Below are 140,162 nucleotides of genomic sequence, written 5' to 3' on the forward strand. Positions count from 1 at the left end.
TTTTATGGCTCTTATATTTTTTGTAACGACAATAAAGCGTTTTTTTAAAAACTAAAAAATAACCGACGGCTTTTTTTATGGCTCTTATTTTTTTTGTGACGACAAGAAGGCGTTTTTTTAAAAACTAAAAAAAAAAAGACGTTTTTTTTTTATGGCTCTTATTTTTTTTTGTAACGACAATAAGGCGTTTTTTTAAAAACTAAAAAAAAAACGACGGCTTTTTTTATGGCTCTTATTTTTTTGTAACGACAAAAAGGCGTTTAAAAAAAAAAACAACGACGGCTTTTTTTATGGCTCTTATTTTTTTTTGTAACGACAATAAAGCGTTTTTTTAAAAACTAAAAAAAAAACGACGGCTTTTTTTATGGCTCTTATTTTTTTTGTAACGACAAAAAGGCGTTTTTTTAAAAACTAAAAAAAAAACGACGGCTTTTTTTATGGCTCTTATTTTTTTGTAACGACAAAAAGGCGTTTAAAAAAAAAAACAACGACGGCTTTTTTTATGGCTCTTATTTTTTTTTGTAACGACAATAAAGCGTTTTTTTAAAAACTAAAAAAAAAACTATGGCTTTTTTTATGGCTCTTATTTTTTTTGTAACGACAATAAGGCGTTTTTTTAAAAACTAAAAAAAAAAAGACGTTTTTTTTTTATGGCTCTTATTTTTTTTTGTAACGACAATAAGGCGTTTTTTTAAAAACTAAAAAAAAAACGACGGCTTTTTTTATGGCTCTTATATTTTTTGTAACGACAATAAAGCGTTTTTTTAAAAACTAAAAAATAACCGACGGCTTTTTTTATGGCTCTTATTTTTTTTGTGACGACAAGAAGGCGTTTTTTTAAAAACTAAAAAAAAAAAGACGTTTTTTTTTTATGGCTCTTATTTTTTTTTGTAACGACAATAAGGCGTTTTTTTAAAAACTAAAAAAAAAACGACGGCTTTTTTTATGGCTCTTATTTTTTTGTAACGACAAAAAGGCGTTTAAAAAAAAAAACAACGACGGCTTTTTTTATGGCTCTTATTTTTTTTTGTAACGACAATAAAGCGTTTTTTTAAAAACTAAAAAAAAAACGACGGCTTTTTTTATGGCTCTTATTTTTTTTGTAACGACAAAAAGGCGTTTTTTTAAAAACTAAAAAAAAAACGACGGCTTTTTTTATGGCTCTTATTTTTTTGTAACGACAAAAAGGTGTTTAAAAAAAAAACGACGGCTTTTTTTATGGCTCTTATTTTTTTTGTAACGACAATAAGGCGTTTTTTTAAAAACTAAAAAAAAAACTATGGCTTTTTTTATGGCTCTTATTTTTTGTAACGACAATAAGGCGTTTTTTTTAAAAATAAAATAAAATAAAATAAAATAAAATAAAATAAAATAAAATAAAATAAAATAAAATAAAATAAAATAAAATAAAATAAAATAAAATAAAATAAAATAAAATAAAATAAAATAAAATAAAATAAAATAAAATAAAATAAAATAAAATAAAATAAAATAAAAAAAAAAAAAAATAAAATAAATGGCTCTTATTTTTTTTGTAACGACAATAAGGCGTTTAAATAAAGAATAAAAAAACGACGGCTTTTTTTATGGCTCTTATTTTTTTTTGTAACGACAATAAAGCGTTTTTTTAAAAACTAAAAAAAAAACTATGGCTTTTTTTATGGCTCTTATTTTTTTTGTAACGACAATAAGGCGTTTTTTTAAAAACTAAAAAAAAAAAGACGTTTTTTTTTTATGGCTCTTATTTTTTTTTGTAACGACAATAAGGCGTTTTTTTAAAAACTAAAAAAAAAACGACGGCTTTTTTTATGGCTCTTATATTTTTTGTAACGACAATAAAGCGTTTTTTTAAAAACTAAAAAATAACCGACGGCTTTTTTTATGGCTCTTATTTTTTTTGTGACGACAAGAAGGCGTTTTTTTAAAAACTAAAAAAAAAAAGACGTTTTTTTTTTATGGCTCTTATTTTTTTTTGTAACGACAATAAGGCGTTTTTTTAAAAACTAAAAAAAAAACGACGGCTTTTTTTATGGCTCTTATTTTTTTGTAACGACAAAAAGGCGTTTAAAAAAAAAAACAACGACGGCTTTTTTTATGGCTCTTATTTTTTTTGTAACGACAATAAAGCGTTTTTTTAAAAACTAAAAAAAAAACGACGGCTTTTTTTATGGCTCTTATTTTTTTTGTAACGACAAAAAGGCGTTTTTTTAAAAACTAAAAAAAAAACGACGGCTTTTTTTATGGCTCTTATTTTTTTGTAACGACAAAAAGGCGTTTAAAAAAAAAAACAACGACGGCTTTTTTTATGGCTCTTATTTTTTTTTGTAACGACAATAAAGCGTTTTTTTAAAAACTAAAAAAAAAACTATGGCTTTTTTTATGGCTCTTATTTTTTTTGTAACGACAATAAGGCGTTTTTTTAAAAACTAAAAAAAAAAAGACGTTTTTTTTTTATGGCTCTTATTTTTTTTTGTAACGACAATAAGGCGTTTTTTTAAAAACTAAAAAAAAAACGACGGCTTTTTTTATGGCTCTTATATTTTTTGTAACGACAATAAAGCGTTTTTTTAAAAACTAAAAAATAACCGACGGCTTTTTTTATGGCTCTTATTTTTTTTGTGACGACAAGAAGGCGTTTTTTTAAAAACTAAAAAAAAAAAGACGTTTTTTTTTTATGGCTCTTATTTTTTTTTGTAACGACAATAAGGCGTTTTTTTAAAAACTAAAAAAAAAACGACGGCTTTTTTTATGGCTCTTATTTTTTTGTAACGACAAAAAGGCGTTTAAAAAAAAAAACAACGACGGCTTTTTTTATGGCTCTTATTTTTTTTTGTAACGACAATAAAGCGTTTTTTTAAAAACTAAAAAAAAAACGACGGCTTTTTTTATGGCTCTTATTTTTTTTGTAACGACAAAAAGGCGTTTTTTTAAAAACTAAAAAAAAAACGACGGCTTTTTTTATGGCTCTTATTTTTTTGTAACGACAAAAAGGTGTTTAAAAAAAAAACGACGGCTTTTTTTATGGCTCTTATTTTTTTTGTAACGACAATAAGGCGTTTTTTTAAAAACTAAAAAAAAAACTATGGCTTTTTTTATGGCTCTTATTTTTTTTTTGTAACGACAATAAGGCGTTTTTTTAAAAACTAAAAAAAAAAAACGGCTTTTTTATGGCTCTTATTTTTTTGTAACGACAAAAAGGCGTTTAAAAATAAAAAACGACGGCTTTTTTTATGGCTCTTATTTTTTTTAACGACAAAAAGGCGTTTTTTTAAAAACTAAAAAAAAAACGACGGCTTTTTTTATGGCTCTTATTTTTTTTTGTAACGTCAATAAGGCGTTTTTTTAAAAACTAAAAAAAAAACGACGGCTTTTTTTATGGCTCTTATTTTTTTTTGTAACGACAATAAAGCGTTTTTTTAAAAACTAAAAAAAAAACGACGGCTTTTTTTATGGCTCTTATTTATTTTTGTAACGACAAAAAGGCGTTTTTTTAAAAACTAAAAAAAAAACGACGGCTTTTTTTATGGCTCTTATTTTTTTGTAACGACAAAAAGGCGTTTAAAAAAAAAAAACAACGACGGCTTTTTTTATGGCTCTTATTTTTTTTTGTAACGACAATAAAGCGTTTTTTTAAAAACTAAAAAAAAAACGACGGCTTTTTTTATGGCTCTTATTTTTTTTGTAACGACAAAAAGGCGTTTTTTTAAAAACTAAAAAAAAAACGACGGCTTTTTTTATGGCTCTTATTTTTTTGTAACGACAAAAAGGTGTTTAAAAAAAAAACAACGACGGCTTTTTTTATGGCTCTTATTTTTTTTGTAACGACAATAAGGCGTTTTTTTAAAAACTAAAAAAAAAACTATGGCTTTTTTTATGGCTCTTATTTTTTTTGTAACGACAATAAGGCGTTTTTTTAAAAACTAAAAAAAAAACGACGTTTTTTTTTTTATGGCTCTTATTTTTTTTTTGTAACGACAATAAGGCGTTTTTTTAAAAACTAAAAAAAAAACGACGGCTTTTTTTTATGGCCAAAGATGGCTTTTTTTGTTTTTTACGACAATGTAGAGTAAGGCGTTTTTGGTGTGTTTTTTTAACAACCATGTATAAAGATGGCTTCTTTTTTTTTGACTATGTATAGTAACACCTTTTTAAGATGACAGTATAGTGAAAGTTAAAACAACAATTTGTAGTAAAGCTTTTATTTAAAAAAAAGAAAAAAAAAGACTATCTATAGTATGCCTTTTTTTTTAATGAGTATTTTTCTAATGACCACATATAGTAAAGCATTTATTTTTACATGAAAAAGTGTGTAACAAAACAAACCAAAAAACACCCAACCTCACCTAACAAAATTAAGTAGAACATGGCCAATATCTACAGGTGACTGTGGAAACTACGCCCCGACTCATTGCGGACAAAATAAAAAAGCAAGTGCATACTGTACAAATCTTAACAAAGTCGATCACAATGAATCTTTTTGACAATTTTTGTCAAAAGCTTCTTGGCTGGAGTGAACGATTCCACAATCTGCTCAATGTGCTCGGCCCTGCACACACAAAACAATATGATTTGAAAAAGCAGCAGCACGTTGGTGAACTTTTTGAGGGCTTTTGCCGAGTTTGGACATCCCCGCTTTGACGCGATTTCTCAAATACGTACGTCGTGTCCCCACTGATGCTTTCGAACGCATGCACGTGAAGAACGTAGAGTTGGTTGGCCAAGCTGAGCGACAAGGTGACCTCAAACTTGGCGCGTCTCCTCACACTGCTGAAGACCATTTTTACCCTACGACCAGAACACAACATTTGCCATTTGCACGAAAAAGGCCGTCGGGGCCAACGGAGGAACTTACCGGGTGTCCTCGCAGCAAATGTCCACCATGTTGAGCCGCAAAGCTCCCCACATTTCCAGCAGCTGCAACTCCTCGCCCAAGAGACGACAGTTGCTCACCACCAAAGACACGTCGTGGAGCAACTGCGCGCGGGAGGAAGACGAACGAGATCAGGAGCCGAAGCGTCCGCACGCGATTCAATTCCAAAACAATATTCAAATGTCGGACCTTCGGAAGGTGACGACTCGTTGGGTACTTCTCCGGCCAGCCCGTTTCAGCCTCCGCGTACTGAGAGAGCAGTTTGTGAACCAAGCGCGCGTGGCTCTGCGACTTCTCATCTAAAGATCAGCAAACAGAACAAAAAGGTCAAAGAGGAAAAAAAAGAAAAAAAAGAAGTCATCTAGCGATGGTGGATGAAAGTGCAGATGAACAAACCTCACCATCAAGTTGAAATTTGAAATTGATTTGTGACGTTTCCCACTCAGCACTATTTCCTAAAAAACAATGAAGACGGCACATTTATTATTTAATTTTATTTTATTTATAAGTAATTCATAACAAGACAAAAAAAATAAAAAATCTGTATGTACCCGCGTGCAGCAACTGTAAATGCAATGTGCCGTAGAGGAACGTGTACAGGGTGTAGTTTTCCGTCTTTTCTCGAAATCTCCATTCATTGAGCCTGAAAAGACATTTACAAAAAAATAACATCGATATAGTTTGGGTAAAATTCAACAAGTCCGAAGGCACGAAAAAAAGAGAAACTGACGGTTCAAGCGCGGCGAGGAAGCTCTGAAGATTCTTCGTCTCGCCTTTCAGACGACTCAATTTAGTGGAAGTCTTCTTTTTCTGCACCTCCAGTTCATATATTTGTCTGCAATAAAAAAAAAAAGAAAAAAAAGAAGAAGCTATTTTAGAAAACCATTTTCAATATGAACTGGCAAACAACAGTGTATGTTTTAAAACGACGGAATAGTCACAAATGGTTTACCGCTTGTTGTCATCCAAAGTCTCACCAACTTTCTTCATTTCTGTGAATGAAATCAAAATTTTTTTTGTTTACATTTTTACAACTGGACCTGAAATGTTTCGACAGCAAATGAAACGAAACGTCATCGTGTGCCGGCTCGCCTTCCTGGAGTGACTTCAAACTTGGCATCGTTTCGGTTCCTTTTTCTTCAACTGCTGCTAGTTCTGTAATGTAAAAGTTTACACACACGTAACCTTTCAACTCTCCTCTTGGATATTTCGACGGCATTACCTGCTTCCAAATCCGAAATGCAATCATCAAGCATTTTGATCATCTGGTTCGATTCAATTGAACTTCTCAGCTTCTCTTGCTGGTCCTGAAAAAGAATCAAAATGTCAGATGACCTCCAATCGCTCTTAAAAGCAACTGAAGTATTTTTGGTGGGATTTCTGTAAAAAAAAAAAAAAAAAAAAAATTAGTCACCGCAAGATTGAGTACAAGGTCCGAGTACAGGACCTCCTTCATTTCATGTGCGCGGATTTTGCTCATCTTTCGGAAGAAATTGTTTCTTTCTTTGAGTTTCACACCAAAAGATTTGATCTGCGGATTCAAACAAACGCAATTGAATTCGCCGAACGTGCACTTTTGCCGTCTGCAAGCACGACGACGACAAACGACGACGACAAAGAAAACGTCAGACCTCCTTTTCGGAAGAATTTTTCAAATCCTCCCACAATTGTTTATTGATCATCTTGAGAGGTTTGTTTAAGTCCAACATTCTGCAATTCAACCTTGGCAAGACAAAAGTATGCGTTTTCAACTTTGAAGACTTTAAATATGACGCAATAAAAGCGTCTCTCTCACCCGTCCACCTTCCCAGCGAGGATCTCAAAATCCGCTTCGTAGATCATTTGTTCGGGACGATGTATGTGTCGGTTTTTCAACACATCCGTTGCCGAGCAACCGGCGCCGCGCGGAAGCTGAGGCGCGACAACAAATCAATTCAGACCATTTGCGTGTGTGACTTTTTGCTTGGATCTTCCCGCCGGCGCGAACCTACTCTGCCGGGAAGGACGCTTTGCCGAGGTTTGTGGATCACAAAGTCGATGTCGAAGACTTTGAAAAACTCGAGCGCCGTCAAACTGCCGTCCATTAATTTCTGCAAGGAAAGCAAAGCATCTGCTGTTGGTGGACAAACGAGTGATTAAATCTTGACTTCGGATTCTCAAAAGCAAACCTGGACGTCGTCGTCTTCAAGGCGGGACTCCAACATGCTGCGTTTGAAAGCTGAAAGCCACAAAAGTAGCATTTTAGTCGTTATTTGAGTCCAAGAACACATCGTTTTATTTATTTGATATTCTTTAGATTATGTGGAATATTTTGCATCTAAGTCGTCTTTTTTGATGAAAATCAACTCGACGCGCAATTCCGGCAAATCAACGAGCGGCTACTTCGGCTCCGAGACGCGAGCTCGGAAATTAGCCAGCACGAGTTCGTGGTCGGGTGAACTTGACGGCCGTTGGATTCATGTTACGTTAAAACTATAATTCATAATTTTTTGTTCCCACCTCCCGTCTGCCGCTCGTGCTTGTTGCACTCGTTAGCTGCAGATTTGAAAAAGGGGGTGTGTCACTGTGTGTCACATGACAATGTCCCCGTGACAAGATTTGATCAAATGATCATTTCCGTCTTCCAGGATTGGCTGGCAACCAGTTCCGGGCGTGCCCCGTCGTCCCCGGCGACTGCCCCGGAGCCAGCCGGGATAGGCTCCAGCAACCCCGCGACCCTCTGAAAATGGATGGCGGGATCATTTTCGGCTCGTTTTTGTTCATGAACTAAAACTTCCATCGGTTTTGTCCAGTTTTTATTAAGCAGAGCATATTTTTTCGTCTCGTCTTCACGAGTCGACGAAAATGCGTCGTGATTTAGTCACAGCTGTTTATTGACAAGGGTTTTAGTCTCGCCTGGTGATTGTTGACAAAATTGTTTCCGTTGACGAAATGAACACTAAACGTGGGAACTTACTGGAGTTGAATGTGGCATCGCATCGGCCGCTGGAGGAATCCATCGTCTGGTTTGGCGCGGCTGCAACTGCGCTGATGTTCGCACCTTCGCATTCCACATCGCGAGAAGCCATTTCCTGGTAAGAAATCAAAGGCGGGACTGTTTTCTTTTTTGCGAGCGTCTACGCGCCCGCTTTGGCTTGATGTCCGATGACGTACCGTCGCAACAGCTGACGTCTTCATCTTCTTGTCCTCCGGACGGTTTTCAAGGGCCGGCAAGCGTCTCTTGAGCGCTTGCGGAGCGTTCGGGCCGTTCCCGTGAAAACAGTCGTCCAGTAGCGTTTCCTCCACGTCGAACCGCTCAACGGGGATGACGCTCCCGGAGACGCTCGGGGGATTTTCCGCGTCCAGCGTTTCCGACAAATCTTCGCAGCTCGCGAGCTCTTCGTCATGAATGTCGCTCACGTCGTCGTCGTTCCACCGGCTCAGGTTATTCGCCGCATCGCCGCCCGGCGTCCGGCCTGCTGCTTTTCGCCGAGCGTCGGCGTGGCTTCTCTCGGGGAGTTTTGGCTTAAAGCATCCGGTGGACAGTCGTGACGTCAGCGCTGTCGTCTGACATTTGAAAGGAGTTCTCACAGTCCGGTCGCGCGTCACCTCGTCGTCCGTCTTGCCCGTTTCGACCTCCGCCGCGAATTCATTGTCACCGCTCGCGTTTGCGTCCGGGTCCAAACAAGGCCAAGGCGGGGCTGTGCAGCCGTCCGCGACGACCGTCTCGGAGGCGGCGTTTATCACGTGACTCAAGCGTCTCATTTTGAACTGAATGTCAGCAATGCTTAATCGCTTCGACTGCCTGGAAGGATTTGAATCTGTGCCGCCGTCGCCGTCGGCGCCGCCGGCGCGAGGGGAATTGACCTCCTGCGGCAAGGGAGCGCTTTCGTTTGTGAATTCAGCATCCGGACTTCCCGCCGCATCTTGAGCGAGCTCGCGACTGGTCCGCCGTGACGTCGTCTCTTCAGCGTCAGCGTCCGCGTGCGATGTCGACGACTGGCACGGGTGGCGCGCACCCGAGCATCCGTCGCCGGCGGTTGCTTGACCTTCTGTCACCTTGACGCTTTCGTCAGTCTCGACTGCGTGCCACGAGTCGTCCGTGTTCTTCTGTTGACGGGAAAACTCTTCATGGTGGTCTTCATCGCCTTCGGATTTATTCTTCACATCCGATGCTTTGGTTGGCGTCAAGCGGTTTGCGTCAACAGTTTCCGCAACGGATGCTTCTGAAAGGAAATCCGTTTGACTAAAGATATTTTGTCCTGGATTGAAACCAAATACTGATAAAGATTTTTTGGGGGGGGCACCAAACTTCTCTTCTTGTTTCTTGGCAGGAGGAATTTCAAACCTCGCCGCAATGTTTACAGCGTGACTTTGCGTTACGTCATTTGCCGTTAATCCGACCGTCTTCTTCTCTCCTCCAGAAGTCAAAAATGCCGTTTTTTCTTGAGTCCGCGACCTTCGCACCGCTTCCATATCTGCGTCCTTTGCGGGAGACTTCTCTGGAACATCCTGCTGTGCTTCCGAATGATTTTCAACGTTTGAGGCGAGGCTTCGCGTCACATCCGTTGCTGAAAACCGGATCGGTTTTTCTCCTCCAGCAGGTGCAAAGTCAACATTCTGCTGTGTTGCAGGTTCGAAAGGAGCGTCAATGTCGACGGCGAGGCTCCGCGTGGTATCCATTTCTGCAAACCTTCCGGTTCGCTCCTCGCCAGGCGCTCCCGGCTCAAAATGTGCAGCAGAGTTTGCCGTCGGGTTTTGCGTCGCACCCGCCGCCGCGACGTTTGCGAACAACCCGAAGGTTTCCTCTCCTGCTGACGTTTTGACGTTTTCTGGTTCCGAATGCGGCGCGATGTTCGAGGCCAGTTTTCTCATCACATCTTCCGCTGCGTCGTTTGTTAAAGACCGCCTCGTTTCTTCTCCTCCAGAATGCACAGAGCGGACATCCTTGGGTGCGCCTGGTTCGAAAGGCGTCTCAATGTTTGTGGTGACACTTTGCGTCATATCCATCACGGCGTCGTTTGCCGAAAACCTGATCGTTTCCTCTCCCCCGGCGGGTAACGGGTGGACGTTTTTGTGAAGTACTGGTCCGGACTGAGTATCAATTACAGTGGTGAAGCATTTGGTCATGTCCAGGGTGCCGTCATTTGCGGCAAACCTCAGCGTTTTTTCTCCTCCAGCGGGTCGAAAGTGGACATTTTTGGGTGCACGGGGTTCAAAAGGCGTCTCAATGTTTACGGTAAGACTTCGCGTCATCTCCATCGCTGCGTCGTTGGCTGCGAACCGGATGGTTTTTTCTCCTCCGGCGGGTCGAGCGTGGGCGTCGTTATGTCGAAAAGGCGCATCAATGTTTACGGTAAGACTTCGCGTCATCTCCATCGCTCCGTCGTTCGCCGCAAACCTCACTGTTCTCTCGTCGCCGGTTGGTAAAATGTCCAGAATTTGGTGCGACTGCATTGTGGAGGTACGATCTGTGTTGGCGCATCGACTTTGAGTCGCATCAGAGTTGGAATCGTCAGCTGTAAATCTCACCGCTTGCTCTCTGCAGTCCTCTTGAGTGTCAGAATGCATCTGAGAAAGAACAACATTTGGAGTTAAATCACATTAACATGTTTCCTTAAAATTGTATGAAATTAAAGGCAATTTTATCGGCCACAAGAGGGCGGCCGATACCTTGAAATAGGGCTGGCCGATATGGCCAGAAAATAAAAATAAAAATTCTAGTCATTCAGGACAATTACGATTTTAATCGAATAAACCCATCCAACATTTATTTCAACATTTCATTTATTCAAAAATAGCGTGTACTGATTCTAAATCAGTTTTAACAGAAACTTGACATTCATAGTCTGTGCTTAAATGTCATAGTAGTAGCAGTTGAAGTGAAAATAATTGGGTAAAAAATAAACATAAAAAAATTATAATTAAAAAAAAAAATCTGAAGTAGTTGGTAAACATGACTTGTAAACCACCCTCCAGAATTCTGCCACGTGTGCAAAATTACAACTCACAAAAACATTCGGATGTAACATAACATAAAAACAACAGCTTTTAATAATCTAGAAGACAAAACTCAATTTCACAATTTAGCAAGTTTTCAACATTTCGATTTTTTAAATGACGATGTATCGAATTAATTTGCCCTACCTTGAAATAAGGCCTAGTATCATCCCCGTACTTTCTATTGGTACTCGCCAATCCCGAACAACAATGCATCATTTAATTTGCAGTAAATAAATCATTTTTGGACCAATTAAGTAAAATGGATCATTTTCCCGCGGTACGCCTCTGGACCGCTCACGGCACACAAGGCTGGGAATCAGCGAGCGCAAAGCAGTCATGTTCAGATTTAAGATGCAAAGTCACGCGCACCCAGTTTTGTGCAGCAACATGCGATTAATCTGCTATCATCTCTTTTTCTTGAGCACAATAAAAAGAAAAACTAAAGAAAAGCTCACCTGATTTTTCCAAGACTGCCTCAATTTGTTTTCCTTCCCTAAAAGCACAGAAGATAATGATTTATTTCAATTGCAAATATCACTTGACATGTTTTTAATAGCGTGTAAATGATTGTACCCGTATTATGAGATGACGTCTGTTCATCAGAGAACAGCTGAGGAAATGTAGTTTGTCCACATTGGAGAGGCTCACCTGTCCTCCGAATATCGCCCGTTTGAAATTCGGCCATGTTGATGCTCGGGTCATCTTTGGGAAGGATTGGATGTCCGTTGGATGCTTGCTCGTTTGCCCCAAGCTGAAGGTTCACCGGAGCCATTCCGGCATGTCCAGGGTTAACGCTGGGGCCTTCTGGTTTAAAGATGTTTGTAAGGAATTTTTCAAATTTGGAGTCCAAGAGGATTCCAGATGAAACGCGTTGGCCAGCGTTCTCTCTGTGTTTCGTTTCCGCAGATGACGCGAAAAAGCCTTTTTTTCCTTCACAGAGGAAATTTGGAGCAGGGGGAGGCGACCGCTCGCCTGTGATTTGAACAGTATAACTCCGCGTCATGTCCATACTGGCGTCATCTGCAGTGAACTTGATGGTTTTCTCTGTGGATTTTTCATTTAAATTGTCCTGGGAAAAAAAAATCATCACAAAATCAGCAATTCATAATATTCTGTACTTTCAATAAGCCTGGAAGCAGTTTGAAAAGGAAAGTAGCTTGAGTAATGTTAAAAGAAAAAAAATGTGCATATTCAAAAAGAAAAGAAAAAAATAAGTTAAATCCTAGTATGATGTCATTGTTGTGTTTTAAAGTCAATATTTGCAATGTTGACCCTTCGACAAAAGATTTTTGGTGAATCCTGTTCATTTCAACAGTACAAATGCAATAACAAGCATAAAACTGAAGCTCGCTGCAAAAACTTTGGCCAAGGCTGTTACATTTATTTTTAATTACAGTCATTTCTGGACTGTAAGGCGCACCTGACTATAAGCCTCGCTAGCTAATTTGAGGGAACACTCAAGTTTGTTACACATATAAGCCGCACCCGACTGTAAAGGGTGCAGAAGCTTCCCGCTGCTTTCTTTTCCATAATGAGGGTGCAAATTGTCTCGCTCTCGTTCCGTCTTCCCTACTGTATTTGGGCTTTATAGTGCGCCCCCTTGTGATCTGATGGATAAGCCGCACCTTTGTATTAGCCGCAGGGTCGAATGCAAGTGAAAAAAAGTAGCGGCTTGCAGTCCAGAAATTAATGTAATATAAGAAGCGTAATAAAAGCAACATACAATAAATCAGTCTTCATTCATTACGCATGTTTTAAAACTTACCCTTTGCCACTGAAGTGCATGAAAAGAAGGATTCTTTAAAGAGCTTGTATCTAAAAATGTAAAGCACCAGTTAATAGAAACAACATTAGATGAATGCAGCTGATGTGGCGAGAAAAAAAAAAAAAAACGCCATACCAGTTTTCTGCAGAGTCATTTCTTCAGCTTTTTCCTTCTCAAACCTGTTGGGAACCAAACACAATATTTGCTCCTTAAAACATTTGTAAGATTTGTGGCACAACATTGACAACACATTCTGACTGGCAGTTCCTGAAACATGAATAGTGAAGTAAAAAAATGCATAAAATGCATCAAACATACCCGTTTCCAAATGCTGCTGCCATGAAGACAAAAGAAGTACCAAAGACGTTAAAACGCTGCTCAGAAAAGTGAAATGAAATGAAAATGAGTAAGTCAGCAAAGTACCTTTTGGCTTGGATGATCCCGGAGTCATTGTGGTCCGTTTCTGCAGCACTTTTGGCTCGTGCCTTGCTTGCGATGCAGTATCAGACTGCGAATACATTTCTTGTTGGGGGAAAAAACACTGAAAAGGATCATCGGCGTCATCTGTCAAACCTGCAACCGCCGCGTCCATCTCGCCATCGTCATCTTGGCAGGGTCCCATATTCCTGCTGTTCGTACTTGATTCCCCCATCACAGAAGAAAGCAAAGTTGAAGCCTGATTTTCCACGTCCACCTTCTGGCTTTTCATCTGGCACATGCTCGTTCCCAACGAAAGTTTCACATGGGAGCCACTTGATTTGGAACGACCACAGAGCAAGTTGTTGAAAGAAGGATCGCCACTTGGCGCCGGTGACAGAACGCCGCCACCCGTGACTCTGCCAGCGCACGGCATTTGGAAGTCTCTTGTGATGTCGCCGAGGCTCGCATTCATAGATTTGCTTCCCGCCGAGGACGCGGCCGTCTTCTTTTTCTGCGCAGCCTCTGACAGATAGTCGTCGTTATCACCAATGTTGAAGGTGTGACTCCGGGTCATCTCCATGGAGCCTTCGTCCTCACTATACAGCACGGTTTTCTCTCCAAAGACGTCCTCCTCGGGTTCAAAGATGACCTGAGGAGGTGTCAAAATGTACATGAACGCACAGCCAAAGGATTTGCAAAAAAAAATATCTTTTAAAGAACACGACAAGAATTCACATGCAAAATGTCACAACTTGGTCAAGTAATGAAGAGAATCGTACATTTCCTTTTAGTTGGGAGCTTTGAAGAGGTGCACTAATCAGTGGAGTCGTTCCTAGATGGATTTTGGACACATATTTATTTACAAAGTATGCAAAAACGAACAGCAAAGAACAGAATAAAAAAAAAAAAAAAAGGAATACCCATAATGTGTTGTTTGCCATCTTCACCAACTGACATCTGAACACTACAATGAGGCAAATGAAAATGCTACATACAAATCATTTTATTTTTCAGGACATAAGAGTTTTTGAAAGAGTCCACTTTACCTATTTTGTGCCGGTATTGCTGCCAAGAAAAAAAAAAAAGTGAAACATTTACAAAACTGCTCAATATTCAATATTCTACAAACAATATTATATGTCACGGGACTTAACATACCTGTAGGCATTAACTCTTGAAATGGACTTCTGACATTTTTCACATCCCTTTGGAAAGGAAGAAAGTATTAAAGTAATGCTGTTGTTGTTGTTTTAACACAAAATACGTGTGTTTTCAGTGGTTTACTTGGAAAAAAGAAGGACATCATTGGCCGGCGCAAAGCTAACTCTTCTGGAATTTCTTTTTTCACTTGGTTTGGCACATTCAACCTGAATGAAAATAAGACATCAGAAAAAATGCAGTAGTATTCTAGTATATATTTCAAAGTACCACCGTTTGACCTCATTTTCCTGTTGGTCTGGATCTTGGAATCGTGTTGATTTCCGCGACGCTTTAAGAATCTGGAAAATTACAAAATAAGTCTAAAACATAAGGTAATTCCCGTAATGTTGGAATGTACATTTTTTTTTCATAGCGTATGTAAGAATGTGTATATTATAGTTTGTTTTCATCATTAAGTCATTGGCACTACTCACAGATGAAATGCGTCTCCTGGAGGAGTATCCACTGTTTTCACTGTAATAAATAAAATAAAAAAAGTCAGATCACAAAACCCAACCACAAGATGTATGAAAAGAATTACGTTAACTGTGTCAAATGTGTTTTGACTCACTCATTCTTGCCAGAGTCCAAGGGCTCCATTTGCTATTTAAAAAAAAAAAAGTCATTAATTTAGGTACAGGTAAACTTTCATTGGTATGCTTGATACAGTCTTCCATAAATTAAGTGTTTTTCAAAAGTTCGGTTTAATTTTGGGGAGATTTCAAATGAAAGCAAATATACGCCTATTAATGAATGGCAAAATAACGTCTTAGTGTCCCTCAAAGAAGAAACCAAAAGTGAGCAACTTTCCTCAAACCGAATTCGTGTGTGCACTTGTATTTATTTGGCCGCTAGCTTGCTATTCATAAAAGAGAGCAAAACTGTGGGAATAAATAAGAAAGTCAGACATACCTCGTAGTAGCTCCTCGTGAAGCCGTTTACACTTATTGATAAATATGGTTAAGTACGTGTTGTAATCATAACGTCAAGGGCCAAAGCTGAAGACGAAATTAAAAAACAAACCGCGCTCGAGCTAACGTCAACTGGAAGTTAACGTCCGGAGGTTTGAATTTAGCCGCCTCCGCGCATGCGCACTTGCGCAGTAAACGGATGCCGCTGTCTTCTTTAATGATGTATTCTACTGGCGTAATTTTGTGAATTTACGGAATTATTTAACAACAGTAAAAATAATAAATTACATAATATTTCGAAAAATTTATTCTTTCTGCAAAACGCATACTGTACCGGTAATGACGCACACAGCGGAAATACGATGCAGGCCCCTCCCCCCCTTTTTTTGTGTTTCATGTAACGTTCTGTAAGGTTCAACAGCGAGCTCATGTCATAAGAGCCTTGCTTTAATGGTCTGGTCTTAGGTCTGCATTGCTTTCCCTTAAAAAAAAAAGTAGTATATTATTATTTTTACGTATTGGGGCCACGTATAAATATATTTTTTTAGAGGGGAGGGGAAAAAACTCCCACATTTGCTACTTTATTTAAAAAAAAATATATATATATATATATATATTATACGTGGCCCTAATATGCCTTACTTGTAAGCTATTTATTTAATTATTTTAAGAAATTAATTTCCCCCTGTCTTCTAGTCTTTTTTGAGGTGTGGTCTATCATTGCCAGCCACTACAGCAATTAGAACAAGAAATTGTGTTTCTATTGATTTTTGGTGAATAGTTTTAAACTTTTATGGTTATTTTTGTCCCTTAAGTGTCCCCAACGTGTCCATAACGGGAGATGTGATGAATATTAAAGCTATAATAGTTGCTTACCATGGCAATCTACTACAGCAATCAGAATGAGGAAAAAAAGTGTTTTTTATTGATTTTTGGTGAATATTTTTTGGACATTTCTGGTTATTTTTGTCCCTTAAATGTCCCCAACTTCTCCATAATGGGAGATATAATAAATATTATAGTGCAGGAATTTTGAATGAGGAATGGTGTTTTTATAGAATTTTGGTGAATATTTTTGAGACCTCTAAGGAATAAGGTGAATAAGCTCTCCATCACTCCACTTCTTAGTCCATTCATGCAACTTCATCTCTTCTTGCTCGGGGCTCCCGGGGACCCTCGCTACACACCGAGTATATGATCACAGTTGTCATTTGTTTTATTTTGTTTTGCAGTATGGGATTTACACAGTTCATGTTGTCGGGTAATGCCATGAGGAATGGGGCGATTCCTCTGTAACATAGTGCCCCCTAGTGTTTCAAGTGAGACACCACACAGCTGAAATGCTTCGTGTTACAGACTGCATTGAAAGCAATGGAGGTGGATGTTAGTGTCAGTAATGACAAGTTGTTACTCGAAAAAGTTTGTGCTAAAAGTTCCAGAAATGCAATTTGAAGATCCAAACATTGTTGTTACGCTTCACACTGAGCATGACTCAGCACTTTCTGCTTCCACACACACACACACACAAAAAAGTGTTCACGGTCCGTTTTGCATAACGTCTGCTCGCGTTTGGGGTCGTCAATCGAGCAAATGAAAGCAAATGGAAACAACACAGGAAAAACTTTGTCAAAAGACATCAAATAGTTGTAAAAAAAAGACTTCCTCCATGTTTGCTTTTCCTGGCCTTCGTTTCTGGGAGGGAAAGTGAGCCCTGGCATCATCTCGGGCCCACCACCCAGGGACCACCTGGCAACCACCAAGTTACCATCCGAGGACATTCCTGAAGAAATTGTGTAATGGTCGCGCCCATTATGTCACTTCCTGTTTGTTGTGATATCATGGCGTTCTGGTGGCATGGAAGGGGTACGGGGTGGGCGGATGGTCAGGGTGGAGTTCTTTTAGAAGCCGTCGGAGTGCGTGGAGCAGTAACCTTTGACCTTGTCAATCATCTGGCTGACGGGAAGGACGGACGAGGAGGAGATAGGCTCCGCCTTGGAGGAAAATGGGCTGGTCTGATTTTGTTTTTCTGCCAACAAAAAGAAAATGGAAAGGTCACAAGTATAGCTTCAGTTAGGAAGTGTTGAGAAATGAAGTAAATGAATCAACAAATAGCGGAATGTCGTATTTTTTAGCCAAGCATATACCACATCTTAAAATTGAGGACTTAAACATGACTCAAGTCAAGTCATGTGACTCGAGTCCCATAACCTGTCATCAAAATACTGTGACATTCCTATGTGTGTGTGTGTGTGACACCTGAATTGCCGAAAGGCGTCAGTGTGATTTTGGCCTTGGACGTCCAGTAGGCGGCGCTGGAGCCAAACGAGCCCGATGACAAGGACTGGGCGGCCTGCTCCGAAGTTGCCTTCTTGGTATTGTTGGTCGCCGTTTTACTCCAGTCTGACACACAAGCAAGTCATGTGACCACCGGCATCCTCTTCCTCCTCCTCATCATCATGACAGTTTGGATTTTTAACTAATTGAACCATCACTGTCTCATAGATTTAGAAGCTATCGTTTGTACAGTAACAAGCAAGTCCAACGTTGGTGTAGTACCACCTTGTGCCACAGCACGCTGAGCAGCACTGAGCTCCTCTGGAAGAAATGCAGCGCAATTCAAAGCAAGAAGCGGACGCCGCTTCAGTGTAATAAGTATGTTGGTCCTTTCATGTTTTAAAATAAAGTCAAACAATATATTAAAACTAATGGACACTATACAAACAACAAAGCAAGTAAAACTTAATATAAAAAAATGTTGGTCCTCCATGTTTGTTAAAGTAGCCGTTGTTTGAAGCAATGCTAATTTCCATTAGCCTGTGGATTGCAGTTCACATTTTATGTTAGCATTAAGCTAGCCAACTTTTCTTTCTTCTTGCTCTGATTTCCTCAAACTGCCATTATATGATAGTCTCTCAATTTCTGAACAGCAAGAGAGTGAGAAGAAGTACAATAAAATAAAAGTTATGTGTGAATGATGATGGTGTTGTTGTTGACGTGCACGTCAAAAGGTTACCCGAGTTGTCAGAGAGTCTGAAGCGAGCGCAGCAAAGTGAGCGTCTCCACTGTTTCTGAACGTTCTCTTTGAGGGCGCAGTGGAAGAAGAAGATGAAGAGGCCTGCGGGCGTGTTCAACACAAGAAGAAGAAAAAGTGATGAGTCATGCTAGGCATGGGGCATAGTCATGTGACTTCATTCTATTTTATATTTGCTTGTTTTTTAATAGATTTTTTTTTTAGCAGCTTTTCTTTCAAAAAAAATGTTGGGTGGAGGAAAACATTTCTTGTTTTGATTTTCATATCTGGCAGACTTGCGCGTCCGTCGTCACCTTGCAGCGAGTTGAAGATTGCAAAAAGGTAGACAAAGACGAGGCTGACCGGCCCCCAGGCGAAGAAGGCGAAGGCCCAGGTCATCCCGAGCAGGAAGGTCAGGCTGACCACGCTGCGGAGGTTGCGGACCACCTGAGCGCCCAACAGGAGGCGAGCGGCGTTACCAAGGCAACAAAGCATTTGACAAACAGACGCGGCTACCGGTAGCAGTTTCGGGATCCGTTTCGGTACCTCCTCCCGCAGCGTGCGGTTCCCGCGTTTGCCGTTGCGCCCGCAGATCTGCAGCATGACCACGACAAACATGGCCACGTTGAGCAGGAAGACGATGCAGAAGTAGGCCACGCACGCCAAGTAGAACACCACGGCTCTCCGGATCCAACAGCTGAGGAGATGACGCACATTCGTCATGCGCATTAGCACTATTGTGCATCAGGGACGTGCGGTCATGGGAGGCCGTTGAGGCAGTGCTGCCCCCTGTTGGCCGTCCTCTGCATGTGAAGAGTAACAACTTACAACTGTGACGGTCCTTCACCAAACTGTCCGTCGCCGTACTCCTGGGGCCCGTACGAGTGTTTATCCACTGCCAGGATCAACCCCACCAGCACGGCGGGAATACCTGGAGACATAAGACAATACTAATAATAATAATGATAATGATAACAATACATTTGATTTAGAATGCCCTTTACATCGCAAGATCTCAAAGGGCTACAAGTAGAAAAGAAAACGGTGTGCATTTTTATCTATTTATATATATATATATATATATATATGGATTACGAGTGAGGACAAAGAAGTTATGAAGACTACGGACTAAATACCAAAACTGAAAAAGACTCACCCCAGCCCAGCAGGCAGAATTTGAGGATGTATCTGTGCACGTACGTGTTGAACACTTTGACCAGCGCAATGTACATGTGCACCGACTCCAGGCCCATCCAGGTGAAGGACGTCAACAGGAAGTAGTGAAGCAGCGCCGCCGCCGCCACGCACAGCGGCTCGTTGCGTTGCCACGACAACCAGCCGTTGAGCAGGAACGTCATGTTGAGGAGCAGCAGCGAGGCGCTCAAATTCATCAGGATCTTGGACGGGTAATCTCGACGCAACTTCCTGCGCGAGACAAGAGTTGACGTCAAATCCATTCCAACTAACTACAGCGTACAGTAGAGTTCACTAGAACACAGTTGCCAAGGGAATGTTAGCATTTTTATCGCCCAAGTCCCAATTTAAAGTGCCTTGCAAAAGTATTACCCCCCCCCCCTTTTGCCACATTTGACCATCACAGAGCAGGTGCACAGAGGTGGATTCCATTTATCAGCCATTTAGGTCAACACTAGATCATTCAGAAATCATCTGGAGTCAGCTGGCTGCACTGAGAGAAAAGGGGGTGAATAATTTTAATTTATTTTTTAAAGTTTCAAATATTGTACTAATTTTGTTCCACTTCTCAAATGTGTCCCACTTAGTGTTAATTCTTCACCCCCAAAAATCAAAATGTATATTTTTATTAGGGGTGTCGGGCAATACATTTTTTAAAATCATAAATGTACAATAAAATTTACAATATTTAATTGTTCATAATCTTGTTAACATAAATGTGGAAACAAATGTTAAACTATTAGAAATATGGCTGAATCTTTTAATCATTGATACAGTAGCTTCATAATAATTCATAAAATGGAGTTAAAATTAAAAAGATGTACTGTACTGTAAAAAAAATGAGTGTAATATTGATTTGTGTTGGTAATTTTTTTGCCACTAGATGGCATAATTTCATTTGTAAGACCTTGGTGACAGCTCAGTACATTTTTCTTTTCATATTAAAAGTTATCAAATTTTTTAACATGAAGTAACTTGTGAAATTAAAAAAATATATATATTGTAAAATACAACTTGACCCCAGTCTCCACAAATATATTCATTATTATTAAATTTACTACTGCAAAATTTTAATGTGGACGTATTCCCCCAGTACAGGCTATCCAAGTAAGGGGTGGTCGTTAATCGCACGTTAACAAAATTAGTGGCATTAAAGGAACTTTAGATTAACTAAAAATGAACGCACTAATTTTGACACCCCTAATTTTTATGTTTGAAGCCTGAAATGTGATATTTGATATGATGTGAAATATTAGACACATGTTTGATCTTTCTGTGATAAACTTTATGTGTGGGCGGGGCTTAGCAACTCACTCGAAGGCGAGGTAGGTGAGCAGCGTGGCGGCCGAGAAGATGGCCGACACGCCGCAGCCGACGAAGGTGATGAAGGTGAGGATGCGGTTGTGACGCCGGTCAATGTGCGGAGACACTCCTGAAATGTCCTGAATACCAAAATAAAAAACACATTTTAAAAATAACAAATGGGCACAAACCATCATGGCTGCCGTCCGTATGCTCACCATTAGGATGGCAAAGTGCGTCAGGTGGTCACACAGGCAAACCGTTTTGTTGACGCCTGATTCTTTGGACACACGGCAGCCGTCGCCATTCCAGCCTCCGCTGCCACCTGGTGGATACACAAAGACACGGCATTAACGAATTGCAGCGTCAACAACAATCGCGTTGTCATCATCATCATCATCATCATCACTGACCGTTCATGCTAAAGTCCCAGAAGACGCACACTGGGCTGAGGATGGTCTGAAAGGAGATGATTGATCGTCACGGCAACACAAGTCAAAATGTTCTTTAGAGGAAACAAGAAAAAAAAAAAAAAAGAGTCTGACTTGAGGTGTCAAATGACTGATGTGGATCTCCACGGGGTCCTTCAGGTCGCTGATGCTGCGGTTCACCACGCTGCTCGCCACCACGTAACTGATCAGCGCGCGGCCGTCCTGCTCCAGCTGACCGACAACATGACGGACATTGCAGATGTCAGACATGAGAGGACCAAAACTGACAATAAATAAATAAATAAATGAATAAATTAAAAACTGAAACTAAAAACAGATGTAAAACTATAATTCAAAAATTAAATACAAAAAAGATTAATGGGAATAAAAACTATAAATAAACAAATAAATAAATAAAAAGTTAAAATAAAAACAGATATAAAAATATGATTAAAAAATTAAGTACAAAAAATTTGTGGAAATAAAACTATACATATATATAAATATATATATATGGTATAATTTGAGTTGAAATGTGACCTGGAAGAGGCTGGTGGTGCTGAAGAACAGGAAGTTGATGCGGGTCGGCAGCGATGCGTCGACCCCCGACAGCAGAGAGGGCGGGAGCGTGACCTGAGCCAGCGAGTTGATTTGCTCTGATTCAAAGTCAATCTGAAAGGGGGCGGGGCCAACAATTAAAAAAAAACTGGTGGTCAAAATCCGGCGTCGTAAGCAACGCGATGGCGTTTGCGCTACCTGCGGGTCGGTAGAGTTTGTCGGGATGAAGGCGCTGAAGGACGTCCCATTGAAGGTGGACGAGTTGAAGGCTGAGACCCCCAAAGCCAGCCGTCTGGACCTGATGCTCACGCTTGACCCTTTGAACTGCAACTTGTCCAAAAGATGATCCACCGCTTTCAACGCCCTAACAAGTCACATGACAGCGTCAACGGGCTAATCATGCCCGCTAGACACTATTACAATAGTTACTCAATAGTTACTCAAGTAACACTCTGTCGACAGCACCTGTCGGAGGCGGGTGCGAGGTCGCTGTGGGGGCTGCTCATGACGTTGGAGATGATAGTGACCACGGTGGAGGCCAAGCTGGTGTTGATGTTGGCCACGCCCACCAGCTGTTGCACTTTGCTCACCACTTTGGACACCTGCGCACACAAAGTGTCACGCCAGATGGTGGCGGCGTGATGAACACGGCGGGGGGGATGTGAAGGTGGGCTCACCTCTTCCCGGGACAAATGGTTGTCGGTGATGGCGGCCAGCTGCACGGCCACCTCGGCGGCGTTCTCTGCAGCCAACACAGGACAAATGATTAGGAACGGTGCCGGGGGTCTTTTGCCGTCATTTGACTGCAGGGGGGGTTACCTGCCGAAACCTGGATGGCGTCGATGTCGGTGCAGTTGCTAAAGTCTGCGGATGACCAGAAGGATGAAAAGTTGTGAAGGTCGATCAAGCTGAGGAGAGAGAGAAACGCGAGTGAGAAGCCCCGCGCCACTTCCTGTCTTCTCCTTCCACTTCCCGCGAGCAGTGGTGGGAACAAACAAAATAGAAAAACGTTGTTATTGGAGTTAAGTCAAGTTTTCATCTACCAGCTGCGAGTGGCGCTCTGCTCCTTGTTGGGGAAGCACGGCAGGAAGTGGGCTGCGCTGGGCCGGCTCTCAGGCCAGCGGTAGTGAACCGTCTCATCTTCTGGACAGTTCTCTGGTAGGACACCAACAACAACATACATTTTCTGTTAGTCAAAATGGCAACCAAAAAACAAAACAAAACAAGAAAAACTGTTCCAGCCTTGAATTACTTTTGCATTTAACTTCAAGTAAAAGACCAACCCATCATAAGACAGAAGTACTGAGTATGGTGTTCCACAAAGGTCCATATTGGGACCACTTCTCTTTAGCCTGTACATCAACAATTTTGTTAATTTCTCGAATGTGCTTAACAAAGTTTTGCTTGTGCAAGACTCAAGTCAAAATGACGAAAATGATCTGTGCAAATTACAGATCTCTGCCTCGTCCATCCTATTTGTTTTGTTTTGCTTAATTCTTCAAATTTCACGGGAAGATAACACCCAGCAACCGAAACAATAGCAATCGGCTTGTGTCGTTCCCATGTTGACGTCATAGGGTTGTTGAGTTTCTGTAGAAAAAAAATAATTTTTTCAAAGCTGGCCACAAGAACTTTTGTGTGTTATATGATCCACAGATTTGGAACTGATGCTGACCTCAAAACTGCCCGACCTCTCTTCAAGAGGAAATGAAAAACGGAATTATTGTCAATGTGTTTATGATTTGCTTAGTGTAGAAAGAACAATAATAACAGTCAGTGTAGTTTGCCAGGACGTTGGAAACAAGAACAGAATGTGCGTGTCAGGACAAGGTGTGACCAAAAGCGCCCGTGCGTTTGGTGGTGTTACCCAAAGGGCTGACGCGAATGGAGTTCGCGTGGACCTCGAGACCGGCGCCGATGTGAGGATCGCCACTGGAGATTCTGTCCCGGACTTCCGCTGGGACATCGGTGAGGTCATCCGTGATGTCATGGTGGCGCAGCAAGGCTTGACACAGGAAGCTAGGCGACATCAGTGGCTCAATGTCAACACCACACAACGTGATCATGACCTTTAACCTGTCAGGCGAAGACTTTGACCTTGAGTGACCTCCAGGCTGGACGCTGCGGGAAGTAGAAAAGTTAGCGTTAATGTAAGCAAGCCTAGTCGATATTTAATAACTTGAAAAATTTCTGATGAGACCTTTTGTTTTTATTTTTGTGTTTTCTTTTTCTTGTTAATTAAAAAATAAAAAAAATAAAAAAATATATATCTATTTTAAAGTTAGCGTTAATGTGACAACTTAGCAAAGACATCTTGTCCTCCACAACTCACCTGAGCGAGTCCACGGAGGCGGCGTGAGTCCAGTTGTGGAACGTCTCGTTCAGCTGATGTCACAAACACAGACGCTAATGTTAGCCTGACATTAGCATTAGCATGAACATAACATAATAGCCCTAATCTAACATTAGCGTCAGAGACCATTAGCATAAACTAAAACATCAGACACTCTTAGCTATTAGCATTAGCCTACGTTTAGCCTTAGCCTCCAATGTTTGGGACCTTACCCAGAAGGCCACAGCTTCCTCCACATCAGCTTGAGTCAACGTCGAGCTCCCATCATGCACCACCAGAGTCACCCTGTAGAACAAGGCCTCTGCATACACAGGAGACCAACAGAAAATGTTTTATCGGATTTTATTATCATTTCACATTTTGTTTCAACACTACACTAACGTGATTGCGTTATTGAAAAACAGCTGCTGCTATGTTTGGTTTTGGCCACCAGATGTCACTCCAGTGTCATTCTACACTAGTCACACAAGCAGTCAGGAAGGAGATGAGGAGCAGCACAACCAGTCAATCAAAAGATCAGTAGTTACATTGACGAACCAATCACCAGCCACCAGAACCAGAAAGACTCTGCCTACTCTCCTGATTGACAGCCGTCACATCACCCAAGAAGAACCAATCAAAAATGCGAAATCAATTAAAAAGCTTGGTATGATACTTGATGATTATGATTAGAATTGGTCATGTTGACCTACTGTCCCTCATCCAATCCCGGCCGTGCTTGCATGGACACGCCCCCCACAAGCCTGCAGCCATGTTGTTTATGGGATGACGCACGTGGATGGGGGAGGGGCTTGGCACTGGGACGCCAGAAGAGATGGCGCTTGTGTTTGTCAGCTGAGAGGAAGTGAGGTCATTTGCAGGAGGTGTGGCCAATGTGAGGGCGGGAACACCTGTAGCCGAGGTTGGGCGGAGTGTGGGGGGAGGAGTCAAGTGAGGGAGAGGCGGAGACAGGGGATGAAGAGGAGGAGGTGGGGTCAGAGAAGGGCGGGGAGGAGTCCTGTGAGGAAGGGGAGGGGTTAGATGAAGAGGAGGAGTCAAATGAGGAAGGCGTGGGGTGAGATGATGAAGAGTAGGAACCAGGGGAAGCTGGGGGGAGGAGCTTAAAAAAGGGTAGGTCCTCATAGTCTGTTGATTGGAGGTGGAGTCAAAGTGAAGGGGTGTCATCTGTGGCCCCGCCTCCTGCCTGATCTCAGGCGTCACGGGAAGTGACGAGACGCCACCCGTCGCCATGTGCGGTGGGACTACGTGATGAGGAAGTGAGGGGTCGTGACCTGATGCTGCCGACAGCCAATCAACCGGCAGCGCGACAAAGACTCTTTTAAGTTCAAAGGCTGGAAAAGTTCCTAAGCTCCCAACTGGTGGAGCTGGCCCAGGACCATGAATGCTGGCATGTGATTGGTCGGTGTGTTCTGGGAGGGGAGTGGGCGGAGCTAAGGAGCGCAGAGACAGTGTTGAAGCAGCCAGTGAGCTTTTAGATGGCTTCTGAGGAAAAGATGGCAGGGAATGGGGTGTGGCAAAAGTATCATCAGAACTTGTGTTAGGGGAGGAGCTTAACAATCTCTGGATAGTTGATGCTCCGCCCCCCTGGCTGATGTCCCCACTTCCTGTTCCAGTGGTGGAGTTATACACAAGAGGCTTGGCGATGGCTGTTGCCCGCCGCCTGGGCGGTGCTTCTGTGGCGGGCGGCCGGCGACCGCCACTCGGCTTCCTGAGCGGTGTGGAGACGAATGCCAGGAAGGGGCGCCGCCCACCCGGCAATCGGACCGGAAAGGCAGGCAGCCCGGCGGGTGCTGGTACCTGCGGGGCTGGTCGGGCGGGCACTAAGGAAGGCATTGCTTCATATTTTGGGGTAGCGAGCAGGTGCGTTGATGAGGGTGGCCGTTGAGGTGGCGCTTTTTGTGGTCCAGAAGCAAAAACATGACCATTTCTCCATCTGGACGACCAGGGGGTCGAGTTTGCCGGTGCGACTTCATATTTTGGGAACCTGTGTATGGGGGGGCCCTGAGGTGGTAGAGCAGCAAGTTTGGGGCGTCCATTATGGTAGCTTGTCTTTGTGGGTTGGAGGTCTTGCACATGTGAGAGGAAGTAAACAGCCATAAAAACAAAACAGTGATAGGCCACACTGATGATCACATTTCATCATAATTGGTCTACTAAGATTCTGCGTAAATGTAAATACAGTGAACCAAACAATCGCTACTCATTTCAAATAGTTTGCTTGGCATCAAGACGCCACCAGATGGCGCCGTATGAACAACCCACGAACGAGAGCGCTCACTCTAATGCTAAGAGAAAGCAGTGGAGCAGAGAGAAGCGTTAGCATGTTAGCATGGCTGAACGTGAGCAGCACAAAAAAAACAGCCAGACGACAATTAGCATGGTCACCTAGCAATACTAAATTCCAAACATAAAAGGGACATCAGAACAAATGAGTTGGAGTATGAAAAATTACATACATACTCTAATGATTGTTGTTTATGATCTTGTGGACTAAAACCATCGTCACGCCTTGAAGTGTGCTAAGCTAGCCCCCGTTAGCGCAAGAACCGGTCTTACCAGGCCTTGGTGGGTTAGTGAGGTTGTTGTTAGTCATGGCTGCCAGTGGGTGGCGCTGCGTCTGCTGAGCTACACAAGATTGTAAATGGCAAAACATCAAGTCAGCCTAGCATAGCATCCGGTCCGGTACTTCACATAAAACAATTTTCGTTGCTTTCCATTGTGAAGTGAAACAGTACATCCATTCCATAAAGTTTTTTTATTTTATTTTATTTATTTTATTTTTATTTTTTTTAACAAAAAGGCTATAAAAAAATCCTACAATATTTGTAAACCTTAAAAAATATATATATATATTTTTTGCCCCCCTGGCATGTTATATTTTTTCGTTTTTGATATATATAATCAACAACTTTGTTCATTCGTTGATTATGACATTGATGACAAGAATAGCTATTGTTGAAAATTGTACAAATGTCAATAATAATAATAATAATAATAATAAAAAGAAGCTCGCTTGATGACGTGAAAAATAACAAAAAAATTAAATAAACATTTACTTCACATTTTCAAACGCAAGCTAAATAGACTCAAAAGTTGAATGCCTGCGTTTGGGTCTCTTATGCGCGCGCGCGTGTGTGTGTAGCTGTCAGTCACAGCACAACAAACACATGTTGATTGACACCAGTCAAACATCAGTCAGTTTTCCCTCTTTTAAAAAATTTATAAGGAACTAAAAATAAATCTGTAGTGTTGTGGATCCATCCACTATATCAAAGATTCGCTTGAAGGATCCCCCCCTCCCTCGTCAGCTTCATCCTGATGCAATCACAGTATTGATTACACTCATTGAAAAAGGAAAAAAACTGATTGGTGCTAATTGAGAACACACACACACAGACTTTGCCTGTCTGAGCTTGCCGCTAGCGTAAAAGAAACCTTGACTTCGTTTTCGCTTCCGCTGGCCAATGAAGGCTCACCCGAGGACCACCTCTTGGCACTGCTACTGGTTGTGGTGAAACTGGCGATACTGGTGGGGGTTAGAGGCATGCGGGTGGGCGGAGAGGCTGCGATCAGACCGACTGGGAAGGACAATGAACAAAAGCAACAGTCCAAGTGGACGTGACATTGGACGAGCCAAATTCCATTCCTACGACTGTATGTTCGCAAACGTCTTGCTGCTGTTGTGGATCAGTGTTTTGCAGGCCACACGTAGAAAAGTGGCTTCCCAATCTCCCTCGCATGAGCCCAGAATCAAAATTCCATTTACACTTGAGAAGAGAAAGAAAAGTTGGCAGGAAAAAGGGCAAAACAAAAGGATCATCAACATATGCTGGGGAAAATACCACCGAGGAAGAGGAGGAAAGAGGATGAAGGTTGATGATGTGGCGGTAGCGTGGCGTTGAGTGTGTGCGTGCACGTGCGTTACCTACCGTGTGTGTGTGTTGCATTAGTAGCATGGATGGTGTTAGTGGAGTCAGCAGGAGAGGAAGCGGCTGCGGGAATGTCGCAGGGAGAGACAAGACAAGTGGGATGACCAACATGAGTTAATGTTCATCGCACGCACGCACACACAACATCCGGTGTGTGTGACAACGGTGAAAGAAAACGCACATCCCAGCGTGGATTATTTGATTTGATTTTTTTGTTTTTTGTTTACCTGGACATCCCAGGCGCGAGGAGTCACATTTGCCGTGGAGGGAGCCGTTGCTGGGCAGGGACACACCTAAATGGCAAAAAGAACACAAATGCTAATGCTAACAACATGGCTGCCAACAGTCAGCGGGTTTACAAAATCACCAAAGTTCGTTATTTGGTCGCTAAGTCAATTCTTCACGCTAACGTTCCGCCCCGCCAAAAGCGACGAGCAATTTTAATCACAAGCACATTTTCACATTATTTGCATATGGAGGGGAAAAAAAAAACATTTATTTATGTTGCTTCAATTGAAGTTGATGCAAGTTAAGTTAAAATACAGTTTCAAAGCTATCTGAAGAAATTAAGAAAATTCTGGAAGTGACTTGTTTTGAATAATGTCCGTTATTTTCTTTTTCTCTAAGTGAAGAGGGAGGAAAAAAAATCACATTTTGGTGAAAAAAAAGTAAAGTGAAAATACTAAAATTACATTTTAAAATCAGATTAATCACATTTTAGAATTTGGATTCATCACGATGAATCGCTTCATTAAAAAGGCTTTTTAATCAACAATTTTTGCCCACGAAATTTGTAGATCACCTATTAGGGCTGAGCAATTAATCAACATTCAATTCCAATTTCAATTATTATTACACTCCACAATTACAACATCAGCATAATTCTAAAAAAATATTAATACTAATTTTGAGCTGTTTAAAATTATACATTTGCGCCTTTTTTTTTTATTTAAGTAAAAAAAATATATATATTTTGAGAGAGATAAATAAATAAGAATAAATAAAATAAGTAATTTAATAAATTTGGTTTCATCCATAAGAAACTTGCACAATTGTAGTGTTTCAAAGAATTGTACTTGTGTTAATAATTTTTATGTTTAAACATTTTCTTGTTTTGTACTAAAAAATAAATTATTACCAAAATATATATATATATTTTTTAAATTCATAATCAAGCTCCCCTAGCACTTATGTGTTAATTCTTTCGACATTTAATGTTAAGAGGACGTCTTCAACATTTTTTGATCAACTGCACACTCTCGTCCTCCTCTCTTTCTAATCCGTTAATTACTTGCATAATTTAAAATGAAAACCAAATACGCCAACAGTTTGATATGAACAAATATTCTAAATGTCATACGCAAACATTTATCAAACGCTTTACTTGAATGGATGTAGTTATGGTGATTGCTCAAACACAACCTGTGCTACCTTAAACGCAGCCATCCGCTGTCAAGCTAAAGGATCATCTGTGATAATGTGATTCATCTGTGTTAATACATGATCAATAGCGGTGTTAATAAAATATTTTTGGGCGATATATCGCGATATTACCGTGCACGATTCTCGTATCGATTTAATATGCGGTCAAATTGATTTTTAAACATCAATTTTTGATGGAGATATTCAACAAAACATCTTACTTGAGGTTAGCTTTTAAACCAAGAGTGCCATCTAGAGGAGTCAAACAATATCACAAGTGTTTCATGAAGCTTCATTTGTCTATCACTACTGATTAGTATTTTCAAATTTTTTAATAATAATAAAAAAAATCGCAATAATCGACTTCTAGATTTGTATCATGATTAATCGGTATTTAATCGAATTGTGACCTATGTGTCGTGATACGGATCGAATTGCCAGGTACGAGGCAATTCACACCCCAATGCAATATTTTTTTGTGATTAATCAACGAGTTAACGCTTTAACTTTGACAGCACGAGAACACTTGAGCATTGAAAACTGGACATACAAATAAAAGTACCGGTACATGTTTTGTTTTTGGCGTAAAATGTCCAAAACATTCTTTCTTTGTCTTTTTTTTAACACAGCACACACGCGTACGCACACGCACGCGCGCACACACACGTCCGCACACAACCGGCACGTCGTCTGGTGAGAATTGAAGGGAGCAGCTGGAGTCCATTAGCTTAGCGGCCCAGCGGAATGTGCTCGTCATTTTCCTCACTGCTTCCATTTCGAGGCGGAAGTGACCGCAAGGCAACAAACAAGGAAACAAAGATGGAGGCCAACGAGGGTAAAAACAAAGAAACAAACCAGGACACAAACAAGTAAAACAAAGTAAGGAAGGAGGGAACAAACAACGAAACAAAGAATTTAGCAAGAAAAGCAGAGCCGAGAGGAATGTGCTGGTTATTTTCCATGTCGTTTTTACTTGGACGTAGAAGTGACTTCCTGTGTAATGTCGCCAGAGCGCGACAAACAAGAAACGAGAGAGACGAGAGAAACAACTTTTCCTATCAAAGGCCAAATAAATAACCCCAAAAAGTGTCTGGAGCCACAAAATTGAAGATTGTGATGAAAGACATTGCTGTTAGTGTTAGTCTAATGTACTGAGGGACCAAAGCTAGTATGCAGCATCCAATACTTTGACATTCAGTTTCTTCTACCTTTTGTTTTTGGATTTGGTTGTTCTTGTAATTTTCATACATTTTTTAGACTTTTCTGTCTTTCTATTTTATGGATATTATTTTATTATTATTTTTGGGGGACATTTTTTGGCTATTTTTTCTGACATTTTTTGCCAGTAATTTTCTGACATTTTTGGCAATTTTGTGGACATTTTATGGTAGATTTCGGGATTTCTTGAATATATTTTTTGGACTTTTTTTGGTGGCAATTTTGTGTACATTTTATAGTAATTTTTGGGATTTTCTTTTTTATTATTGGACATTTTATATTTATATTTATTTATATTTGAACGTTTTCTTTTCTGCCATTTCCTGACTTGTTTGGCAATTCCGAAAATCTTTTACGGTAATTTTCTGCCATTTTTTTTTGTTTTTGGACATTTTTTTGAAAATTTTATTTTCTGCCTTTTTTATTCAATTCTCTGACATTGTTTGGCAATTTCATGGAACTTTTAATAATACATTTCTGCTTTCCCCTTCCTTTTTATAAATTTTTAGGTGATTAAAAATGTTTTGGACTTTGACATTGTGTGGAATATTTAATTATTCATTAAAAAAAAATCTAAATCATGAATTCATTTGAATAATATAAAGAATACAAATAAATATGTTCAAAATATATTATTTTTCTACTATTTTTTTTAGAGATCCACCGGGAGCCACAGGAGAGGGACTTAAGAGCCACACGAGGCTCCAGAGCCGCAGGTTGTAGACCCCTGCTATAAAGAAACTAGCGGAAAATGAGAGACGAGATAGAAACAAGAGTAAAAACAATAGTCTAAAAAACGACAGACGAGAGAGACAACTTGAGCGACTCACTGCAGCTTAGGTCGGCGTCCGTCTGGGCCAGGGTCGGAGGTACGTCCCAGAAGCCGTTGTCCCAGTCGATGACGTTTCCCGCCGTGTGGCAGGTAAGCGCGTTGAGCTGCTGCACCGTCATGGCGTAGTCCCAAACGCGAACGTTGTACACGCTCCCCGAAAAGCTGCTCGGCCCTGATCGCGACAACGAACGCTCGTCCTCTCGTCGGAAGAAAAGGAAAGACAATGTGGCGAACGGCCTCACCTCCCAGGCGAAAGGTGCCGCCGCCCAACACCGAGCGCCCGCTGGAGTGCGAGCAGGTCTTGGCCCAGTGGTTTCCATTGAAGTAAACGCCTACGCGACCGCTGGACGACGTCCACAGCACGCACAAGTCGCTCATGGAGGACGTCCAGTCGGCCGGCGTCACGATGGAATCCAGCGAGCACGTCACGCCCTCCACCACAATTTTGACGTGGCCTTCGTCTGCACCCAGCGCCAGCGCCGTGTCGCCGTCCGCGTCGGTGTACGTGAAGATCCACTCCGCCTGCGCGGCACGCCGTCGGAAAGTGATGGAATGGGAAGTGTCGGTGGAAGTCGGGCAATAGAAACCTGTCGCTGCCTTAATTTGAGGCGAGCCACCGCACTCGATGGTGTCACGCGGCACTGACCTGCTGCGGCGGCCCACTTCGTTCCATCTCCAAGCACAGGGTCAAGTGATGCAGTGTTGCCATGGCAACAGAAGAGGACACTTGGGCCGCCGGCGCATTGCCGTTGGCGACTCTCACCTTCTGGTTTCTCAATGCCACGGCGACTAGCAGGGTTAGGAGGAAGCGAGACAACGGGTTGAAGGTAGGGGTGGGAATCTTTCAATGTCTCACGATTTGATTCGATTTTTGGGCCTGCGATTCGATTCAGAATCGATTTTTGATTCAGAATCGATTTTTGATTCGGAATCGATTTTTGATTCAGAATCGATTTTTGATTCAAAATGATTTGATTGAAATAGATTTTTGCTTTCATTATCAATCAAATCATTTTGAGTCAAAAATGGATTCTGAATCGAAAATGGATTCTGAATAGGATCACAGGCTCAAGAATCGGAATCGAATCACGAGACTCCCACTCCCCTCCTGACCTTCCTTTTTTTGACCTACCGTGTTTAAAGCTGATCCTGAAGCCTCTTTTCTGAATGCTGAAGTCGGAAGTGAAAGCCAAGTCCATGGCGTTCCCGCTGGAGTTGAGCACCAGGCCGGCCGCCGTCAGACCGCAGAACTTGACCTCGCCGTTGCCCGTGGCGACGGTCAGTCGGTCGTAGATGCATCCCGGCGCCTCCTCCAGTTCGAAGTCCTCGAACGAGATCTGCACGACGAAGCCCGGCGGCGCTCGCAGGCTCCACCGGCAAGTCTGGGAGTTGCCGTACATGGCCGGGTAACACGGAGACGTCAGCCAGCCTTCGGACTCCGTCAACACGGATCCGCACTTGGACCACTCGCACCCGATAACTGTCGTGCAGGGGGGGAGGGGGGACAGGCATGAGGACGCCAACGTGTTTGAGGGCAAAAAGACTTTGAGATTACAACTCTTCAAGACGCCAAAGACTCAAGGGAGAGGAGACGAGACAGCAAGTCGCGTCCCCAAAAGCACAGATATTGCGGAGGACTACAAGTCCAAGAGGAGACCACGAGAAGACCAGAGAACTTCATGAACTCATTCACCCGCAGCCATTTTCACTGAAGCAACCCCCTTCGCTCCCGGTTGTTTTACAGGATTTTGACTGATTTTGCAAGGCCCACAGAATATTGGGTTCTATTGCTATAAAAACATGGAAAACCAAAAGAAAGATTAGAGTCTCTTCTTTCATCAGGAAAAAAAAAGTATATTTTTCATCGATATTCACATTCCTGGTGAAAACACTGTCAAAAAGAGCTTGTTGCAACATGGGCCTGGCTGATCTCTTATCCTCTGCTGCCACCTGCTGGCCGTTTTATGTAATAACTGCCATTGCTTTAAGCCACCTCTTCATGTCAGAAGCTGCATCAAAGCCTTCTGTATGCTCTTGCATAAATAAATAAATAAAAACGTATAAATATGTTTTTGGGAGTGGGGGACAAAGTATTAAAAAACGTATTTACACGTTTTTGAGTTTGAATGAGTTAAAGGGGAAGTCAACAAACATTTCTTGACAACAATGTTATATGTGACCTCACGAGTCTAAACATGACATTCTAATGAATATTACATTTGTGGAATTGAGTTATGAAGCAAAAATCCAGCCGTTTTTTTTTAATCCATCTCAGGTGGCGGCCATTTCACCACTAACGCAATATTAATCAGAAAACCCTATTTAGGACCGCATAGAACGTATTATTGTCAAGATGTTTTGAGGGGGTTGACTTCCCCTTTAAGACGAGAAAACTCGAGCACAAGAGAACAAGAAAACGACAACGAGAAGACTAAAGCAGACGAGAAAACTGGAAGGCAATCATCAATTCGCCCTCAGTCAATGCTCGTTAAAACACACACGCGACACGCACCCTTCTTGCACACGCGCACGCACGCACACGAACATGCAAATCGGTGCGATGACATGACATGTAACAGTTGGAACGCGCGATAGGAAAATACATCAGGTGTGTTTTTACATGCGCGTGCTCATGAATACGATGACGATGAACAAGCTGCACGCTATACACAACGATCAAACATGGACCAAGAAGTGTCTTCATCTAAATGCTAATGTGCTTTAGTGTGTATATATATATATGTGTGTGTGTGTTTGTGTGTGTGTGTGTGTGGGGGGGGGGGGGGGGTTAAGCTGCTTTTTAGGATTGATCCTGTTATTAACGACATGTCTGCATCCTGCAGCACAAACATTCTTAATTACTATCCTGCGAGCGACGGTCCTCGGTGGTGATTTCGCTATCATTTGCGACGACTTCCTCATAACTCATTCGCCGCCTTTGACAGCAATAAACGTCAAAAATTGATTTGAACTATTTCTATGAGCTTAACTTTTTTTTCCCATTTGTATGTATGAAAGCCTCGATTTTTTTTTTTGTACATTTAGAGCAGATATAAAATTTGTGATAAATCGTGAGTTAACTAGTGAAGTCATGCGATTAATTACGATTACAAATTTTAATTACCTGATGCCCCTAATTTTTAATAACTTTTTCTTTGATTTTTTCTTTTTTTAATAATCTTTTCTTTTTTTTAAGAAAAAAATTAGGGGCATCAGGCAATTACAATTTTTAATCGTAATTAATCGCATGACTGCACTAGTTAACTCACAATTAATCAAACATTGTATATCTGTTCTAATACAATAAAAAAAATCTAGGTATTCATACACTTGTTAACAAAAGTGGGGACATTTTTTAAACTAATAGAAATAGTTCAAATGAATTTTTGACGTCAATAGCCGTCGATGGCAGTGAATGAGATAAAAATGGTCCAACTATTCTTTTAAATGTCTTTGCCAAAAAATGTCAGAGAATTGCACAAAAAAAGGCAGAAAAGAAAACTGACAATGAAATGTCCAAAAACAAAAGAAGAAATCTTACAAATGACCAAAAATGTCGGTCAAAATTGATAGCAAAAGGGCAGAAAAACGTTTTTAAAAAAATTGGCATGAAATGTCAAAAGAACGAGCGAAAGAGAGGCAGAAAATGACCATAATGTGTCCATGACATTGTGAAAAAAGTCAGACATGTGACAGACAGGCAGAAAAGTCTAAAAATGTATGAGAGCTACTCAGTTCGCTTTTCAAAAGACACTGTTATATTTATGTACAACATGCAATAATTGCTTGATTGCTTGATTTTTTTTGTATGCAGTGGGTTGCCCCCCCCCCCCAAAAAAAAAGAAAGAAGAAAAAAACGGTCACGAGGCCGAATTTCCAACAAAGTACATCCCGGACAAGGACGCTGGAATTAATTAATTAATTAAACAAGAATTGAAAGAAAGAAAGAAAGAAAGAAAGAAAGAGGCAAATTCCAACAATTAAACGTTCGCTCGTTATTTCTCGGGACGGCAACATGGATGGACGTCGCCATGCCAATTGTCGGAGCGCGATGGGTTCAAGTGCCGCGTCACAGAGGGATTCGCCAACGTCAGCAGACAGCTGCAAGAAGGAATGCGTGTGTGCGCGCGCGTCAGGGGGTCACGGTGACATCACACGTCATAAACATGCTCACAAAAACGTGTACGTGTTTTTCGTTTGTGAGTTGGGGAAAGACATCGTGACGTGAGGCGTGGTCCCAAAAAACGCAACATCTATATTGATGGCAGGGGGCGGGGCTTAATATTCCCACAAGAGTGTGAGGAGCGATTGTGTGTGCGTGCGCGTGTTTATGCTTGCGGGGAGGTCAGAGTGACATCATCATGTTGTCAGAGGCGTGGCCCCAAAAAATGCAACGTCCAACTCGAATGGAGGGGGCGGGGCTCAATACTCCCCTTGGAGTGTGAGGAGGGTGATTGTGTGTGTGCGTGAATGTGGCCAATGTTCTTTCCACCACACGTACACACAAAAAGCACTCTGTGTGTGCGTGTGTGTGTGCGTGTGTTTGGGGGGTTCTTCTGGGAACTTTACGAGTGTACTTGGCCGGAGGCTACTGGAAGGGTATGGAAAATATATTACACACACACACGCACACACGCACAAGCACGCGCACACTCAGTAGTGGTGTTGAAGTTTATTCTTTGGGGGCGGGGGGTCTTTTCCACGAGAAAAATTGTTTTGTTCTTCTGCGTGGTTTGATTTGTGACGTGTTTCCGGTCCGGCATTCATGCTCAGTTGCTAGTTTTCAAGAGAAGAAATATTGCAAGGGTCATACATTATGACATCACTTGACGGTTACGTGTGTGACGCGTCGCAACGGGGTGGGGTGAGGGGGGGAGGGGGTAGAGTGTGTGTGTGGGTGGGGGTGTGGGGGGGTTGAAATGAGATCAAGGTAGCTAATAAAAACGATCAAACTAAAACAACATTTTCATTTATGTAATACTGAAAATGCTTTTAAAGATTAAAACTAAATTATAGCTTAAGTTTATAAAACGACCTAAATCTAACTATAGCAAAAATGCCCCTTTGTTTATGTCGTCCTACTTTGCACTCATATCTTTCCATATATTTAAAAATATATAATATAAAATTAATACTAAATCTCATAAAAACGACTTTTTTTTTTAAACTAGCAAGAACTAACAAGCTTGCTCTAAAACCTAAAAATTACTTTAAAAAACAAAGGTCAAAATGAATTAAAACTATGGTGAAAAATCAAAAACAACCCTTTGGGCCAGTGTTATAATAGTTTGGGGTTTTTATAATAGTTATTTCATTTTGACTTTTGTTTTTTTTAATGAAGTTAGTTTTAATTCGTTTTTTTTGTTGAGCAGATTTGTTGTTTTTATTTTGAAAAAAATGCTTCCTTTAAATAGTTTTAGAATTAGCTTTATTTATTTTATTTTATGTGAAGAATTTGTCAAATGCAAGACAAAAAAAAAAGTATGGGGTATTCAAATCTCAAACAACCTTCTGTAGCTACCGACATACAGCAATACCAAAATAAACACACTTAAAATGACCCCTGAATGATATTAAAGATGAAAACAAAGGACATTTTCACCATAATTCTAGTTTTATAAACGTAGGATTTTGTTTTGTTTTTATTTAGTTTATTTATTTATTTATTTATTTAGTCTTTTCAATTTTTGTTGTAGTTATTTTGTTATATTACAACCTTAGACTTGCCTCCCTCATTCTGAAAACGTTTTCTCATGTCACCTTCATTGCAAACCAACAAACTGCCCACAAATGAGAACGTGCATTTGTCTATATGGGCCTAAAATGGAGTGGCGACCAGTCTGCAGTTTGTCCATACATGCCCTATCATTGTTGGACGACCAATCCAAATGAGCATCTTACCGTGTGCATGAAGCCCCGCCCACATCAGGATGACCACAAGCCTCCCGGCCCCGCCCAATCGGCGAAACGCCGACCTGAGGAGAGGTGGGAGGCACGTTAGCTTGTGCCCTTCATTAAATATTCATGAGGATTATTAGCATAACGCCAAGCTGCCTGCGTTTGATGAATATTCACAAGTTGAATCATGTCAAGCAGTCGTGACCTTCAAACAAGAGTCCTCTTTGTCAAGTCTCCGCCCACGACCCCATGACCCCGCCCCGCTGCAGGAAAATGTGATTGACAGCCGCCACTCACAGCCGTCTATTCAACTAAAAAAAATCAGCAAATACAAACTGTGGCTGTACGAGAAATCAATGACACGGCAAAAAATGACTTTTGGGTGCCAGCGCATGAAATGAAGTCTGCGACATGTGGTCAGCTTGGGTCTTGTTGAGCCAAATGACCAAATGTAAACTTATTTAAATGTTTAATTTTGACATTCGTGTTTCATCCATATTGATTTCATATTCATAAATGCATATTTAAAAAAAAAAAGTGCGACTTTTTGGAGTTAACCCCTTACCCGCAACTTTCTGAGATCACCGGAGTTGTAATAAGACACTTTTTGTCCCAAAAAAAAAAAAAACACAATAAAACCACTGAGGATTGTTAGCTAAGTAGATTTTTAACATTCCCTTTTCACCCTCAAAGTAAAAAAAAAAAAAAAAAAAGTTGTGCAAAAACTTTTGGGACATTTCATGAGTGACTCGCGTCATTTAAAATTAGCGACCCAAAAACAATGAAGGATGTCAGCCAATCAGATGAAGAAGAAGTTTCAAAAGTCAACATCTGCCCAAATCAAACTTTGACCAACAAATTGAAACTCACATGTCTAGTGCCGCTTCCTGCCTTGCGACATTTCACCTCCAAAACGACTTTGTGTTCCTTTTCTTCTTCTCCTCTAAAACTTTCTGTCGGGACTCTCCAGCCCAAATCCTGAAGGCGCGCGCGCACGCACATCCACACACACACACACACACAGAGCCGAGCTGCGAGGATGGGGAAAATGCGGGGAGGGGGCCGAGCAAGGGGAGGGATACCAAGGCGCCTCTGGCTGCTGGGTGCGTTTGATTCGCTGGCCTTGACCGACCGGCTGCGAAAGAGCAAAACACAACTTGTCAACCACGTCAAACGGCAGCCCGCACACACCTGCCGCCATTCAACGTGGCTCAAATGGGTTCGGGTGTTCTCCTGACATCACATCATCCAATCAGAGGGCTCACATAGGTTAAAGAGTCTTTGGTGTTTTTTTTCCCATAGGCTGGAACGGTGCGGGAATTATGAACAGTTCAGTCGTAGCAGTCAGTGTTAGCACACAACTCACAAAGTTGCCACAGTTTGGCTTTAGCTAACGAGCTCCCATGGTGCTCGTTTACCTAGCTAGCACCTGGGACTAAAGCCAAACTGTGGGATGCTAGCTTCCTAGCTAGCGCTCCCATGGTGCTTGCTTACCTGCTAGGGAACTAGCTAGCTAGTTAGCATCAATGGTTAAAGCCAAACTGTGGCAGGGTTTTAAATTTCTGGACAGGAAAAGCCCACTAGAACATCTGAACTTGATTTGAATTGTGGCAGGTGACCGCTAATTCTGATTTGCAGCGATCTTAAATGTGATTGGTCGACTTTTAAGAGCCTCTATATGTGATTTTGTCGTGGGTTGTCAATCCACTTCTTTTCACACGACATACGGTTGACCTTGCTCACTCCACATTCCAACAGCACGACAAAATGGCCGACTCATGACAAACAAGGTTTTTTTTCGAGGAACAAGCAAACAAAATGGTCGCCAATTGACACAGATGCAAACAATAGAATTGGATTTATTTGGATCATCTTGAGCGATTCGTCACATGAAATTCACAAAGTCACGCTGGCAAGTCGTTAGCTTGTGAGATGGGCAATTAGCGTGGTCGCCGACGTCACGGTTGTGTGCTGCGTGTAAACAACACACAACCACGTTGTGGTTGGCGCAAGTGTGAGCGAATGAGACGAGCGCGGTGGCGCCCCCTGCGGGCAGGAAGCTCCGTTTGGTGGTGGTGGTCGCCTCCTCAACGCGGCGTTTCGTAATCGGGTAAGGACTTACAGCGGGCGCACACAGGCGGCCATTGTTACGCTCTCGTCTTCATCAAATCTGCTGGCGGCCAGCCGGCGTGCGTGTGTGTGTGTGTGTGTGCGCGCGTGCGTGTAGCTGATGAGATGGTGCAGATAGACATGGCCGAGGACAAAAGAGTCATTCTTTTCCAGTGGTGAGCAGCGTGAGGGCCTTCTGGAGGTTGTGAACGGCCGTGGGCACGTCCTCGTACTGGAGGGCGCTGCCGGCGTACTTGCAGTACTTCTGGGCCTTGGTGAAGTCTTCGGCCGAAAGTTGGACGTCACCTGCGGGGGAGGGGGGAGGGGGGGTTGCGACACAGGTATGGGCTCATTGAGATCGGGGCTCGCCAAATGTTTGGGGGGGGGGGGGGCGTTTTGTTTTGTTTTTCCCCCCGTGGTCGCTAATGTCGTCATGACGGGCCGGCATTTCGTGTTGAGGTCTGATTACGTCACTTTTGCAGGGACCAGACATTGACTGCTGGCAATTCATTAAAAATAAAAAATAAAAGTTTGAGTTTGACAAATCTCAACTTTTCGGACTGTCTCTAAGGCGCCTTAAGGTCATTTGGACTCAATAAAAATGGAAAGAGAATTTACCATGTGCATCCTAAAATGACACCGGAATTTAAAAGTTTTATTTGGAACGGAGGAAGAGAAAGTCATCTTTCTCAAAAAATCTTAGATATGAAAAGTTCAAGTTTGAAGAGGAAGGAGAAAAAATACATTAGAAAAGAATTAGGGACGGTCGATACTATTTTTCAGTAACTCGAGTCGTCACCGATACCATGTCCTGATAAAATCTTGATAAAACAAACAACGACAGATCGTTTTAAAGGCCTATATATATCACAGTATAGCATTTTTTCCCGAAAAAAAAATTGCATTGGATGTTCGATTTATGTGATGACACGTCACTATCATATCAAAAGTATTTGATTTTTTATATCTATTGTCATCAATTGCAGTGAATCCTCACATATTTGGGTTTGGCATTCGCAAATTTGAATAGTGGCCGATTCTCGTCCATTTACTGCGTTTGTGCTCAGACCAAACAATAAAATGATTACTTTGGCACTATCTTGTGGAATTTGTGTTACTGTTATTGGCTAGCGTGCTAGCTAATACTATTGATGAGACACATGAGAAGGTGATTTGCTTGTGGTTAATAACTGAATTGATTGATTACGTAATGTGTTGATGATTTTTGAAGTATTTTGCTGCCATCTTGTGGCCAGTTTGAGAACCCCTACTTCCAATGGCGTGTGTGCGCGCTGACCTTTTTGTTGGCTGTTCAGAAGTTCGGGGTCGACAGCGACCGCGGTCCTCGGCATCGGCACCGGCACCGGCTTGACGGCATCTGTCGGGTCACATGGCACGCATGACGATCCGATGCTTCGCTGATCATGCCAGTCGGTTACCGTGGAGACGGACGGGCTAGCTACCTGCAGGCGTGTTGGCGGGGGCGTGCGCTCCAGGGGGGATGTGGACATTGCTGAAGTTGGACGGGGGTCCCGACGGGCCCGTGTCGGGGGCCCCCGTGAAGCCGATGTTCGGGGCTGTGGCCCCGCCCACGCTCGGTTCCTGAGAGGAAGCTCCACCCACTCCCCAGAAGGAGCCGCCATGCGGGATTATGTGGCCTGAGAAACCTTCATCGCCATCTTGGAAAGGAAGGTACAACAAAAACATGGATTAGATTTGTATAAATATTGCCTAGTGAAAAAATATATGTAAATTAATTAATTAATACATATTAAAATGATAATAATATAAATAAAAAAATACAATAATAAATAAAAATAAATAATACAAATTATAATACTATAAAATATAAATAATAAATTAAATAATTAAATTTAAATAAATATTGTCTAACAACTTTCAGCCATTTCTTGAACGGGACAAACAAACAGTCAAAGACAAAATGAGAGCTTGGGAGCTCGGAATCAGATATTTTTTTGTATCGAAATTTGTTCGAGGTAACAACGTAAACAACACATCCTGAGAGAACTTCAAACGGGGGGGTGGGCAAGCACAAGCCCAAGGCGTGAATTGAGATGAACGCAAATATATGAGGACGAAGATGCTGGATTCGGTCCAATCATGGCATGTGCGTGTGCAGACGGTCTTTATGTGTGACAGTTGTTTGCCGTGCGGTCCCATGAGGTCTCAAAGCAAAAGCTTCCAGATGTTGCTGATGGGCAAGACGGACGCTCCGGCACACACTTACCGCTATCTGACAAAATGGAGTGCAGCCCTCACACCTTTTTCTCATTATTTGATTCTATCGTTTCATGGCACAGCAACTGAAGAAATGCCACTGTTACAATCGAGTCCGTATACAGCTTGTATAACAGTGCACAAGACAATCTGGCCTCACACAATAACTCAAAACGTGGCCATTCATGTGTAGTGAGTACACCCCGCAGTAAAAAGAAAGTGCTTTATCTCGGTCTCGTCAGACCACAGGACCTGGCTCCAGAATTCCATGTCTTTAGCTCTAACAGTATGCGGCTCACTTTCAGAATGTTGGCAATCTTTGGATAACCTCAGACGGCTTTATGTTGCGCAATAATTCATTTTTTTCAGATCCTTCGAGTGTTCTTTGCCATGAGGTGCCATGTTGAACTTCCAGCGACAAGTATTAGAAGAATAACACCAGTTTTAGCCCCAAGAGTCTTTACTGTCAAAAGAGCTGTTTTAGGGCAAATATTTAATCAAAAAGTTGTCTTGAGCCACAAAACATTTGAACATTGCGATGAATGAAACGTTAATGTTTGTCTAATGTACTGAGGGGCCAAGAGCTCACTGGAGCTGCACCACAACGCAGCATCCAATACTTTGAGATTCATTTTCTTCAACAATACATCTTCAATTTTGGATTTTTGTTTGTAATTTGTCATACATTTTTTGACTTTTCAGCCTTTTTGCTATCAATTTTGTGCCATTTTTGGTAATTTTATGGTCATTTTCAAAATGTCTTCTTTTATGGCCAGTTTTCTTTTCTGCCTTTTTTGTGCAATTCTCTGACATTTTTGACAATTTCACATGCATTTTTGCAAATTTTCTGCTTTTCCTTTTTGGACATTTTATGGTCACTTTTAGGATATTTTTAGTTTTTTTTTTAAAGTTTTTTTTTTTAAATCTACCTTTCACCTTTCTTTTTCTGACAACTTTTTTCAAATGTTTAATTACTCATTTTATTGAATCATTAATTCATTTGAAAAATACAGTATTTTATCTAAAAAATATATTAATTTCTACATTCCACATGAAAAAAAAAAAAAGATCTACGGGGAGCCACAAAAGAGGGACTAAAGTGCCAAATGTGGCTCCGGAGCCACAGGTTGCAGACCCCTGCCCTTGACTAATGAGTCACGTTACGACAGGAAAGGGAAACGGCTAATTGGGCCCAATTTGGATTAAAAAAATTTTGGGGGGGAAAAGTGAGGAATATATTCACTTTTGTAAGATACTGAATGTCCTGCACAATATGACATTCGATCCCGTCACGCACCACCACGTGCATTCTAACCATTGTTCAATTCTTTCCCATAATGCTCCAGGGCGCGCACACACACACACACACACACACACACACACGCTGTGCTGTTGTTGTTGTTCATGTGACACGGCTGGTTAGTCTTAGCAGCGTGTTTCGCTGGACTCATCAATCAGAAGATGAATGAGCACACGTCGCTCCACAGCTAATTAGCGGATTTTTCCCCCCTGGAGTCAGGAAGCTTGGTCTCCATTCCCCCCCCCGTGCGAGAAACTGAGAGAGCGCGCGTGTGATATCAGCGTGCCGCACCTGCTTCCTGGTCCATGTTCATGCCGATGGGTCCCGCCTCGGGCGTCTCGCCGTTCTTCAGACAGTTGTGGATGTACGTGGCCTTCCAGCGGGCGTACTTCCTGTGCTGGACGTTCTGTGTATAACATAATCCCCCGCCCCCCCAAAAAAAAGGGTTGATTTACTTTGGGAGGTTGCTCTGGGCTCTTTTGTTATCATTTCTATTATCCTCCTCCTCAACGTGTCATCAATTTTCCTCCCCGTGGTCGTGTCGCGGTGCGCTTATGACCTACTGAAAGTTTCCTATTACGGGCTCAAATTTGAAATCAGCAGTAACCTTCTATAAATTCACAGTCAAGTGTTTGCTCGTGCTCGCATAATATCAGGTAAAAAGAAGGTCAGGTACGCGTGTGGCGAGTCCATTATAACATAGTTGCGGTGCCGCCAGAAGATAAGCGGCGGTTGATGTGTGTGTGTGTGTGTGTGTGTGTGTGTGTGTGTGTGTGTGTGTGTGTTTTTTTTTTAAGGTTGAGCCGCGTAACAATGGCGACTTGCTAGTGCCGAGGTGTGTTGTGAACTTTGGTTGTGTTTGTTTAACTCGGCCGTTATGGGAATAATCGCTGAAACAACGCGCAGCTTTTCCTGCGCGCCGCCGCGAGAAAAGAGCAGAGGTGACTTCACAATCTTCGACACGCGATACACAATGCGGTGCCGTGAATAATAAAGAAAAGGCGCTTCTTGCCCGGCCCGAGACCTCACTCACCTCGTCTGACAGCTCTCCAAAGACAGACAAGACGTCCAGCAGCAGACTGGCCGTGTAGAAGGATTTGATCATGTTTCTGTGCAGAGGAGCATTTGGTGATGTCATAGCTAACCGTGCTCAAAATTCACAATTGAGTGGACCAGAAATTGCGCAACGGTGCAGTCAGGAGCAGCTCGGCTCTTGTATTGCAACTGCGCACCACCACAATAAATAGTTATGTTTTATTTCTTTATTGTAAGAGTCTGTTTTCATTTATTTCTATATTGCGTTATTTTGTTTTGTTTTTATTAATTCATTTTTCCTTTCAGACATGTCGCACCCAAAAAGAAAAATGGCTGCCGGGACAAAGCCGAGGCTTATTAATACCCCCGTCCCCAGAATACATTTAAGACGCATTAATGATCAATTATTTATATCATTTTCAGTGCTGTTAACGTTAAAGCGGTAACTAATTTATTAATCGCAAAAAATGATCGCATTAATCATGTATTAATGCAGATTAATCCCATGATTAATTTTGACCGCAGAGGATCCTTTAGCTGACAGCGGTTGGCTACGTTAAAGGTCGCACAGGTTGCGTTTAAGGAATAAGCATAAATACATGCATTAAAGTAAAGCATTTAATAAATGTTTGCGTATGACATTCTGAATATTTGTTCATGTCTTTTTTTTTTATGTAAGTAATTAACTGATTAGAAAAAGAGGAGGATGAGCGTGTGCCGTGGATACATTTTTTGAAGACATCCTCATAACATTAAATGTCGATAAAAAATTAACACATAAAAAGGTGCTCTTCAAATTTGGGGGGCAAAATTTTTTGACAAAAAAGCCCTTTTAATTAAGTGATTAATTGTTATTAATCAAAATTGTAAGTTGTGATTAATATAGTTTCAAAAATGTAATTGTTTGAGAGTTCTAATTATTTTGAACCACACATAAAAAATAATAATAATAATTTTGTTTTGGAAATGGAACAGATTATTCACACTTCCATTCATTTCAATGGGAAACATTACCTCGATTTCTGAATGTTTTGAGTTACAAACGGGGTCATGGAACAAAATGAGTTCATGACTCACGGAAGGAAACCCCGCCCACAATGGAAGAGGGGGTTACTCCAGAGCATAGGTGTCAAACTCCGGTCCTCGAGGGCCCGAAGTCCTGCAGGTTTTGGAGGTTTCCCTCTTCCTACACAAGCTGATTCCAATCAGCAGGATCGTTATCAGGCTTATGGAGCTTGCTGATGAGCCGATCGTATATCAGCTGTGTTGGAGAAGGGAAACCTCCAAAACCTGCAGGACCGGAGTTTGACACCTGTGCTCTAGAGTCCCCTTATTGATTGGTATTTTTTTCCCGTCATCCTGATTCCTCTTAGGCCTGGTTCAATTTTTTTTGCAAACATGTGGAAAAGACATGATGAGATGTGCGATCAAAATTCAGCGAGAGCAAGCCAAGAGCATCCCCAGGGGGGCGCCGCCGAGTTCAAAGAAACGTTGCACACCATCAATACGTCGTCGCGCGGAAAACAGCGAGCTGGCTGCCTGCTAAGGGAAATATTTTCTCACAAATATGGCGAAAAGTTTTGCTCGTCTTGTCTTTGTGTTATTTAGCAAAAAACGAAATTGGTAGCACCGCTAGCTAACGTAGCGTGCCATCTATGTCAGCGTCATCCCAGCTGGGGTTTTTTGGCTGTCGGTGGAAGAATGCTGGGAATGTGAAGTCGGGATCCAAACATCAAACTTACTTGTGGAATCGGCCCGCCCTGTCCTCGTTGTCGGCGTAGAGGAACATCTTGAGGGCGTAGTTTTCAATGTGGGCGTTGCCCACCACCTCCTGAGTGATGGAGTCGTTTTCGCTCAGCTCCATCTTCATCTGCCGCAACACATCATGGCGGCGAAGGTCACACAAACACGATCATCATACAAGTGACATTTTAACAAGCATGTTGACGTCCCGCCTCCCAGCCAGCGACAGGAAGCGCGTTTAACATGTAACACGTCCGCACGCCTCAAGTTTCCTCTTAAGCAAACTTTGCGCCGGCCAGAAGCAGGTGGACCACAACGGGCCTGAATACAGCCACTGTTCTTTCACCTGTGTGTGTGTGTGTGCGTGTGCGCATGGAAAGAGGAGCATAAAGGAAAGAGTGTGTCTCAGGTTTCAGCTTGTTAAGCTTGAATGGATTCCAAAGAAGCGCCGCACAAGGTTCAAATGGCAACAACAAATGATTTCTTCACATCAGAAGATTTCGCATGCGCATTCTCGGCTCTTTTATTGCCACTTCACTCCAAGGGAGTTCGAGAGTCGCCCCTGCGGCTTTTCGGACCGTCTGTCACAGATGCAGCAGAATTAACAGCGGGGCAGAGAAGGTCCCTAATTGAGCTGTAGTTATAGTTGTCGAGAGAATATACGCCTGTGAGGATTGTTTTCTGCTCTGCGTGTTTGTGTGGCTGCGCTTTGAAGGCTCAAAGTTACCCCAACGTCGGTGCTATTTGCATTATTAGCCTTTGTAAAATGTTAGGCATTCTACGTATGTTAGTAATAAGCTGCCAGACTTTAATTAAAAAAGAAAAAGATGAATCGATTCAAATGGGTTTTCCTTCTCATAGTCATAAAACAATGAATCTATCTTTTTAATACAGTTTCCCCCCCATAAATTTCGTGTGCAATTAATTTGGCTTTTCGTTAAAGGCCTAAATGGGTTTTTTTTTTTGTATCTTGCTGTTTTCTTGAAATGTACTGAATTTATAGGTGTCAAAATGAGTATGTTAATTTATAGTTCCTTAAATGGCATGAATTTTTTAAATGCCTGATCAATGACCGCCCCTTACTTGGAAAGTCTGTACTGGGGGAATTCCAGTCACAACGCAGCAGACACGTCCACTTCAAAATGTAGCAGTAATAAATGTAATATATTTGTGGAGACTGGGGTCAAGCTGTATTTTACAACGTTAAAAATGTGCAGAATTTAGAAGTTACTTCATGTTAAAAATTAGATCGCTCTTAATATGAAAAAAAATGCACCGAGGTGTCACCAATGTTTTAGAAATGTAATTATGCCATCTAGTGGCAGAAGAATGACCTCAACACAAATCAATATCACACTCGTTTTTTTTTTTTTACAATACAGTACATTGTTTTAATTTTAACTCAGTTTTATGAAGTATAACGAAATAAATTGCTAGATCAATGACTAAACGATGAAGCCACATTTTTCTTAGTTTAAATTTTTTCACTTTTATGTTAACAAGTGTATGAAAACTTAAAATTTATTTTATTGTGCATTTTATTGTACATTTGAAACAGATAAAAAATTTGCGATTAATCGTGAGTTAATTATTGTAGTCATGCGATTAATTCTGATAATTTTTTTAAATCGCCTTTATGAAAGACCAGACTTATTGCACTTTCATACAATTTAGAATCATTTTAATTTATTTTACAATTATTTATTCATCTGCTTGGCTGTGTCATAGATTTATTTTGAATTTATTTAAATTATTATTTTTTGTTTTAATCAGAGTTCATGATTAATGTAACTGCTCAGGGTTACATTCTTAATGTAAATATTCATATTTTGACTAATGCCCCAAGTTACAGCAAGAAGTTTCCACTAAGTGCATTGTGCAGCATTGGTTCTTCTGAGAAGGCCTTCCATGAGGTACTGCGAGAAATTTTGAACTGAATCGAAAATCAAGCAAAATGAATCACGAATAGAATCGAGTTTTGAAATCGGAATCCATAGCCGGCCCTTATTTGTTAAGAACATCACCATCACGTGCGAGGACCAAGCTGGCCCTCGCTGTCATTCGGCGAGCATGTTGATTGACAGATGACAACGCCACCATTGGCGTACCCTCACGTTTCGCACCTTTGGCCACCGCAACGCTTTTCCCTCTGTCGGCACGCAAGATAAAATTAATGAGGGTCGCGTCTTCAGCCACAAGCAAACCGCCTTTCGAAACACACACAAGTGCTAATTAACTGCACTTTCACACTTCCAACGTCCGCATGTCAACACGTTTCGCATACACGTATGGCAACACAACTTGGACACACACACACAGCTGATGTTCATTACTGTCAAACACACTCAGGAAACATTTCCCAGCAGGACACACACATCCGCTGCTTTCAAGTGAGTCCTCGAGCTGTAAGTGTGTGTGTGTGTGTGTTGAGGAAAGTGCTTAGCTTCATCTTGTCAAGTCGTCTTATCAACATTGGGAACATTTGTCGACTTCCAATGCATTAATTACCACGCTTAGAAATGTTTGTTTTTTTTACACTTCCGCACATTCGAGAGTGTACTGTCTTCTTTCCTTTTGATTTTAATACTGTTTTGATTTGTTACGTACACTTCAGTTAAAGTGAGCGTACACGAGCCGCCTCCGATGACATCACACTATGACCTCATACTACGCGTTGCAGGCGATTCGTTTGATTGTGACCCCCGCTGGGCTCCGCCCCCTTCCTGTCCTAACGAGCCCATAAAATCTTCGCTCTTCATTAAGACGCGCTCGTCTCGGACCGACATCCACTTCAAACGCTTCCTGCTGTTTCCTCAGCGTCGTTGTGTCCTCGCTGACGCTTTACACAGGAAAACTCAAAATGAAACATCCTTTGTGGATTTGTTTTCAAAATGCCTGCTACTTTTATTTAAAAAAAAAAACGGAATGATACACCCATGTAAAATGTGAAATGATAACACACGTGAGCCTTAATTGACAAACTAGGAGATAAAAGGTACACAAGAGTGTTATTTTGTGAAAGGGTTGAAAGGGACTGACCGACTCGAGCTGATCCATGAGCTTGACGAGGAACTTGCGGCACTCTGGAGTTTTGTTGTCCAGCTTCATTCCCGTCTGCATGGCGTACAGGCGGCCTGCCGGGAGAACAAACAGAAATGCGCTTGGGTTCGACACGCATCAAGGCTCAAATGACGGCAGGGCCAAAATGAGGCGCCGCTTGAGATACAAAGCCACAACAAAAATTCGCAGCAGTGGAAGGACCCTGTCAGCTGGTGGCGCTCATGTGCCAATTAGCTACTTTGCCAAACGTCAACAGAAGGAAGGAAGGACAAAACATTAGGTACACGGTGTCTTGCGCTAGAGTTTTGCGCGTTTGTAGGTTTTGTGTTGAGCAATTGTTCTTATTATGGTGTTTCTATGCAGGAAATGTGTTTGAATTTTGGGGGCTGCAACGGATTGATTTCATTGCCATTCATTTCCGTGGGGATTCTAATAGATTGGTTAATAATTTGTCAAAAAATAAAATAAAAACACCTGCGTGTGTGGACAGACCAATAGTACAGATTAGTGAAAAAACATTACACTTAGCAAATTCTGACATAGGAGGTTTCGGCCATTACCATCAAGCTAACAAACAATAAAAGTAATAAAGCAAAGCCCTGTGGTTGTTTTCACTTTGTTTTCTGTTTAGTCTTTTGAGTAAACCTCAGCTGGAAGTGGCATTTAACAGCTTAGCCTAACGATGGCTCAAGTGGGTTCCAATAAGTGATAGAAAAGAATTTGCCTGTTCCAGCAAGCTGGAGCACATTCCTCCCTGCTGACGTCATCAGCGTGACGACGCACTCGTCCATCCGGTTTGTTCAGTCAAGGCAGTTTTATATACATAGCGCATTTCAAAATATAACTAGTCAGGTGTCTCAAATGACCACTGGATGAAAACTAGTCAATTATATTACGAGTGTTTCCCATCTTGTTCGGTGACATTTTGTAGGATCTCGACCGGGCTTCGTCAGATCACATGACACCCGTCACGCTTCAAATTTCATACGATGAAGCAGGGCTGTTTGTCTTCTTTTTTTATCTGTGATTGCCTGGCAACCAGTTCAGGGTGTATCTCGCCTCACGCCCAAAGTTAGCCGGAATAATGTCAAGCGACCCCAGTGAGAGTATACGCGGTACCGAGAAGGAGACGATGATGAAGCGTCCAAAGTGTTGACGTCATATGCTAACATTAGCATGGTGGCTAACATAAAGCGAGCGATGCTGTGAAGGTGTTTCGCCAAAGAAAAGTTAGCGCTTAAGCTAAGCTAGTCTCACCCGCCGCACACTCACAGTAGTAAGCCACCACAGGGTCGCGTTTCTCGTGTTCTTGCGCGGTACGCATGTGGTGCTGGACTGCTTTGAGCTGGGCCGGTACCGCCATGGCATCCACAAGCTTCCCACGGAGCACAAAGAAAAACACACGGCGAACTTGTTCCTAGTCCCTTTCTTGTTGTTGTTGTAGTTGGACCGCAACTGCTCGCTTCACTTCCGCCTTTCTGTCCAATAAGTAGCGGCTTGACGTCACCCACTCTTCTTCTTCGTTGGTGCAGCCCAGTTCATTGTTGCAACCAAATTAAAGTTTAAAGTCTTCCAACCTACCAAATGGTAGCTAGATGTGTATTTTATATATATATATATATATATATATATATATATATATATATATATATATATATATATATATATATATATATATATATATATATATATATATATATATATATATATATATATATATATATATATATATATATATATAATATTGATACATATATATATATATATATATATATAATATGTATCAATATATATATATATAATATGTATCAATATATATAAAATATAAAAATCAATATATATATATATAAGTGTTAAGAACGTTAACAACTGCCTTTTTTCCCCCTCCAAAAACGTTGGCAAAAACCTTAAAACTGAGACAGAACATTTTCAACTCAGGACAAAAATGTACGGATGAAGAGATAGTTTTTATTTCAGTGTGTTCTTGTAATAATGCCTCTTTTTGCTGACAAACAATGAGTACTTTGCACACATTGAAGGACTTAGACAGGGATCAACAATAATAATAATAATTTTAAAAAAGCAGTTAGTTATTACAACCAAGCAACCGATGAAGACAAAAAGAAGTCCAAAATATGAAAAATGCAGATTTATTCGAAATGTATGAAGTCAGTCACTCATTCCACACATCTATAAATGATTCACGTTGCTCGGAAATAAATTAGGAACATATTGAAGCTGCTGGGCTAGCTGCTAGCTACATTAGCATGGTGAAGCTATTAGCTGTTGAGCTAGCTGCTGTCCAGTTTAGCATGTCAAAGGTATCAGCTGCCGGGCTAGCTGCTAGCTACATTAGCACCTTGATGGTATCTCCATGTTGACTCGGTTGCTGAGGTAGTAGTCACCATGTTTGCGCTACAGTATCATGCGATGCGATCTCGTTTGTAGAATTTTGGCAGCCAGCTCACGAGCTGCTAGCTATGACCCGGAGGTATGGCATCAGTGAACTGAGAATGACGTTTGTTTACCACCCGCCAGCGATACAAATGTGTGCAAAATGACCACAAAGACTCGCCAATAGCTTAGCACCAGAGAGGCTGCAGTCGAGTTGTTGTGAACAAGCGACCACAAGCTGCTACTCATAATCATGTTCAAAATGTTCCCCGAGACAAAATCTCATCATGGATTGGATTTGTTTCAAACAGAAACATGCGATGATAGAAGCTCCACTTTGAATTTGAGTTTCTTTTGTTTGGAGCGCTGTAGAGTTAACTTCACGGCTGCACAGGTGTAATCACGTCCTCGAATAACTTTGCTTTGCTAAGCAGGAAGTAAATCCTACATGCATTCGCTTACACGCACAAGAAAACACAGCAGCACCTTGAAATCCTCTTTTCAAAGCATTCAAAGTGATCCACTTTTGTCTGCTAATGCAAGTTTGTACCTGAGATGAAAAACAGATGAAACCTTCACAACAAAAGTTGGATGGATGTCTGATTAAGAAAATAAAAACAGAGTTATGTGAAGTGTCGACACGGACAAAAAAAAAAAAATCAATAATCTAAAGACATTCTAAATGAGACCAAAAGGGTCGAAAAATGGGACCGTTTGATGTTGTTCATTAAAATCTACTGTACTCGTTGATATTGTTACACAAACTCAGACCATCTTTGACTTATTTCCTTCAACAAGCCCGTTATTCAACACAAATTTCTTGCTTTGAATCTTTTCTTACAAATATGACCAATTGATTGTAACTTGAAAATAAACAATGATTTATGACAAAAACTCTGAATGTACAGAAATGCTTTCTTTCAAACTTGAAATACTTGAAAGTCATCACAGTCCTTATTTTGTTTTTTGTTTTGGGAGACGTTTCCTATCTACAAGAGTCTTCCTGTCGATGCGGGAAAGGTCACAACGGACTGGAGGCGGCCCACCCACACGCACGCACGCACACGCACGCAGGCACGCACACACACGGAGTTGTGAGGAAAGATGCACCTGTAGTCCCAGAGCCAAGACGCTTCCCTGCGGCTCGTGGTCATCGTCCTCGCATCCCGACGACACGTCCTTTCTTGTCCTGCCAGCGGTCCCCCGTGGGATGACCTCCCTCGGGGGGGGGGGGGGGGGGGGGTGAAGCTGGACTATTTCAGCCTAGCGCAGCGGCGCCCTCGCGTTAGCTTCCTGTTTCGCACGAGTCCAGCAGCGGCTGACCAAGAGGCCGACGAGAAACGAAGGTGCGGGGACGCGGCGGCGGCGGCGGCGGCGGCGGCGGCGGTGCCGGCGATGGTTGGTGTCCGTGCGCAGGAGGTGTCATTGGTTGTTGAGATAGCCCAGTCGTCTGCAGAGGATCTCAAAGATCTCGGCGATGCACAGGAGGATGGTGATGACGGTGAAGGTGTACATGGCGCTCAGGAAGATGGTCTTCTCAAAGTGTTCGGGCACCATGCACTTGGTCACGTTGAAGGTCTTCTCCAGCGCGCTGGCGTCGCACATGTAGAGCGGGTGCACCTGAAACACACAAACGAGAAGGAAAAGAAGAAGATCCGCAAAAAAGGTTGAATCCGAGCAACTGGACTATTTGTTGAAGTTGAAGTTCCAGCTTTTGCTCCAAACGGGTTCTCCAGTTTTTGGGATTCGAGGCGAAATATTTTCAACTCAAAAATGGGGGGACAGTGGGGGCTTGTCGGCGCGGCGGGAGGTTCTACGGGACCGGCGACTAAGAAAAGCTCGATTCATTCTCGCCGAGCTTCCTTCCACCTCGACCTCCGACGAGCAGCTAGCTGGTCAAATGATCTTTCAAGTACGGATTAGCAGCATCGGTATCTTAGCGTCGGGTTCTTTTAGGACTCATCGAGAAGTTCCCTCAACTGCTCCAAACTCAAGCGGACCGGCCGATATGAGACTTATTTTGAAAATCGTCAGACCTGGAAGCCAAAGAGATGACTCTGAAGCCAGAAGGCAATAACTTCCAAAATGATGCGCAAGAGAACAGAGATGATGTAGAAGACGGTGTAGATGGGTCGCTCCAGGATCTCCTCCTGGTCGATGTTCTTGCAGGCGGCGTAGAGGTGAAACACGGCCCCCGGGACCAACACCGTGACCAGCTGCAGCGCCCAGAACACCTGCAAGATGGCCGACACAGGGAGGGAAATGTAAGGAAAAAAAGGTCCTCGCAGAAAGACCGACAGCTCGTCTCCGGTCGGGCCGCGTGAGCTGCTTTGCGGGCTACCTGAGGCGTTATGGGTCTGAACTGGTTGTAGCAGTACAGGTTGAGTTCCCTGCGATCCGGGTCGCAGCTGAAGTGGAGCGCTTCATTTCCGTACACCGCGAAGCCCAAAACTCCCAGGAAGAACATCCGCACCGAGCCGAAGAACAAGGTGTGGAACTGGCCGATGACCGTCGGAGGCCTGAGCTGGAAAACACACGCACACGCGCGAGTGAGCGAGGCGGCGGTTAGCAGCGTGCGCGCACATACAGACACGCAGACAGACGGACAGACAAGGTGCACAGATGGAGGTGGAGGCCAAGTGAATGCTTCCTTTGTCAGCCACATAAATCACTGAGGCCCTCAGCTGAAGGCTGAAAGCTTTTCAGCGTGCCACAAAAAGCCTCCATCAACTCCCCCCGTGCACCCAAACAACCTTTCTCAGCCTTCATCATCCTCGCCGTTGAACTTCTTTCTCTCTTTTATCCCTTTTTTTTTCTCTTTTTTTTCTCTCATACTCTCACTCCGCGGCGGGCAGGGAGCGAGAGAGCAAGCTGCTCGCCGCCGCCGCCGCATACGAGCGCGGCCGAATGCTGACTTACGCATCCTTCGTAGAAGTTCTTGATGTAGTTTAAGGACATGTTTGGGCCGTCGGTCTGCGTCCAGGGCGCTTGTGGGCCCACATGGCACCAGCGACACAACCGCCCTCTGCCTGCTCGTCCCCAAAGCCCGTGTCAATGCATATTTTTTTGGCCTTTTATCTACGCATCAATTGACTCGCTCAGTAGACACAGAGGGGCCAACAATGGCCCCGCAGGCCGGCTGCTCCCTGCATTCTAATCCCTACAGGACTCTGTCAGCGAAAAAAACACAACCTCCAACACTCACACCACCATCGCCACAAACATGCTACAAAGACACAAAGCTCGCCTTTTTCGGCCCCGGACAACGTCTTCTCCGGGGACGCCGTTACCTCGCTTTCACCCTTCAGCTCGCAAACGCAGTGGACGCTCAATGCCGCGTACACAGTCGAGATTTATATTCATATGCATGATGAGTGGAAAGACAAAATCAGCCGATAGGATCGTGAGAGGAAAACACAAAAGTCAGAAAGTGATGACAACACACCCTGCACTGCAAATACTTCTGGAAGAGCATTGACGAAGCTGCCGGTGTCCCAAATGCCAAACAAAGACGTCCCACTGAAGCAAAGCAAAACTACGTTTAGCAGCAAAGAAAAGTCAAGTCCACACACCAACCGTAATCCTGGCGGCGTGTTGTTCATTCCCCCCTCTTTTTTCCACTCACAGGTCCTAAACGCATGCCGGTCCCGGGATGCCGTGGAGGCCAGGGTCAAGTTAAGGCACTGCGTCAAGGACGCTTCCTGTGGGCCCTTTCACAATCAAGTAGACCGCCGCTCGCCGCCGGCGGCCCCCGAGCCAACCAGTCCCATTCGTCGAAGGGCAACCGTGCTTGTTTGCTAAACGACGCGCGCGAGAAGTCGCGCAAACCTTTCGGAAAGGCGCCGCGGCTCCCGTCACGCTCTTACTTTGGCGGTCCAAGCATGCAGCTTCCTGCATGCGCCGCTGCAGCCGTGGAAACTGACGAACCCCTTTCATGTTGTCATGTGACCGCATTGATGGACAAACACTCAGACAGGAGTGATGAAAAGCACGTTCGGCAAGACGCCAACGCAATGTGGGACTTGAAGGGAAGAATATGAACAAACGTGTCAGTCACAGTTTGATGAACTTTGACCTACAGATCTCTCCTCGCTTCTCATGTTGGTCCTACCTCAAATCTCACAAATGATTTTTATGGATCACTCTGTAACCGCCTCAGCAGTGTAGCGCCATTAAGATTAAAACAAACATTGAGACCCACACTCATTCATAAATTAGATTTACATCCAATTGTTTCCTTTTTTTTTTTTTCCGCAAATTTACTGAAAATGCGCAAAATGGACATGCGACTTATGCCCGTTTCCATCTATTCTTCTTTTGCAAATATTGCGAGGAGGACTCCGCCGCTGTAGGTGGCGGTATACAGTACACCATTTGACACAACTTTCTGCATTGTTTTATGCAAAACAACCCAATTTTTTGAGGTTGTTCTGTACCAGATGACCCCATTTTTAGGTTATTTGTGCAAAACTAAATGGTGTATGTTTTATGACCCATAATTGGTTTTTTTTTTTTACCCAACTGCTTTTACAGTGTAGTCACTTGAGATTAGATTTCAAGTGTTTGTCCAGCCATCTTCTACCGATTATCCAGGGTCGGGTCGCGGGGGCAGCAGCTTTAGCAGTGAAGCCCAGACTTCCCTCTCCCCAGCCACTTCATCTAGATCCCAAGGCGTTCCGAGTTCACACAGTCTCTCCGGCGTGTCCTGCACTCTAAAAACAGTTAGGTCAAAAATAACTCAACTATGGGTCAAAAATTTGACCCAACTTTGAGTCAAGAAATTGGTCTTTTAGTGTAAAGTAACTCATAAATATTAGTCAGTTCCTTTATTTGGGTTAAAAAAAAAAAGGGTAATTTTGTATAGAATTTTTTTTTGACCCAAGTAGAGGATCGCTCCATTTTTCACCCATGGTTATTAGAGTGTCCCCGGGGCCTCCCGCCGGTGGAACATGCCCGGAACACCTCTGCAGCCACCTCAGCTGGTTCCTCGCAAAGCGGAGGAGCAACTTTGGACCAGCTTTGCACAATTCTTTGATGTTAGCTTTTGTTGCTAAGAGCAGTTGGATATTCTGCCATAGTTTTGTCAAAACGAGGCCACTGGGCTTTGCCTTCAAGTGGATGGCAAATGATTGACAACTCTTCCTGTCTCTATTGGTTGTTTTTCCTCGGGCACTGTGCTTTCTTAGAAATTAAATGATATTTTCAAAATGTTATTATTATTTTTTTTTTAACATACCATTTGACTCCTATTACACTTCGGGCATACTGACATTTGTAACAAAAAAAAGTGTTATTTTGCCCAATCTCCCATTAACTTGATTGAGGATGATGAGGTCTTTTAAGAATCAAGTAAATGGGATGAGAAGAGTGAGAAAGGTCAAATAAGCTGATGAGGTTACGTGGGAATCAGATGATGATGATGATGATGATGATGGTGGTGGGGAATGGAGTTGTGTGATGAAGGTTGCTGAAACAGCTTCCTTTCTCTCTCTCTCTGTGTGTGTGCGCGCGCGCGCTCGCGCGTGTCAGAGCCATTTAAAAAGGAGTCTTCCTCACCGACGCGCCCGTCGCGACTCATCCCTGCGCCACGCGCGCACATCTCAAGCCAAGCGCCGGCGCGCTTTTACGCGCGCGTCTTTTTACGCATCTTCGATCCAGTTCCCCAGATGGACGACGACGTTCTGTCCCGGCTCGGCGCAGAGACGTCCGGCGCCAACTCGAGCGAGGGGCCCGGCGACGGCGGGGAGCCGCGCGCGTACGCGGTCGTGCGGGCCGTCATGACCTCGGCGTACACGCTGATCGTGCTGGTGGGCGTGCTGGGCAACGTGACGCTGGTGAAGATCTTCGTGAGCACCAGCGCCATGAGGAGCGTGCCCAACATCTTCATCAGCAGCCTGGCGGCGGGCGACCTGCTGCTGCTCGTCACCTGCGTGCCGGTCGACGCCTTCCGCTTCTTCTCCGAGGACTGGGTGCTCGGGGAGGCCGCGTGCAAGCTCCTGCCCGCCGTGCAGCTCACTTCCGTCGGCGTGTCCGTCTTCACGCTCACCGCGCTCAGCGCGGACAGGTAACGTGCACGTTTGTCCTCTCCTCTCCTCATCGGCTATCCTCGCTCAAGATCATCTCCTTTACTTTTTTTTATTTTTTTATTATCAGCATCGTCATCGTCACTTGTCATCATAATCCATCATGTGGAAACGGACGCAAGTATCTACATGTAGGCTATGATTTTTATGGAAATATTAAGTCTGCACACTCGGGTCAAAAAATATTTTTTACTGGCCTCGTGACCAAATTGAAAAAAAAAACATTGTTTGGACCCTTCCCCAACCCCTCCACCCACATGGCCATTAAAAACAACAACTTTTACTAATAGGGCCGGGTGTTGATTGTAATTTCCCCCAATCGATTCGATTTGGATTCACAATGCTGGCTAATGTAGCGAAATTTAGGGTTTTCACCAGGATTTGTAAGTCTGCCAAGATCTTTCCTAAGCTTTTACGAATCCTGACGAAAACCCTAAATTAGCTATTCACATGCATTTGTCACTCAATCAGATAAAGGGAACTTTTTATTTGTGGATTTATTTAAATTTCCACTTTATACAAAAAAAAAGGATGCTTAAGTCATTTGCTCCCAAAAACTTATAAATGCGTTCTATTTTAAATGTTTTTGTAAGTGTCCCAAAAACGGATTTATACATTTGTTTGTTTTTTTATGCTAGAGCATACAGAAGGATTTGATGCAGCCTCTCAATTGCAGAGAACGGGTGAAGCAATGGAAGTAATTACAAAAGCGGCCAGCAGGTGGCAGCAGAGTATAAGAGATCAACCAGGGCCATGTTGCAAACAAGATGATTTCCCCACAGTTCTCAACAGATTTGTGAATAATTATTCAACTTAGCTATATTTTAATGCCAATTGCTGCAAAACGGAAACAGATAGAAATATTTAAAAAAAAAAAATCCTGATGAGAGACTCAAATCTTTCTTTTGGTAGATTTCATATTTTTATAGCAATAGAAAACAATATTCTGTCAGCCTTGCAAAATCAGTCAAAATCCAGTAAAACAGACGGGAGCAAAGGGGGTTGCTTCAGTGAAAATGGCTGCGAGTGAATGAGTTGAAAATTTAATAAAATAAAGAAATTATGTTGATTTTTTTTATTTACAGTACAAAACTTTAGGGAAATACTTGCTTAGTTTTTAATTTATCTTAATACATGCTAATGACCCTTGGAAGCTCCCTGCATTTTTTATTTTTAGAATTTTTAAACAAAGTTGTCAATTCTTAAAATGCTTAAAATGAAAGGAAAAAGTAAATCTAAAAAATGTTGACGCTAATATTTTCTCTTTTACTGCAAATGAAGAATGGCTTGAAATATTGGTTATCGGTCTCCTTGACGACTAATAATTGGTATCGGCCATGAAAGACAACGGTCTATTACTAGTCTAAAGTCAGCAATGTTACTCACTGAAAAGAGTGATCATTTTCTACATTTCCTCATTGAGCTCTAAATATGAGGCTGCAAAAAAGAATCCTGTTTTTCCGTCGAGGTGCCGGATTGAAATGCTTCATCAAGGATTTAATTGCAGCGAGTCGACTGTCAATCACGCCGTCTCCCCAAAGAAACGCTGACCTTCATCACTTGAGATGTTATTTCCTGACGCGTCCTCGCTATCACACGACATAATCCCGCCGGCCACCTAGCATGCGCGCAGCACCGAACACGCCCGTAATTAGCAATTAAGGTCCTAATGGGCCAAACGTTGATGCCAGACGCCCTCCGAGCGGAAAGAGGAACAAACACAGAGCAGAAAAAGGCGTGACGAAGAACACGAGTGACAGCTGAAGTGACAGACCGACTTCTCCTCAGGCGACACCGGCGAGAACCACGGTGGCGCGCCGCGACGGTGAGCGTACGTCGCCTATAGAGCGCTTTGACGCTTTTCCCCATCTTTGACGCTTTGATGACAATTTACTGAGGCATGTCACACTCTGCTGAAACGCCGGCGTGTCCGTTTGCTCTTATTTGGTGACGGATTCAATTGGTTGGAAATTTGATGACGGTTTGATGACATTTTGCAGATGGGTTGGAAACAAACTCCAACGCTATGTGGAATAGTTCTCGCCAGCGTTACATATTCAGGATACGAGAAAAATAAATGTACATGTAAGTGTGTCCCATGGGAACGCTACGCGCACTTCTGCGCAACGTGTGATTGAAATGAGGCCCCAGGTCTCCCCCCGCCGCTTGGCAGGCCACTTTGTCAACCAATCGTCAGTATCTGAAAGCCGAGAGTAACAGGAAGTCATTTGCCGATGGCTCAGTTCCTCATCTGACCCTGATGGTCTTTAATGAGCCCATCAAGGTCTCTAACGAGCTCCTCCGGGGGCCCGAAGCTTCATCAGGATCACGACGAGTAGTCTGATGACTCATCACTTGGTGTTTGCCTTTCTTGGTGTTTGCCTTTCTTTTTTTGTCAATATATTAAATTGGAAATGATTTTTGAAAAAATTAATCTTTATAGTTATGCCGTTAACAGCCAAATAATATAGAGCAAACTTGGCATGACAGTCGAGGTTCCTTTTAATAGTGGCCATACTGAGAAGACCATTATACTCTACAGCTAGTGTACAGCGAGCTAGCATTAGCTTGCAGCAAATAGTCCACTTCAAGATTTTCGATTAAAGCCTGTGCTTGACATATTTGGACAGAGGGGCGGGGTCTAAATGACATCATTCAGCCATATGACGTCATAGAAAGTCCATATTTGGGTATAAGGGGCGGGGCCTAAACATTCACTCTAGGACATACAAACATGTCCCAACTTGTTCTCAGCCAACCGGAAGCATGACATCACAGGAAGTCCATATTTGGACATATGAGGCGTGATCCACAATGAGCTCAATGACCTTCATTGCTAGAATATGTCCTGACTTCTTCTGAATCACCGGAAGTGTGATGTCATAGGAAGTCCATATTTGGGCATAGGGGCGCTCAATGACCTTCATTGCTATGACATGTCCCAACTAAGGTACAAGGCGATCGTGAAGCCCATGGACATCCAGGCGTCCAGCGCCGTTTTGTGGACGTGCGTGAAGGCCACCGCCATCTGGCTGCTGTCCATCCTGCTCGCCATCCCCGAGGCCGTCTTCTCTCAGGTTGTCTCCATGCAGGTAACGCATGCTAATGCCAACCCCAGATCAGGCGACACCATCATGTCAGACACTTGACATTTCTTCATTCTGTTGTCTCCACCCTCTCTCAGGGTCAGAGGGGCAACGAGAACGTGACCTTCCTCAATTGCGTGCCGTACCCTCTGTCCGACCAGACACACCCCAAGGTCCACGCCATCATGCTCTTCCTGGTCTACTTCCTGTTCCCACTGGCCATCATTTCCGTGTACTACTACCATATTGCGCGCACGCTCATGCGCAGTGCGCGTGACATGCCGGGGGAGGTCAGCGAGCACACCAAGAGACAGGTCAGCCCTTGTTGATGATGATCGTGATACATACACCAAGTGGAAGTCAACCGTAAACGTTTATTGACATTAATATGTCATATGTGACCTCACAAGTCTAAACATGACATTCTGATTAATATTACATTTGTGGAATATAGCAACGACTAAATCACAGCTCACCTGTTGTCTGAAGCTGCGCTGTGATTGGTTGTTAACTAAGACCTGAGCAACATTGATGTCATCTTCGCTCGACAGCAAGTGGCAAAATGGCCGCCTTCTGGTATTGATAAAAACTGCTGGATTTCGCTGCTTAACTCATATTCCAACATTGACCAAAATACCATATTTAGACTAGTGGGGCTGCGTAGAACATTTTGTCAATAATTTGTTTGGGGGTTGACTTTCCCTTTACTCACTCAAACCCAAAAACGTGTAAATACATTTTAATTCTTTGTCCTTCAGTCCCCAAAATGTATTTATACGTTTTTATTTATTTATGCAAGAGCATGCAGAATGATTTGATGCCGTTTCTGACATGAAGAGGTGGCTTAAAGCAATTCTAGTTATTACAAAAAACGGTCAGCTGGTGGCAGCAGAGTATAAGAGATCAGCCAGGGCCATGTTGCAACAAGCTCTTTTTGACAGTGTTTTCACCAGGAATGTGAATATTGATTAAACTATATTCTAATGCTAATTGCTGCTAAACGGAAACAGATACTTTTTTCCCTGACGAAAGAAGAGACTCTAATCTTTCTTTTGGTAGGTTCCATGTTTTTATAGCAATAGAACACAATATTCTGTGGGCTTTGCGAAATCAGTCAAAATCCAGTAAAACAGCCGGGAGCGAAGGGGGTTGCTTCAGTGAAAATGGCTGGGAGTGTTAAATACAGTGTGTTTTCCCTTCAGGTCGTACTGAAGGTATAACTTGATCTCTAACTGCACGTAGTGGTGGGCCGTTATTATCAATAAGTGGCAATTGAGCAAAATGGCTAAGCTGAAATGAGGGTGCCGAGCAGAGTCTTGATTGTCTGAGCTTGGCCAGGTTTTAGTCCCACCAAAAATAGCCAGACAACAGAGAGGGTGAGAGAGAATTTTTCACGCTTTAGGGCTTTTGATGTGGGTTCCCTCACAAATGGCGAATATGGGAAATATTGACCTTGCCACAGCCCGTTTCAACGCGTCATTAGAGATGCGGCGAATGGAGACAGAGAACCCTGAAATAGCAACACAATAAAGTGGAGAGAGAACAGAAAATTTGTCATGTGCTCCCTATTATGCGTTCCAGTTAAGAGGTGCGCGGAAGCATTTTGAACTGGAGACGTTTAAGGGAGAGCTGGTTGACTCCAAATTCGAGTAGGCCTACATTACAGTTATCCGGCCGAGATGTGACGAAGGAATGATGAAGTCCACAGTCTTCAAGACATAATGAAAGCAGTTTTGAAGTCATCATCTGTAGTGGCACAGAAATCTGACGATCATAATTTGCATGCATTCTCAAAATGGAACCCAGACAAGAACAGCGGCCCTAAAATTGAACCCTGTGGAACCCCTTAAGACAGTGTAGCCAAGCAGAACTAAGAACCGCCCAAGGCTTGCACGTGCACGATTACGTCTGCCAGTTTGGAGCTCAATCAGTTATGAGTACTACCACTAATTGCCACAAGGTGCTGCAACTGAGCCACACAAGTACCAAAACTGGGGTGGCGCAGAAAGACGCACACAGTCCTTACGCCTCAGAGCCATTCGCCGAGGAGGATGCTTCTGAAAAATCTAAATCTTCAAATGAAGGTGCCACGGAAGTAATGTTAACATTCTTTAAATCTTTCACTTCCGATAGGCTTGGCTTCATTTTTGAGCCGCACATATTTTTTGTTTGTCTTAAATGAAGCCACAGAGTCCAGTATGGTTCGTGACGAGGAGTGAAATCAGGAGTTGAGATACTGTGTTTACAAAAGTCAAGTCAGAACTGGTCAAAAGAACTGACCTGCAGTGAGACGAGGCTAAAAATTCAGAAAAGTCATTTCCAAAGCCATGATTGTGTCTCAGAGGTCGTTACATCGAGCAACACGCGGCAGCAGGTGGAGCGACCCATTTCTCAAGGCACCGTCCTCAGCACCTGGAAATTCATCTTGCGCTGAGAAACCCGAGAAGCAGTCCTTCTCTCTTGTGCGTGTGAACCCGTCAGCTGCTAAAATACTTTCGGCTGGACTCCATCGACAAATGTCGCCCCGAAGGTGATGGTTCGCACCTCGGACTCACCATCCAACACACATACACTGGAAATGACACACACAGACTTACACAAACTTATGAATAGACTCAGACACACACACAAAATACACACAAGCAAATCCACAACGACACACGTTCAAGTGTGGATGACGATGAAGAGGAAGAAGACTCGAGCACTCGAGGAATATTTATGATGGGGCGACCTTTCAAAAAGCGTCTCGGGCCAGCTCATCTTTTTATTCCTTCAACTCCTCGTGTGACCTCCAGATGTCATCTTTAGCCTCCAGCGCGACACAAAAACAAACCGAAACAGCCAGGAAGTCGGCGGGCAAGGACACGAAGTGAGAAATTGAGAGCACGTCAACAAGTTGCGTTCTTATGCTGCGTTCGAGGAAAGTGGGAAGTCGGTCTTTTACCGACTTCAAACCGGGTAGCGTGTACGGGAACGCCCCATTGAACTCGGAAAGTCCACTAGCGAAGTCGGGGAAAAAAGTACCCCGACTTGACCGGCGGACTACAATGTGACGTCACTCTGCAATGGCGACCCCTTTGGTAAAACACAATTTACTCGAGTATAAAACTAGATAACTTTCTTCATTCATAAATATTCAACATAACTCCACGTAACGTACTCAACGTACGTGGGAGTTTGCTGCCATCACCCTGCATGTCAATTATTGGCGAACCACTGAACTGTATGGAACGCTTATGAAATAAGATAAAAACAATAAATGACGCAAAATTGCGAAAAGGCATGTTTGCTGGAGGTCAAAATGCGTTTTGAGGACCAAAATTTAAAAAAAAAACAATTTATCACTATCCGCCATTTTGGTTGTTCACTTTCCCCACCAACGAAAATTAGGAATTAGGAAGCGCCAACTTTCTCGAATGCAGCATTATTCTAATACAATTCGCTTTGTGAGCTCCTCCAATCACAGTTGGACACCTCCACGTCCTCGCAAACAGTTGCAACATATAAAACGCTAACATCGCCTTTTCCGGCCAGAGAAACAATCGCGGTCACACGGTGTGCCTGCGACTGTGCCACAAACAGGGGACGTTCGTGCAGCCTGTCCAACAACCCCTAAATCTCTCTCAAGACCATTAACACAAGAGACATTTAATTAACATTAGTTATTTATAAGCACACGTGCATTTAATTACAAACGTAGGCGCTTAAGCACACGCACATGCACACGCCTGTCCTCTTAACGCAGTTCATGTAAAAGGACTGTGCGGTGTGTGTGCGTGTCTTTTGCGTCTCCACGGCAACCATCAAACGTTGACGTCAAAAACAAAAAAAGGCATCAGGTGTGCGTGCGCGGCCCTTAGCTGCTGCTGACTCACAAAAGGAAGTTGAATGTGTTGACATCAGGAGGTCAAAAGGTGCTGAGGTGAGCGGCGACCATTCTGATGGGTTTTTTTTTTGTGAACCCCCGTCAATGACATAATGCCTTCCTTTCTCGCTCCAGAAACGTGGAGAACAGGCTGGCGTGGCGTTGAGCCACAAGCACGTACGATGACATGAAGTAATTGCAACGGCGGCCACTCGCATATTGTTCGTGCGAAGTCTAAAGCACATAAAGTCTTAAGTCAAGGGTTAAAGTGCTGCGGGTCAGCAGCACAACCTGTCCTGATCGGTCCATGCAGAATCCTCTGCAGCGACTGAGCCACATCTGCGAGCCAATGGCCAAGTGGGAGGAGAGAAAAGAAGCCACAGTAAAAGCAGGGCAAAATCCAGATGTAAGGCAAGGCAAGAGACAAATGGCGTACGAGAGGTGGTTTAGCCTGCAGTCACGCGGGTCCCAAGTCACTGTGGCAAAAATCAAGCCGGTCAACTGGAGTCTCAACTAAATTTCAATCAAGACAAGAGCTGCGTTTCCACCAACAAGCCCAGGATCTTTTGAGTTGTGGGTAAAGGGAGTTCTTGGTTGAAAACTTCCACAAATGACTTTTGATTTGTGTGCTATTCAACACATCTGGTCACAATGCTTTAAATTCATACATTTATAACTGTAAAAAATGTAATAATAAACAGACATATATTCAACATATTAGTATTTCCAAAAATCAGAAAGAACATTTCCCATTATTATTAAGTATAGGTTTCTCCTTCCTCCATTTGGGCGATCTTGCAAGGTTGCTGAAATAGCCACCAGATGGGTGATGCTGCCCTCTAATGGATGATCCGTGCAATGCATGTGTCAGATCATATACTTTAGTGTTTTAATGGAGAAAAAAATATATATACTCATGAAATAAGAGGGCTCAAAATGTCTTGTATTTAATACGATATGTTTGGTTTTATAGGGTTAAGCAAGTCAAAGGTCAAAGATCCGGTTTAAGCCCACTACTATTCAGTTTGTTAAATTCTGAGTTAAACGGTAAGACGAATCCCTGTGGTGGGTTTTCTCAGCTTTAGTAGCCCTACAAGGTTACAAAGTTGAAATATCTTGATTGGGGAAAGACGTTACAGATCTTGCGCAATATGGCTGGAGCAACTGAAGAGTTGAATAAAAGCAGACATCTCCATTGAGTTTTTTCTTGGTTCCATGTTGAAGCGACCACCAATCTCACCCACCAACGACTTTCAATGAAATCATCTCCCTTGAACTGTTTGACGCAATTAGCATATTTGACACTCACTTTCAAACACAACCGAAACAATATTAGCAGCCAGGCAATGAGAAGAAACGAGCGCAGACCCGTTTGAGGACATGTTGTGATGAATTGGTGATGAAGTGCTGGCAAGTGATTGAGTTCAATAACAATGACGCGAGTTGCGGCAAAAGCTTTACGGCACCTGCAACTTTTATTTTTGACCCCTTTTTCATAGCCGTTGTTTGGTTTTGTAGTATTCGTTAATGCAACATGATGGGCAGGCTGCTCGTAGACTTGGCTCAGATTTAGCGCTAGAACTCATCAACGTGAGGAAAGCATCGGGGGGGGGGGGGGGGGGGGTCGGGGGGGGGGGGGGAGAAAATGAAAGTGTTAACATGGATCACTGGAGTGACTAGAAAAGACTTACAAGTCTCAAAAACGTAAAACTGCTGACATAAGTCTGACTCACATGAGTCACAACATGACACAAGCCCCCCCCCCCCCACCTCTGTTGCTAACACGATGCTAATAATACGCAATAATACATAACGCGACGCTGTCCCCGCAGATGGAGACGAGGAAGCGCCTGGCCAAGATCGTGCTGGTCTTTGTGGGTTTGTTTGCGCTGTGCTGGCTCCCCAACCACGTCCTGTACCTGTACCGCTCCTTCCACTACCAGCAGATGGATCTGTCGCTAGCTCACCTGCTGCTAACGTTGCTAGCTCGCGTCCTCAGCTTCTCGTCCTCCTGCGTCAACCCGTTCGCGCTCTACCTGCTCAGCGACAGCTTCCGGCGACACTTCAACAGGTTTGGACGCTGCCGGGTCACGTGTACGCACGCACACACACACACACACACACACACACATCATTCTACACTTGTCGTTGACGTGATGCGCAGGTGGCAAATCCAGGTTCAGAAAGTAAAAACCCTGCCACAATTTGGCTTTAGCCCCAGGGCTAGCTAGTTAGCTCCCTAGCTAGCTCCCATTGAGCTTGTTTACCTGCTAGCAAGCTAACGAGCTAAGATAGCATCAGGGGCTAAAGCCAAACCGTGGCAGGGTTTTTACTTTCTGGACCTGGATTTGCCACCTTTGGTGTGATGCTGCTAACACTCATGCTAACGCTCTATGTGTTCATGTCTATGTGCGTTTTTGTGTATGTGTCAGTCAGCTGCGATGTGGCGGCGGCAGCGAAGGCGTGCGTCCTGACCATCAGGCGAGCTACCTGTACAGCACGTCCCACATTCGTCTGACCTCCATTAAAAAAGCCACACCCACTGTCGCCATCGGCAACAGGCAGGAAGTGTGACCAACAAGCAGGATGAGGTCACATGACTGTCGTCTTTGCTCGAACTCCACGCGAGAAGTGATACTTTCCTTCATCTGGAGAAAGTTTTACTTGGAAGGGAAGAATTCACTCATTCATTCATTCATGTTGACGGCAGTGTCCGCAGGCAGCCATCTTTGTTTGGTGATGTCACAGTTACGTGTCAACCCTAATAAAAGCGCACAAACTGTGTGTGTGCATGTGGGTATATGTATGCTATGCTACGTTAGCTCACTCGGCGAACCTTGAAAACTCACACAAAGCCCACAAAGAAAAAGAAAGATGGCGGCAGCAGTGACTGCAGCGTCCTGACAGATGGGGTACACATGATGATGAAGATGGTGAAGAAGATGAAGGATAATGACGGTGGTGGACGACAATGTGATGATGATGATGACGGTGAAGATGATGAAGATGATGGCGAACTAAAGATAAAGATGCTGAAGACAATGACGATGAAGATGGACATGATGATGCTGATGCTGATGATAAAGATGACGACGGTGATAATGTTGAAGATGACGAAGACGATGGTGACGATGAAGATGTCGACAATGGTGATATGATTGACAATGGTGTTGGATGACATGATGATGATGACGATGAAGACGACGGTGATGATGACAAAGATGGTGATTATGGTGACGGACTGTGGAGGTGGTGCGATGATGAAGATGATAAAGATAACGATGAAGATGGCAAAGATGATGCGATGGTGACGACGAAGATGATGACGGCGAGCGGAAATGAAATTGAAAGGTGAAAAATCTCAAAAACGACATGCGGCTTGATCAAGTCAGGTGCGGCCGTTGATGGCCTCCTCGGACCACTCGAGCACGCGTGAGCGTCATCGACGCGCGGCGTGCAGCTTCCAACGATAATTAGGACAGGAAATGAGGATCGTCATTAAGTGGGAATCAAGAAGCCGAAAAAGGCGATCAGGATGCTCCGTCTGGCAACTGAGAAAACTGTGTGTGTGTGTGTGTGCGTGTACACATGCAGCGAAATTACGGGAATGTGCAAAACATTCGGCCCTGCTGGTGGCAAGGGAAATGTTTCGCAAAATAATGAAAATATATTAAAATGGAAATATCATTATATAATTTTTAATATAAATATATAAAAAGGCTTATCAGAAAATAGCTTTTGTTGCTAACAAAACGAAATGGCGACGGTGAAATGCTACAATCGGCGTGGAAGAGACAAAATTTGTGGCTATTTGTGAACAAGTGGAAGCAGCAAAACAATGTCAACCATGAAGACGATTATTTTTAGCACAAAGGTCAAACTTGTTTATATAATGTACATACAGTACACACAGTGTGGTGGTTAAAATAACTATTTGACTAGTATTAGCGTTGTTAATTGTTTTCTTTATGGCTCCATGTCGTGGAGAGAGAGGGAAAATTAATATTTACCCCCAGCTCTTTTTTTCTGATTAGCTAATGAGGCCATAGGCGAGAAAGCAATCAAATCCTTCCTAATTAGTCATTTTTCAGATCACACAGTCACCTTGCATAAATACACGCTAAACACACTAGAATAATTTCCCTTAAATCATCAATCAAACAAATTACAATAATATCAGAGTGGGATAGTCTGAGCCTTATCGCCGTTTATAGCCATCCATCCATTTACTACTCCTTATCCGGGGTCGGGTCGCGAGGGCAGCAGCTTTAGGAGGGAAGCCCAGACTTCCCTCTCCCCAGCCACTTCAACCAGCTCCTCTCGACGGGATCCCAAGGCGTTCCCAGGCCAGCCGAGAGACATAGTCTCTCCAGCGTGTCCTGGGTCGTCCCCGGGGCCTCCCGCCAATGGGACATGCCCGGAACACCTCTCCAGGGAGGCGTCCCGGAGGCATCCGAAACCAGATGCCCGAGCCACTTCAACTTGTTCCTCTCAACGCGGAGGAGCAGCGGTTTGACTCTGAGTCCCTCCCGAATGGCCGAGCTTCTCACCCTATCTCCAAGGGAGAGCCCGGACACCCTGCGGAGGAAACTCATTTTGGCCGCTTGTATCGGGGATCTTGTTCTCTCGGTCACAGGTGAGGGTAGGAAAGTAGATCGTCTAGAAATTCTGTTCATAAAAGCTATGAACAGAATCGGTGACAAAGGACAGCCTTGGCGGAGTCCAACCCTCACTGGGAACGAATCCGCAATGCGGACCAATGCGCCGTTTATATCACTCTTTTATTTCTTATTTTGTCCAAATGGCGTGTGTGTGAGCGTTTGTATGTGTACCTTGATGATTTGATCCGGGCAATCCAAGTCTCCGGGGAGCTGAGCTTCTTTTATCTGAAGGAGGCAGGCCAAAGAGAGCAGCTTAGTTTACACGCACACACACACACACGCCATAAGCGGTAATGAATGTGAAAATCGATTAGTTTCCAATTATCAGGATGTTATTAAAGTCATTTAGCTTTGCGCTAAAAAGCGTGAAAGGAAGTGAACATTTGTTGCATCCAATCACATACTCTTCTAAAAAAAAAAAAAAAAAAAAAAAAACACCACACACACAAATACACGCTCAAACACACGCACACGCGCTGTTACCATGACAACACACCCGCTCCTTCCCGTCACGTGCCACGCCCCCCTCTCAAAGTGAGCTCGGTACCTGCGTGATAGGCGCTTCGACACTTAAGCTAAATGCCGCCACCAAGTGGTCGCCACTGGAGTTGCAATGATGAAATTGGAGCTTCCCCACTTTGAAGGTGACTATGAAGTGACGTCATCAATCCTCAACATGATGAACTCTAATCAGATTTTATAAACTGGTTGAAGATTGACTATTTTTTATTTATTTTTTTACCCTTTGACCTCAAACTGACGGCTGCGAGGCCAGAATGTGGGCGGAGCCTAGTCAGATTATTTCGGGTGTTCAGCTGTTGTCTTCATTCTCCTCATCATCTTCATCTTCATCGCTCTCTTGGGCGCCTGCGCTTCTCTCTCACCCGGTAAGTTTTCGTTTGACGTCAACTCGCTAGAAATATCTTACATTCGTACAAATGACTTTTGATGGGCAGAAAAATGGCAAAACGTTTTCTTTGATAGGTACTGTATATTGATGACATCATAAGTGTGTGCATGTGAGAGAGCGTGTCTCGAAATCTGTCCATGTGTGAGTGTCTTTTCAAAGCAAAGTGGCAGCTGACTAAAACACAGCAAAAGAAAAGAAAATACAAAAACTATACAATGAAATATAGAGAAGATGAATAATTTTGTAATATAGTTACATGGTCAATAAAATCAAAAGAGGTGAAGCCATCATGTACGGTATTGGATACATATATTTACAGCATATATATTACGTATGGACGTGCGTATTTGGATACAGTATGTACTTTTTGTGGCGGCCAAACAGCCGCAGCTGTCGTGTTTCGTTCTTCAGCACAACAAGTTTCCTAATTTAGCTCGCCACTTGCCTGCCACTGTCGCCACCTTGGCTCGTCGGAGCCTGTTGTCTCATCCTGTCAGACGAGCTTGATCCGGTATGTGGCAAGAAATGTGAAGCGCTCCTTCACTTGGCTGGTCGAAAATTGCAGTTGTTTGTTTACGTTCAAATTTAGGCAGCTGACGCGAGGGATGGTTTACACGCCGTGATCGCAGGATTACAATTTCAGCATCACACTTGGCGTAGCTTCAAACCCGTGACCTCCTGAGTGCCAAAGGTCAATGTTAAGGGGAGCTCTTCTCGGACGGTTTCGTTTGAAAAGAACACTTATTTTTAGTTATTGTGGTTTATGTTTTATGCAAGATATTCAGTACAGCTGAGCTTGTTAAAGTGCTCGTTATACAAAGTTGAGTTCAGATTTGCATCTTATTTAGCGGCTTTTTAGCTTGTAGTACTAGCTTTGTGGATGTTAGCATTAGCACCGATGTGTTTGTATCACGTGTTAGTCAAGTGTTTATTAGCGTTGTGTTAGTATGGTTAGCATGTTAGCAACAGATAAGCAACTTTTTAGCACATAAGAAAATGTTTTGCGTCCTCGTGAGCGGCTTTTTAGCTTGTAGCACTAACTTTGTGGATTATTAGCATCCTGTGTGTTAGCATCACTTGTTGAATGAATATTAGTGTTGCGTTCCTATGTTTAGCATGTTAGCATAGGATAAGCAACTGTTTAGTATCTTTGTAGCATCCAATTTAGCGGCTTTTTAGCTTGTATTACTAACTTCGTGGATGTTAGCATTCCATGTGTTAGCATCACATGTTAGTCAAATGTTTATTAACGTTGCGTTAAAATGGTTAGCATGTTAGCATCAGATATGCAACTGTTTACATTTTCAGAGTACGTTTTGTGTTTCAATCAAGTGACTTATTTCCTGCTTGCTAGCGCCACCGTGAGGATGGAGACGTCTGTGAAAGCCACTGAGGTGTTAGCGCCCCACCCGCAAAATGAGCTAGCAGCCGATGACCCAATGGACGAGATCAGCCGGAGGCTGAAAGAGATCGTCAGCTGTAACGCTCAGGTTAGCCATCGCGGCGTGAGCGTCACGTGTGTTAGCATCACGTTTGTCAGAGTGTGAGATGTCGTGTGACCATTTCAGGTGGAGGTGGACGCGCATGATGACATCACTACGAGCGTCCAATCAGGTGCGACGTCAGAGTCATGTGACCTTGGCATCGTTGCTAGGGGTAGATCTCATTTCTCTTTGCTAGCTAATCGATCCTTGGAAAGCAGCCTGGAAGTTTTTATGGAACTTTTGGGTCATTTTGATTTTGTTTCGAGGAGCTTAGGACGGTGGTGTCCAAACTACGGACCGGGGGCAATTTGGGGCCCACGGCATATACTAAAATAGACATTTTAGGCTAGTTAACTATTGGTTCTTATTGGTCCAAATGTGCTTGTCATTCATTTCTCACTGATGTTGTCGTAGAGGTTTGCTGCGTCGCAGACAGTCTGAGCGCTTTGTCGTCTCCTGAGGAAAAACTTGATCACTTAATGAGGAAACACGACGAGCTGGTGAGTTTAGGACTTCCTGTTGGAGCTTCTGCCAATCTTCCACTGTCAACTCACGCGTGTACGTGTGTGTGTGTGTGTATGTGTGTGTAGTTGACGCGTGAACGTGGCGAGCAGAGGGTGGTTCAAGGTCTACGTGACAACATTTGCATCCTGCAGGCCGAGCGAAGCAAACTGGAAAGTTTGTGCAGAGATGTCCAAGACCACTACTACACACTCCGGGTGCGCCGCACACAAGCACACACAACTTCCCAAACCTTGAAAATTATAGGAGGACCAGAACTGGCAAAATTAAAAATAAATAAATGACTGAATAAATAAATAAAGGTGAAAATAAAAATGGATATAAAAAAATATAATTCAAGAATTAAATACAAAAAATTAATAGAAATAGAAATAAAAACAACAAAATATAAATATATAGCCATGAATAAATAAAAAATAAATACAAAATAAAAACCAAGATTCTAAAAATAAAAAATAAATGTTGAAATTGACAGAGCGTCTGCAGCATGAAATAAATGTGACAGCAGAGCGTTTTTATTTATTGCTTGATATTGAAATTCTATTTATATATTTATTTTTACTTTTATATAAATATTTTTTCTTTTTTCTTTTTGTAATTAAATTTTTATATCGGCTTTTCTTTTCACTTTTACTCCTTTATTTATTCATTTATTAATTTGGCCAGTTTTGGTCCTTCATATGAAATACCACGCTAAGTGTGATGCTAGCATGCTAATGCCCGCCTTGGCCGCCTTCCGACCAGGACGAGGCCCTTCGCCGTTGCCGCGAGGATGAGGAGAAACGGTCTGACATGGCCGCCCACTTCCAGACGTCGCTGACAGAAATCCAGACGCAGATCGAGCAGCACAGCGCCAGGAATGAAAAACTGTGCGAGGACAACGCCAAGCTGAGCCAAAAACTGCACTCGCTGTTGGAACAGTGCGAGCGCAGAGAGGAGGTCGGACGCAAAGACAAAAACGCCGACAACGGCGCCGTGCCCCAGCTCATTACTCCGTGTGTGTGTGTGTGTGTAGAGTTTAGAGAAGATCAACCATCACCGCGACCTCCAACAGCAGCTGACCTCGGCCAAGCTGGATCAGGCTAACGCGCTGCTGGCGGAAGCGCAACAGAAACACACACGCGAGAAGGAATACGTGAGTGGCTTCAGGCCTCGGCCGTCGGCGCTTTGTTTTGTGTGTCTGTGAGTTTGTGCCGTGTCGCCACGCCGCAGCTGCTGGGCGAGGCGGTGGACAAAACCCGGAAGTGCGTCGCCATGAAGGAGGAGGAGCTGAGCATGAAGAAGAAGGTAAATGAGACGGTCACACGTTTGCTCTCTTTCACCAGCTGCTGCGCGAGGCGGCTGAGTGGAAGCTGCAGACGCAAACGCTACGCCAACACGGCGCCGTCACGCACGCGCAGGTGATTACGCACGCAGGCGACACGCCCATTTACAGCCTTCGGGACGCTGTCGCCGGTAGCTGAAATCCGCCTCCTGAAAAGGGCTTTCGGATTGCAGACAGATGCCACAAGATGGCGCCCAAAGCAACACAGCAACTGCTGACTTACACGAGCCGTCGCTCAGTGCAGTTTTTGCTTTGCCAAAATTTGGTAGCGGAGCGTGTCAGTGACTTTTATATAGTGCTGTCACTATCAAATATTTTTAGAATCGATTATTCAATCAATTAATCGGATTCATTAAAATTTTGCATTAAAGTGTCTTATAAAAGCATTTCCCCTCCTGATTGCGGTTTATTAACCTGTAACTGGTGTTTATTTTGTACTTCGTATTCATATAGTGATTAAAAAAAAAAGGTGGATTGATGTTGTACTATGCTACCGGTTCGGTCATTGTTTTCCAAAGTAAAACATATGTTCGCAAATGTATTATTTTGCTTAAACTCTTAAAGAAGATAATCAGTCTTCTTTAATCAAGGACTACAGAAATCAGTGAACATTTACTGTGGAAATGCTGAAATCAGCGGATTTTTTTAATTAAAAAATGGCTCCAAATGATTACTCGATTACTAAAATAGTTGTTGATTAATTTGATAATCGATTACTTGTAAATTAATCAATAATCTCTACTTTTATACCATATAGAGTATAATTAGTTTTGGGATTTTTTTTTTTTTTTTTTACTAGTTTGTTTTTCTTACATTTAGACTTTTTAAAATTCGTTTAGTATTGTTTTATTTGTTTTGGTATCAGTTTTTTTTATTCATTTTTTTAATATATGGATTCTTTGTCAAGCACAAGATTTTTTTTTTTAAAAGTTCACTAAGTATTGTATAATTAGGTAAAGTAAATTCTCAAACGACTATATCGGTCGTAAAGCAATACCGAAATAATACTTTTAAAAAGTAACCTCCAAAGCCATGTGTAATATTAACTGACAAGTACTAAGACATAGGACATTTTGCTATATTTATAGATAGTTGTTTTTCCATTTTTTTTTTTTTAAACCAACAGTTTTAAAAACCATTACAACATTTTGCAAACGTCTTGCGAATGTTGCTACTCTGAACGAACCCTGACAAGAAATCAACATTAGACGTTATTTTAATCATATGGTGTACTGCATATTTTCTTAATCTAAAATGTTTAATAACAATAAAAATGTTTTTTTGTGGACTAGAACGGATTAAGGGCATTTCGAATTACTTCAATGACGATAAATTGTCTTAAAATCCCTCAAATGAAATCCCGTTTCCAGCATCAATCAACAAACGGAACGACAGAGAGCAACTTACAAATCCGTCAGACGGCAGGCAGCAGGCAGAGGCGGAAGTCCCGATAACAGGCAGGGTGCGAGAACAGGTTGGTCCAAAACCTGGTTGAGGTTTAAAAAAGGTTGTGGAGTACCGCGGAGGAGGCACAGAGGTTCAAAAGAGAGCAGCGAACAGGTGAAAACAAAGTGGCTACTAACGAGGAGTCAATTCAAGCTAAGGCACTCACAGGAAGTGGGTCTTCAAAATAAAAGCAGAAACAGGAAGCGAGCACAACATGATTTAAGTTTGGCCATGGAATGAATTCAACTCGTAAATTGATATTTAAAAATAGTGAATATATTGACTTTTAATAATCAGAATGTAAATGTTTGGCGTTACGTTTGCGCGTATATTTTAACTCACAAGCGCTGTACAAGCATACATGCTAGTTAGCATCAAACATGCTTGTAGTTTTTTTTATTATTTATCGCGTGTGTTGTTTATTCCTCAAAAATTGGGTGCATTGAAATGTGTGTGACCTTGTCATCCTGCAGTTGGCGCTCTACTCCAAAAAGTTTGACGAGTTCCAGGCGACGTTAGCAAAGAGCAATGAAATCTACGCTCGCTTCAAGAACGAGATGGAAAACGTACGAGATTTGTGTTTGTCCTCATGTACTGTTGACATCTGTTGCCATGCCAGTACGAGCAGAATGCCAGCATCTACTTTAGATTTTTTTTTTTTTTAATTATAATAACTTTTTAATAAAATACATTTAACCTTGCGCTAGTTGACATTTAGCCTGAAGCGCCAACCAATTTGTATAAAAAGGGAGCAATACATTAAAGAATTAGTTTGGCGTCTGTTTACTTCAGAGGCTGTGTTAACTAAACTTCGGATGACATAAAGAATAACTGCGGCATTTTGACAAATGGAAGAATAAATTATAAGATGCAGTGTGTGAACTTTAGATCTCGAAACGAGTGCCAGCTATGGAAGACCGGATCGACAGCAGCTGAAGATTTAGGAGGTCGTTTATGCTACGCTAAATTTATACACCGCAAATTAGCTTGGACTCAAGTTGACGAGGATAAAATAGAGTTGGCATCTGGGATGTAAATCGTGAAATTGTAAATCGTGTGTGTGTGTGTGTGTGTGTTTGAGCGTGACTGTCAGCAGATTAGCGTCGACTTGAACAAGTCTGAAGTCATCATGTTGTTCGCGTGGAGTTGTGCTGATGATGTCGTTGCAGTTGCACTTGTAGTTTGACCTTGTCCACTTCTGTTTGTCGAGAAGATGTCGGAGAAGATGAAAAAGTTGGAAAAGGAGTCCAACGTTTGGAAGTTGAGGTTCGAGAATTGCAACAAAGCTTTGACGGACTTGTTGGAGGAGGTGAGTCACGTTAGCAAATTAGCACGTTAGCTTGTCTCCCTATCACTTTATCGCGGTCCTGTTCCTGCAGAGGAGCGAGAAGGGCAAAGAGTACGAAGTTTTCGTGGTGACCATCCACAAGCTGGAGAAGTTGTGTCGAGCTCTTCAGGATGAGAGGAAAATTCTGTATGCTAAAATCAAAGGCGTCCGCCGGGAATATGACGAGACCTCCCCCAAGGCGGAGTCTGCGCAAGATAACCACGCCAACGATGCCGACAAGGACGCCAACGATGGCGTCATGACTGAGGAGATGCGGCGTCTGAGGGCCGAGCAAGACAAACTGCAGGAGTTCGCAGAGTCCTTGAATGCGTCGCACAGCACCGGACTGGAAAATGAAGTGGACTCATTGGACATGGAGAGACACTTGGACGACCTGGATGACGACCTCGTCGCGGCCGCGTTTGGACATTTCAACAAAACTCAGCGTCCGCAAGAACAAAAACACCAATCCAAGCCAGAAGCAGAAGTTAAATTAGAACAAAAATCACCACCAGAACCAGAACCGGAGGTAAAACAAGAACCAGAACCAGAAGTTAAACCGCAAGTAAAACAAGAAGCAGAACCACAAATGAAACCGGAACCAGAGGTTAAACCAGAACCACAAATGAAACCGGAACCAGAAGTTAAATCAGAATCAGAGGTGAAATTGGCACCAGAAGTGAAACCAGAAGTAAAACCAGAACCACAAATGAAACCGGAACCAGAGGTTAAACCAGAACCACAAATGAAACCAGAACCAGAGGTTAAACCAGAACCACAAATGAAACCGGAACCAGAGGTTAAACCAGAACCAGAAAGGAAACCAAAACCAGAAGTTAAACCAGAACCAGAGGTGAAATTGGCACCAGAAGTGAAACCAGGAGTAAAACCAGAGCCAAAAGTGAAACCAGAACTACACTCACAACCAGAAGCTGCATCAAAAGCAAAAATGAGCCCTAAACCGGACTCAGGATCCTCTTCAGAAGTCATGACTGAGGTCAAAGTGTTGACCTTGACAGATGACCTCCAGCAGGCAGGAGCCGACGCCCCTCCCACCTCAGAAACCACACCCCCTGCACTGGGACCCTCCAAAAAGGAAGCGAAGAGAAACAAGAAGAAGAGGAACAACAAGATCCCTTGAACAGCTTCTTTTTTTTTGTGCGCGAATAAGGCTGCAATGTGTCCAAAGGTCCACTGGATGGCGCTGTTGTATTGAACAAGAGACTGTCGCTTGATGGAAACGCCAGAGGAAGAAAATAAAAATAATTTCTACTTCTTGTAACTTCAAAATGAATTCTGAAAAGATCAAATAACAAAAAGTCATCTAAATAAACATTTCTTTGTTTGACTTTTGATAAATGTAACTTTTTCTTCAAAGCAGCGAGGTTAGCTGACTTGTTGCCAGGGCACTTACACAAACCAGCATTCATTTTTTGTTGCTCATCAAGAAGCTAACATGCTAACATGGGCTTGGCCCAAACATGCTAACTCCACATGTGAAAGCCACTTTTGCTAAGCAAACATTGTATGGATTCAAAATACTGTAAAAAAAATAAAATAAAATTCAAACCAATCAGAGGACAAAATAATGATGGCAAATTTGAAATGTGATTGGCTAAAGAAACAGGAAGCTTGAGGTCCCATAGAGGTGGACATGACCGATCGTCAAGGCGGATTAGATTGACCCGGCAACGCACCAATTTTTGGTCCAATTGGACTGCAGCAGGTCGTCGGTGAAAATTGCGGCAAACGCCAATGTTGCCATTTTCCTTCAAACGTGTCCTCGACTTCCAGGCGGGAACACCGCGTGCTGCTGTCGGAGAGAACAGGTCGCCGCCACCAGCCTGTCATCTTACAACACACACACACACACACACACACGCTCTTCACCGACATTACCCGGCCGCCCGCCAACACTCAGGAAAGTGCTGAGCCTTCATCTGCCGCTTCATTTTCTCACTTTCCCTCCTCTTCTTCACTTTCCCTCCTCTTCATCTGCACACACACACACACACACACGCACACACAAACGACATCTTGGTTCCATGACTGCACGTCACTCTTTGTCATTTTTTTAATTAATGGATAGTTCATTAATAAATCGATCGTCATCATGCTGAGATTTCCTCTTCACCAAAAACACACAAACACAACACACGAAAGACAAACTTCAATAAAAGTCAAGTCAACGACCTCTCGCTGGGGTTAGCTCGTTAGCTTGCACGCGTGTCATAACAACGCAACTTTCTGTGTTATGCAACATTCTGTACATAAAAACGCTCACAAAGGAACACATGCACATACGCACATACGCACATACACACATACAGGGTCATGCGCACAAAAACACACACACCGTTATACAAAAGTGTGCAAAAACACACATGGACATACGCTCACACGCACACACATGCACACGCAGTGGTTAATGCAGTAGCTGACCGCGGGGGGGGGGGGGGGGGGGGGTCTTGGTGCTGCTCATCGTCACCTGCGCTCGCTCGTCTTGTAGCGTTAAAAGATCTTTGGAAAAAATCAATAGCAATCTTAGCTTCTTATTTCCTTTTTGAAAATAATGCCTGCAGCGGGGGTGAGGGGGGGGGGCGGGAGGGGGGGTGGGGGGCAGTAGCCCCGTCAGAAGATTTCACGCGCACAACACGGCCCCCTCACCCTTCGTTGTCTCCCGCATCTGAGCGTGTCATCGGCGGTTAGCGTTAGCGAGCGCTAACAGTTAAGACTACGGCGGCCCACGCGCGCTAACGTCGTCACGCCGCTTCCTGTTAGTGTTCAAATGAAAGCTCGGGACGCGCAACGTTTTGCTCGGCGGAGCGCTGATGCTAAGCTAAGCTAAAGGCGTCAGTGAGGAAAATAAACGCGCGTCACGTGACCGCGAGCATATGACACGAAAGGCGCAAGACGGAGAAGTATGTCATCCGGGTAATGGTAATCGGCAACTAACTGGGAAGTTCTCGTTTGTTGAAGACGTCAACGGGATCTTCACCTCTTTTTTTTATTTATTTTTTTTTTTTTACATGTGGAGTCTCTCTATCTTCCCTGAAGACATGTCAGGACTTTGTAGGATGAAGGCGATGTCTCAAACCTTAGACCAATTCTGGTGCGCAAGGTCCGGAGTCCTGCAGGATTTAGATGTTTCCGCCCACTAGCGCACTAGATGGTTATCAGACACGCTGACGAGCCGATTCATACAATCAGCTCATCAGCGTGTCTGATAACGATCAGGTGTTGGTAGGCGGAAATATCTCAAACCTGCAGGACTCCGGACCTCGAGGACCGGATCTCGCCATCCCTGCGATAGATACTGCGGTGCTCGGGATTCGAGAAGAAGTTTGCAGGCCATCCGGAATTTTCACAGGGAGGTAGTGATATGTGATATGTGATATGTGAGTTACAATCCTGACATTTGAGTTCTGGCATAAATAAAGTGACTGCACACCAAAATTTAGAACTGAAGAAGTCTTTTGTAGTCTTCAATAAGCAAGAACAGTCCAGCAGCAGAAATGCCAAATCCAGGCCCAGTAAGTAAATACAGTTTTGCTTTAGCCCCAGGTGCTAGCTAGCGAGCTCCCTAGCAGGTAACAGAGCACCCAGGGAGCTAGCTAGGGAGCTCGCTAGCTAGCTAGCACTTGGGGCTAAAGCCAAACTGTGGCAGGGTTTTTACTTTCTGGACCTGGATTTGCCACCTGCCTTCACTCAACTTTTGCCGATTGATCCAAAATGTTGCTTAGCATTGCATGCTAACCAGTGAAAAGTGTTCTCTCCACCTTCCCCCGATTGGATGTTTTGTTTTTTTCCCGCTTTGTTTCAAATCATGCTACGTGCGTCTCAGCGACGTGAACTTAGCCGGCGAGCGCGTCAGTCGATGCCGCTAGCCGGCCCTCAGGGGCTCTGCTGCTCCATGTTGTCGACAAGACTGTCGTCCTTGCCGAAGTGCAGCTGTCTGATGGAGCGCCACACGCCGACGTAGTTGCCCGCCGCCTGCCCCGAGACGGCAGCGGTGTCTTTATGAAGGTGCTCCCTTTGCATCTCCACCACGTCCTTCTCCATCATCACATGCGAGGACGACACGTCCCCCACCCCGGGGTCGACACCCGCTGCCACCTCATGGGCGTCGCCCTCGACTAGGGCTTTGTGGAGGCTCGGATCCCCGGCAGGCGCCGCCGCCACCGCCGCCGCCGCCGCGGCGTCTTTGTTGCCGCCCTCCAGGTGCTCGTATGAACTCTTCTTCTTGAGCTCGAAGTACTTAACCACGCAGTAGGTGATGGAGCCCACCGTGTTGACCACGACGCCGCCCACGAAGAGCGTGGTGGGCGCCACGTCCTCGAAGGCCAGCATGCCCACCGTGATGGTGACGATGCTCTTGACCACGCCCACGAAACTGGTGGTGACGGCCGAGTTGAGGTAGGTGCAGTGGTAGGTGGTGAAGTTCATGGCGCAGCCGATGGCCACGCAGGAGAGGAACAGCGCCATGATGCGGCCGTCGTTCCAGCCCGGGTACGACCACATGGACACGGCGTCTGACGAGACCACGGCGCACACCAGGAGGACCTGACAGGAAGTCAACGGGAAGTCGGCGTGCAACTCTGTGAAGCCCCATGTGGGCTGGATATGGGCTGGCGAATGGGTTCCACCTGGGCTGCCCAGCTGGGTCCCAGTTCATTTCGGAAATGTTTAATTTTTCTAGGTTTAAATATCAATCTTGTGCTATCAAACTTAATATAATAAGCCTTAATAAGCCATTAATAGTCTAAATGATACATATCGTCACTCTTAAAATACTTGCCTTGGTAATTTTTTTTGCAATTTTTTTTTTTTTTATGATGCAAATGGTTCAATTAATCCATCCATCCATCCATTTTCTGTACCGCTTGTCCTCACAAGGGTCGCGGGGTTGCTGGAGCCTATCCCAGCTGGCTTCGGGCAGTAGGCGGGGTACACCCTGAACTGGTTGCCAGCCAATCGCAGGGCACACAGAGACGAACAACCATACTCACAATCACACCTATGGACAATTTGGAGTGTCCAATTCACCTGCCATGCATGTTTTTGGAATGTGGGAGGAAACCGGAGTACCCGGAGAAAACCCACGCAAGCACGGGGAGAACATGCAAACTCCACCCAGGAAGGCCCAAGCCCGGACTTGATCTCACAACCTTTGCACTGGGAGGCGGACGTGCTAACCAGTCAGCCACCGTGCCGCCCGGTTCAATTAATGTTTCCTAAAAAAAAATTTTTTTAAATGACTTTTTGGACATTAAAAAAAAAACTTACTTAATTGTAAAGAAATATAGACCAGGTAGTAAGTGCATGTTGTTATTGTGCAAAATTTTTATATTTTGGAGTGAAGCTCAGCCAGAGCCCACTTATTGCCCATACTTAGGTTCACCCGTCGACTGCCCACCAAGTGGGACCCAACAGCGAATCCCACCCCAAGCCCATAACCAGCCAAAGCCCAACGAGACCAAGTGGTGCCCATGTGGGCCCCAACTGTCCAGACCGGCCTTACCGGCGTGGCCATGACGGCGATGGCGTACTGCGCGGTGAGCGGTCCGTGCTGGCTGTCCAGACTGGTCTTCTGGATGAGGACCAAGTAGGACGAATGGATGACGACCGTCAGGACGCCCGTCACGTAACCGAACGGGTCGCCGGTCAGGTCCCCCGCACCTGTCCGGGCGCAAAAATGATGTCTGGGGGGGGCGGCGGCGATGATGTCATATGACATCATCTTCAAGGCACTTACCGGCGAGTGCGGCCCCCGCGGTGGTGATGGCGACGGCGATGAGCACGCCGGGCGAGGGGACGCCGTTCTTGAGGACGCAGACGCCGATGGCGAGCGTGAAGAGCGGCAGGCAGCGCTTGAACACCACGTACATGGGCAGGCTCAGCCCGCGGAGCGACCACAGCGTCAGCGTCGACTGCAGCGTCGACAGGATGCACACCGGCGCAAACTCCTGCACGCAGGAAAACGCTCACGTTGCATTCTAAAAATAGTGAGGTCAAAATGACCCAACTTTGGGTCAAGACATGGGTCTTTTAGTGGAAAACAACTCATAAATATTGGGTCTTGTAAAAAACAAAACAAAAAAAAAAACAGAAAGTTGGGTCAAATTGACCCATAAAGTGGATCGGTCCATTTTTGATCAATAATTGGGTTACTTTTGACCCAACTGTTTTTAGAGTGTAGCGTTCTTAACGCTTTTGACTCCCACAAAGTTCATTAGATGTCCTTTCAAAATAAATATTAATACAATGAATGCTACCATCTATTAGAGAAATTTGAGTTATTTTCATTTTCAAACAAATTGTCAATTCACAAAGAATTTTTTGACTGTTAATTTCTCAGTAAATAGCCATATTTTTCCCCAATTATTAGGTTTTTAAAGTTGAATTTTACATTTTATTCCATTAAATAACAGACAAATATTAGTGTAATTACGATACATTTGTGAACGTATTTTAACAATTAATATATGTACTTCTAATGGATTTTTTTTTAAAGAACAGGAATATTGTGTAATAATTTTGCGATTTCATGTTATTTTACATTTGACATGTAAAATCAGAGTATTTTAGTATTTTTTTTTTTTAAATACAGAAAAAAACCTGTAAAATTCTATTATATCATAGTTTTTTTTCCCAGTGTACATGTCGACTTTTGACCTATATTTTCCCTGACATTTTGACATAGCACTGGCGAGTCTCTTGAGGTAAAATGGAGGAAAAATAATTACATAGCACTGCTTCTGGCCCAAAAGGCGCCGGCCCAAAAGGCGCCGGCCCACCGGGCACCTGCCCTGTACGACAAATGGCCAGTCCAGCCTTGATACCAACAGTTAAACATTGATAGTAGTGTGATGGTCTGGGGCTGCTTTGCCACTTCAGGACCTGGATGACTTGGTGCTTGTTGTAACCACGAATTCTGGTCTTTAACAGAAAATCTGGCCATCAGTTTGTGACTTCAAGCGCATTTGGGTTCTGCATCATGGCCACCATCAAAAACACATTCCAAAGTCAACAAAAAAAAAAAAAGATACCAAAATGAAGGCTCTGGAGTAGGCCAGCCTTTAATCTGATTCAAACATCAGCATAACCTTTGAAAAACCTGTTCATGCTTGAAAACCTTCTAGTGTCGCTGAAATAAAACAATTCTGAAAGGAAGAGTGCACGCAGACAGAAAGACAATATATATACACACACACACACACACACACACACACACACACACACACACACACACACACACACACACACACACACACACACACACACACACACACACACACACAGTGGGCCTTGCTAATCGATGACATCACAATGTTGGTTTAAGGCCACCGTTTTCCTGTTCAATATTGAATTTGTCAACATTTGACAAATGTAGCGGATTGCTTAGAAACTTGTGAACTCGACCGACAAGTTCACTGAGTCACAGTAGAAGTAGAAATATACATATATACATATATTATATATATATATATATATATATATATATATATATATATATAAAGAAAAACCTTGCTTGAGTTTCAATAGTTATACTAAATCTGTGTATCAAAAAAATATATATATTTTTCATTTTATTATTTTAAGTGTAACTTTTCATTTTAAAATCGTCATCAATTATTCCATGTCAATTATGAGCGAATTCTCTTGCAAGGTCTTGTTTCGCCGTTTAACGTGGGAGATTCACCCGCTCATTTGCATACCCCAACGCTTGCTCTTGGATTAGTTTGTCACTCCGACACACGCGCGCGCGCGCGCGCACGCCGCAAATAGTAGCGAGCCGTTTTGACACTGAGCGATTTCCGCGTTGAAGCGTTTTCATCAAAACGTAAGTGACACGCAGCCGCTTAAAACACTCGATGTGCGCGTCTCATCCACTTTCACTCACGCGCACAAATCACGTTGACACTCGCCGTCTCGCACTCTCTCACACACGCGCGCACACACACACGCACACACATTCACGCACGCCTAAGCACTAAAACCGTTCAAACTCGTCACTGAAACGTTCAGCAAAATTAGCAGGTTCGCGTTTTTACATCAGCACCCGCGCAAACTTGGTGGAGAAGTGATGAAGAGGAGGAAGAGGATGAAGATGAGGAGGAGGAGGAGGAGGAAGATGTGCTGACGGCTATGATTTGAGGATTTTATGTGCGATCAATAAATCCGCAAATTAGCTCGACTCTTGCGCCTGCAGCGCTGAACGTGAATGATGTGCGGCGTCTGCGCGCGCTATTGGACATTTGCGTCTTTTTTTTTTTTTTTTTGGAGTCTTTTGCACGTTAACAGTAAAGTTTACAGACTTTCCGAACAGTATTTACGCATGGAGCAAACCTACGTCATCAATATACAGACATGATAATCAATCGATCATCATCATCATCATCACTTGCGCACCTTATACGCTGAAGTTGCCGCGCGCTCCCGACCCGACCAGACCCGACCCGACCCGGCTCGGGTCCACTCGCGGGCGCTTCTACGCCTTCGAGTCCTGTCTTACCTTGGACAGGCTGAGGCTGAAGGGGGGCACGGAGACCCAGCCGAGCCTCCGCAGGGTCTCCAGTCCGAGCGCGGCGGTGCTGCACGTGCACAGCTGGAGCAGCGTGAGGAAGCGGAAGTGCAGGCTGCTGATGAGGAACTTGAGCAGGATGTTGAGGCTGCCCGAAAACACGCCGTGCGCCACCGCCACCAGGATGGCCGGCGCGCGCCCGCGCACCGCTTCCATCGTCCGTCCGCTTAAAACTTCCCGGCGGCGCAGAACACCACCGCAGCGAGAGGGAGCGAGGGAGGGAGGGAGGGAGGAGGGGGGGGGCTTCTTTGGGGGAGGACCTTTCCTACTCCGGCACGCGCACGCGCAACCTGCGGGGGCTTTTCTTCTTTTTTAGTCTCGGGGACGGTTCTAGGAAATATAGCATAACCCCCCCCCCCCCCCCCCCCCCCCCACACACACACACACACCTGCGTCACTGAGTTGAAAAGACAAACACACTACAGGTGCAACGAGTAATTAGCCAATTAATCGAGGTTTGTGCACACTGTCATGTTTCCATTAAAGGCATTGACATTTTTCACTCACTGACATTCATTCATTTATTCTCTCACCCACACACATTCTTTTTTTTTTTTTTTTTTAATATATATATGTGTATGGAGGAGGGATTCCCTGAAAGATGAGGAAGCGTGCGCAGGGGAGGAAGAAGAGGCAGCACCCCCCCCCCCCCCCACTATCAAAAGCCGTGAAAAGTAGTCTAATTTATTCGTTTTTAATTGAAACTTTTCATCAGGAAATCGCTTTGAGGTCATGGGTGTGGTGTGTGGGGAGGGGGGGAGGGGGGGCATCCTTCCAATTAACCCGGCCAGAAGATTAGCACCAGGCCCATGTGGCGCCTATTGTTGCGCCAAGATTAGCAGACGTTCATTTTTAACAGAAACATCAAACACTTCCATTAAGACGCCGACGCACACATTATTCGCACGCACACGCACGCACGTCGCTGCGCACAACAGTTGAAGGTTTAAGACGAAGCTAAATGTTTGCTGAAATTAGCATAGAAAGCCTCGCTTAGCGCCGTGTTAACAGTCTACAGATCATTAAATCAAAAAAAAAAAAACTGAAACCGTCCAATCAGCTGCTTGCTTCATTCCTACTGGACATACCAAAAATGTGCGATTAGCCAGCGCGCTAGCAGCTCAGCTCGGCTAACAGATGTGCCAATGTGGCGGCAATGTTGGCGAGGTCGTTATTTCAAGCGAGCGCTCGCCACAGGAAGTCGAGCCATGAAGAGGCAGCGCTACTTCCTGTTTACATCTCATCACTTTGCTTGATGGCATCATCGGTGCGCGGGGCGTGTCCTCGTCACGGGTGCGGCGTGGCGGCGTTCAAACATGGCGGCGTGTAGATCTTGACCGTCTCATCCCACGAACAGTCCAGCACCTGAAGGCAACGGTTGACGGTCGTGTGAGTTGTCATGGTAACGGTATGAGAACCCGACAGATTTTTTGACACACGCACACGCACGGCATGTGTCAAAGTCGAACTCGCGTGATGGTTTGGAATTAGCGTGAGACATCAATGCTAACTTCCATTAGCCCATCTATGGTGTTTGCCATTGTATGTTAGCATTAAGCTAGCTAGCCTGTACATCTTTTGTTGCGTTACCTGGTTGGGTACGTGCATGTTGAAGTCCAATCCACACACAAACTCCGAGTGATGTTCCATAGTGCCCATGAGCGCAGGGTCCTTCTTCCAGTCCCAAAACCTCAAAGACCACAAAAACTTGTTTTCAAGACGTTTGAGAACGTGAAGAAGACATTTGAATGCTAATGAAGGGCTGGTTTTTAGTTTTGATGATCACTAAATCTCGGACGTCGTCTATGTGACATGTTCATGATGGGCGTACGTGCTAGGAGCAGGTTTGACGCCATCTTGTGGCATCAATGCGCAATTGCTAACCCTTTCGCCTCACTTTGGTCACTCAATGGCACACGCACATGAAACAACCGTACATTTTGGTGACACTGGTCAGTTAGTGAGGTACCTGCAGTGTGCGTGTGTGTGTGTGCGCGCGTGTGTGTGTGTGTGTGTGTGTGTGAAGCCGATGGCGGTCAGTGTTCCCTCTCAGTGTGATTTAATCACATTTGCAAAGTGGATGAATCTGGAGGGAAGGTTTGCTGCGTAAGGGTTTTGACCACACACACACACACACACACACACACACACACACACACACACACACACACGGTTCAATTAGTGTGATTGCCATTGGCTGGTGTCCGCAGACTTTTTTTTTTTTTTTTTTTATGGCCTCAATTGCTGCTTGCTGGCTTCTCTCAATCCAAAACTCCGCCCACTTGTCGTCAGCGGCACACTAGCTTTCCCCTCACGGAGACGAACGCAGCTGAGTGAATGAAACCGAGCCGCAAGCTAACGGCTAACGGCTACGCCAACAGCTCGGCTACCATAAACGTGCATTTGATTTTTTAATTGAAGAAAGTTGACTTGTGCGTGCGTGCCAGCAAGTCGTCAAACACGGCGCGACGATCACAAAGAGGCCTTTGTGGTCCGTTCCCACGGTAACCAACGATTTGCCTCGCATTGTCGCGAGTGTGTTCACCTGTCTGCTTTGTGTGTCGCTGGCGCACGCACGCACGCACGCACTATTTGCACGATCTACACACTGATTGGAACAGGACGTGCCGGTGACGTCGATCATTGTGCTCACAAACGATTCACGTAAATATGACTGAGCAGGATGTCTGTGCGTGTGCGAACACATCTGCGCAATTTCAAAACAACGTAAAACTACAGTATATAGATTTTTATAACTTAACTATAACTATACTTAACCGTATTTACAATTTGACGTCCCAATGGATGAAATGGTAATGCTAACAGTTAAGACTGGAAGGTTAGCTAACATTTTTAGCACAAGCTAACACTTCTAGTGTGGTCAAGACTAATGGAAGGTTAGCTAACACTTTTAGCACAAGCTAACAATTTTTGTGTGGTCAAGAAGACTAATAGAAGGTTAGCTAACATTTTTAGCACAAGATAACAGTTTTAGTGTGATTAAGACTAATAGAAGGTTAGCTAACATTTTTAGCACAAGCTAACAATTTTTGTGTGGTCAAGAAGACTAATAGAAGGTTAGCTAACTTTTTTAGCACAAGCATGGTCAAGACCAATGGAAGCTTAGATAGCATTTTTAGCATAAGCTAACACTTTTAGTATGGTCAAGACTAATAGGAGGTTAGCTAACATTTTTAGCGCAAGCTACAACAACTTCCAGCATAGTCAATTCAAGAAAATTATCGATTATCAAATGAATCAACAAGTGTAATCATTGAGTAATCAATCATTAATATAATGATAATAATTAAAACAAAAAATAATCAAGTAATTGATTGATACTAATCGACAACTAAATGTAATACTCGAGTAATTGATGATTAATGTACAAATAATAATAATAAAATAAAAAGTCATGCCGAAAAATGCTTTGTACACTTTAACGCAAAATAAAAACGCATCCGATTATTCTATGAATGGTTCGAATAATCTATTCTAAAAATATCTGATAGTGACAGCAATAAAAATTGCCGTTAATTTCCTTAAAAGTGATGTTATACTTTCTATATCTCCCATTGGCACCCCATCATCATCATCATCATCATCATCATCATCATCATCACTCATGTGACACTGATGCGCCGCTACGGCTGCCGGTTTAAGTGATGAAGTCACAGTTGACGAGCGTTAACGAGTCGCTCGGCTCGTTAACGCTAACGAGTGACGCATCAGCAAAAAAAGCCAGCCACAACGTAGAGCTATCGATGACACACACACACACACACACACACACTCATTCACACACACGCAGCATGAATAGGGTTGGCCACTCCCACTGCAGCAGCACAGCGTTACCTTCACGCGCACAAGACAGCGTGGGATTTTGTGGCTGTGTGACAAAAAGCTTACCTGACGGTGAAGTCATACGAGCACGACGCCAACACGTTGCCACTGAAAGGAGAAAACTACACGCACACACAAACACCACAACACGTCGTTACAAATAACACGCTCAAGTCACATAATGTGCGCTATACGAATAACGAGTGAGGTCATAAGGTCATACACGCACAAACCCATCATCGTGATTTGCGTGTGTGAGCGTAAAAGTGAAATGTGCCATTTTGTGTCCGGCCGGGAGTGTTTGTGTAATTACACACATGAGTGTGGGCGGTTTGATGCTGTCTGTCTGTCTGTCTGTCTGCGTGTGTGTCACGAAGTGGGTGATCTCTTTGCGAACCTTGACTCGGCGGACGGCGTAGGCGTGGTCTCTCATTTGATTGACGGCCTGCCGGGGGTTCCTCAGGTCCCAAACGCGCACGCTGCCGTCCACTGAGCCGGTCGCCGCAATATTCTGCGCACGCGCACACACACACGCACACGCACACGCACACACACACACACACACACGTACATTGATATTGTTGAGAGAACAAGAAGCAAATCAAGTCTTCTTAAAATGTTTAAAAGGGCTGCAACTAACGATTATTTCAGTAGTTGTTTTCGATTAATCGATGAATCACATTTAAAAAAAAAACATTTGAATTTCCATTCCTTTTTTCAAAAATAGGACATTGGAAATAGTCAGTGCACAAACATAATTAAAAAAGACAAAAAAAGATAACTAAACGATTCACAGATGATGAAAAATAATTTTCAATTAATTTGATAATCGATAAGTTGTCGATTAATCGCTGCACATCTTGATACAAATTTCCCGAATTGGTTCGATTTCGATTCAATTCTTATTCCCCCCCCCCACCCCCAATTCAATTAGATTCAATTAAATATAATATTCAATTCTTAAAAATCAAGAACATGATAAAAACATGAAGAGATGAAAATAAAATTTTCATAATTGTAATTCAATAATTGTCCATAAAAATTAAAAAAGATTCTCAATTGTCATGTCAGGTCTTTTGTAACTGTAGCAAAATACACATTTCAAGAAAGCAGTAAGGTACAAAAAACATTTAGGCCTTTAAAATTCAATTGAATCATGAATTTATGGGAAAAAGAGTGATTTATGAATCAATATTTTGCTATGAAAAAATCGATTCAAAATAGATTTTTTAAACCCAGCCCTTACATCATTATTATAGTTTCCCACGTGACTGTGAAACCAAATAAATGTATGATCACTTTCTATTAACATATATATAAAAATTAGTAGAAATCTACTTTTCAACAAGTCAAAAGCCAGTAAAAAAAATGTTTTGGATTTGCAGGCCACATAAAATCCTGTGGTGGGCCGGATCTGGCCCCCCGGCCCCGAGTTTGACACCTGTGGCCTTTTCACACCACACTTTGTAGCATTTTCTAAACAAAATGGCACATCAACGTCTTCTGATGAGTCACCTGATCGTATTTGCACCAATCGCAGCTCAGGATCTCGCCGTCGTGCGCCGGGACCGCCAATCGGCACACGCCCGCCTTCACGTCCCACACTCGCAGCGTCCCGTCACCTGAGCGCGCACGCACACACACACAGGCAGGTAGTTGTGATGTGTCTTTCATTTTTTTATTATTTTTTTCCAAGGCTTTCTTGCAAGCAGCAGATTACGTTAATAGGATTAATTCAGGCCCGAGACGACGTGTCAGTCCGCCACATTTTTGCCGTGAGATTAAGGAGCCGCTTCCTTCCTTCCTGGCTGGCTGGCTGGCTGACCGCCACATTAATCGGCGACGTCCTCCTCCTCCTCCACGTTTCTTGCGCTTTTGCTCACTCGCTCTTAAATCTTCTTTTCACCGATTTTGATATCGCGCACTCGCAGCAAGTTTTCAAGTGATGTCACGAGCTGCCATGTTGGAGGCCGGCGCGCGCTTCTTGGGGGTTCCAAACAAGATTAGATAGAACAGGTTGGCTTTTTTCGTTTTTAAAAAAAATTATTTATTCAGTTAGTTTTAAATCTCTTTTTAAAGCAGGTTTGATGTTTTGTTTAGCTTTTATTAGGGGCGTCAGGGGATTACATTTTTTTATTGTAATTAATTGCACGTCTTCAATAGCTAACTCACGATTAATTGCAAATTTGATATATTTTCTAAATGTGCAATAAAAATGTTGATACTCTTGTTAACAGAAAAGTGGATACAAATGTTAAATTAATAGAAATATGATTGCATCTTTTAGCCATTGATACAGTAATTTCATAATTCATAAAATGGAGTACAAATTAAAAAGATGTGATATTGATTCGTATTGGTCATTTTTCTGCCACTAGATTACTGATTACTTGCTTTAAGAAGTTACTTTTTAAAGCAAGTAATCAGTAAAGTAACAAAGTTACTTTTAAAAGCAAGTAATAAGTAGTTACTTTTTTTTGCAGGCCGATTACCGGTGCCGATTTTTGGTATTTTGACAAATATTGGCGTCAGTTTTTGTTTTCTTTTTTTTTTGAATGTCTCAAATTCTCAAATTAAAAAGTAGCTTACTTGATTATAAAAGTAACTGAGTAAGATTACAAGTTACATTTAGAAAATCCTGACAACCCTGCTTAACAAAAATGACTTAATTTTAAGTGCATTTTTAATAGTGAGACTCATGAATAAATGTTGCTTTTGTGTAAAAATAAAATTAAAATAAGACTGAAGGTAATTATTATTATTATTATTTTTTAAGTATTTGATGGATTTCACTTCACGTAAAGGGGCTACTTGTTTTGGTCTTTGTTGGAACTTCGCTCACTCGAGATTTTGAACGTAGCATTTTGTACGTTTGGCCAAGATCTACCAAAAGTTGGCGGTGTATGAAAAACCTACAAAAAAGTCTCTTGGAGCCATACACTAAACCCAACGGCAAGTCCGCCATTTTAGATTGACTTTCAAATTATGGAGGTGACATTTTAAGGAAGTCCTCTCACAGATTTTTTGATCCAATTGACTTGAATGTGTGAAAATTTAACGACGCAGCTCCAGTTGTGTATTTCACACCAAGGTCTATAAGACGGTGTTACAACATGGCCGCCTCCTTATGAAGGAGCCCGCATATGCTATCAAGGGAGGCGGCTTCTGCTCGTTAGCATTAGCGCTTATCTCTTAATGGAGGCGGGCCCGCAGGTGGGGTTGAGGGCCAGAGGTTTGGGGGGCGGGTTTCACATTAGCCGACACGGTTTTTTGGTACTCTCCGCCCTCTGCTCAATCTTCGTCCTCCTCCTCCTCCTCCTCCTCCTCTTGGACGCCGTCGACGCGATGGAGCGGCTCGGCGAACCTTTTCAAAACGGTCCAACCTTTTTCCGCGGCCGCCCACGCGGCACGACGCCGCGCTCGGATGCGCTCCTCCGAGCGGAGGAGCCGCGTGAGATCAGATTAGCAACAGGAAGTTCAAAAGCGTCCACGCAAGGCTGGCGGCCAAACTTTTGACATTTCAATTAGATTTGACTTTCCGCTGAGCACACGAACACCTGCACGCGTACGACGGGCTCACGCGCACACGCACCAATATTTGCACACCAGGGTTATAAGAGTTTTGTATTTTTGTATTTTTACGGTAGTTTAGTTTTTATTTGTTTTAGTATTTGTTGAGTGCAAGTTTTATTTTATTATTTAAAGTCACTAAAGTGTTGTGTAATATTGAAGTGAAGTAAACTACAATTCATATTCAACTGTTTGACCTTCTTTTGAACCAACATACAGAAAAAGTGAAATAATAATAATGAAAATAAAGAACCACAAAAGGGTTTGTATGATTTTGACAAACACAAAAACAATCTCAATTTTCGGTACAATTATAGTTAGTTTTAGTTAACTTTATTTATACTATTTTTCAAAAATGCTTAGTTTAGTTTTTTATTAGTTTTAGTATTATTTTTTGGGGTATTTTTTGAGTACAAGTTTATATTTTATTTTTTTTAAGTGTTGTGTAATAATTAAGTGAAGTAAACTGTTTGACCTTCTTTTGAACCAACATACAGAAAAAGTGAAATAATAATAATAAAGAACCACAAAAGACAAACACAAAAACAGTACAATTATAGTAAGTTTTATTTATTTACTTTATTTGTATTATTTATTTATTTTGTATTATTTATTCATTTATTTAAAGCACTTTTTCTTTTTCATTAACAAAAATGCTTCTTTTTTTTTTTTGATGCGAACTATAATAATGTTTACGGATAGACGAAGACCGATACCGGGTAGAAAATACTAGTGGTATCGATACTTGGTATTGGTGACTACTCCAGAGTCGAGTACTCCTACTGGTATCTGTATGAAAAAAGAGGTATCGAGCATCCCTAATTTTTCTTGGGGCGCAGAAATTTTGAACATGTTCATGTAAACACACACATTGGCTGTTTTATGACCTTTTGTGTGAACACGATTACACGCGCGCAGCGCGTGTGCCTGCGACATCACCTTACGGCAAGCGTGTGCGTGCGCGGCTTAGCGAGCTGCCGGTGCGCGATAGCTGACATTTTAAGCACACGCGCCGCTTCAAGGCAAATTGCCGAGGCGGACATTTTCCCTGCCAGCCTGCCCGCGGACGGAGCAACGGGCACTTCCATCCCAGCTGAGCGCACGAACATGCGAATGTTGAGTCGACGTCGTCGTTCGTGCGCGACGCCGAAAAGGAAAAGTTGAAGCGCACGCGCGGATTAACGAACTGCACCAAATCTCATCTGGAAAATTCATTAAGTCGACTCGTTAGCGCACTTGTTGATCAGCTGCCGGACAGATAACGAGCCCCTCCCCCACCCTCCCACCTCTGCTGATAACATTCAGATGCTCCACATACACACACAGACACCTACACACGCACTAGCGGGTCAACAGTGCCCCCTTGTGGTCGAATGTCCCCATGACATCCCCTTTGTGTGCATCACCTGAGGATGAAGCGAAGCAGGCTGCGATGTGAGGTGACCAAATGGTGCTGTAGATGACCCCTTGGTGACCTGTGAAAGTGCTCAGCGATTGGCCGAGGATGGGGTCCCACTGGGGGTCAAAGGTGAGGAGTGAAACCCAGTCATTTCAACAAACGCAATGAAAGAGCGCATGAAAGGCACACACCACTTTGGCGGTACGATCCCACGATCCCGACACGATGGCGTCGTCGCCTCGCGTCTGACTCCAGTCCACCGCGTACACCTACAACACATGCACCGCACCCATGATTTACAAAAACAATTTGGAATGTGGACTCGTCAGACCGCGTCACACTTTTCCACTTTCAGTCCATCTCAGATGAGCTCCATCCCAGAGAAGCTGGCCAGCTTGTGTTTCTGAGTACACAATTTGAAATGTGGACTCGTCAGACCGCAGCACACTTTTTCACTTTACTTCCAGTGGCGTTTCCGGGTGTCGATTTGCATCGCGAATTTTGTTCCAGTTTTCAATCAAGCTGCTTTTAAAACATGTCGCAGGCATCAAATTCAAAATGAGATTTCAGTTCATCGGTTTGAACAATAAATATCTTGTCCTTGTAGTGTATTAAATTGAATATGGGTTGGAAAGGATTTGCAAACCAGTGTACATTGACCTATGACCCCCTCGGCCCAGCGAGTGTGCGAGACCTCTTGCGTGTGTTCCTTGGCTAGCCTGAGGGGGGCGTCGTGATGAACGTCCCACAACTGCAAGCTGCCGTCGCCGCCCGCAGCCACCAACACGTTCTCATTGGTCTCACTCCACGACACGTCGAACAAGCCGTCGCTCCATTCCCAGCTGAAACGCAAACAATACGTTCGTCAGCAATGTTGATGAAAATCCAACTGGAGCAGCTGAACTTTAGTTGGCCGTCATTTTGTCTTCACATGATACCTTCTGACAAGGTGAAGTCCGGCAGGCGTGTCTTCGAGGACCAACAGCGAGCCGCCGCCTGCGCATGAGCAGAGAGGTGAAGGTCAAAGGTCAAGTTTACAGCTGCATGAAACTGTACCCTTGACAACCTGCTATGCCATAATGTTGAGAGGTGGCGCACGCCAGCCTGCCGGGGAAGAATGGCGACGCCTCCACCGCGTAGCCGTGACGAGCCGGGCTGCGGAACACCTTTGTCGCCATCGCCGCCATTGTCCTCCGCTCTGTCAAAATGGAGGTCAACTCGGTGAAAGGAAACTCTACGCTTATTGAAAAGTATTAGACTTTGGATGGTTGTAATTAGACTTGTGACTATTTTTGATTTCAAAATGTGATCAAATGTCGTTTGACTGCTTTAATATTAATCTGCCTGTTTGTATGCCAGCCAAAAGCAATACGACTCGTTGTTTGTTTTCACCGTGTAAAGGAAGCATTTGCATTGCGGAAATATCACAAATGCCCGGATGAGAGCCATGATTAAAATTTCTCGAAGGAAAAACCTCAAAGTGTTTTATTGTAGTTCCTCAAGTTCTTAAATTGTATTCGCACAAGATGAAAACGTACCGTGAATAACGTAGCACACAAACACGTTATTTTTGCACGAAATAATAGCAAAAGTAGGACATGTAAGAAGTATTTCAAGAAAAAAACTTACCGCTTTTGTTATGTTTCCGGGTTTTCTTCTTTGTGGTACTTTCGGCAGTTGACTCGTTGTCGGCCTCTGCTGGCGACTTCTGGAACGGTCCATTGATTTGGAAAGCTAGACGAGATGCCCCCATTATTAGGAAAATGTATAATTATGTGACGCTGTGACACACAAGACAATAAAAACAAGAACATGAAACAGTAAATACCACCAAACAATACTGAGTCTCATGCTGAGTCAAAAGTAATAGAATCAATGGTAAAGCTCGAGCTTTGTTGATAGTGTATTGAGTACAAAATGTAAAACAGTGACTTTTCCTGCTTCTGCCAATAAAACATTTTTTTCTCTACAGATGTGAACTTTTACTTGTCCTCATCTGTGTACAACATATGCATAATCAGTCGTTGACTCCAGTTTCCTAAACTTTATTGAACAATTTTACATTAGAAAAAAATCTGACGGCACGTACAGTAAATAAAATCAACCATCAATTTATTTTGTATGAACGGCAAGTAACTTCTACCAGCTCTTGGAAGAACCCACAATTGTTCTGCTCGTCACTATTCGTCAACTGCATAGAATAAATAAAAGAACAAAGATATAAAACAATTTTCAGACCAAAAAAAAACGGTCTGATAAAACTCCTCAGGCATCTGCTTTGTCTGCTCGGTGGCGCCACCTGGCGGTCAAACTTAATCAAGATGAGAACATTTGAACACGATTTAGTTTTTTTTTTTTTGTGCTTGTTTTTACATTCCAGGTGACCCCGCCATAATCGCAACATGATGTCGCCCGCGCAGCTATGCGGCCTTGCAGCTCTCCAGCAGACGGACCAGCAGGCGGTTCTTGAGCGACGGCAGCTTGTGGCGGTAGTCGCTGCGCAGGACGGCGGTCAGACGATGGCGGAGGTCGGCGAGGGTCGCGGGGGACGGACGGCAGGCGGGAACGTTGAGCAGGGTGCGGAACAAATGCTGCCACACGTCACCGTGAGGCATCCTGAGGGTGAGGAAAATAATCAAATTGCGATTTAATATACAATGATTTTTTTCCCGCTGGTTCAAGTCACGACTTGGTTCCAATTTCAGTTGCGTGCTCGTGTATCTCAATGTACTCCGATTTGTGTCCACGGTGTGAACCGCACACGAACACGAACCTTCGAAAGGACGCGCGGGTCCTCCACTCGCCGTCTTCTTCTTGCACCGCTTGCATGTACGACCCGAACAGCAGCACGTGGACCGTCCCCGCCGCGCCAAACAAGTCCGTCTGCAACCCACATCGTCGTCGTCATCATCATCATCATCATCATCATCATCATCATCATCATCATCATCATCATCATCATCATCATCATCATCATCATAAATCGCGCTCGTGTGATTTAATCTCATTTAATCCACGACTCCCGGATGGGATTAAACTAAACAAAAGCCGAGGTAGCGTCTGACCTGGTAGCTCCAAGGTTTCCCGCTGAGCATCTCGGTGCACTGGAAGCCGGACGTCAGGCACCTGGCGGTGAAGGCGGTTCCCGACGGGAAGAGGTCCATGTCGATGCTTTGGCCCAGGTCGATGAGGACCAGGCCGTGCTCCAGGTTGTCCGCCTCAAAGTTGTCGTTCTCCACGAACCTGCGCAACGGCGTTTGTAAAGCGCCGGCGAAATGCGCGCATGTGGCACGTGGCGTACCTTTGCCCGAGGACAAAGTTGTCGGGCTTGACGTCGGCGTGGACGATGCGAGCGGCGTGCAGTTCTTCCAGCATTCGCAGGATGCAGACGGCGAAGTAGATGGCGAGCGGCTGAGGCATCACTTTGTCGACGCCGCTTTTGTAAACGTTGGCTGTGTTCTGGCAGGGAAACACTTTGATTATTTCAACTGGGAGGAGCGGCGGGCTCACGAGGCAAAGCGGAGCACGGGCCCTTTTCATATACCAGCAGGGTGCCGTAGCTGTGCAGCTCGCCCAGCATGACGCTGCCGTCGGCGAAGACGTGAACCGAGTGCATGCGGGCGAACAGATGACGGGAGGGCGGAGGCAGGCGGAGGTCAAGCTGAGTGTTGATGTAAAACTCCCACGGATTGGCCGGTTTCTGCACCTGCTCGGCACAACGTCACGTTTACACACGGCCTGCTTTTGCGGGAACACTTCTCACACGTCGTCGTCAAATGTGGCATCTTATGGAGGGCCAAAAATGGCCAAATAAAATTGTAATAAATGTCAAAATAAAAATATAATGAATTAAATACAGAAAATAAATATATATATAATATATAGTAAAAAAAAAAAAAAAGAGATTCAAAAAAATATAAATAAATGCAGAAATAAAAACATTTAAATGTCAATCAATAAATTAAACGCGCTGCTCTCATTTTGATTTATTTCATGCTGCATATGCTGTCAGCATGAAATGCATCATGAAATGTTATTCAAATGAGGGGGCGGTCCTAAGTTTGTCTTGGGTAAATAAGTATGAGAGCAGAGTGTTTTTATTTCTTGATTGACATTTAATTCTATTTATATTTATTTTTAATTTATGTATGTATGTATGTATGTTTATTTATTTAATTTATTTGCTTTTATTCAAATTTATATTTATTTTTTCATATTCAATTTTTGAATGATTCTTTTTTTATATCAGTTATATTTTCACATTATTAATTTATTTTTGATTTTGGCATTTTTGGTCCTCCATACCATCTTACCTTCAGCACCATCTTGTCGCAGCTGGCAGGGTTAGTGGCCTGGAAAACGGTTGCAAACGCTCCTTGGCCGAGGACGCGGTCCACTCGCAAACACGCTTTTCCTGTCGCAGAGAACGGTTAGCACAGTGATTCTTAAACTTGTTGGAGGTACTGAACCACTTTTCTATGCGCACCAGGAACCCACGGACATCACAGATACAATGAAAACAGCAGAGGCCCCAGTACTGAACCCTGTGGAACGCCATACGTCCCGTTGATATATCACAGATACAATGAAAACAGCAGAGGCCCCAGTACTGAACCCTGTGGAACGCCATACGTTCCGTTGACATGTGAATTAAAATTGCGCATATTCGTCCCACCACTTTTTTTTGATCGAACCCCTGCTTTAGAATCTCCATGTTAGCTAGGCTGACCCTTAGCATCGCTATGCTAAGCAAGCCTTTCAAAGTTATTGTTACCCATGCTGATGGTCTTTTTGGCGGCGATGTCCGGGAGGCCGCGCTGCCAGATGACGCACTGCGGGTGCGAGGTGAGCGGCGGGTTCATCCTTGACAACAAGTCCGAGATGAGCTCACTGCTCCAGGGATCGGAGAGCAGCTGAGCGGCGTCAGAGGAGCCGCCGCGTTCTTTTTCCGGACTTGCCATGTGTTGGTCGGCGGCGGGCAGGAAGTCGGAGCCGCTGCTCCAGGAGTCAGAGAGCCGCTTGGCTGAATCAGGGAGGCCAGGACACTCTTTCTCGGGACTTGCCATGTGTTGGTCGGCGGACGGTAGGCTCGCGGGGGCCCACGCCATCGCATCTGAGGCGGGTGATGCGACGATCGGCTGGTGGGCGCTGAGCCCCTCGAACACGACGGCGCCGCCGCGTGGCCCCGAGGAGGCCGCCGACTGATTGGCGGCGCTGGCGGAAGACTTCTCGTCAGGCGGATGCTGCTCCGTGATGGGACTGAGTCAGAGGAGGCACCCAAGAAGCCAGTAAGTGCTTCAGAAGTAAACACATTGCAACTGTACAAACACTTTGAAGCGAGGGATAGACCCGATTATCGGCCGGGCCGATATTTGGCATTTTGACAAATATCGGCATCAGCCTTTTTACGAATCTGAAGGCCGATTTATAAGATGTTCACAGACAGTTTTTACTTGTGGCAAAAACATTTCGAACATATTCAGACACTGTCTGCGAAGATCTTTTGAAACCTTTTTACTAACCCTGACTAAAACCCCAAATTAGCTACAGTCGCAATTTTGCATGCATTTTTCATTTAGGAATTTATTTACAACTTCATGAAAGATGATGCTGACACTGCGAATTCCCTACACTTTATTTAAAAAAAAAGAAGAAGAAAATTAAGAAATTATGTTGACATATTTGAAAACTTTATTTCTAGTAGAAAATGTTAACGAACTATTTACCAGCTTAGTTTTAATTTAGCTTAACAAATACTGATGACCCTGGAAGCTCCCTGCAATTTTTAAAAATAATTTGTAAACAAAGCTGTCTATTCTTTATATGCTTAACTCATTCAAACCCCAAAACGTATTTATACGTTTATTATTATTACGTTTTTGTATGCTAGAGCAGTGATACAGCCTCTGACCTGAAGAGGTCGCTTAAAGCAATGGTAGTTATTACAAAAAATGGCCAGCAGGTGGCAGCAGAGTATAAGAGATCAACCAGGGCCATGATGGAACAAGCTCTTTTTGACAGTGTTTTCAACAGGTTTGTGAATAATGATGAAACTTAGCTATAGCTAATTGCTGCAAAACGGAAACAGATACTATTATACTTTTTTTTTCCTGGTGGAAGAAGAGACTCTAATCTTTCTTTTGGTAGGTTCCATGTTTTTATAGCAACACAATATTCTGTGTCAAAATCCAGTAAAACAGCTGGGAGCGAAGGGGGTTGCTTCAGGGGAAATGGTTGGGAGAGAATGAGTTAAAAATAAAATAAGAAGTTTTGTTCTTCTTAATTTTGATGCTAATATTTTCTCTTTTACGGCAAAGTAATATCGGCTTGAAATATCGGTTATCGGCCTCCTTGACCACTAATAATCGGTATCGAATCGGCACTGAGAAAGCCGCAAGCTTTTAAGAAGCGACGAGTCGGACGTTTTTCTTGCTTTACCTGAGCTTCTGCAAATGTCCCATGAAAGTGTTTTTGTCGGCCTCCCCGCCAGCGCATGTCACGTCCACTGGAAACGCACAACACGGAGAAAGGCGTCAAGTTGCCAATCGTCCACTCGACTGCCGCTCGAGCGCATTTGCGTTCGTCATCACGTGACAGGAAGCGGGAAGTGTTACCTGCGCCCTGGGAAGCATCGCCGGGCGTGGACACGCAGCACGCCGCCAGGGCGAAGTCGGCCGTGTTGTTGGGACACGCCGCCAGCCAGCCGTCGCCCCACGCGCTCACCTCGTCGGCCATCTTGTCCTGCCGGGACCACCCCGCCGCCGCAATGTTAGCATACTTCAAAACGTATCAGACTAGCGTTATGTTTTTACGTAACAAAAAGTCAATTCAGTCGTTCGAAACGTGACCATCAAATGTCAATCAAATCCGACTTACGGCGGACGGCAGATTTACTGACAAGCCTCGACCTTGCGTTGCTTTGCTCTTGCCCAGCGTGCGGGAAGCGGCGGCACTGCACACACACAAAAACAAAATAATTTTGGGCATAAAAACAACACTAGACTGTAAAAAAACAAAAACAAACTTATCATTCCTGTGATTTTTGCCAAAAACGGCTAAAAAAGGTGCACCCAAAGTAAATTTGAAGCTGTTCTTGAACCATTTGGAATATCAGCAAAGTATTGGTCTCTTTTTTTAAATTATACTTTGAATTTTTCACCCCAATAGTCAAAATCTATTTAGGTCCTACTGGCAAAAGGTAACAATTTTACCTTTTTTGGTACAAATATAATTAATTTTAGTTAATTTAATTTATTTGTATTACTTGCTTTATTTATTCACATTATTGGTATAATGTATGTATATTTAAAAATGTAAAAAAAATTTTTTTAAAGCATTTTTCGTTTTTATTTTCATAAACAAAAATCTTGATTTTTTTTGTTTTGGTTACTGCATTTCCTAAGTTGATACCAGGTAGAAAGTACTAGTGGTATCGATGCTTGGTATCGGTGACTACTTTACAATACTACTGGTATCGGTATGAAGAAAAGCGGCATCGAGCTTTCCAAATTCTTCTTGTCGCACAGACATTTTGACTCAAGTGCTCACTCAGCCTGCAGACATGATTGCATCTTAAAACTGTTGGGAAGGATTCAAACCTCCAGAAAGTCAGCTTTCAAACGATACATAACACGTTCAGGCACGCGCAAAGCAGCAAAACGGGCACATTGGGCCACTTCAGTCCAGAAACATTTTGCTCAAGTGACGATCATCTTCCAACTGACCTGACGTCATCCTGGTAGACGCTGAAGGGCTCCGCGGCGGCAGAATTGACCGGTGGGGCGGAGCCTGTGAGGCGGGAAGTGGAAAGAGAGAAGACGTAAAAAAAAATTTTTTTTGGGTAAACAATTTTTGTTATAACTAATCTGATATCATTTTAATGACCTGGACAACGATGCTAATTGTCATTAACCTGTCTATGACGTTTTACATTATATGTTAGCAACAAGCTAGTGGACTTTTATTAGCCGAATAGATGCAATTTAGTGCAGCTTTTTTTTTGGTGTCCGTTTCACAGAAAAGTGCGATTGACAGCTAAACATCTGGAAGCAGGCACGCCGAGCCTCGTTTAGCCGGAGGGTCTTCTTTTCCTTTACCTTTTGCATCATCCAACGGCTTCTCACTGCTTACGAACGCCGACACGTCACTCATGGGGTGATCGGTGGTCATCGTGGGGACCTGGAACATTCCCATGATCACGTCTGCAACACACACACACAAACACACGCACGCACGCCATTGTTGATGCTAACTAAAGATCTGTGAGCAAATAGAGACGTGATGATCGTTATTTCAGTATAAACAGCGGTGCCTTGAGATACATGCACTTGTAACTCAAATCTCTCGTACCTCAAATTTTGGATTCGGGTAAAAGCCACTAAAAAGATAAATAAATATAGTAAGTAAATAAATAAATACAATCAGAATTAAGGCCGGTTTCCCTTCCTAAGTGGTGTCACTCGTATGTCAAGGCGCCGCTAGATTTATCTTTTCGGGTTTGCCTGGCAAAGAAGAGGTGCTCACCCAGGGCCTCGCGCGTGTTGACGGTGGGCGACGGCGGCACGCGTGCCGGAGTGGCAGTGGCGTGCTGGCAGCCGAGTGAATTGTTGGGAGTGACGCTTCCCTGTGATTCTGACACGCAAACACAAACTCAGGTTTTGAACTCATTCACTGCCATTGACGGCTATAGACGTCAAAAATTCATTTGAACAATTTCTATTAGTTTTACATTTTTCCCACTTTTTTAACAAGAGTATGACTTTTTATTTTTTTTGTATTAGAACAAAAATAAAATGTGTGATTAATCGTGAGTTAACTAGTGAAGTCATGCGATTAATTACAATTAAAAATGGTAATCGCCTGATGCCCCTAATTTTTAATAATCTTTAAAAAAAAAAAAGATTAGTAAAAATTGGAAAACAAATAATTACAATCATTATTTATTTAAAAAAAGAAAGAAAAGATTATTACAAATAAGGGTTTTTTAATCGCAATTAATCGCATGACTTCACTAGTTAACTCACGATTAATCACAAATTTAATATCTGTTCTAAATGTACCAAAAACTTTTTTTCTAGGTTTTCATACTCTTGTTAACAAAAGTAGAAAAAAATGTTAAACTACTAGAAATTGTTCAAATGAATTTATGACGTCTATAGCCGTTAATGGCAGTGAATGAGTTCATCGGGATCAACATGATATTTCAACGTACACAAAACTCACCATACAAGTTCTCCGCTTTTCCTCTTGCCATGTGTTGGTCGGCGCGCTCCGGACTCACGAGGGTCCCGACGCCCACGATGGCATTTTGGTGCGGGTAACGCTGCGGCAAATCCTCCGCGATGGCAAAAGTCTGCGCGGCCGGCGAGGGGCCAAACGCCGTGCGGTCCCCGAAGGAGAGCGCGGCGGGTGGCGGCGGGGCCTGCGCCAAGGTGGCGGATGAGCTCAGCTGATGGCCGGCGAGTCCCTCGCCCACGATGGTCCCGGCGTGTGCTGCGGAGGAGGACGCTGGCTGACTGTCAGACTTTTCGTCAGGCGGACTCTGCTCGATGATGGGACTGAGTCGGAGGAGGAGGAGGCATGCGAGAAGCCGAGTAAGTGCTTCAAAATCAACTTGTTTAGACTTAAAAATAATAAGAATAATAGAATGACATTAAAGTAAACAAAACAATCAGAAGCCACTGCAACCTTCTATGTGCACCACTAGAGGGAGCCCATGTAACACATTTTACCAGAGCCATATATAGAGAGTCTGGCCAACGCGAGTAGCGCGCTAATTAGCATTAGCGAGTCAGACTGGAGTAGATCATTACAATTCCTTGCACATCTATAGATTGAAGCAAAAATTATTGTCAATCAAATCATTTGGAACCAAAAATCGTTCTTAATCGAAAATCTAATTGCAGACCCCAAAATCGGAATCGAATCGAGAGACATTTAAAGATTCCCACCCCTAATATATATGGTTCTAAATTTTAATTTAAACGTAATTTCAGTGTAACTGACAACCAAATGTCATATTTTCTCTTTCATTTTTCATCAATGCCTTTCAATTGTGCATGTAGAATATTTATAACATTTATTTACGACACAAAAAATCCAAAACCCATTTCCACATATTGGTCCTGTTTTATCAAGCGTTAAAACTGATCTTAACGTTGATTTCAATTATAAGTCTGTCGAGAGTGAATTGACTTAAAACCAACTTATAATCGATTTTAACTCTTGATAAAACGGCCCTGGTCTAATTTTTTTTTTTTTTGGGAGTCCCACAAGGACCCACAGAAAATGAAAAAGAGCCACAGGTTGCAAACCCCTGGTTTAGGTCCTAATTTGTAATACTATGAACCCGAGTCCCCGGTGAAAAAAAAAAAAAAGTTTGGGACAACTAATCTAGACTGTATTTCAGATTCCCTCGTGCACAGGAAGAGGAAGTGAAGGGCGGGAAGTTCAGCCTCTCACCTGAGTTTACACAGACGTCTGACGAACGTGTTTTCGTCGGCTTCTCTGTCGGCGAGCGTCACATCCACTAGGAAACACACAACATGCATTAGTCGAGCTGGGAAAAGTGTCGAAAAGTTGAAAAAGATACCAGGAAGTGATACCTGCGCCCTGGAAGGCGTCCCCGGCCCCTTTGTGCGCGAAGGGCGTGGACACGCAGCGCGCCGCCATGGCGAAGTCGGCCGTGTTGTTGGGACACGCCGCCAGCCAACCCTCGCCCCACGCGCTCGCCTCGTTGGTCGTCTTGTCCTGCTGGGACCACCCCGCCGCCGCCGCCGCCATGTTGGCTTCCTGGCATACATCCAATGTTAGTCGAACAACAAGGCACGACCATCGAAAGTCAATCGTATCAGACTCACGGCGGACGGCAGATTCTCCGTCAAGCCTCGGCCTCGCGTTGCTTTGCTCCTGCTCAGCGCGTGGGAAGCGGCAGCACTGCACAACAACAACATCATCATTTTTTTGCTCACGAGTTGAAACAAATAGCATCAAAAAAATATTGAATTGCCTCAAGTTGTAATATGAGGTTTGCCGAATGTTGGTGCATAAGAGAAAACGAAACAAAATTGGAAAAACTTGCACAATGAGGCACTTTTTTTAACAAGTGACAATCATCTGCCCGACTGACCTGGCGTCATCCTGGTAGATTGTGAAGGACTTTGCGGTGGCAGAATTGACCAGTGGGGCGGAGCCTGTGAGGCAGGAAGTAGCCAAAGTTACATTTTGTTTGTTTAAAAGACATCAAGGTTTGTTTGTTTTTTAATGTTGAGGGGATTTAGTGTGAGAAAAAAAAATGTAAATAAAAAACATTTAAAAAAGGAATTTTGTGCCAAAAAGAATAGATCAAATCAGTTTAGAAAGAAAAAAAAACACACAAAATTGACAGCAACACTTGACTTGTTTAGTGATCGACAAAAATAAAAAAATTAAAAAAAGATCTGATGCTTGGGCATCGTGTGGGTTAGAATGATTGGAACAGCTATGCTAATTTTCGTTAGCTCGTCTATGGAGTTTCACATTATACATTAGCAATAAGCTAGTGGACTTTCATTAGCCTAAAATATTTTTTTATTTGAACTTTTTGGTGTTTAAATACACAACATTTAAGTCTTCCTTTCCTTTGCTCTAAGTCACAGGTGTCAGAGTCCTGCATGTTTTCAAGGTGTCTCTACTCCAACACACCTGATTCAATGAGCTTGCTGATGAGCTGAAATATGAATCCCCTGTGTTGAACATGGGAAACCTCGAAAACATGCAGGACTCGGACCTCCCCCCCCCCCCCCCCCCCCCCCGAGGACCGGACTTTGACACCGCTGCAGGAGGCGCTTACCGTTTGCATCATCTGCCGGCTTCCCGGCGGGGACGGCCGCCGACGCGTCGCTCGGGGGTTCGTCGGTCAACGTGGGGAACTGAAACATTCCCATGATCACGTCTGAAACGCACAAGTGGCATTGTTGAAGCCAACGTTTTTTGGAGAGGTTTTGCTCGGCAAAGAAGAGGCGCTCACTCAGGGCCTCGCGCGTGTTGACGGTGGGCGATGGCAGCACGTGTGGCGGCGTGGCAGTGGCGTGCTGGGAGCTCAGCAGCGAGTTGCTGGGAGTGATGTGGGAAACATCGTGCGCGCTATCCTGTGATGCTGCCATGCACAAACACACGCGGGTTCGAAAATCGGGGCCTTGACAGGATCTATGCGACTTTTAGTGCACATGCAAGTCACCATTGAGGTTCTCCTGGGCTTGTGTTTCACGGCAGCCTTCCTGGGGCCCTTGATGGCACATCTGGAGAAGCAAAAGCAGATGTTAGGATGCCAGATAATCATCGTCGTCGTCATCGGGGGAGCTGATGAGCATCCCGCACCCGAGCCGGTTCACCTTCAGCTTCCTGCTCATCTCGTGGACTTGGTGCCGAAGCCTGGCAACAGCCTCATCATCCTCACTCTCCAAATGCTCCGCTTCACGTGCAACAACGGGACACGGGCAAGACGGCGGCGGCGGCGGCGACGACGACGACCCCTCCCCTCCGCATTTATATCTCAGGCGCTCCTCGGCCTCCCGTTTCTGCTGCCTCTTCTGCAAGTACGTCCGCGCCCGCACTTCCTCGAAGCAAAGCTCGGACCCTTCCGATGTCAGCGCGTCCTTGGAGTACATGCTCACAAGCGCCCGATCGCTGCGCTCGGGCTGATGGCTGGAGGACCTCGAAACTCTGGAGGGCAAAGGTCACGTTCACCCAAAAAAAAAGTGTCTACATATGTTTGACGTCATGTGTCCCCGGCTATGTCGTTTGTGCGCCATTGTTATTATGACTTACGTGCGCACGTAAGCGGCCTCACTGGATTGGATCTCGGCTGTGGCCTGAGTAGAAGCAGACGAAGGTTTCGTTTACGGAATATTGTTAAAATTAGAGATAGATCGATATGTTTATTTTCAGGGCTGATACCGATTATTAGCAGCCTAGTAAAGGAGGCCGATATTTGAAGCCGATATTCATTTTCATAAAAGGGGGAGGGGGGGGGGGGATACTCACGTAAATTATTATTATTATTATTTTAAATACAAATGCCTATGTTGTAATGTCTTAAAGCATGTTTATTGAACAGTTTTTCAGACTTTTCAAAATGTAGATTAAAAAAAATATATAATTAGACAATAGACTTCATTTTAAATAAAAAAATAAATAAAAATTCTGGAAGTCTTAAAAAGCTAAATGGAAACTTAAACAAGTAAATAATATAGCTCTGTATAGTTTTTTACAGTAAAATATTTTTTTCCAAAATTTATTAAAAACTGAAATCTTAAACTTTTACATTTCTTCAAGGTTCCCAGGGTCAGCAGCATCTCTTATAAAGTTAACTGAAAATGTAAACAAATAGTAGAGATTAAAAAGGTTTTCGATCGACCTTTTATCGACCGTCAGATTAAAAAAAAAAAAAAAAAGAGGCCGATACCGATATTCATCTCAATGCCCAATATCGGCGTCCCTAATTAGAATCCATGATTGCGCCTCGCTCGAGGCTGCTGCTCGCTCAGGTTAACAGCTGTGTGCTAACTGGCTAACCGTTAGCTAACTCCGCTGCACTGTTGAGAGCTCAGATGTCGCTAGTGGCCTTGGACAGATCATGTCATGTATGAACGCGTTTTTTTCCCTGACGTTTGCTCAATAAAGACGACTGAGAGCTTCGCCATTTTTTTTTCTCTCTTCCTCTCATTGAAGTATTTGATTTATAAATCATTCCTGCCCTAACGGAGTTGCTCGTGTTTATGAAATGGAGATGAGGCACCTGTGATGGAGCAGCGGGCACGCTGTCTGATGACGGCTGATGATTCTGCGGCAGCTTCGGAACTCCTGCATCACATCCGGCGGCAAACAAATTAGCAGCGGACGACAACAGCTGCAACGGGACCCAAACAACCTCCGAACTCTCACCTTCTGACACCATTTCCTGGCTTTTGCTTCTGACTTGAAACTTCCTGGGGAATCACATGTAGAATTTTGAGTCGGCAAATATGACAACAAAACCCCGCAGTGATTGAGAAGTGGAAGCTACGCGTTACCTGTACTCTGCCATGACGTTTTCAGAGGGCCGGGCTCGGTTCTCCAGAGCTTTGCGGTAAACAGCATCTGCTTGCTCCGTCATTGCTTTTTGCTCAAAGCACTGAGCCCAGGCCACATAGAGCGCCGCCGTCCTGGTGCCCACGCCCTCACTGAAGATGTGGTCGAACAGGGCGATGGGCTCGGCGTAGTAAGTGGCCTGCAAACAACAAACTCCCGTAAGAGCACTTTGGATTTGGATTTCAGAAATCCAATTGCCATGAAGACACACTTACATATCTGACGCACATGTTGACGAATCGGTCGTCGTCGGCATATCGCTCCACACTGAGAAAGTTCTGCACCAGCCTGGCGAGCACCACTGACATTTCGCTGCTGCCGCCTGCAGGTACATTTTCGTCCATGTACTCCACAAACCTGCCAAGCGCACACAGTGGGGGGGAAAAAAGTGACAAAAGTCTGTTGTGATGTTTGCTCAGCTGCTGGTCAGTCACCGAATGAGAAGAGAAGAGCAGAGACTCACTTGAGCCATGCATCCAGGGGGTCATCTCCCGAGTATGTGCTGAAGCAGCTTTCAAACGCTCTGTCAAATTTGGTTTACAATGTGAGTTATTCATATTGCAGGATGACACACTAAAAAACTGCTTCAACAAGTCTGTCGTAAATAAACACCAGCAGTACGTATGTGTCGAAAAGCACAAATTTAGCACTTGGCAGGATGCATTTGAGGTGGCCAATCTTTAAAAAAAAAAAGAAAAGGAAAAGACGATCCAGTTCATTATTGTACAGATGTATGATGGTTCTTTATGCGATGAGGCAGTGCCGCAGTAGCAAAATTCAAACGCAACCAGAATGAGGCAAGCGGAATCAAAATAAGGCCATCGAGAGTCACAACAATGCCCGACCCCACCAGGAGACGAAATCTTGTACAAACGTCATTTGCTACGGCACAAACTTTGTCCACCGTTTTAGCATCGTTAATAAGTCAAAAGCCATGAGGGGGGGAAACGAAATACAGTATACTGCAGCACTCAGGAAGCACAAATGAAAACTCCTCGTAGGACTAGAACTTCAAGTAGTTTTTCTTTACTTACTTTAAACAACAGGTCACATCCATTTTCGTTATCTGAGGAATAATAAATGAATACAAATTTTAAACTAAAATAAATGGTCTTTTTTCATCTTACGCCGCCCCGAAAGTTCCCAATCGAGTAAACGTTCGCTAACGTTTTCCTGGTTGGTGTTTGAATTTCGCGCTCAGCCAATAGCAAGCCGAGAATCTTGTGACGTACTCCCACTGTGCATTACGCATAGCTGCTTGTCTTCTTCTTCTTTCTGTTAATAGCGGATTGCAAGCAACATATATGCGCATACTGCCATCTACTGTACAAGAGTGCGTAGCATTCATGTCCTCGCTTCCACACTACAAAACAGCAGTCCCAGTGTTGCCAATTTAGCGACTTTCCCAAATGGCAAATTATCTTTTGCTTTAATTTACTCAAAATTAGTAAATCTATTTTCTCAATTCGACAATATGACATCATTTTAATAAATAAATAAAAATAGCACGAGGAGTAACAATAAAATAATTAAACTTTAGCTGATTATGCCTCAGAAGATGAATTGTAAGCTTACGTGATCTTCAAAGTTTAGTCTGATTTCATCTGCTGAGGCCAAACTCCCTAAACTTTTAATGGGTCGAAATCTAGGATGATGTCCTAGCTTAGCCTATTGGAATTGACTTTCCAGTGAGCTTTCAACAGTTCCTGAAACTTTGTAGTCAATATATTTTTTCCCAAGATGCAAGGACCAAAACTTTGAACCCGTTTTTCTCAAAACTAGGGATTTGAATCTGGCAACATTAGAATTGCTGTAACTTTAATTATCAATTTAAAAGGAATTAAGTGTCGAAATAGAATATAGCAACATCTCAATTATTTTATTTGTTTTGACTCATGAGGACCTTTTTGCTATTTCTTATCTATTTCAGTCTGCGCGTGCGCGCACATCCTGGTAGGATCCTTCTGTATACCGCGATGAAATATCGCGAGACTTGTACCTGTCACTTTACTTCCGGCATCGCGCGGCTGGCTGACAGACGCGTCCATGGCAGACTTCTCGGAGAGGTCGGTGCAAGCGGCCGTAGTCGTGTCCTTCCTGGCGGGCTTCGCGGCTGGCTGGCAGGCCAGCAGGATGCGGAGGAAGTTTCTGGAATGGCGGAAGAAGAGGCTACAAGACAAACTGAGCGAAACGCAGAAGAAAATAGACTTGGCCTGAACGCTAACACGCGGTCGTGGACACAACATTAGGTACACAAACATCAAGTCCGTCAGGCTTTGTTTTTGACTGTAACATAGAGATATTCATTTAACACATTAATTTATAGTAATGTGCTTGCATTTTGTAAAAGGAATTCCTGTCTAAACTAGACCGACTATCAATCAGAACAGAAGTAAGGGTTATCTTTGTAAGTCAACAGTGGACTCTAGTGGCCAAACGTAGAATGACAGCTTGTAAAATGCAACGCCCCCTCCCGGGTTAAAAAAAAGAAAATCCTGTCATGTTTTTATTATTTAATTAAAGTTTTGACACATTTTACAACTATACAAACTCAAAAAAAATATATAGGAACACGATATAACATCAAGTTAATATTAGATTAAATAATTGATGAAAGTGAATTGTGTGTACAATTAAATGTGGCCTTGTTAAATATTATGGACAGTGGACACATTTCAGATATTTTCACACAAAGATGTAGAACATTTTTGCATCTGATTCATCATTTTATAAAATGTTTCTAAATTTTATATACATGAAAATCCATATTTAGCTCATTTCCATCGTGTCACTAATGTCGCATATAATGTTTACAACTCTGAAAATTCTTGGAATTGTACAACCCTAAGTACGTTTAAGTATGTTATCATTAACATTAACGACATCTGTCCCACTCAATTCCAAATGTATTTGTATTTTTCAGGTGTGTGCGCTGCTCTCAGAGGATGGCTGCCAAATGTTTCTCGTCGGCTTGCCAATTGGACTTTTGACATTTGTCCACATTGCAAACGCGCAAGAACACGAGCATGTATTGTCTAATTTTTCATGTCAAACAAATAATGATGTCTTCCAAAGATGACCAAGATTCACAGCACTCAATATGAACAACATGTCGATGGACTTGTAAATATTACACAATTACCAACGTTTGAATAAAATATACTGTTAAAAATTTTTTTTCTTCTTTTGTTTATGACAGCATATTAAATTACTTAGCAACTGGAAAGTTTTGTCTTGGGTGATGTGTTTCACAGAACATGAAGACAGTCACGTTATATGATTATTATTATTATATATATATATAATGCAAATACAGTACATGCTTCCTGCCATGTTAAACAGTATATGGACGCCATTGTGATGACAAACTAACTGCTTCCTCCCACATCCCAAAACCTTAAAACAAAGTTTTTTTTAATGTGTATTATAATATAAATAAAATTAGATTTAAAAAAAAAAAGTTTATTCCCATCCATAGGTGGTGCTAGTGCACTGTAAGATTCAAAACACATTTTGTGTGTGTGCTAAATGCGATGTTTTTTTTCTTTCTATTAGGCCAATTACGAGTGAAGACGTTAGAAGATGTCACAAGCGGATGGAGATGTCATCTGATAATAAGAATAATCAGCAGTCTCATATATTTTATTTACTTGACGACACTTGAAGAGCTTTATGGGACGCGACTGTCGTTAATATAAAGTGCCGAGTCAGGAGGGAAATAAAGTGCAGGTGGCGTTTAATTAGACGTGCGTTTATGCATTATGTCACAGTAGATGCCAAGTTTATATATATATATATATATATATATATATATATATATATATATATATATACATATATATATATATATATATATGTGTGTGTGTGTGTGTATTACAAGGAAAGCATTTCAACATTTTTGACGTAACATTGCGAAAACTTTAACTTCTATCGTAAGGTCCATGTAGTAGCTACATTGGTGCCTTGACATAAAAAAAATAATAGTATTAATGAACAGTATTATACAAATATGCAGTAACGATTTAAAGAAAAATGCATTCAAACTAATCGGATTTGGAAGAACAAAGTCAGTCGGCAGCTCATTGCAAGTGAGGTTTACACCACCCTGTTATTCAGTTGAAGTTCATTTAATAGTCTGTTCCAATACTTTTGCTCACTTGAAAAGTGGGCAGCTTCAAGCAAAAGGTCATGAGTTGCGTAACAATACTCATGGAGATATAAATACCATGAAATAAAAGCTGCAATTGTCAACTTTTTGTCTCATTCATCTTTTGATTCAGCTCATCTCAAATCCAAAGCCACGCAACGCCGCCACCTACAGGCGCCCGTGAGTCATTACAGACGAGCCCTTTTCTCAAAAAGTGACTCGACAAATCTCTCCGTCCGCAGCAGTGACTGAGTTAAACGCGCCTGACATGGCGTAGCCTACTTTTGAAATTGGATGTAAAAAAAAAAAAAAAATAGAAGAAGAAGAGGGGGGTGAAAAAAAAGAAAAGAAGACAGCAAAGGCAGCTTAGTGAGAATTAAAGAGTGCGAAAGTCACGGGAGGCGGCTGAAGTGTGTTTGCTTTCGATTCTGGAGAGGCTCTCGTAATCCGGCGCTGGCTCATGCTGGGCCTCTGCTGTGATCAACGTCGTGGCTGTTGCACTCGAGTGCGTGTGCGTGTGTGCGTGTGCGCGCGCGCGCCAAGTCCCTGTTTATTTAGCAACACGCTGTGCGTGACTTTCAGAGGGGATGAGGATGATGAAGAGAGATGACAGAAGAGCGAGAGAAGGGGATCACGCTGACCGCCATCCATCAGATGTTCCCAATTCAGATAATGAGACTTCGGGAGCTCCTTGATTGGCTCTCCTCGCTGTCTTGGTTATTAGGCAGTAAGAAGGGGGGGGGGGGGGGGGGGACATGGGGGCGGGGGGACTTCATTAGGAGAATGTCTTATAAAACCTGTTTCTACTCCGTCCTCCCCATGAGATAAAATAATAACAGAAAATAATTCAAATGGAATTGTATAAATAATAAATATACTCATTGTCATGCTGAAAAAGTAGTAAAAACAGCAATATATGCTATAAATAAATAAATGAACATATATAAATAATATGTATATATATATATATATATATATATATATATATATATATATATATATATATATATATATATATTTTAGGGGTGTCAAAATTAGTGTTTTAATTCTTAGTTAAATTAAAACGCCACCATTTTTTATAGCAATAATTGAATAATAATACATATATTTGTGGAAAGTGGGGTCAAGTTGTATTTTACAATTTTTAAAATGTGCAGAATTTCACAAGTTACTTCATGTTAAAGATTAGACAGCTCTTAATATTAAATTAAAATGCACCAAGCTGTCACCAACGTCTTACAAATGCAATTATGCCATCTAGTGGCAGAAAAATGACCTCAACACAAATCAATATCACACTCGTTTTTTATAGTACAGTATATATATATTTTTAATTTTAACGCACTTTTATGAATTATTATGACTGTATCAATGACTGAAAGATGCAGCCATATTTCTATTCGTTTCACATTTCCCCTCTTTTATGTTAACAAGAGTATAAAAAATGTATTGTACATTTTATAGTACATTTAGAACGGATATAACATTTGCGATTAACCGTGAGTTAACAATTGAGTTCATGCGATTAATTACAATTAAAAAAAATTAATTGCCTGACACCTCTATATGACAGAAAATAATTCAAATGAAAATGTATAAATAATAAATATTCTAATTGTCATGCTGAAGAAGCAGTAAAAACAGAGCACTATAAATAAATAAATAAAGAAAGAAAGAAAGAAAGAAATATGAAGAAAAAATTTACATATATTTACACGTGTGACACATTCTGGTGTCGTGGCTTGTTGCTAGGCAGAGTTCATAGGGCCCAGTCGTAACTGCCCTACAGCCCAAACGAAAAAAGGCATCCACACACACGATGATGAGCAAATGGATAAGAGAAAACTTTCTACAAAGGCATGTGTAGACGGATGAAAGTATGGTTGGACGGTCGAACGGACAGACGGATAGAACACTAGTTGCATGAGAGGTAATGGACAGAGTGCTCCCAGTGAGCGGCGCGGAGGTCAAAGTTGGGCGTCCCCGCTGGCGTCGTCGTCATCCCGGCTGAATGGAAGCACTCAAGATGTTGTGGATAAAAGCAGGATATTAAAGCAAACAAGTGGCATGCAGCCATATGCGGCGCGCTAAAAGCTGCCGCCGCCACTCGCTCCCGTCCTCCCCTGTTGGCTAGCGCGCGTGCGTCCGTTCCAGACAATGCGGACACTCCAGGGAGGGTGTGCGTGTTTGTGTGTGTGTTTACTCTCATCATCGAACTGGTAAAAGCTTTCGCTAAAGCTTTTACGCCGCTATGAAGGCCTAACAGGCAAAAGCGGCACAATGGTACGTTTTGTACAAGTGTAGCTTTTAGGATGCCACGTGTGCGGTCGTTACACCCCGCCAAAAGGCACAGGCTACAATTCGGCTTAGCATGCTATGCTAACATTTGACGCAGCACATGTCACTTTTTTCCACTGAACAAACTTTTTTGTTACATTTTATGTTGTTTGTTTCTATAAACCTACAGAATGCTAAACGTCGACTGAGTGTTGTCAGCCATTTAGTCGCCGCTTGTTGGTTTGTTGATAGCTTTATTGGCTAACGTAGCGCGTTGTGTCAAAGTGCTCTTATTTACGCCATAGTTGAAAAGCCACAACAGCACATATAAAACATTTTGTTGCTGTTGGTGAGTTAGTAAGTTAGCTTGTCAGTCAGCCCGTTTGCTAGCTTATTAGCGCACTAGTTTGTTTTTATATGGAACTCACCAATTTTGATTGTTGGCGAGTTTGATTGTGAACTACGGCAGTTGCTACGTTAGCTTGTTTGTGAGTTCATTTGCTATTTTGTGGATTTGTTAGCTCAGCAGGTTGTCTTTGTAGGCAACAGAACAGGTTTTTAAAATCTTGTTTGTTAATTAATTGTAACTATTTGGTGGGTTGCTTCATTAGCTAGTTTGATACTTATTGGTGGGCTAGTTTAACTAGTTAGTTGTTTACTTTTATGAACCCTAAAGTTATTTTGACAAGAAAACATGCAATTGTATGAGAATCAAATTATGATTTTTTAAAAAAATTTTTTGCAAAATGACGAAAACTAAACTATTTAAGAGAAAAAGTTAAAAAAAATAAAATAAAATTATGAGCCTGTATTTATAATATTAATCCACTAGTCTAGTCTGTTTCTCTACTAAATATCGCAGGAAATGACTTGTGGTTGAATCACATGCTAACTAGCTGTTATTCGAAATCCATCGAACTAACAATGTGACGTATTTATGTATTATTTTCATTAAACGGTCGTGCAACCACTATCCAGCCTTCAGAATACATTTGCGGCGTGGATATGCTTGGAGTCCCAAAGGAGGAGGCGGCATGTAGTTAATATTCTTCCTCCATGTCAGTGTCGCGCACTTTGGCAAATTTGCCAATTACTTTCGTTTTTGAAGAAGTTTGCATTATGTCGCGGGATGAATAATCACTGCGGGCGCCGGGAATTAACCTTTTAATGCGTATGTGTCTCGCCTCATAAACACGCCCCCGTACACACACGCGCGGAAAAGTCAGCTCATTGTGGAAAGTGCTGGAGTCTATAAATCCCGCATTGGAATAATAATAAGCGTGTCATTGTAATTCAGGTGGATCGAGTGGAAATGAGATTTTTTGGGAGGGGGTTACTTTTTGCATATTGTGCAGCGTTCTCCTGCTTGAAAAGGAAAAATGATTTGATGGCTTTAACTCGTCTCACCTTGCATCTTCATTACGTCTCCACACGTCGCATCAATGACCTCGGAGAAAATGATACAAAAAGGCTTTTTTTGTTTTTTGGGAGCAATACGGTGTACCCTCGTTTATCATAGTGGCTATTAAAACACACTTGTAATACATTAAAATGCACCTTTAAAGTATAGTACTCACATCATTGTCCAAATACGGTGCTCAGTGTACTTGCTACAAGCTGTTTACTTGCAACTACCAGTTGAAGTTTACTGTAAAAATGACACACAAAACAGTGCCGCGAGTAGCGCGCTAGTTAGCATTAGCGAGTCGGACGAGAGTAGATCATTACGATTCCTTGAACGTTTATAAATTGAAGCAAAAATCATTGTCAATCAAATCATTTGGAATAAAAAATCGCTCTTATCCGAAAATCGACTCTGAATCGAATCGCGCACCCAAAAATCGGAATCGAATTTGCACCCAAAAATCGGAATCGAATTGTGAGACATTCAAAGATTCCCACCGCGAGTCAAACCCTTAAAGCAAGCCAATCCAATTTTTTTTTTTGGTAGGTTATTCATTTGACCCGACTTATTGAGTTAACCCCCTAAAGTTGGGTCAGTCCCTTTTTGACCCAATTTGGGTTATTCTTACCCATCTGTATTTCGAGTGTAATTGCGCATATCTGAAATAATGCTGCTACGGCTGTTAAATACGTCACGCCTTAACGTTTACGTCTATCAGGCTTGTCCTTCCTCATCCGAGGCGCCCTCAAGTCAGGATAATGACAGCACAATATTTGATTAATCCATGCCGACGCATTCCAGCTTTCCAGGCAAACGTCGGCACAAAAGAGAAGCAAAAAAAGCAACTTTTCTGAGATGCTTGGCTCTTAACGCGGGAGGCAAATTAGTCTCGCGTGAGCCCAAGCGAGAGTGACATTAATTATTTCTGCTGCAATTTTGGGGCGCCGCGTGAACTGACATTATGAGAGATCCTCTAATAAAGAAATGCTGTTTGTTCTGATTGTAATTGCCGGGCTGCTTAATGTTATTGCAGACGTTTACTTTGAGGCTCCACGCTTGACTGCGCCCGCTGAGAGTTAGCAGCCTGCTTTCAGGAGAATTTAGGAGCATTTTGTGCAAAAAAGGTAATGCGGTGTCGAGAAACAGACTTCTTTCCAGGCTTGCTTAAAATACGGCAGCCTGGAGCTCGTTTGAAGTTGTGACAAATGTGAGCAGCGGCCTTCGTCGGGTGGCCAAGCTCTGACCTTGTGGAGCTGAGTTATTGCGAGTTTTGCCTTTTATGACGACAAGTCAAACTTGGCCGCCGGGCTCTGCGCGCACATGCTAGGGTGAAAACAAAATGTTTCATCGTTTAGTGTCGCCCATCTGTCTAGGTCAAATCCGGGAGCGATCGAGGACAGAAGTTTGTTTTCGAGGGACACTTTGAAATGGCCCAACGTGATTCTAAAATGGCGGCTTTAAACCACAATGGCAGACTTCCTGTGTCTTTTCAGGCGTGAGTTCTTAAAACTTTCTTGTGGGTCTACTTATGACAGACGTGCATGCACAATGTTAGCACGCTAAGAGGTGGCTAATTTACTTTGAATGAACCTTGGAGAAGTCCAAAATGACCATAAAAGGCCACTTCAAACCAAAATGGCTGACTTTCTGTGTCATTTTGGGCATGGATTCTTAAGACTTTTTTTTTAGGCTTTGTCATGACCACCTTTGGCTATTAAATTTAATGTTGCTAAGTCAAACTGTCTTTGGAGGCCGAATTTTGTTTTAAGGAACAATGGAAATATCCAAAATGGCCGACTTCCTGTGTTTTCTTGGGCGTGGGTTATTGTGACTTTTTTTATAGGTCTTGTCATGACCACCTTTGCTATTAAATTTCATGTTGCTAAGTCAAACTGTCTTTGGAGGCCGAATTTAGTTTTAAGGAACAATGGAAATATCCAAAATGGCTGACTTCCTGTGTTTTTTTTGGGCATGGGTTAATGAGACTTTTTTATAGGCCTTGTCATGACCACCTTGGCTATTAAATTTCATGTTGCTAAGTCAAACTGTCTTTGGAGGCCGAATTTAGTTTTAAGGAACAATGGAAATATCCAAAATGGCCGACTTCCTGTGTTTTTTTGGGCGTGGGTTATTGTGACTTTTTTATAGGCCTTGTCATGACCACCTTTGGCTATTAAATTTTATGTTGCTAAGTCAAACTGTCTTTGGAGGCCGAATTTAGTTTTAAGGAACAATGGAAATATCCAAAATGGCCGACTTCCTGTGTTTTTTTGGGCGTGGGTTATTGTGACTTTTTTTTAGGCTTTGTCATGACCACCTTTGGCTATTAAATTTCATGTTGCTAAGTCAAACTGTCTTTGGAGGCCGAATTTTGTTTTAAGGAACAATGGAAATATCCAAAATGGCCGACTTCCTGTGTTTTTTTGGGCGTGGGTTATTGTGACTTTTTTATAGGCCTTGTCATGACCACCTTGGCTATTAAATTTCATGTTGCTAAGTCAAACTGTCTTTGGAGGCCGAATTTTGTTTTAAGGAACAATGGAAATATCCAAAATGGCCGACTTCCTGTGTTTTTTTGGGCATGGGTTATTGTGATTTTTTTATAGGCCTTGTCATGACCACCTTGGCTATTAAATTTCATGTTGCTAAGTCAAACTGTCTTTGGAGGCCGAATTTTGTTTTAAGGAACAATGGAAATATCCAAAATGGCCGACTTCCTGTGTTTTTTTGGGCGTGGGTTATTGTGACTTTTTTATAGGCCTTGTCATGACCACCTTGGCTATTAAATTTCATGTTGCTAAGTCAAACTGTCTTTGGAGGCCGAATTTAGTTTTAAGGAACAATGGAAATATCCAAAATGGCCGACTTCCTGTGTTTTTTTGGGCGTGGGTTATTGTGACTTTTTTATAGGCCTTGTCATGACCACCTTTGGCTATTAAATTTTATGTTGCTAAGTCAAACTGTCTTTGGAGGCCGAATTTAGTTTTAAGGAACAATGGAAATATCCAAAATGGCCGACTTCCTGTGTTTTTTTGGGCGTGGGTTATTGTGACTTTTTTTTAGGCTTTGTCATGACCACCTTTGGCTATTAAATTTCATGTTGCTAAGTCAAACTGTCTTTGGAGGCCGAATTTTGTTTTAAGGAACAATGGAAATATCCAAAATGGCCGACTTCCTGTGTTTTTTTGGGCGTGGGTTATTGTGACTTTTTTATAGGCCTTGTCATGACCACCTTGGCTATTAAATTTCATGTTGCTAAGTCAAACTGTCTTTGGAGGCCGAATTTTGTTTTAAGGAACAATGGAAATATCCAAAATGGCCGACTTCCTGGGTTTTTTTGGGCATGGGTTATTGTGATTTTTTTATAGGCCTTGTCATGACCACCTTGGCTATTAAATTTCATGTTGCTAAGTCAAACTGTCTTTGGAGGCCGAATTTTGTTTTAAGGAACAATGGAAATATCCAAAATGGCCGACTTCCTGTGTTTTTTTGGGCGTGGGTTATTATGACTTTTTTATAGGTCTTGTCATGACCACCTTGGCTATTAAATTTCATGTCGCTAAGTCAAACTGTCTTTGGAGGCCGAATTTAGTTTTAAGGAACAATGGAAATATCCAAAATGGCCGACTTCCTGTGTTTTTTTGGGCGTGGGTTATTGTGACTTTTTTTTAGGCCTTGTCATGACCACCTTGGCTATTAAATTTCATGTTGCTAAGCCAAACTGTCTTTGGAGGCCGAATTTTGTTTTAAGGAACAATGGAAATATCCAAAATGGCCGACTTCCTGTGTTTTTTTGGGCGTGTGTTATTGTGACTTTTTTATAGGCCTTGTCATGACCACCTTGGCTATTAAATTTCATGTCGCTAAGTCAAACTGTCTTTGGAGGCCGAATGTAGTTTTAAGGAACAATGGAAATATCCAAAATGGCCGACTTCCTGTGTTTTTTTGGGCATGGGTTATTGAGACTTTTTTATAGGCCTTGTCAGGACCACCTTGGCTATTAAATTTCATGTTGCTAAGTCAAATTGTCTTTGGAGGCTGAATTTAGTTTTAAGGAAGAATGGAAATATCCAAAATGGCCACTTCAAACCAAAATGGCTGACTTACAGCGTCTTTTTGGGCATAGGTTATTGAAACGTTTTTGTTGGTCGACCCATGACAGACACACCCACCGAGTTTCACGCTGCTCAGTGAAACTGGCTTCTGGAGCTGAATTCCAAAAAAAAAAAAAAAATCCAGGTAGGTCGAGTAAGGCAAAACCTATAAAAATGTGAATTTATTTGTCCCATGAAGACTCCGCGAGGACTTTTGTCCCTGCGTGCTGGGCCTCTAACAACGCTATAGAAAAACAACATCCTCACTTTCCTTTTATTGGCTTCCTTTCATCTTGGGCCTCGGTTTCTTTCAACTTTCATCTCCAGTGTTCTCCCGCCGCTGCACTTAACAAGTGGACACGCACACACGCACACGCACACGCACACGCACACGCACACGCACACACACAAGCAAGATGAGAGGCAGCATCTTTGGGCCGCAAGTACACACACGGACGGCGGTAATCGCGTGCAGAACATCTGCCGGCCCCTCAAACATGCCATGAAAGGCTGCTTACGACGTGGCTATATGATTACTTTATGCTGCAGCTTTGAAATGACACATGCCACAATAGCGCTCTCGCTCCCGTCGCTCGCTCCGTCGCTCGCTCCGTCGCTCGCTCGCTCCGTCGCTCGCTCGCTCTCTGGCTGTCGGGATAACAAAATGAAGACAAATGACGGTGGCAAACAGGCGTCAAGACTCCAGTCCAAAAAGTTGACGTTCTTTTATATCATACAACAATGAGCTCTAGTGGAGGGAAGTCCAACTTATTGGACTATTTTTTTTTTTTCGGACCGCTAGCACAAGTGCAGCACGTGGAGTACTTTTGCCACCTCTGCTAAGCTATGATGACACCAATAAGTGATCGCTATGTAAAATGGACTCATCTGACTTGAAATGGATTTGATTTATATGAAAGATACACTATCCTAAGTCAACAAGAAAATAACCACATACTGTAAATTTTTATAAAAAATGAGCATTCGAGGACGGCACAAAACTGCTGAATTGCAAAAAAAAGTGCAAGAACTCATTTTGTGTATTTTTTTTTTCTTCAGAAAAATCAACTCACTCAAAATTTTAGTACTGTTGAGGTACTATTTTTGCCCTGCATATTATTCCAAATCTGCAGAAAACAAACACAAAACAAAACATTAAAACCAAATATATATATTCTTACTCGTGTTTTAGTATATGGACGACCAAAACTGCCAAAATAAAAATAGACAATAATTTAAACTTAAATGGAAAAAATATTATTTTTATTTCCATTCTTTGCTTTTATTTCCATTTATTAGCATTTCAAATATAATGTTTAATTTGTGAATTATATATATATTTTATATAATAACATTAAATATTTTTATATAAAATTAGTGTTTTTATATCAATTTCTATTATTTTTTCTATTAAATTTTTGAATGTTATATTTTACACTATCCCCCCCCCCCCCACACACACACTTTATTTTAAATGTATTAATTTTTTTCCCCATAGTATAGGCAGACCTGATGTAACTTAGACACATCTGCCATCTAGTGGTGAATGGTGATATTACAACTTTAAAGTACAGTTGATGCACATTGGTAGTTTGGCACTGGCAAATTTGCATTAGTAGAGTTTTTTCTTTTTTTTTTTGCTCAATATTTTTTTAATATTTTACATTCCCCCTCCAGGATTCACCCCATTTAACGCCTGTTTTTAAATAATGTTTTGTAAAATAAATATCTAATTAAATTGGGGCCTTGTCCATCGCTGTTTTACAACCAACAAAAGGTAAAGCTGCTTTTTTGTTTTCCTTTTTTTTGGGGTCACTTTTGCAGCAGTGAACTTTTTGATTTCGATGTAAAAATGTGACCCGAGCAGAGAGGAAACATTATCAGGATATCGGCGTTGTACTAAATGTAATGTCGACATAAAAAAAAAAAGAGAGAGAAATTCACCGAGAGCATTTTAATACAGAATTTCTGCCACAATAACAGCGTTTTTTTTTTTTTAAGGCGACGGGTCGACATTGAAGCGTATTATTTTTATTGGCCGCTATTTCCTGTGGGAATGGCGCATTGCCATTAAGATAACAGGAGGCGCATCATCACCTGCTCGGCTGCAGTGCTTAAGGAAACGTGGGAATTGGCTGTTGTTTTTTCCATGTCACAACCAAAAAAACAAACAAAAAAAAACGTAACAACTTAACAGCTTGACATGAGACATTTTCCTTGTCCTTTTTGTCGACTTAAGCAAAGCTGACCTGTTTGTTCTCCCTTTAAATGGATGCCAACCTGCCGCAATCCAACTCGTCATGAGCATGCACCCGCGCTCAAACAAACAAGATGAATCGCAGCGCTACGTTGAAAATAAAAAGCGATTAGAGGCGGCGCCAAAGCTAGCAAAATGATTGATCAGCGTGCCAATTGGTTTGCATTGACGCTGAAGGAGAAGGACGAGCCGGTGGATTTGCTGGAAAGTAGTAGAAGGAAAAGGGGGCGGGGCGAAGCGGCGCTCTGTGATAGCACCCGGGCTGCGCCAAATTAATTAGGCAAACAAAGCGCACGCGGCGAGAAAATTACACCTCACTCGCTGTGCATTCATCATTTTGCAGATTTATTGTATGGGCTTTTTTTTGGGGGGGGGGAGGGGCGCTTGAATTTCAGTACTGTTTAAAAGGAAATTGATTGATGGAATCAACTTGGAGCTACCGGGCTGAAGAGTTGTCAGAATAAAATGTGCCATATAAGCAGGATAGAAAATGGACAGGCGGGTAAAACTAGATCAGGTACAGACTTGTACATTTGGGTAAGACCGTGAAGTAGAAAAATGTGATTAATCGCAATTAATTGTAGAAATATTGTGCGATTAATTAGTTAAAAAAAATTGAAATTGTTTGACAGCACTAATATATACACAATATTATTCATATATATACATTTTAATTGCAATTAATCAAAATGTTTCCATAATTAATCGCGATTAATCACGTTTTTCTACTTCACAGTCTTACTAAACAGTCTTACTCAAATATGAAATAAATAATTTGAAAAATGTGCACAATTTCATAAGTTACTTCATGTTGAAGATTAGATTGCTCTTATTATGAAAAGAAAATGCACTGAGCTGTCACCAACGTCTTACAAATGCAATTATGCCATCTAGAGGCAGAAAAATGACCTCAACACAAATCAATATCACACTCGTTTTTTACAGTACATCTTTTTAATTTTAACCCAATTTTATGAATTATTATGAAATTACTGTATCAATGACTAAAATATGCTGCCATATTTCTATTAACTCATTCACTGCCATTGATGGCTATAGAGGTCAAAAATTCATTTGAACTATTTCTATTAGTTTAACTTTTTTTTTATTTCATTTCATTTTTTATGAAAACCTAGATTTTTTTATTGCACATTTATAACAGATATAACATTTGTGATTAATCTAATTAAACTATTGAAGTCATGCGATTAATTACGATTACAAATTTTAATCGTCTGACGCCCCTAATTTTTTATTTTATTTTATTTTTTTAATTAGGGCGTCAGGCGATACATTTTTTCACATGACTTCACTAGTTAACTAACGATTAATCATACATTTTATATCTGATCTAAATGTACAATATTTTTTTTCCTAGGTTTTCATACTATTGTTAACAAAAACGGAAAAAAATGTCAAACTAATAGAAATAGTTAAAATACATTTTTGACATCTATAGCAGTGAATGAGCTAATTTAAAATGTTTTCCACTTATGTTTGCAAGAGTATGAAAACTGAGAAAAACATTTGACTGCATATTTAGAACAGATATAAATTTTGCGATTAATCGTGAGTTAACTATTGAAGCCATGCAATTAATTACGATTCAAAATTGTAATCGCCTGAACACCCCTAATATAAACACATTTTCTTCCCTCATAGAAATAATGAATTGAAAAGGATTCATCTCATGTGCACACAAAAGTCATGCACGGGAGCAAACAGTGCAAGTGACAGCTAATGTGGTGACGACATGAAGTTGACGGCGGGAGCAAAAAGTCGATCTCCCGCAGGCTCGCGTCAATGTTGACTGGGAACATACAAGAAACGTAATGTGGTGTGAGCAATATCATTAGCATGTACGGCTCCAGCGGTTCGTTTCCTTCCAACCCCCCCCCCAACCCCCCCCCCCCCCCCACACCCCCCCCGCCCCCCCCACCGAGCGTCCTTGTTTGATGTACTCGACATACTTCCATATGAGCTCCTTACATGTGCGCGCGCGTGTTCTCAATTTAAGCCGTCTCATCCGCTGACGTGAATAAGACGTCACGGCCAAGTCGTTGAAAAGGTAACAAATGAGTGCAAATTGGTGAACAAGCACGCAGTTGCATCTTGTAGTCAAACATGGCCGACTCTTGTGACATCATCACCCAAGGCCGAGGTTCTCACAAATCGGAGTTAAGTTAAGAAATGATCGCATAAACTGAGTTTACAGTTACGGATCTGTGGTTTGCTTGCTACTTTACCGTAATTGTGTGTAATTGTGCAAATTGTCTGTACAGTATTATATAGGTTGTTTTTTGATGCATGTTTTTGCAAACCAAAAACACGGTTTTAATGAATCAGTATGCGAAAACATGCATGCAGTCGATGGCGTCCATCTGAGACGTAACCATGGGCGAAGACGGAACCTTCAAAGACGCCTCCGTACTCGCATTCATCATCATTAAAATGGGACGAGGTTGGCGTGCGGAGGAGACCTGATATGATATTCCTTCGCAATCACAAGCAAAAAAACGAGCGAGTGCACTTATCTGACTGTGACACCTTTGAGGGCCTCCGGGGACGAGGAGGACCAAACAAAAACACGGCGGTGATGAAGATGCTGACAAAATAAGGACGAGTACGCACATTCTCGACTAAGTGCAGACACAGATTAAAAACATTTTTTTTTAAAGTAAAAGTAAGCCTGATTCAACCCCTAAACATAAACACGTCAACTACTAATTCACTCATTCACTGCCATTGACGGCTATCGACGTCAAAAATGAACTTCACATTTTTTTCCACTTTTGTTAACAAGAGTATGAAAACCTAGAAAAAAGTACATTTAGAACAGATATAAAATTTGTGATTATTCTTGATTTAACTCGTCAAGTCATGTGATTAATTACAATTAAAAATTCTAATCGCCTAATGCCCATAATTAAAAAAAGAAAGAAAGGATTATAAAAAATTAGGGGCGTCAGACAATAATTTTTTTTAAAATTGTAATTAATCAATTAATTACAAATTGTATATCTGTTATAAATGCACAATAAAAAAAATTCTGGGTTTTCATACTCCTGTTGACAAAAGTGGAGAAAAATGTGAAACTAATGTAGCATAAAAATTTGGGGGAATTCGGAATGGTACGACTTAAAAATGGCCGTTCTACGTCATAGGTTCAACTCTACTCTTTGATGTTTAAAAAAAAAAAATGAGTGGACGCTAAGCCCTCTAAAGTGAAAAAAAAATTGTCCTGTAAATTTGACACACAAACGAAGACAGTGTTGCTATCAAAACTGCCAAATTTGAAAGAAGAAAACAAAAAAATCACCATGTATAAAAACGAGGCTTCCAAAATCATGAAAATGAGGGTTTTTCATGCCGAACAACGGGGCGCTCTAAAGCAGCCGCTTACCACGCCAATTTGTCACCCTTCTGCCCTTCCCACTCGTGCACTCATGGCCAACAACGAGGCGCTCTAATGTGGCAATGCCATTGGATTATCTGAATGGAAGGTTGCATTTTCAGAAAGTAGTCATTTATGTTTCTATTTAACTGTCCTTAAAATAACTCATTGACTTTCACAGAGTAAGAATTGAAGAACTTGATCACTTCCGCCGCCGTTGCGCAATCACGCCACCTCCACAGGAAGTCGCACGCAGCATGAACGGCACGACCAATCCCGCACCACCTGCAGCTCTTCCCTCCCGGTTTGTCCGACGCTTCTCATAAGCGACTTGAGATAAGAGCCAAATGAAAACATTTGACTTTGACATTCTAATATGCAGCCGGTTTGCTGGAGGGGCCCCCGGGCCAATATCGAGTGGATACTGAAGGAGGCCTTCGGCTGCTGTCGGGACGAGCCGCAGCCAATCATTTTGGTGGCCATTAAGCGCTTCCGGGAGGATCACCGCATCAGCGTTCGTTCTACTGATAGTTTCTTACATCGTTTTTTTTTTTGCTGTTCTGCCGACTGGTGATTTTTGGAATGTGGGACGAAGTTGCAGTATTTGCGGAAAATCTACATGGAACGGGGGGGGGGGGGGGGGGGGGGGTTGGGGGGGGTATACGCAACCTTCACAAATTTGAACCCAGGGCGTCGCAGCTGTGAGGCAGATAGGCTCGCCAATTTGAAAACACGTGTCGGTCGTGGGAGACATGGAACACAGGCTGGATGGGGGTGCTCGAGAATCCCTGCCGTAGTCCGTCAAGAAAATGTTGCAAAATCCCCAACCGCGAGCGAGCTAAAGTTTTATGGCCGTTTCTCATTCTTCTGAAGAGGAATAAGATATTTGACGTGCTGTTATTGTCTCTTTTATTTCAAATTGACCGCCCGTGCTATCAGAAAGACGGTTTGACCTTCTTCTTTTTTTCAACAACAAAATTTGACATCTGGAGCAGTTGCTGATAAAAAGAAGCTTTTGTAAAAAAAGTAGCTGCAAGATTGACTTTTGGCTGGCCTTGCCGCCGGGTGGAGCCATTTTGTGGCGGCCATTTTGTAAAGAAGGGGAGAAACTCAAAATGGCTCACCTCCCTCCTCATTTTTTTTTGGGCCTTTTGACTCTGAGAAAGAACGTTCCCTCTACTCGGGGCGGGCGGCATGGCTCAGTGGTAGAGTGGTTGTCTCCCAAGCCAGAGGTTGTGGGTTGGATCCCATGCCACTGTGTCCTTGAGCAAGATACCGAACCCCCAGTTGCTCCTGATGCTGCGTCGTCATGAGTCGTGGAATGTAAAGCAGGAGACCCCCCCCCCCCCCCCCCCTCCACCTCAAGCACGCCGCTTATCATATATTGGTTGAGAAGAATAAGCATAAGAAAAGTAATCGAGCGCCTCTCGAGTCCAAACTCTCCATTTAACTGTGCGGTGACCTTGTTGACACCACGAAACAAAAAGTCTTCAATTCGCCGCTAAAATGAAACGCTCGTATTGCCCCCCCATGCTGAAAAAAGTACACGGGTGTTCATTTATCATATAGCGAGCGATAAATGCGTTGCTTCCTCCCGCCCCCCCCCCCCCCCCTCGCAGGCGTCGCGCAAGCACGCGTCTGATCTTTGGTAGCGCTCACTGATACGCCGATCAGATGATATATATTTTTTTTATGATTATTTTCTTTCTTATCGTGTGAATTTCACTTTGAGCGCGGGGATCAGGAGCGCCCCCCCCCCCCCTTTCCCCAACTCTCTCGGAAAGGCAAGCGCGTGATGACTTTTCTTTGAAAAGTGTTTGCGCGGAGGTTGCAGACGTGTTTGGCGCTCATGAATAAGTGATGGCTGTTTATAGTAGCATTACGCCGCTGCAATATTTATGCCGCCCGAGCTCTTTGGTCGGACCGACCAACGCGCCCGCAGGAGAAATTCACCGTCGCCGTTGCAATATTTAGCGGACGGCGATGGATGGATTTGATAAGGCGGCGCAAACACAAAAGATGAATAATAATAATAATAATAATAATAATAATAATAATAATAATAATAATAATAATATTAAGGAGAGGGAAAAAAAAAATTGCGATGACGGACGGGCAAATACCCAAAATGACGATCAAGCTTTGGCGCTATGCTCCGCCCACATTCGATGGCGTAAACAAAAAAAAAGATTGCTGACTACACAATGACTGTATGGGAGCATAGTGTGAGCCTGGAAAAAAATAAAATTGCGCACGCAACCGTGGAATTCGGCCAAAATGTGTTCTTCAAAACAAAATGTCCGACTTCCTGTTCAATTTCGGCCATGGGTCGGCTACTTGAGACGCCATCTTGTTGTTAGTGGGTTACATACAAAATGACTTTCCACTGGGTTGTTTCACTTTCACATCCCAAAACCAGCCTTGGTCGCTAGGTAACTACTATATACCATATTCTGCATCAAATTATAAAATAGCATTGAACCCCCCCCCCCACCCCCCCTTGAAAGTTAATGTTGTCCTGGCGTGTGAAATAAGCAGCGACTCCGGCAGGTGATTTGGTGCCAAGCGACTGCAGCGACTCATCAGCATGAACAAGCCGCCTCAGGCCGCCGCTGCTGTCGCTAAAAATTCCACTCACTCGCCCGTTTAATTTGAATAAACAAGATGGATGTCAAAACGGTCCCTCGGACCTCTTGGTATTTGCTTTGAACTCCAAATTTGGGGTGATTTTTTAACACGACGGCCAAAATGGGACACGTCTATCATGACGGGAAGCATGAACAAGTCTCAAGGACACATGTCCAGAATTGAACAGGAAGTCGGCCATTTTGGTTTGAATCAGCAATTTTAGGCGAATCAGACTTGGACAAAATCATCCAAATTTTTTTCACAATTTGATACGATTGGTTTGTCCCTACGTCGTCTGTTACGCACAATCAACCAATTTCAAGTGTTGAATATAAATCTCATCAACAAAATTATTGATCCCTCAATTGAGAATTGTTGTACAACTCCGCCTGTTCCGTCACTCCGCGGGAGCCATGCAGCATTCTGTTGCCTCAAGATTAAAAGTGCAGATGTTTTTTCTTTCTTTTCTGTTTTTTTATACATGTAAAATGGATCAATGACAGTGGAATAGATTAGCCATTTTATTAGCTTCTTAAATTAGCAATTGAAGATGATTCACATTTTCTCGAGCAAGCAACTCTTCTGCCTTCATTCCCTGTATTTCTTCTTTTCTTTTTTCTGCTTTGTATTATTATCTTTTAAACCTGACGTGATTTTGGCATCCATGCGCACAACAATGGAAGGATTTCATTGCACGGAAGAAACACGTTTTCACTACTCTTAATGACTTGAAATCTTCAATCTCTGCGGGAAAAAATAATGCAAATACATCGAAGTCTAACGTAGTCACCGAAAGCAATTGAAAGGCAACATTTAGTGCGGAGTAAACGCATACAACGCCCCCCCCCCCCTCCCGCCCCCCCATTTCTGCTAACCCAGCATCTGCGCCCCACTTTCACCCTGCTGATTTTGCTTGTAGTTGTTGCCGGGCAGCGTGACTGAGTAGACCCTCGCCTCGTCAATAAAGTAATGATTAGCAGCGAGATTGAGTTAGCGCTTGTGTGCGGACAGCTGAGCTGAGGATTGGGGTCGGGTGGGGGGTAAGGTGGGGGGGGGGGGGGATGGTGTTGCGCGACACGCACGGCGAAATTCGATATTTTGATGGGAGTCAGCTGGATCTGTCTCTGCCAATTTACAAAATGGGGAAACTATTTTTGTTACACATTATAGACAGACAGAAAACTGTTCCGCATTTTTTTATGACAAAATTAAATTTTCCATAGCAGTTGGTTTATGGATAATGAAAAAAACAACAACTTTGTAAACGGTACTTCATTTATAGAAACGCTTTTCCCTCAAAGTGCTTTACATTCCACGACTCATGACGACGCAGCATCAGGAGCAACTGGGGGTTCGGTATCTTGCTCAAGGACACAGTGGCATGGGATCCAACCCACAACCTCTGGCTTGGGAGACAACCACTCTACCACTGAGCCATGCCGCCCCGAGTCGAGGGAACGTTCTTTCTCAGAGTCAAAAGGCCCAAAAAAAAAATGAGGAGGGAGGTGAGCCATTTTGAGTTTCTCCCCTTCTTTACAAAATGGCCGCCACAAAACGGCTCCACCCGGCGGCAAGGCCAGCTTTTATAAACAACTCAAAACAACATCGCTCCTTGTCTGCTCGGCAATTGAAATTTACGTGAAAGTGTCCACAATTGCAACAATTGAGCAATGTCGAATGCAACGCTCACGTTTTTGCCAAATCCCGCACACCCTTTGGCTCCGCCCCCGACCGACCGAGCGGCTCATCCCGAGGCTCAGGCTTGCTCAGAGTTCAGCTGTGTCTGAAAAGCAATCAATCAGAATCCACCTGAGCTCTCCTCGGCCGCGCAGCAAAACCCCACAACGCGGGGCCCGGCGGATTACAAAAAAAACAAGGAAGTCAAGATAAGTTATGACTCGGACGGCGAGCGCATCGCTTGGGCCGCCGCGCGTTGGGTCATATTGCTTCGGTGATGGATGCCCGGCTCGCTAACGGCGAGTCCGGCAGCAACGATGTCACACTGTATAATCTGTAACTGTACGTTTATTCTTTTGTCTCGGGTGAGGCGGTCCGCAAACACATCGATGGCGATCGATACGCGACAAAAAAGCGGGAGGCACTTGAGGGGCCACAAAATAAATGGGAGGTCTTCTTATTATATGAGCTTCCATAAAGGGCTATTTTTTTGCAAGGTTCTGCCGCTGTTGTCTCTCGGGTCGAGTTGGCAAGAGACGAGGTAAAATGAGTGCATTGGTACCCGAAAAGTCGGAATTTTTTTCCACGTATGCGTAGGCAGCGATTTTGTCCGTGTTAAAAAATGGCATTTTTGTCATACGTCTTCCAAGATGTACATATACGAGGTCTGAGGGCCAGGGTTCGGCTCGGGGTGCCTGAGACGAACGGCTCCCACAGTGGAGTGTTTTTAGTTGTCTTAAGATGTTTTTTTTTTTAGTTCATGAATTTTTAAAATGTATTTTTTTTTCCGAACTACCCCCACAGTGGAGTGTTTTTAGGTCTCGTCTTAAGACCCACTTTTATTCCTTGGCTTTTAGTTCAGCGTGAATTGTGTGGTCCTCAGCATCTTTTCATGTTTTTTATTTATACGGGGGTTTTTTTGTTAATAATTTTTGTTTATTTTTAATGTATTTTTTATTTCAAACTGCCCCAAAGTGGAGTGTTTTAAGTCTTGTCTTAAGACGTTTTTTTTTTAGTTAAGTCCTCGGGTCTTTTCATGTATTTTTTAAAATTTATATTTATTTTAAAGTTTTTTTGTAGTTAATACATTTTTTTTATGTATTATTTTTTTTTTTCAAACTGCCCCCACAGTGGAGTGTTTTAAGTCTTGTCTTAAGATGTTTTTTTTTAGTTAAGTCCTCGGGTCTTTTCGTGTTTTTTTTTTTAATTTGTATTTATTTTAAAGTTTTTTTGTAGTTAATACATTTTTTTATTATGTATTTTTTTTTTTTCAAACTGCCCCCACAGTGGAGTGTTTTAAGTCTTGTCTTAAGACATTTTTTTTTTGTAGTTAAGTCCTCGGGTCTTTTCATGTTTTTTTTTTAAAATTTGTATTTATTTGAAAGTTTTTTTGTAGTTAATACATTTTTTTTATGTATTTTTTTTTTCAAACTGCCCCCACAGTGGAGTGTTTTAAGTCTTGTCTTAAGACGTTTTTTTCATGTTATTTTTTTAATTAGTATTTATTTGTAAGTTTTTTTTTTAAGTTAATAATTCTTATTTTTTTAGGCTCAGAAGCAAGTAGACATATTTTTACAATCTGGTATGCTCAACACATGAATGTCAAAATTGCCAGACCTTAGAGAAGAAAACGAGGGGTGTCCCACAAGGCTCGTTACTTGGACCACCCTACATAAATGTCAAAATTCCTCGGCTCTCCTACTGGAATGCCAGATACCGCAGATATGAGGAGACCTCAGTGAACGACGTACAAGGTTTCAACGCGAAGAACGATTGTATAAAAACGCGTCGCCACACAGCATAAAACACGCTTAGATTAGATTAATTGATGGTGATTTTCTCACACATTTACTGTCATTTGCGTTGTTTGTTGACTGCCACTGATGTACGCTCCGACTTACGTTCAAAATCGGGTCACGTCGCCGCCATAGACACGAAACCGAGGACCCCCTTTATCAGCGTTTGTACACCCCCCCCCCCCCGATGCCCCGTGTTCGCGTTCCATTAAACATGAATCCGATGTTCCCATCTGGGGCGACATGAATAATGCCGTCCCTCAAACGAGACAATCTGCGCTACGCCGCCAAAGCGACGGCGCTTTAGGGAGAAGCCATTCAAGTGTTTCTGAGCGCAGACATACGTTTGACATATTCTTTTACTACCTCGGTGAGTCATGTTTGGCAAAGAGGCTAAATCTGCTGTGTTTTTTATTTTAAACGTCCTCACTGACGCGTAGCGCCGCGCTCGCCTTCGGGCAATGCGGCGCCATCTCTTATCTCGCCGGGACTTAGCGGCCCATGGCGTGGGTGAAGTATGGAGTACGAGCACAAAAAAAAGGGGGTGGGCGAAAGAAAAGCGCACACAAGACAGAAATGACGGGAGTCTCTCCTGACATGACTTGTTTGCGGTATCGCATAACAACCGCACAATGCAATATAGTAACACGATAAGCGGAAGTCGACGGGCGACGCCGATACGCATTTCGGCGGCCGCGCGGCGGACAGCGCCATCCACATCCGCGGCTAATCTCCCGAATGCAGGCCGAGGGTGCGTATTTATCGAGGGGGTCCATCTTGTGGGAGCAATCTTTCACGCAGATATTGCCACGACACCTTCAGCAGGCTCGTTAATAAATCGGGACAACCCGCGCGCGGCCGCCTTTGCCGTTCACGCCAAACTCGACTAGCGGTCTGGACAAAGCGCTAATTGCGACGCCGACGTTACTGATTAGCGACGCCGCGTTCTTGCGGCGCACTCACGTTGGAGCTGACGGGGATTCATGAGCACAAAAAAATGTTTACCCTCAGTGAGGTGCGGGAAGATAATCGACGAGTCGAACCTGCAGTTTGTTTTAAGGCCTTTTTCGTGAAAACTTTTTTTTCTTTGTTGTTCTTTCCATGCATGAATCGGATTCTGGTGAAAATTTAGGAATTTTAGGGGGACCAGAACAGAATCGGTTGATTTATCCGATAAATCGGCCAGCCGATCGATCGGCGCACCCCTCAGTTACTGCACGTAGCAATAATTGATGCTTTTGGGCGCTCCAGCTCTAAAAGTACGACAGGCACGCGTCGTTTGCGCTCGCCTGACATCGTCCTCATGCAGGGAAGACATGACGTGCGTTATGTCGTTTCTACGAAGGTCATTTGTTGACCCCTGTGAAAACCGAAACCGGCGCCAAGTGCAGAATGCATGGCGTTCCACAAGGCTCAATATTAGGTCCACTCTACTTCCAATGATGTAGAGTTCATCTCATCGGGACCGGAGAAAACAAACTAAAAATGTACACTGAGTGATTTCCCGCACGCTTCCCCCCCGTTGCCTCATCACAGACTTGACGTTTAAAGATCCCGGCGTCAAACCCTTGTTTGCTCCGCTTGCTTACCGGCAGCAAGCGGATCGATGCGCGGCTTGCACGCGCACCTTGATCTGCTTATTAAAAAAAAACAGCAAGTGATGGAGACGTGCACTGAGGAGAGATGGACGGCGATGAGGGGGCCATTGATTACGCCGTCACGTCGTGCCTCAACACGGGCGGAACGGGAGCAAAGTGGTTCGTAAGAACAAAGTTAAGAGAGCGAAAGTGACAATGACAGCTCCGCACGGAAAAAAAAAGAAAAGAAAAGAAGAAAAATAAAAGACTTGTGAAACGATGCTTCGAGGAGAAAAGTACACAAGAGATGGTTTTATATCCGTCGGTGCACTAGTGTGCTAATCCTACTAGCGCTTCCTTCAGCTTTTCTCATGAAACCGCAGAAAGTGCAGGAGGCGGTTTGCGACGTGTTGCCAAGCGTTGTTGCGGAGAAACGTTCCGTCAAAATATATTTGAAGGCCTTTTCGTCAACTGGAGATGGGGCGGAGGTGTCGAAAGAATAGTCCAAATGTTGTCAAACGTCTGCCAAAATATGCGGCTTTGAAAAACGCTCACCTGACAGCGTCCACCGTTTTGGCTCAGTTTCGTTGCAGTCAATTGCAATAATGGACTGCCCCCTATCTGTCACAATCGGAACTAAATGATTTGTACCAATATTCAGGTGAAATATATTCCTCACAAACATGACTTTATAAAAGAATTTACAGAATGCTAATTTCTTTTAGCCCATCAATGGCACTTCACATTACATGTTAGCATTATGCTAGCTGAATTTTTCTTAAGATGAAAATGGACGCTTTGGTGTTTACAAACACAATTTGGAATCCTGTCCAACTTTTTTTTGCTAATCTCCATTGCAGCGGAAAACGAGGAGGATGTGCAAGCGACAATAAGAAGGGATGCCAAATGTTGATGATGAATCACGGAGCGCTCTGGAGCCGCAAATTTGGCGTCTGGCTCACTGAGAAGCAAATTAGCGCTAAGGTACAAATGTATTACTATTATGATTAACGGGCCTCAAATGCTTCACTATGATGACACGATACGCTTTTAGGGTGATTTGAAAACGTGTGAACATTATTAACGAAATAAATCAAAACCAACGCAATGTTTTTGAAGACTTAAAAAAAACGACTTTAAAGAACATTTGACAGGTTGCAACTCCAAAGTTGAGTCACGTTAAATGTTTGCAAACGCTTTGAAATGTTGTACTTTTAACTCATTCACTGCCATCGACGGTTATAAACGTCATAAATTAATTTTTTCCCCACTTTTGTTCACAAGAGTATGAAAAGCTCGATTTTTTTTTGTACATTTGGAACAGATAAAAAAAATTGTGATTAATCGTGAAGTCATGCGATTAATAATGATTAAAATCCTGACGCCCATAATTAAAAAAAAATATTTTCTTTAAAAAATAATAATAATAATAATTTTAATGATTAATTTCTTTCTTTTTTTTATAATCCTTTTTTTTTTTAAGAAAAAATGATTAAAAATGAGGGGCATCAGGCGATTACAATTTGTACTCACGATTAATCACAAATTTGATATCTGTTCTAATACAATAAAAACAATCTAGGTTTTTCATAACTCTTGCTAACAAAAGTGGGAAAAAAATGTTAAACTAATAGAAATAGATCAAATGAATTTTTGACGTCTATAGCCGTCAATGGCAGTGAATGAGTTTTAATGACGTGACGCACATGCAGTTCCGTTGTGCACGAAATGCGCTCTATAAATAAAGCCGCCTTGCCTCGTTGGCAACATTTGTTGATGAATGACTTTGGATGATGTACGAGACTTGAAGGTCCGATCGAGGAATATCGGCTCAACGCGTGGACTCCGTCGGCTGAAAAGAAACGTTCGCTTGATGGCAACCACATAATGAAGTTGAAGGTGGTTTCTAATGAGTGATTGCGTGCACAGCGTGTCCTTTATTTTTTACCAACTGGCCACTCGGCGTCGTGGCCAAAAAAACAAACAATTAGGGAATTAAGGTGCAGCTGAGGGGACTTTGATGCACTCCAATCTTCTTTGCTCTTTGTTCATTAGGACCCGCGTGTGTTTGTGTGTGTGTGTGTGTGTGTTTGTGTTATTTCATCTCAGAGAGGGAGGGGTGGGGGGGGGGGGGGGGAACGTCGCAGCACGTATTGATAGCCTCGGTGAGGCAAGGCCGGGTTGCGTCCTCGGTGGACTTTTAGGATGACATCAAATTGACTCCGAGCGGCGAAAATGAGCCGATTATTAGTGCGTTTTCAACGACGCTATTTGAACGGAGCGATACATTTCCCGTTTGAAGTCGAATTGTTCACTATTTAGCATTTATTTTTTATGGATCAAACACCTTAATCATGTCATTCGGCACAGCAAATTGTGTAAAAATATAAATTTGGACACAATCCAATGGAGCCTTGAGATTTGAGATGCGAGCCGTCATACGGACAATTTTTCTTCCTTTTCAATGCATTACTCACAGGCATGCATTCCTTATCCTCTGCAAAGAACCACTATTATTACTGCCATACTTAAGAGCTGAGACCACCATCTCCGTGTTGTCTTATTTTTATACTGTACTACCTCTAAATAGCTAAAACACACAAACCCAGAAGGAGCAGCACAGTGCCCATTGAATTGAAGCACAAAATCGATTGAAAAAACGACGAAAAACGAAAATTTGAACAATATAATGACTGTATATTTTAATAAAGTACAGTAAGATGCAGAGTATTTCAGGTGTTAAACTCCACACCCGAATCCCACCCGCCGTTGCAAGGACATGACAAAACCCGCTGTGTCGAATTCATCAACCGCACGTCTGCTCAACTTTGTGGCAAAAGAGCAACTTTGTCAAATGTCAGCGAACACGGCAAGTGATAAAGAATAGCGCGAGTCGTGAGTCTTTTTTTTCTTCTTTTTTTTTGCCGTCACGCTACAACGCGCCGTATCATCTTCTCCCGGGCTGTTTTGATTCACGGTGATATTTGAGCGCGACGGAGGCCGATTCAAAGAGGAGGTGAAGAAAAGGAGCGCTGATGTCAGATAAATTAGCTGCGAGTTAGCCGCGCGGCGACTGCGGCGTGACGCTAGCTAGGAGCCACCAAGCCTGCGGCTGGCGAAGCAGTGCGAAAGCGCCGCTAAGTTGTCCATTTTTAAGCAAGCCTTTTTATGGATTTTTACATTTTACGGTGTCCAAATCGAGAGGCGTTCGCCTTTGGTGTAGTACCACGTTGTGCCACAACATGCCAGGCAGCACTGAGAGATATAACATCATTCTTTTTGAATATTTTTTCGCACCATGTGTGTTAAAGTAGCAGTTGGAACGTTTACCGTTTCCGCGACATCTATGCTAATTTGCGTTAGCCAGCCTATGTCATTTCACATTATATGTTAGCATTATGCTAGTGGACTTACGACAAACTGGTGCTGAATTGCCTTTTGTTTTATTTAAAAATAAAAAGTTTGAAGCAAGCACGCTTGGCTTCACATTTGGAGAATTGTAGAAGTAGAGTGAGAACAAATGAGAAGGAATTTAATGGAAGCTCAGTTCGTGTATGCTTCGGTTTTCAACAGTTTTTTTCTCTCTGAATTTTGTTTTCCAGTATCAGCTCAATTTTCGGCCCCAAAAAACTTAACAAACAAAACAAAAAAAACCCTTGGCCGTTCATGTCCAGAATTCAATGCATGTTCATCTGAAGTATTTCATACGACATGAATAGAGTTCAACAGACGGCAAGGCAAAGGTTATATCAGCGTGATATCAGCGTGATATCAGCGTGATATCAGTGTGATATCAGCGTGATATCAGCGTGATATCAGCGTGATATCAGCGTGATATCACGCTGATATCAGCGTGATCCAGATCACCGATATCGGTCGTCGCCCATCACTAGTTACAAATTGAGTTTCCCTCTATTTCCTGTTAAATGTAATGCCCTCAAAATTTCCATCATTGCATCACTCTTGTGACTAATACAACCCCCCCCCCCCCCCCCGCCCTCACCCTCCCCAACGCCACCCCTCACACTTTACTGAACTCAAACCGCGCACAGTTGTCGCCTAGCGAAATAAGACCAGCAGAGACAATCTCATTCCGAGCGATGACTTACAGAAAATTGCTTCTAGAGGAGCAAAAACCAAGAAAGGACTCGGCGTTCTTTTCTTGTGTGCAGGAGCCTCGTCCCTTAAACATCCTTTTTTTCCTCTCTCATCATTTGCTGCCCTTTCCATTGAAACATCCGTATTTTGCCGAGACGAAATTGATTTGTACGTGAAGAAGCATTAACATAAATCCACCATTCGTGTAAGCGTAATGGAGAGTAAAAAAAAAAAAAAAAAAAAAGCCCATCTTGTGAAAAAGTAGCCTGGCTCTTAATGATGATTATTAACGCGTTCACAGGCCATTTCGCTCGTACGCGACAAAGGAGGAAGGATCGCCCGGCGTCGAAGTGTAAACAGTTGAAAACGTCAACCGGCCCGTCGCACTTGTCACCCGCTCCCGCGTTTTTAATGAGTCGCCGGCCATGAGGTGGAAACGCTGCTTTAATGACGCTCATCATCAAGGGCGGCTTAATAGTGAGTGAGAGCTGACTTATCTGCCAGTCCGTTAACCTCGTCTCGAATGCGGCCCCGTGGATCGTGTCCCGGTTGGAGCCCCGAGCTTCATCTTTTGAAAATTCAGCCATTTTGGATATTTCCAAGATTTCTGAAAAGAAAATCCAGCCTCCAAAAGTTATTTGAGTTAGCAACATGAAATTTAATAGCCAAGGTCATCATGACAAGGCCTATAAAAAAGTCTCAAGAACCCATGCCCAAAAAGACACAGGAAGTCAGCCATTTTGGTTTGAAGTGGCCATTTTGGGTATTTCCAGGATTCCTGAAAAGAAAATCCAGCCTCCAAAGACAGTTTGACTTAGCAACATGACATTTAATAGCCAAGGTCATCATGACAATACCTATAAAAAAGCCTCAAGAATCCATGCCCCAAAAGACACAGGAAGTCAGCCATTTTGGTTTGAAGTGGCCATTTTGGATATTTCCAGGATTCCTGAAAAGAAAATCCAGCCTCCAAAGACAGTTTGACTTAGCAACATGACATTTAATAGCCAAGGTCATCATGACAAGACCTATAAAAAAGTCTCAAGAACCCATGCCCAAAAAAAACACAGGAAATCAGCTATTTTGGTTTGAAGTGGCCATTTTGGATATTTCCAGGATTCCTGAAAAGAAAATCCAGCCTCCAAAGACAGTTTGAGTTAGCAACATGACATTTAAAAGCCAAGGTCTTCATGACAAGGCCTATAAAAAAGCCTCAAGAACCCATGCCCAAAAAAACCACAGGAAGTCAGCCATTTTGGTTTGAAGCAACCATTTTAAGGCTATTTTGCATTTTTCCAAGATTCATTCAAAGTAAACGCCCCAAAGCCATTTACTCTTAGCAACATGATGCCTTTTAGGTATGTCTATTATGAGTAGACCAACCCCCCTTAAGGGAGTCTTGTCATTTAAGTATGAAGCAGACATTTTGAATCATTTTAGAATTCTTCCGTAGTCGTTTCCCCTCAAGCTAATTTGATAGCCGAGATCACAAACAGACCAGAGTGGCAGTTCGGAGTGTTTGTACGATGATCTATCAATCTGTACCAACTTCCAAGTGTTCACTTTACGGCGTTTGCTCAACCAACAGCCTTGATTAAAAGAACGCCCCCCCCCCAGTCATGTTCTTTATAGGTTTGACAATTAAAATCCCATCCCACTTATGAGAGCATGAAATTCCTCTCCTACGTGTCTCTGCGGATACTTTGGACTCGAGCCTGAGCCAGACCTGTCACCGCTCTTTTGATGGGGTCCGCGAGCGCTATCTGTCTCTCCGCGTGCCACGTGACAAAATCCCGCCGCATATTTTTGCACGCAGAGCAGGATGCATTTGCACACAAAAAGTTCCGCGGTGCACACCATCCATCCATCCATTTTCTGTACCGCTTGTCCTCACAAGGGTCACGGGGGTTGCTGGAGCCTATCCCAGCTGGCTTCGGGCAGTAGGCGGGGTACACCCTGTACTGGTTGCCAGCCAATCGCAGGGCACACAGAGACGAACAACCATACTCACAATCACACCTATGGATAATTTGGAGTGTCCAATTCACCTGCCATGCATGTTTTTGGAAAGTGGGAGGAAACCGGAGTACCCGGAGAAAACCCACGCAAGCACGGGGAGAACATGCAAACTCCACCCAGGAAGGCCGAAGCCCGGACTTGATCTCACAACCTTTGCACTGGGAGGCGGACGCGCGGTGCACACAAAAGCTACAATTTGAGGTTCAATTTGCATCAGCACCCAACCTACTTACCTCGTAGGTACGAACGAAAGAAGAAGAAGAAAAATAAAAAAAAAGCACATACCAGATGGCGACCAATTTTGTGTGTGAGACTTTGAAATGGAAATTGCGCGAGTGGATGAGCTGGCAGGTGCGCCGACAGTGTGAAGGATGGTGGGTGGATAAATATACACTATGTGGCTAATGTTGGCGTGTGTGACACGAGCCACTTAAGTGGCTTTCTATATACATGCAGATTGCATGCAGAGTATTTTTGCACAAAAGCCACATCGGGGAACAGCTTAACGCAATGTGACATTTAAAAGAAAAACATTCGTGCGCTCCCGAAGAGTTGAGCATCCCGAGACACGAGCGTGGATTTGACAACCTGCTGCATGGATCTGATAACAGCAGCAACAATCAGAACGTTACAGGTAAGTAAAAACAAAAATGTTAAATCGAAAAAAAAACAAAAAATTTGTCCAAAAAAATAAATCTGTTCTATAACACAGACACAAAAATATATAAATGCCATTTTAAGTATTTTAATGTTGATTTATTTATTTTACGTTTTAAATTTAAAACAGATTATGGATTTAACAGCAAATTTAACGCTTGAAATGTTAGGCGTGTTTTTTTCTTCATATGAATTTAGGCTTGTAATTTAATTATTTTCTAATACAATTATTATTATTTTTTTTTAAATCACATTTATTCAGTAATCATTTTACATTTATTTTCATTGCCACATTTATGGACGAGCCACTAAAAAGCACACACACAAAAAAAAACAATATAACAAGTGATTTAAAAAAATAATTAAATCAAATCAACTCATTACCATAGAAATGGTAAACATTTTTGAACTCGATTTAATTTTTTTATTGAAAAAAAAAAGTGTCGATGGCCATTTCATTTTTTTTTTAATTCGACTTATTTGGCCTTGCAAATGAACTCAACATGGAATTTCATGTGATATTCTTCACTTGGAAGGCTCGAGGCAAAAAGCAACATTTGACTTCCGCAGCCGACAAGGCCCAGAAATTAGAAGCAGGAAGTCAACCGCGAGATCACAGTTGTTGCACCTCTATTGGCTTTGTGCAGACGCAAGACCGCTCGTATTTGTCCAATAACTCGCATGCGCTCCACAAACAAGCGTTCACACACAGTCGCGAAATGTGACCTTTCCCATTTGGCAGGCTAATT

General features: G+C 42.9%; 10 protein-coding genes across 22 annotated transcripts; 3 read left to right on the top strand and 7 right to left on the bottom strand.

Annotated features, from left to right (window-relative positions):
* Positions 1–4,192: 4,192 nt before the first annotated feature.
* knl1 (kinetochore scaffold 1) lies at positions 4,193–15,297 on the bottom strand. Of its 3 annotated transcripts, none has more exons than XM_086061666.1 (32): positions 15,150–15,297; positions 14,809–14,840; positions 14,672–14,711; positions 14,477–14,536; positions 14,322–14,404; positions 14,196–14,242; positions 14,084–14,102; positions 13,958–14,001; positions 13,817–13,869; positions 13,041–13,686; positions 12,936–12,948; positions 12,753–12,796; positions 12,618–12,667; positions 11,426–11,921; positions 11,308–11,345; positions 8,024–10,420; positions 7,827–7,941; positions 7,039–7,088; positions 6,862–6,960; positions 6,666–6,781; positions 6,502–6,592; positions 6,285–6,401; positions 6,093–6,177; positions 5,963–6,025; positions 5,823–5,862; positions 5,601–5,705; positions 5,422–5,513; positions 5,272–5,325; positions 5,060–5,169; positions 4,853–4,974; positions 4,660–4,785; positions 4,193–4,546 (listed from the first exon to the last, which is right to left on the bottom strand). In XM_086061666.1, exons 2-32 carry the CDS (start codon positions 14,835–14,837, stop codon positions 4,450–4,452), a joined length of 5,541 nt encoding a protein of 1,846 aa, XP_085917792.1. In that variant the 5' UTR covers positions 14,838–14,840; positions 15,150–15,297; the 3' UTR covers positions 4,193–4,449. The 3 variants fall into 3 exon arrangements, with proteins under 3 accessions (XP_085917792.1, XP_085917793.1, XP_085917791.1); XM_086061667.1 differs by having other exon boundaries at positions 11,501–11,921; positions 12,936–12,951; XM_086061665.1 differs by having other exon boundaries at positions 12,936–12,951.
* Positions 15,298–16,341: 1,044 nt separating this feature from the next.
* adgrg6 (adhesion G protein-coupled receptor G6) lies at positions 16,342–38,314 on the bottom strand. 2 transcript variants are annotated; one of them, XM_086060977.1, is made up of 29 exons: positions 38,166–38,314; positions 37,299–37,372; positions 32,530–32,877; positions 32,044–32,186; positions 31,640–31,919; positions 31,396–31,569; positions 28,153–28,218; positions 27,926–27,988; positions 24,209–24,297; positions 23,976–24,028; positions 23,741–23,764; positions 23,511–23,662; positions 22,687–22,798; positions 22,463–22,551; positions 22,321–22,385; positions 22,109–22,245; positions 21,842–22,007; positions 21,626–21,757; positions 21,200–21,316; positions 21,068–21,113; positions 20,873–20,979; positions 20,667–20,794; positions 19,315–19,583; positions 18,987–19,089; positions 18,705–18,855; positions 18,473–18,605; positions 18,162–18,263; positions 17,405–17,548; positions 16,342–17,174 (listed from the first exon to the last, which is right to left on the bottom strand). In XM_086060977.1, coding segments are annotated over exons 1-29 (3,597 nt in total). In that variant the 5' UTR covers positions 38,168–38,314; the 3' UTR covers positions 16,342–17,046. The 2 variants fall into 2 exon arrangements, with proteins under 2 accessions (XP_085917103.1, XP_085917104.1); XM_086060978.1 differs by lacking the exon at positions 27,926–27,988.
* Positions 38,315–39,418: 1,104 nt separating this feature from the next.
* vta1 (vesicle (multivesicular body) trafficking 1) lies at positions 39,419–50,273 on the bottom strand. 2 transcript variants are annotated; one of them, XM_086060980.1, is made up of 8 exons: positions 50,053–50,273; positions 48,760–48,854; positions 45,720–45,847; positions 43,976–44,051; positions 43,234–43,348; positions 40,868–41,083; positions 40,702–40,782; positions 39,419–39,710 (listed from the first exon to the last, which is right to left on the bottom strand). In XM_086060980.1, the coding sequence occupies exons 1-8, from the start codon at positions 50,141–50,143 to the stop codon at positions 39,565–39,567; spliced, it is 948 nt and encodes a 315-aa protein (XP_085917106.1). In that variant the 5' UTR covers positions 50,144–50,273; the 3' UTR covers positions 39,419–39,564. The 2 variants fall into 2 exon arrangements, with proteins under 2 accessions (XP_085917106.1, XP_085917105.1); XM_086060979.1 differs by having other exon boundaries at positions 50,038–50,273.
* A 641-nt stretch (positions 50,274–50,914) lies between these two features.
* gje1a (gap junction protein epsilon 1a) lies at positions 50,915–74,754 on the bottom strand. Of its 5 annotated transcripts, XM_086061437.1 has the most exons (6): positions 74,517–74,754; positions 69,041–69,094; positions 66,176–66,288; positions 53,516–53,698; positions 53,211–53,408; positions 50,915–52,794 (listed from the first exon to the last, which is right to left on the bottom strand). In XM_086061437.1, the coding sequence occupies exons 4-6, from the start codon at positions 53,639–53,641 to the stop codon at positions 52,597–52,599; spliced, it is 522 nt and encodes a 173-aa protein (XP_085917563.1). In that variant the 5' UTR covers positions 53,642–53,698; positions 66,176–66,288; positions 69,041–69,094; positions 74,517–74,754; the 3' UTR covers positions 50,915–52,596. The 5 variants fall into 5 exon arrangements, with proteins under 5 accessions (XP_085917563.1, XP_085917562.1, XP_085917560.1 ...); XM_086061436.1 differs by lacking the exon at positions 66,176–66,288; XM_086061434.1 differs by lacking the exons at positions 66,176–66,288; positions 69,041–69,094; positions 74,517–74,754 and adding an exon at positions 54,747–54,827.
* On the top strand, positions 56,754–66,938 carry nmbr (neuromedin B receptor). 2 transcript variants are annotated; one of them, XM_086061431.1, is made up of 5 exons: positions 56,754–57,238; positions 60,208–60,349; positions 60,442–60,657; positions 66,041–66,279; positions 66,641–66,938. In XM_086061431.1, exons 1-5 carry the CDS (start codon positions 56,841–56,843, stop codon positions 66,780–66,782), a joined length of 1,137 nt encoding a protein of 378 aa, XP_085917557.1. In that variant the 5' UTR covers positions 56,754–56,840; the 3' UTR covers positions 66,783–66,938. The 2 variants fall into 2 exon arrangements, with proteins under 2 accessions (XP_085917557.1, XP_085917558.1); XM_086061432.1 differs by having other exon boundaries at positions 66,645–66,938.
* On the top strand, positions 69,640–77,230 carry LOC147158830 (uncharacterized). 3 transcript variants are annotated; one of them, XM_086061428.1, is made up of 11 exons: positions 69,640–69,756; positions 71,134–71,269; positions 71,348–71,393; positions 71,678–71,763; positions 71,854–71,982; positions 72,530–72,724; positions 72,801–72,920; positions 72,998–73,072; positions 75,029–75,121; positions 75,769–75,864; positions 75,935–77,230. In XM_086061428.1, exons 2-11 carry the CDS (start codon positions 71,147–71,149, stop codon positions 77,021–77,023), a joined length of 2,052 nt encoding a protein of 683 aa, XP_085917554.1. In that variant the 5' UTR covers positions 69,640–69,756; positions 71,134–71,146; the 3' UTR covers positions 77,024–77,230. The 3 variants fall into 3 exon arrangements, with proteins under 3 accessions (XP_085917554.1, XP_085917556.1, XP_085917555.1); XM_086061430.1 differs by lacking the exon at positions 72,998–73,072 and adding an exon at positions 73,111–73,185; XM_086061429.1 differs by lacking the exon at positions 69,640–69,756 and adding an exon at positions 70,451–70,470.
* Positions 77,231–79,170: 1,940 nt separating this feature from the next.
* slc35d3 (solute carrier family 35 member D3) lies at positions 79,171–84,652 on the bottom strand. Its single transcript, XM_086061310.1, has 4 exons — positions 84,398–84,652; positions 81,638–81,848; positions 81,404–81,561; positions 79,171–80,445 (listed from the first exon to the last, which is right to left on the bottom strand). The coding sequence occupies exons 1-4, from the start codon at positions 84,620–84,622 to the stop codon at positions 79,777–79,779; spliced, it is 1,263 nt and encodes a 420-aa protein (XP_085917436.1). The 5' UTR covers positions 84,623–84,652; the 3' UTR covers positions 79,171–79,776.
* Positions 84,653–85,144: 492 nt separating this feature from the next.
* pex7 (peroxisomal biogenesis factor 7) lies at positions 85,145–95,032 on the bottom strand. 2 transcript variants are annotated; one of them, XM_086061098.1, is made up of 11 exons: positions 94,908–95,032; positions 94,345–94,476; positions 94,217–94,274; positions 93,973–94,120; positions 93,470–93,547; positions 93,286–93,394; positions 89,825–89,931; positions 88,707–88,820; positions 88,376–88,431; positions 86,057–86,156; positions 85,145–85,831 (listed from the first exon to the last, which is right to left on the bottom strand). In XM_086061098.1, the coding sequence occupies exons 1-11, from the start codon at positions 95,029–95,031 to the stop codon at positions 85,754–85,756; spliced, it is 1,104 nt and encodes a 367-aa protein (XP_085917224.1). In that variant the 5' UTR covers position 95,032; the 3' UTR covers positions 85,145–85,753. The 2 variants fall into 2 exon arrangements, with proteins under 2 accessions (XP_085917224.1, XP_085917225.1); XM_086061099.1 differs by lacking the exon at positions 94,908–95,032 and adding an exon at positions 94,817–94,884.
* A 274-nt stretch (positions 95,033–95,306) lies between these two features.
* On the bottom strand, positions 95,307–108,564 carry bub1 (BUB1 mitotic checkpoint serine/threonine kinase). Its single transcript, XM_086061145.1, has 29 exons — positions 108,422–108,564; positions 107,851–107,910; positions 107,603–107,744; positions 107,330–107,526; positions 107,202–107,245; positions 107,056–107,120; positions 106,086–106,129; positions 105,650–105,980; positions 105,496–105,556; positions 105,286–105,414; positions 105,109–105,210; positions 104,407–104,470; positions 104,138–104,213; positions 103,883–104,069; positions 103,740–103,806; positions 102,501–102,835; positions 101,802–101,909; positions 101,375–101,479; positions 101,003–101,066; positions 100,155–100,230; positions 99,893–100,019; positions 99,717–99,783; positions 98,053–98,537; positions 97,592–97,692; positions 96,823–96,984; positions 96,580–96,737; positions 96,344–96,521; positions 96,052–96,161; positions 95,307–95,894 (listed from the first exon to the last, which is right to left on the bottom strand). Exons 1-29 carry the CDS (start codon positions 108,442–108,444, stop codon positions 95,699–95,701), a joined length of 3,864 nt encoding a protein of 1,287 aa, XP_085917271.1. The 5' UTR covers positions 108,445–108,564; the 3' UTR covers positions 95,307–95,698.
* An 834-nt stretch (positions 108,565–109,398) lies between these two features.
* Positions 109,399–110,613, top strand: lnc.lemp (lncRNA encoded micropeptide). The gene is made up of 2 exons (XM_086061427.1): positions 109,399–109,636; positions 110,311–110,613. The coding sequence occupies exon 1, from the start codon at positions 109,434–109,436 to the stop codon at positions 109,602–109,604; it is 171 nt and encodes a 56-aa protein (XP_085917553.1). The 5' UTR covers positions 109,399–109,433; the 3' UTR covers positions 109,605–109,636; positions 110,311–110,613.
* The last annotated feature ends 29,549 nt before the right edge of the window (positions 110,614–140,162 follow it).

This window comes from Leptonotus elevatus, chromosome 18, assembly GCF_054856555.1.
Source record: "Leptonotus elevatus isolate MCC_2025b chromosome 18, RoL_Lele_1.0, whole genome shotgun sequence".
In the NCBI taxonomy this organism is placed as follows: domain Eukaryota; kingdom Metazoa; phylum Chordata; class Actinopteri; order Syngnathiformes; family Syngnathidae; genus Leptonotus; species Leptonotus elevatus.

Bases quoted from the DNA above. Each gene is read 5' to 3' on its own strand.
- knl1 (XM_086061665.1), bottom strand. From the start codon at position 14,837: ATGGAGCCCTTGGACTCTGGCAAGAATGA. The intron at 11,346-11,425 runs GTACAATCATTT...CTGTGCTTTTAG, and splicing joins GACGTCATCTCATAATACGG to GGAAGGAAAACAAATTGAGG. The intron at 6,782-6,861 runs GTAGGTTCGCGC...GTCGCGCCTCAG, and splicing joins AAAGCGTCCTTCCCGGCAGA to CTTCCGCGCGGCGCCGGTTG.
- bub1 (XM_086061145.1), bottom strand. From the start codon at position 108,444: ATGGATGTGACCTGTTGTTTAAA. The intron at 102,836-103,739 runs GTGAGAGGCTGA...CCTCCGACTCAG, and splicing joins AGACGTCTGTGTAAACTCAG to TCCCATCATCGAGCAGAGTC. The intron at 99,784-99,892 runs GTAACACTTCCC...GTGCGTTTCCAG, and splicing joins CGATGCTTCCCAGGGCGCAG to TGGACGTGACATGCGCTGGC.
- lnc.lemp (XM_086061427.1), top strand. From the start codon at position 109,434: ATGGCAGACTTCTCGGAGAGGTCGGTGCAAGCGGCCGTAGTCGTGTCC.
- adgrg6 (XM_086060977.1), bottom strand. The intron at 22,552-22,686 runs GTAGATGAAAAC...CTCTCTCCTCAG, and splicing joins CAGAGCGCCACTCGCAGCTG to CTTGATCGACCTTCACAACT. The intron at 20,795-20,872 runs GTGAGCATACGG...TTTGGTATTCAG, and splicing joins CGCACTTTGCCATCCTAATG to GACATTTCAGGAGTGTCTCC.
- gje1a (XM_086061433.1), bottom strand. From the start codon at position 54,132: ATGTCCTTAAACTACATCAAGAACTTCTACGAAGGATGC. The intron at 53,409-53,515 runs GTAGCCCGCAAA...GCCATCTTGCAG, and splicing joins TCAGACCCATAACGCCTCAG to GTGTTCTGGGCGCTGCAGCT. The intron at 52,795-53,210 runs GTCTGACGATTT...TGTGTGTTTCAG, and splicing joins GTCATCTCTTTGGCTTCCAG to GTGCACCCGCTCTACATGTG.
- slc35d3 (XM_086061310.1), bottom strand. From the start codon at position 84,622: ATGGAAGCGGTGCGCGGGCGCGCGCCGGCCATCCTGGTGGCGGTGGCG. The intron at 81,562-81,637 runs GTAAGTGCCTTG...GCGCCCGGACAG, and splicing joins CGCGGGGGCCGCACTCGCCG to GTGCGGGGGACCTGACCGGC. The intron at 80,446-81,403 runs GTAAGGCCGGTC...ACTTCCTGTCAG, and splicing joins TCGCCGTCATGGCCACGCCG to GTCCTCCTGGTGTGCGCCGT.
- vta1 (XM_086060979.1), bottom strand. From the start codon at position 50,143: ATGGCGGTACCGGCCCAGCTCAAAGCAGTCCAGCACCACATGCGTACC. The intron at 43,349-43,975 runs GTGAGTGAGGTC...TGTTATACACAG, and splicing joins TTGGAGAGCTGTCAGACGAG to AACGTCCAGCACAGGAAGTA. The intron at 40,783-40,867 runs GTAGCTAGCCCG...GTGACCCGACAG, and splicing joins CCCCGCCAACACGCCTGCAG to ATGCCGTCAAGCCGGTGCCG.
- nmbr (XM_086061431.1), top strand. From the start codon at position 56,841: ATGGACGACGACGTTCTGTCCCGGCTCGGCGCAGAGACGTCCGGCGCC. The intron at 57,239-60,207 runs GTAACGTGCACG...GTCCCAACTAAG, and splicing joins ACCGCGCTCAGCGCGGACAG to GTACAAGGCGATCGTGAAGC. The intron at 60,658-66,040 runs GTCAGCCCTTGT...CTGTCCCCGCAG, and splicing joins GCGAGCACACCAAGAGACAG to ATGGAGACGAGGAAGCGCCT.
- LOC147158830 (XM_086061428.1), top strand. From the start codon at position 71,147: ATGGAGACGTCTGTGAAAGCCACTGAGGTGTTAGCGCCCCACCCGCAA. The intron at 71,394-71,677 runs GTGCGACGTCAG...ATGTTGTCGTAG, and splicing joins CACTACGAGCGTCCAATCAG to AGGTTTGCTGCGTCGCAGAC. The intron at 71,764-71,853 runs GTGAGTTTAGGA...ATGTGTGTGTAG, and splicing joins TGAGGAAACACGACGAGCTG to TTGACGCGTGAACGTGGCGA.
- pex7 (XM_086061098.1), bottom strand. From the start codon at position 95,031: ATGGGGGCATCTCGTCTAGCTTTCCAAATCAATGGACCGTTCCAGAAG. The intron at 94,477-94,907 runs GTAAGTTTTTTT...CCATTTTGACAG, and splicing joins CCGGAAACATAACAAAAGCG to AGCGGAGGACAATGGCGGCG. The intron at 88,432-88,706 runs GTTCGCAAAGAG...GTGTGCGTGTAG, and splicing joins ACGCCGTCCGCCGAGTCAAG to TTTTCTCCTTTCAGTGGCAA.